The sequence below is a fragment of the Pyrgilauda ruficollis genome, unplaced genomic scaffold (genome assembly GCF_017590135.1).
Source record: "Pyrgilauda ruficollis isolate IOZ18807 unplaced genomic scaffold, ASM1759013v1 scaffold144, whole genome shotgun sequence".
Classification (NCBI taxonomy): domain Eukaryota; kingdom Metazoa; phylum Chordata; class Aves; order Passeriformes; family Passeridae; genus Pyrgilauda; species Pyrgilauda ruficollis.
Window position 1 is genome coordinate 734599 of NW_024512988.1, and position 108809 is coordinate 843407.

General features: G+C 52.7%; 5 protein-coding genes and 2 long non-coding RNA genes across 9 annotated transcripts; 3 read left to right on the forward strand and 4 right to left on the reverse strand.

Annotated features, from left to right (window-relative positions):
• Positions 1 to 7279: 7279 nt before the first annotated feature.
• IL10 (interleukin 10) lies at positions 7280 to 10383 on the forward strand. The gene is made up of 5 exons (XM_041460527.1): positions 7280 to 7444; positions 8677 to 8739; positions 9007 to 9159; positions 9963 to 10028; positions 10291 to 10383. The coding sequence occupies exons 1-5, from the start codon at positions 7280 to 7282 to the stop codon at positions 10381 to 10383; spliced, it is 540 nt and encodes a 179-aa protein (XP_041316461.1).
• A 10927-nt stretch (positions 10384 to 21310) lies between these two features.
• Positions 21311 to 48585, reverse strand: MAPKAPK2 (MAPK activated protein kinase 2; the record flags this gene model as incomplete). The annotated part of the gene is made up of 10 exons (XM_041460505.1): positions 21311 to 22599; positions 23573 to 23653; positions 24033 to 24118; positions 24365 to 24489; positions 24620 to 24695; positions 24923 to 25049; positions 25674 to 25753; positions 26391 to 26455; positions 28085 to 28224; positions 48376 to 48585. Coding segments are annotated over 10 exons (1134 nt in total), but the record flags the coding sequence as incomplete, so codon positions are not given.
• Positions 48586 to 48618: 33 nt separating this feature from the next.
• Positions 48619 to 57074, forward strand: LOC121349742. 2 transcript variants are annotated; one of them, XR_005954596.1, is made up of 4 exons: positions 48619 to 49022; positions 49545 to 49659; positions 51458 to 51735; positions 55575 to 57074. It is a non-coding gene; the product is annotated as an uncharacterized LOC121349742 (long non-coding RNA). The 2 variants fall into 2 exon arrangements; XR_005954595.1 differs by lacking the exons at positions 51458 to 51735; positions 55575 to 57074 and adding an exon at positions 49752 to 50211.
• Positions 57075 to 57678: 604 nt separating this feature from the next.
• On the reverse strand, positions 57679 to 71964 carry LOC121349744. Its single transcript, XR_005954597.1, has 2 exons — positions 71881 to 71964; positions 57679 to 58101 (listed from the first exon to the last, which is right to left on the reverse strand). It is a non-coding gene; the product is annotated as an uncharacterized LOC121349744 (long non-coding RNA).
• On the reverse strand, positions 64013 to 71316 carry DYRK3 (dual specificity tyrosine phosphorylation regulated kinase 3). The gene is made up of 3 exons (XM_041460460.1): positions 71169 to 71316; positions 70271 to 70386; positions 64013 to 66563 (listed from the first exon to the last, which is right to left on the reverse strand). The coding sequence occupies exons 1-3, from the start codon at positions 71206 to 71208 to the stop codon at positions 64998 to 65000; spliced, it is 1722 nt and encodes a 573-aa protein (XP_041316394.1). The 5' UTR covers positions 71209 to 71316; the 3' UTR covers positions 64013 to 64997.
• Positions 71965 to 72460: 496 nt separating the features above from the next.
• Positions 72461 to 80267, forward strand: EIF2D (eukaryotic translation initiation factor 2D). The gene is made up of 15 exons (XM_041460532.1): positions 72461 to 72603; positions 73631 to 73821; positions 74053 to 74136; positions 76117 to 76207; positions 76792 to 76899; positions 77199 to 77488; positions 77585 to 77702; positions 78171 to 78216; positions 78353 to 78456; positions 78576 to 78734; positions 78851 to 78940; positions 79046 to 79141; positions 79348 to 79468; positions 79731 to 79905; positions 80005 to 80267. The coding sequence occupies exons 1-15, from the start codon at positions 72548 to 72550 to the stop codon at positions 80073 to 80075; spliced, it is 1800 nt and encodes a 599-aa protein (XP_041316466.1). The 5' UTR covers positions 72461 to 72547; the 3' UTR covers positions 80076 to 80267.
• Positions 80268 to 80831: 564 nt separating this feature from the next.
• Positions 80832 to 103854, reverse strand: RASSF5 (Ras association domain family member 5). Of its 2 annotated transcripts, XM_041460542.1 has the most exons (6): positions 103707 to 103854; positions 98771 to 98889; positions 85943 to 86056; positions 84776 to 85073; positions 84328 to 84443; positions 80832 to 83743 (listed from the first exon to the last, which is right to left on the reverse strand). In XM_041460542.1, the coding sequence occupies exons 1-6, from the start codon at positions 103852 to 103854 to the stop codon at positions 83591 to 83593; spliced, it is 948 nt and encodes a 315-aa protein (XP_041316476.1). In that variant the 3' UTR covers positions 80832 to 83590. The 2 variants fall into 2 exon arrangements, with proteins under 2 accessions (XP_041316476.1, XP_041316477.1); XM_041460543.1 differs by lacking the exons at positions 98771 to 98889; positions 103707 to 103854 and adding an exon at positions 93803 to 94203.
• Positions 103855 to 108809: the final 4955 nt, after the last annotated feature.

The window sequence follows — 108809 nt, forward strand, 5'->3', positions numbered from 1 at the left end:
ACCCTGGGCTCCCCCTGTCCTGGCTGGATGTCCTTGGTCAGGTCAGGGACATGTCCCAGCAATGCCACCACCTGTGCCACCTCCTGCCCAGCACAGATGTGACACTCGCCCTGTGACTCACTGATGGCGCTGCTGCTGCTGCTGCTGAGACAAGATTTCACCCTGAAAGCAGAAAGAAATTGCAAAAAAATTTTTAAAAATAAAAGGAAATGTTCTTTTTTTTTTTTTTTTTTTCCCCTGCTCTTCTAAGATTCACCTTTGCGGAAGAGGAAAAGCGTGGTGGAGGATCTCGAGCATCAACAGCTGTTCTGCAGAAAATTCATTTAGTCACCAGGGTGGGGGGTGTGGAAGGTTAGATAATTGTTTCCCCTGCTCTGGCAAAATGTGAACTCATATTTTTGTTATCATAAATGGCATCTTCCCCACAGGGAAATGCGTGTTTCAGGCTTTTAGAGTTAAATAATTCAGCTCAAAAAGCTTTTTTTTTTCCAACTATCCAGCACTTGGGTTTCAGCTGCCACCTCTGTGTCCATGTGAGTCCACCCAAAGTGCCCCTGTGCCCAAAGCCAGGCTGTTCATGCTCTTTGTGATGCCAAGGAGCAGCCCATGGGAGCCCAGCTCACCCCTGCCCAGTTCAGGGACCAACTCAGGGAGAATCAAATTGCCCTTGGGAAATTCTCATCCAAAACTGCAACAGCTCAGGAGTTGCCCAAAAAGGGGAGGGAGTCATCCATCACATTCCAAGAGCAGTACCACCAGCAGCACCAACACCACTGGGACCAGCACTGGGCTCTGGGCCAGGCTCTGCTGGGATTCCCAAACCCACCACTAGCTCTCCTATTCCCCAGACCCACCACTAGCTCTCCTGTTCCCCAGACCCATCACAGCTCTCTTACTCCCCAAACCCATCACCAGCTCTCCTACTTCCCAAACCCATCACTTCTAGTCCCCAAACCCAGCTCTGCTATTCCCCAAACCCATCACCCATCACTCCTATGCCCCAAACCCATCACCTGCTCTCCTGTTCCCCAAACCCATCACCAGCTCTCCTATGCCTCAAACTCATCACTCCTATTCCCCAAACTCATCACCCATCACTCCTATTCCCCAAACTCATCACCCATCACTCCTATTCCCCAAACTCATCACTCCTATTCCCCTCACCCATCACTCCTATTCTCCAAACCCATCACTCCTATTCCCCAAACCCATCACCAGCTCTCCTGTTCCCCAAACCCATCACTCCTCTTCCTCCCATCCTCATTCCTGGAGATCTAAAGCTGCTCTGACAGCAGAAGCCGCGCAGGGCACTTCACAGAAACGCAGAGTCACCCAAGCTGGAGGAGGCTTTTCAGATCACCTAGTCCAACAATCAACCCCATAACCACCCCTAAAGCATATTCCCAAAAGTATCTTTTGGTGGAAAAGCAGGTTTGGCAGCCTGGAGCAGCCAATGGATGTGACGGTGCCCCGCAGCCCCTGGGTTTGCCCCGATGGTGAAATGTGCTGACAGTGCAGGGAATAAATGACACCTAATAAAGGAGAAACTGAGAGCTGGCTGCTATCAGCTCCGTTTTTGAACAATCCAGGGAGCAAATGAATCACTCCAATAGCCAGCCAGGTTCAGCTTTCACCAAAACTGAAAGCTGTGTTTCAGTAAATTCGCTGTTGGCTCTGTACGCAACTGGCTCGCGGCGCCGGGTTTCGGTTTTGGGTTAATATTGCCCCTCTCAATTTCACAACCCCGAGGAGCCAAGGCTGGTTTCGGGATGGATGCACGTGAGCCTGGGGAGTTCTGCTCCAGTTCTGGCCCCAGGGCACAGAGATGGGCAGTCAGGGACAAGCAGGGAAGGCTGGCACATCACAGCCGCTGGGCTCCACCAATTCCTGCCTGATCTGATAAAAAAAAAAAAAACCCAGAAGAATTGGGCACTGTTTGTTTGCTTCTAGGTGTAAATTCCTGGAAAATCATGTTCTGGTGCAAGGTTGATTTTTCCAGAAGCTTCTCCAGTTCCCTTGGGTAGCTCTGCCTGATCCTGGCACGCATGGGGAACAGCAGCTCGGCCTTCTGTCCCCTGACCTCAGAGGACACTGAAATCTCTGGAAATGCAGAGCATTTCCTCCCTGCACAAATCCTTTTGGCCATCAATATAAATCAGGGGCACTGTGAGGATTTTGGCTCTTCATTTGATGTTGTATTTTCAGCAGACACTGCTGGACACTGCTGAGGGGCAGGGATGAAGTTCCCTCCTTTCCCGACAGCAGAGGAAGTTTGCTTCAGATCTTGTTTTTTCTTCTATATTTTTTTTTTTGGTCTTCTTATTTTTAAACAGTGAGAGGGGTTTTCCACCATTCAACTTCATCTTCCACTTCCTAGTTACAGTCCTCAAAAGCCACAGGGAGAGCAATAACCAAACAGAGACATAAATGCCTGATGCTGTTAAGGAAGTAAATCTTCCTCAGGCTTCCTCAGAAAGATAAATCCCAGATAAATTGTTGAAGAAGCTCAAGGAGATTTCAATTGAACTCTGCTGCTTTTATAACTCAACTTCTGCCTCCACAGCAAGGGCTTGGAAAGAAATGATCTTTACAGTCCTTTCCAACCCACAGCACTCTATGATTCCATGATTTTCTTTGGGTCTCCATATTAAGATATCTGTCAGGAGAAGGAGGCTGGATCACCTGTTCCCTCTGAAACCTCCAAAAAGCTCATCTGATGGATCATTTTTTTAAATCAGTAAACCACAGCAAAGCTTTTGGAGCAGAAAGACACAGTGGGACCACATGGAAAATCCCCTGGCAGCTCTGGGGATGCTGCATCCATCATCCCCACCCCAGCCAGGGCTGATCCACACTTTGTGGGGTGACAAAGAAAACCCAGGATTTCCAAACCTTCTCTGCACAAAAACCACCCCAAAACCCCACAGTGGGGGTTGCCAGGCCAGTGGTGGCTGCAGGGCCTGGTGCTGCTGTGGAAAGTGAGTGAAGCTGGCTCTGAAATTCACCCTGGGGCTTCCGAGCAGCAGCTTGGGCTCATCTGATTTCTCAAACCGTGATAAGGAGTTTCTGTCTTATGACCCCTCAGCACTATAAATAGGCTGGGTTTGTGTTATTGGTCAGAGTTTTGGTGATAAATCATGACAAAGTCAATATTCTCCAGAAGATCCACACGCTCCCACCCTCGCCCCCACCCAAGTAATACCAGAACTAGAAAAAAGAAACTCCTCAAAGCAGCACTTGTGCAATGAGCTGCTCAGGGCAGGAGTTGCTCAAAATTGCTTCTGTAGAACACTCAAAAACCAACAAAAAGGGCAGTGCAAGTGATATTTGGGCCAATTGATTATATATTCAGGTTTTGGGGGTTTTTTTTTTGCATACTTTTACACTTTATAGTTATCTGCAAAGAAACTCACCTGAGAAAACCTCACTTGGAGCACACAGTCCCCACTCCTGAGACTCCAGTGCCAGGATCCCGTTGGTTTCTCTAATGACAGTGCTGTGAGCATAATAAAATCCCTGTCAGCAGCTGATTACAGGGGAAATAAAAGAGATAAAAACAGAACAACACCTCTGTTTGCTTTGTGGAGTGGGAAAAGCTGCATGAGGATGCTGGCAGCATCACTGACCTCACCCAGGACTCCTCACACACCTCAGAGAAGGGCTTAAAATGGCAAAACCCATGGAAAATAGGGAATAAAGCACAGCTTGCTCTTCCAGGTTGGCAGAGGGCACCCTGGAATTCCAGGGGGGATATTAAATTTGGATATTATTCAATCTCTGCCTTAGACTGCAACAGAATTGCAAATACTGGGAGGTTTATGTGTGTGATTAAAAAGTGCAAATATTTCTCAGTTAAGTTTATCACCAAAACTGAATCTGCAGAGGGGGGAAAGTCTCCATCACTTGATTCTTTCATGTGGCAATTCCAGACAGTTCCAGCTTAATTTAGATCACGTGGAAGTTCTGGACCTTCTAAGAACTTCTTATGTAACGCTCTCTCTGTGTCACATTATCAGTCACATCAAAGTCCAATGACACCAATTCATGATTAATAACCCATTTCTGGACAAGACAAACCGGTGACATTGGTTAAATTTCCAAAGAGCAATTTGGGATTTACCTGTTGAGGCCGACGTGAGTCACGCCACGAGTTCTGACCAGGTTTCCATATTTGAAATATCCAACGTCATGCCTTGCCAGCAGGAAAAAATCTTGAAAAAAAACACAAAGCAGAGCACTTGGTTCTTCATCAGGAACTGTTAGTCATCAGCACTGGGCTGCTGAGAGAGCAGTGCCATCCCTTCAAACACGGGGTGAAGGAAAGGCCACCAAGTCCCTACTTCCCCCATGAGCGTCACTGGCAGCAGACATCCAGATCTGGAGGGATGAGAAATGGGGAATTTCTGAAAAGGAGAGAAAGAACAACACCACTCTGACAGCCTGGAAATGGAGGGGATACTGCAAGTTACGTCTAGAATAGATCGTGCAGAAAATCACAGAATCACAAATCACTGAGGCTGGAAAAGACCTCTGAGATCATCAGTCCAACCTGTGACTGACCCCTGCCTCGTCACCAGACCAGAGCACTGAATGCCACGTCCAGGCATTCCTTGGACACCTCCAGAGATGGTGAAACCCCTGCAGGGATGGTGAAACCCCTCCAGGGGTCCGACCTGTGACTGACCCCTGCCTTGTCACCAGACCAGAGCACTGAATGCCATGTCCAGGCATTCCTTGGACACCTCCAGAGATGGTGAAACCCCTGCAGGGATGGTGAAACCCCTCCAGGGATGGTGCTACACAATGTCCCTCTGTCCAAAAGCAGTGCAGAGACCAAGAAGGCAAATAAAAGTAAAAATTTGTCACATCAAACCATGCCAAGATAAGAAAAGGCCCTTCAATCATCAGGGTGAGGTGCCACCCTGCTCCAGTGATGGACCCTGAGGATGTCTGACCCCAAACCCTGCCCAGACCATGTCCAGGACCAGCCTTTCCTCACGGCACATTGTAGGAGATTGCGTTTGCCCACGAACCTCTGTTCCAGTGCAGAATCAGCATTTGCTGCCCTGCTCTTTCTGATGAACTCGCCGCTGTCAGAAGCTTGTGGGAGGTGGGGTAGAATCACAGAATCACAGAATCATGAGGTTGGAAGAGACGTCTAAGATCATCAAGTCCAACCTCTGCCCTAGCGCCTCAACTAGGCTATAGCCCCAAGTGCCATGTCCAGCCTTTTTTTAAACACATCCAGAGATGCTGATTCCACCACCTCCCTGGGAAGAGCCTTCCAGTACTAAATATTCTTTGTACCCCATAAAAACACCAGCTCCTAAACCCACAGCTGAGGCTGAGCAGCACTTCCACTGCAGGGGAGAGCCTGGGGCTGCATCCTTCCCCAAAGTGAGTGGGATTAGCTCCAGGATCTGAGGATCCAGGAGTACATAAACCAGCCTCACAACCTCACACATCAGCCCTGATGAAGCCTCAGCAGCCATCCAGGTCTTGGCACTGAAGATTTATTGAGCCCTGGCAGGTTCAAGTTAATGCAAAAGAAGCAAAAACATGTGTGAGATCCCAGGGAAAGGTGGGATTCTTCCTGTGGGAATTGAATTTAAGACTAATTTTGTCCGAGCTTTCAGCCCTTCTCCTCTCGGATGGATTCTGCTGACAGTCAAGAGGAAAAACCCCACAGCTGATTTAGAGCAGGGGAACAAAAATGGGTCACCAAAAACATGACCCAAATCATGGCCATGACTCAGCTGCACTGATGTCCCTGCAATGATCCCCCAGGAGCAGCTTCCCCATCACCTCTGGAAGAGGCAACACCAACAGAAAACAGGAAAACAAATCACAAAATCCTACACTTTCCCTGCCTCAGGCTCTCCAGTTGCTGGTGCTTCATCCCCTTTGCTCTTACACGTGTGCATGCCAACCATTCCTCTCTCCTGCTGCTAAAAATAAAGTGGAAAAACTCTCAGTATGCAGGAACAAACAATACTTTGCATTTTTCCAGCAATAAATTCCCTCTCAGAAGTTCACAAATTCAACTTCAAAGAAGATCAGTGTGATGAAGAAGATGAGAATTTAAGGGATTTGTTCCCTAATGGAGGAAGGCTTCCCTACTGGGAAGAATGAGTTCTTTTAAAATAACATGAGGGATTTCAAAGAAAATCCCCTGATTTCAGAAAAGCCAAATTTATCTCCGCTCTCACTTTCTTGTATGCCAAATTCCTGAATAAATAAGTGAAATCTTTATCCCAAGGAAGCAGGGGGTGTGGGCTAAAATAGATATAGAAAGAGAGGAGAAAAGAGAGGGAAACGGAAAATGGGGAGACGTCACAGGAATTCTCTGTGGCTCCAAAGGGACAATTTTATCACAGCTGGGACAATAAGTCCCAGCTAAGATAGGACATGCTGATGCTTGGATGGGGCTGCTGTCCATTTCTAGGAAACAAAATCAGATTTAAAAGCCTGGAAAATGGATTTTTATGACCTGCTCAGGCACTTTAACACCAGGCATCAAAGTAGTGGCACAAATCCTGATTCTGCCCTGGAGGATCCACGAGGGACCAGAGCAGGGCTGGGATCCTCCCCTGGGATCCACTTGGCATCCAGCTGATATTTGGGAGCACAAACTGAGCTTGCTGAGCAGTGAAAATTCACATTGGCTTCAGCTGACATGTGCATTAACTGGAAAAAAAAAAAACCCAAATAAATTAAAAATGAAGATTTCAGGTGATGATGTGTGTTTGCAGATTAGAAAGCCAAAGGAAGAGACAGAGAATTTGTACAGTTCATGAAAAGCAATTCTGCTGAGTGATGCTCTCTGCAGGTTTGATACTGAGATTTAAAAGTAGCAACACTTTTTTTTTTCCCCTAACAATATAACATTGATCTAAAAATAAAAAATGGAACTGTGAGAATAAATGAACATCACACAGAACTTTGGCTTCTTTGTGTGTCTCTGCAGCTTTCCTCCTCAGCCACAGCTAAATTTACAAGAAACAAGCAATGTAAAAAAAAAAATGCAGAGTCTAAGCACAAAAAAATTGATGGGGTGTGAGGAGAGGACAGGAAACCCAAGTTGACGGGAAACCCAAGTGACATTTGGGCTTAATACTGACTTAAAACCCCAATATTGCTCGTCAGGAAATGGGGAGAGGAAATGGAGTGATGTATAAATTAGGGGCTCCATCAAGGTGAAAGCTGCAGATCTGCTTTGTAGCCTCCTGGGGGATCCAGCCCAGAGGTGCAGCAGAGGGGAGCAGCCCTGCCCCACAGCATGAGGACCTGCTGCAGGGGCACAGCCGTGCCCACCCTGCTGCTGCTGCTGCTGCTGGGCACCGCGCCCGCCCGCGCCCAGCCCTCCTGCCTCCGCTTCCCCGAGCTCCTGCCCGCCAGGCTCAAAGAGCTCCGGCTCAAGTTTGAGGAAATTAAGGATTATTTTGTAAGTATCGTCATTTTCTCTTCTGGTTTTTACCTTTCTTCTGCAAAGTTCTGGGATCTGGAGGAGGGGGAAGAGTTTCCACCCAGCAGAAATGATTTGGCTGGGTTGTGTTAAGAGCAGCTCGGTTTTGTTGCTCACTGAGAGAAAATCTGTCAGGCTTTTCTTCCTATTTTTTTCATTAACAATGAACTCGAGGTTTCACAATGAACCTCTGCAAACCTTTCTAACCAAGCTTCCCCCGAAATATTGCAAACCAAGTTAATCACTGAATTATTAGGAAGGAAATCGTTTTTTCTTCAGGGCAACCAGGTCCAGCCTTGCAGAAGTCAGTGCCAGGTGAAAAGGGAAATCTTCTGCTGCAGATTTTTTTTTCTTTGAAAGAGCAACAAAACCTGCACAGGGTGTTTTATGAGGGGTGGAGCACAACACCTGCACTGGTGCCTCTGCAAGGTCCCTGTCCTGCATCTCAGGAGCCTCAGGGCTGCTGAGCAAACAGCTCCCAACGCCCTCAGAGCATCTGCTGTGGCTGATGGAGGTGCTTGGTCACAGCCCTGTTGCTGTTTTAGTCCATGTCAATGTGTTTTAGCAATCAAGCTAATAATAATTCTCCAGATCAAATCTCAAGCTTGTGTCATGGCTTGTGTTATCAAATGAGCACAGCCAAGATTTTAGATGTTTAGCTGGCTGTGAATCCCCCAGATAATGCTGGGAAGGAATATTTTGAACCTCTCAAGACAGCTTTTGAGGCTTTAATTCTTTGAGTGGTGCCAGCTCACCCCACTGCAGCTGGAGCCACGACAACAAACTCCCATTTTCCCCTCAACAGGGGCAGCCACACCAGGGGGATGGAGCCCTGCTGCCCTGGCAGAGAGGCTGGGGGGCTGCCAGGGGCTGCCAGGGCTCTGTCACCCCTCTGGAGAGCTTTGCAGGCTGCAGCAGCACCCTCAGACAGCACCACCCCTGCAGCTCAGCCCGAGGAGTTTCACTTGGACAAGCCCAGTGGCACCAAAGGCTGTGATTTAATTTTCTTGCTGGCCTGACCCAGCAGTCCTTGTGCTGCCAGGTTGTGGAGCAGTGACCCCTCTGCCTGGTGCCACCGTGCTCTGCCCACACCTGCACTGGGTGCCCTTTGCCTCTGCTGCAGGGAGACCCTAAATGCAAACAAGGGAAGGATCATTTGTTAGGAAATGGAAAGAGTGAAAAGCTCATTTTTCAATTCCATCCTCCCCCAGCAATCACAAGATGACGACCTCAGCATCCAGCTGCTCAGCTCCGACCTGCTGGAGGAAATCAAGGTAAGAATCTCATTCCCTTGTGGGTTCCTCCTCCTTCCCCATCCTGGGGCAGGCGTTTCATTAGAAGGAAAGCCACCTGGAAAGGGGGACATGTGCTGCTGCCACACCAGGCTGGCCCTGCCACCCTGCAGGGCCACGTGTGGCTGTGGCAGGGCTGGCACGAGGTTGCCCCGTGGCCAGCGTGGCTCCCACACCCTGCTCTGGTTTGGACAAACCCAGCCCTGGTGCTGGTGGCCATCCCCAAGCAGGTTCCCCTCGTGTCCCCAGGGGAGCCTCGGCTGCCAGTCGGTGTCGGAGATGATGGGGTTCTACGTGGACGAGGTGCTGCCCGGCGCCATGAGGAGCAGCACCCAGCACCAGCACAGCATGGGCGACCTGGGCAACCTCCTGCTCAGCCTGAGAGCCATGATGAGACGCTGTGTGAGTGGGGCTCAGCAGCACGGGGACACTGCTGGGAGCAGGGCAGCTGCGGGCGTGGCGTGGGGTGGAGGAGCAGGGGTCCAGGCAGGCAGGGTTTGTGGGGTCCAGGATGGGATTTTTGGGGTCCACGATGGGGTTTGTGGGGTCCAGGGGTCCAGGATGGGGTTTGTGGGATCCAGGGGTCCAGGCAGGCAGGATTTGTGGGGTTCAGGATGGGATTTGTGGGATCCAGGGGTCCAGGCAGGCAGGGTTTGTGGGGTCCAGGATGGGGTTTGTGGGGTCCAGGATGGGGTTTGTGGGGTCCAGCGGTCCAGGATGGGGTTTGTGGGGTTCAGGATGGGGTTTGTGGGGTCCAGGGGTCCAGGATGGGGTTTGTGCTCACAGCAGTTCAGGGATGATGGTGCAGCCAGCCCTGCACCAGCCTGGCTGCAGACACAAAGGGAGGCCAGGAGGGGATCTGTCCCTTACCTGGATGCTGGAGCTGCTGAAATCATTCCCGGCGTGGCCATGAGCCCAGCATGGGGACAGGTGGGACAAACCCTGTCCCACACAGGGAGCTGCTGTCCCCAGGGACTGGCAGCAGGGACACAGGGCTGGGGACAGGCTGGGAGCCCGGGCTGGGTCACTCCAGGCTCCTTCCAGCAGGGCACGGTGCCAGCCAGCTGGAATTGCTGCCCCTGCGGGCACACAGGGCAGGGAAGGTGGGGAGCAGCAGTGACAAGGGACAGGAGGAGGGGACAGCCACCAGCAGAGCCCTGGGGAGGGACTCTTGGGGCTGAGGCCGTGCTGGTGTCCCTTTGCAGCACAGATTTTTCACCTGTGAGGAGAGGAGCAGGAGCATGAAGCACGTCAAGGAGACCTTCAGCAGGGTAAGGAAAGGGGGGAAGCTGCTGCCACGGCAGGGCAGAGGCTCAGAGGGGGAGCAAAACCCAAAAAAAGTCTGGAATCACACAAATTCTTGCAGCAGAGAGCAAGAATCTGGTGGGAATTCTGGAGCAAGGGTGGGAATTCTGGAATTCCCAGGGGATTGGGCAGAGAAGCTGGAGGTGCCCATGGAATGAGAATTTGTCCAGGCATTGGACATCACATATCTGTGCCAGCCACACTGAACACCCCTGGCTTTCCCTGCAGATGAAGAAGAATGGAATCTACAAGGCCATGGGAGAGTTTGACATCTTCATCAACTACATTGAAAAGTATTTAACAATGAAGAGAAGGAGCTGAGAGCACCCCTGGGTCTGCATTTTCCACACCAAATCCTGTTTAAAAATCACTTCAGGCTGCAAGAGCTCAAATTAAGTTATCTCAAGGTTCAGGTTAAGAGTTACAATAACTTCCAGCTTAATATTGTATTTAAGAGCTATTTTTGTAATAGTTGAATTTATTATTTATTACTTCTAATACCTCAGTGTTGATGTTTACAGTATGTTTTGAAGAAAGGAGTGATGAGCTTGTAAATTACTATTTATTGTTCAATATTTTAATATTGTTTATCATAGTGCTCTTTTATTCATAGCTTCAAAACATCCAAAACAGTGTTTTTCTGGAGGGCAGACAATGAGCTGAGCTTATCCCGTGTGAATTAGGAGCAAGGCCAGCTCCGAGTTCAACAAAATTTCATTTGAGGCAAATGACCCTCTCCTCATATCCTATATCTCTGTTTATTTATGCAATCAGCTGGTTTTATGTTTAGGAGGAGAAAAAGCCACAGCAACAGCTTGGCTGACTCCACTTTAGACTTCAGCCTGTAGATTAGTCCAGACTAATTTTAAAAAAAATAATAATAGGAATGAAACGTTTGGTTCTAATAGAACTTGGCTTAAATATTGCTCACTATCTGCCTTCCAGAGCTGCTGGAACCCTGCACTTTCCAAAGTTAACCTTACTGTTTTCCAGTCTCTGACTGGGTTTTCCTCACTGTTTTACTGCTGTTCGTTTTCTTTTAGAAGTTAGAAGATAATTAATTAACCACCATTTTAAGGTGGCTAGGGTAATTTGCATTCAAATCCGTGGGGCTGCTCCCAGCACTGCTGGGAATGGATTTTGGACCCCCACCAGCACTGGGAGCAGCTTCAGTGCCCCCAAAAGTGGCTGATTTTAGGGCTCAGCTTCCTCCTCACCCCGGTGGACCCTGAGCCAGAGGAAAATGCCACAACCCCAGGAGAGGCTTTTACTTCTAATATTTAGAAGTTTAAAGGCCCCCAGCTGATGAAACACTGCCAGTTTGATGTTTGCTGTGCAAGACCCAGCTGAGGAGAGGTTATTTATATGGGATTTATTCTGTGTGGACATTTCTGGTGGCAGCAGGGGATTGCCTGCATGAAAATTGGATATTCCAGAGCAGGGCAGGAATGCTGCTCCATGGGTCGCTCCTCCTGCTGAAAGCTCAGGCTCAAGGGCAGCCAAAGACTGTAAAACTTAAATTAAGCTTCTTACAAAGCACATTAAGCTCCCGTTGAGCCAATTCTGAGCTTGTGTTTCCCTCCAAACGCCTTCGATGTCGTGGGAGAAGCAAGGACAGCCCTGGAGCCAAGGACAACATCAGCACGGCTTCTGTCACTGGGTGAACTGCCACCTATTTATCTGAAATGATATGATAAGAAATCCTTTATTTTTGCTAATAAAGACTCTCTAATGAAGGCAGCCTCTGTCCTGTCCTTGTGGGCTCTTAGCAGGGCTGTCAATCAGCTCCAGCCCGGTGTCACCAGTGTCACCAGGCTGGGACAGAGCCCAGCAGGCACAGAGCCAGGTGGGAAGGACCCTCAGGGACACCTTGCTTGTGTTAACACCAGAGAAGTGAGAAAACCCGAGGCCACCACATTTAAAAGCAAATTTCTCACCAAATTCCTGGTATTGATCCCTTAGAGCAGGGGAACACCAGGGGAGGAGCAATCCCATCAATCGTGCAATGCTCCAGCAGCATTTCCCAGTGCTGGAGCTCTGTCCACAGGATGCACTGCTTTAAAAACAAAACAAAACAGGGGAAAAGCCCAAATGGCAGCTTGGAGAGCTGGGAGATCCAGGGCATCACCACAAGTCATCCAGGTGACCTAATTCCAGCTGGAATCCTGGCACCAGCATCACCCAGCATCCCTCCAGGCTGCACCTGACCTGTGCTGGGTGTGGGCAGCAGCTCTGCAGATCCCTCAGGTCCAGCATCAACTAAGCCCAAAACATCAGTGTTTGGGGAGAAAAAAACCACCACAAACCCAGCTTTTTGCTCCTCCTGCCTCCCCAAAAGCTGCTGTGAGCCCCAGCAGGGCTCCTTAGCCCCGGTGCTGATGCAGTTCCTGCCAATCTCAGTGGCAGTCTGGGTGTTACAGTAAGAGCACGAAGCCGTGGCAGAGATCAAAGGTGGTGGTTTCTGGTTTTGTTATCCCACAGAAGTTGGGTTTCCTTGCTGGGTGTCCTCCCCCTGAGAGCGCTGCCTGCTCAGCAGCCCCAGAACTGAGAGCCTCAATCACCTCCTGACCTCGCTGCTCCTGCTCTCCACTCAGCTCAAATTCTGCATCTCCACCTGGGGCTGCCTCGGAGCTTTCTGCTGCTGCTTCTGCTTCTGCTTTTTCTCTCTTTAGACACTTTCCTTAAAGCCCTGTGCTGTACTTGCTGCCAGGGAAGCAATTAACTTTCTTCATCATCTCCTGTTGGCCAGCATGAGGAGGGCAAATCCCAGATGAACACCAGGGTGGAAGTGTGTCCTGAGCACAGCAGGACAGACAGACAGACACCTCCTGTCATGTGCTGGGACTGAGGAACCAAACCTCCCTCGGAACAGTGAAAAAAATTGTTTCTTGTCACGAGGAAGATGAGCAAGACCCTTCAGCCTCCCAGGGTGCCACAAAGCCCAGGGACAAGCCTTGAGGTGAAATGAGGGACCTTAAGCACAAAAGGGGCAAAATTAAAACAAGTAAACTCTGCTGTAACTCCATTTGAATTGCAAAGCTTTCAGAACTTTCCTCATTTTGTTGTGGTTGTAGTTTTAACACTTGTTATTTAACTCAAACTGGCTGCACCACTCAGGCCCACGCAGCTCCTGCCTCTCTGTGTCCTAGATTTTGGCAGCACGTGACTGAAATTGGGGCTTTTGCCGTGAAAGAGGCCAGGGGGAGCAACAAAAACAGGGCTGAGAACCCCAGCTGGGCACGTAGGTCACGGAGGGGAGTGGAGGGCACAGCCCTGACTTTGCAGAGCTGCCAATTCCTTCCCTCTGAAGGAATGGCTGAGTAATTACCAGAGCTGGGTGCTAAAAACGGGACCACACTCCCGGTAATAAAGTGATTTCAGCATTTATTATAATAAAAAGAAAGGCCTAAAGCCAGGGGTACTAAAGGTGATTTCAGCATTTATTTTAACCCCAGCTCCCCTGTACTAAACCCCCATATTGTAAAAGCAAGGTGCCCCCGAGCAGGAAGAATGATGCATCTGACTCCATGATAATTAATTACTTTATTATACTATATTACACCATATTACACTACATCTACACTGAAACTGCACAAGCACCCAACTCCACAAAACCTCGTGACTGTCTCCCGACAGTCCTGACACACACACGTGGATGCAGTTGGTCACCTCAGGTAGACAATCTCCAGAACACATTCCACGTGAGCACAACAAGAGGAGCAGCAACTGAGGTGAGAATTGTTTTTAATTTCTCTGAGGTTCCTGGCTGCAGTTCCCAGAAAACATCCTTGGGAAGTTGTGCCTTGCTTTTTTCTGTGAAGAGAAATGAGGCCAGACCCTGGGGTTCCCCCACCGGCAATGGGGGTTCATCCCAGCAGGAGCATCCCAGGGAGGAAGGGATTCAATCCTGCCCCACCAACCTGGCAGAAGCCTTGCCCCATCCCTGCTGCTGCCAGAGCCTGCTCAGAGCAGAAAAAGAACAGATGAATGGTGGTTATGGGGCAAGCAAGGCCACACAGTCCTCCAGGCTGGCTGGCAGACAGGGCAGGGGCTGTGCGGGGCCGGTGGGAGCCGTGGGGACCTTCCCTGCAGGTCCTCAGCAAGGTGCCAGGTCCTCAGCAAGGTGCCAGGTTCTCAGCAAGGTGCCAGGGTCTCTTCAGGTTCCCTGCAGGTTCCCAGCAGGTTCTCACCAGATTCCCAGCAGGTTCTCAGCAAGGTGCCAGGTTCTCAGCAAGGTGCCAGGGTCTCTTCAGGTTCCCTGCAGGTTCCCAGCAGGTTCTCACCAGATTCCCAGCAGGTTCTCAGCAAGGTGCCAGGTTCTCAGCAGGTTCTCAGCAGGTTCCCAGCAGGTTCCCTGCAGGTTCTCAGCAGGTTCTCAGCAGGTTCTCAGCAGGTTCCCTGCAGGTTCTCAGCAGGTTCTCACCATGTTCCCAGCAGGTTCTCAGCAAGGTGCCAGATTCCCAGCAGGTTCCCAGCAGGTTCTCACCAGACTCCCAGCAGGTTCTCAGCAGGTTGTCTGCAGGTTCTCAGCAGGTTCTCAGCAAGGTGCCAGGTTCTCTGCAGGTTCTCAGCGGCTGTGCGGGGCCGGTGGGAGCCGTGGGGACCTTCCCTGCAGGTCCTCAGCAAGGTGCCAGGTCCTCAGCAAGGTGCCAGGTTCTCAGCACACTGTGCGGGGCTGGTGGGAGTGGTGCGGACCTTCCCTGCAGGTTCTCAGCAAGGTGCCAGGTCCTCAGCAAGGTGCCACATTCTCAGCATGTTCCCAGCAGGTTCCCTGCAGGTTTTCACCAGGTTCTCAGCAAGGTGCCAGGTTCTCAGCAAGGTGCCAGGGTCTCTTCAGGTTCCCTGCAGGTTCCCAGCAGGTTCTCACCAGATTCCCAGCAGGTTCTCAGCAAGGTGCCAGGTTCTCTGCAGGTTCTCTGCAGGTTCTCAGCAGGTTCCCAGCAGGTTCTCAGCAGGTTCCCAGCAGGTTCCCAGCAGGTTCTCAGCACAGGGCTGGGCCGTGCCACAGCTGAGCCCCTGGCAGCCCTGCAGCCCCAGAGCTGAGGGTTTCACAATGACTCAGGGCTGAGAGAAGAGGAGCCCAGGCAGGCTGGGAGAGCAGCACCCCCAGGGGCAGCACCCCCAGGGGCAGGCACTGCTCGCTGTCCCCTCTGTGCTGTCGCTGCATCCTCACACAGCCTGGGGCTCCGCAGAGGACTCCCATCCAAACTTGATCCCCAGGGAGGCTCCTGAACACAGAATGGTTTGGGTTGGAAGGGACTTTATTGATCAAATTGTTCTCACCTCGTGCCATGGGCCAGGACACCTTCCACTATCCCAGATTGTTCCAAGCCACATCCAACCTGGCCTTGAATGTTTCCAGGGACAGAGCAGACACCACCTCTCCCAGCAGCCTATTTCAATGTTTTACCACCTTCCTTTTAAAAAGTTTCTCCCTTATATCTAGTCTAAATCCGCTCTGTTTTAATTAAAACCCATTTTCCCCTGTACAAGCTCCTCTGAGATGTTCATCCTCACCTTCATTAAAAGCCCCTCTTGTATTTGCAGGGTTCCCCATGGCAGGAAGCAATGATGCATCTGACTCCATGTTCTCAGAAGGCTATTTTATTATTTTATGATACTGTGTTATATTAAAGAATACTATACTAAACTATACTAAATAATATAGAAAGGATACTTACAGAAGGCTAAAAAGCTAATAGTGAAAACTCGTAGCCTTGACACAGCTTGGCACTGATTGGCCAGAGAGTCAAAACAACTCACAGCAGAACCCAATGAAACAACCACCTGTGGGTAAACAATCCCCAAACATGAGCAAAACACAGGAGAATCAAATCAGATAATCATTGTTTTCATTTTTTCTCTGAGGCTTCTCAGCTTCCCAGGAGAAAATCCTGGCCAAAGGGATTTTCCAGAAAATGTGAATGTGACAAGCCCCTTTAGGTACCAAAAGCCCAGGCAGCAGCAGTGGCAAGGTGAGGGCACAGAGATGGCATCCTGGGACATTTCTGAGTGCCATCCCAACCAGCAGTGCACTCCTGTGTGACATTAACTAACATGTGGGACACATGGATATGGGACAGGCACTGCCCCTCCTGGGGCTCTTGGAGGGTGGTGCAGAGCGAGGGAGGGAGTGGAACTGCTCCCCATCCCTGCCCCACTCCAGGTGCTTCAAGCAGAGACTTCTCTGGGCTTTCCAATGGAAAAGGAGCTGGAGATTCCAGCCCACGGTGCAGGGAGAACACCTCAGCTGCTCAGGGGTGGTGATTTAGAGGTTTAACATCACCAGTTCTCATTTTCTGCCTTGTGACCTGTTGCCTTTGGCCTCTTGGCAGGGTCTCTCCACCATTTCATCACACCCTGAAGCAACCAAACCATCTCCTTTGCTCCAGAGCTGGACTACAAAGTTCCTTTCCTGGCAGCAGCACCAAATTTACTTTTTTCCGAGCTGAAATTCGGTTTCCTGACTCTTTTGCAATGCTGAGCCCAGCTGCTGTGACTGGCACATCTCACACACTCTCTCCACAACCTGCTGGCTCTGATTTTCAGAGCACTGAGGAACAGCTTTGCCTTTCCTGGTTGGAAAAGGCGCTGCAAAAGCCTAGAGCAGGATTCCTGTGGACCTGTTACAATTTGATGGAGCAACTTCTGAAGAGAACTTCACTCTGAGTGAAAATCACATCTCCTTCTTCTGCTTTTTACACCAGATTTCCATCGCCAGCTGTCCTTTTACAGCCAGCCCTCAGCAGGATCCCTGCAGCCCCAGGTCTGAACAAGCTGATGCCAATGGATTTTCAGAAATCCAGCCTTTTCTGTCCATTAAGATATTTAGCCATGAGCAGGCCAAGCCTCACTCCAGGAAATCCTGACATTCCCCCAACGTGCCTGCTCTAATCCTTAGAAAAATACAGCTGATTTTGCGCAGAATTTTTGCCTTTTTGAGTTGTCCAGCTTACCAGGAATTATTGTGTGCCTGCTTTAATCCTTAGAAAAATACAGCCATCAGCTGATTTTGCACAGAATTTTTGCCTTTTTGAGTTGTCCAGCTTACCAGGAATTATTCCCAGGGTACAAACCAAGCCAGGGCAGAAAGGCAACCAAGCCAAAGCCTCCTTGGCCAACAGAAGGAGGCAGCTGGCTGCAGCGCAGCTCTGCCAGTCCTGAGAGCCCAGGCATGGAAAAACAGCCACCCTCAGAGGTAAATTAGGGCAATAAACGGTAAATAACCCCCATCCTCACAAAACAAAGGGCAGGAGTGAAACAGCAACCAGCTGAGGGCTCCTCAGTGCCATTGCACAACGCTCCTTCCTCCTGCACATCCACACCAGCCGCAGCACATTTTGTCCTCCTGGGGCTGTCCAGAGTTGACCAACACCAAGGGAGCACAGCAAACCACGGCTGGAGGAAGGGGCTTCACCCCCATCCTTGCAAGAGCAGCAGACACTTCTTGTGTGGACAGATGAGAACAGAGATCTTCGTGATTCATCCCTCCCCAGTGATTGGCCTGGAGCAGAGCCAGACTTTTGATCAAAATCACCTCAAAAGCAAGAAATATATTTTTTTTAATTTTTTTTTTCCTTAGCAGGAAGCTGGCTGCTAAAAATAAAGCAGGTGGGGTGAGGAGAGAGGGGTTATTTTTCTACTAACTACTAAAAAATTCAGATGTTGCGCTGAATTGTTCACTAATTCCTTTGCAGTCAGCAGGTCACAGGTCCCCCCAGGTTTCCATGCTCTGTTCCCACTGCAGCTGACTCCTGCAAATAATTGTGGCCATCACCTCCCACAGATCCCAGACCAAGATTTTGGTCCTCAACCCAAGATTTTATATCCTGGCTGCCCTTGGGTTGTTTTTCCCAAAGGTGATGGAACCCCGGAATGATTCTGGAAGGGACCTTGAATCTCATCTCCTTCCAGCCACGACGTGTGAATCCATCTCACCTTCCCCAGCACAAAACTGGATTCCTCCCTGCTGCTTTTCCCATCCTTACCTGCTCCCAGGGGGCACAGAGCCCCCAGAATTCCAGCCCCTCTCCTCTGCCCTCTCCGCTGCTCTCCAGCCAATTCATTCACAGCTCCCTGTGAGCAGATCTGCCCCAAAATTCGGGTTTCAAACCTAAAAGCAACAAAACACGGCCCCGTGTGAGTAAGCCCGTTCTCACCCCCACCCACACTGCCCCAGCTATTCCTCTTAGCATCAACAGCTTCACAGAAAGCAGCCCGGGGTTTCATCCACCCAGGCACCGAAAGCTGTGACAGAAAGAGAGAGCCTGGGGCCAAAACCCCTCCAGAGGGACAATTCTGCTGGGGAGGGAGGGACAGTGGAGGGGGTGACACCATGGGCAGCCTTCTTCTCCAGGGGTGGGGATGTTCAGGAAAGCCTGGGAAGCTCCAGGACCACCCTGGGAAGCTCCAGGGCCACCATGGGAAGCTCCAGGACCACCCTGGGAAGCTCCAGAACTATCCTGGAAAGATCCAGGATCACCATGGGAAGCTCCACAACCAGCCTGGGAAGCTCCAGGACCACCCTGGGAAGCTCCAGGGCCACCATGGGAAGCTCCAGGACCACCCTGGGAAGCTCCAGAACTATCCTGGGAAGCTCCAGGACCACCGTGGGAAGCTTCAGGACCATCCTGGAAAGCTCCAGGATCACCATGGGAAGCTCCACAACCAACCTGGGAAGCTCCAGGACCATCCTGGGAAGCTTCAGGACCATTCTGGGAAGCTCCAGGACCCCTGGAAAGCTTCAGAGCCACCCTGGGAAGCTTCAGGAACATCCTGGGAAGTTTCAGGACCATTCTGGGAAGCTCCAGGACCATTCAGGAAAGCTTCAGGAACATCCTGGGAAGCCCCAGGACCATCCTGGAGACCTGGTGTCCCCTGCTGGCTTCAATCCCAGTGCCCAGCTGAGGGGAACGGAGCGGGGAATCAGCCATGGGTGCCGCTCTGCTCTTCCCTCCCCAAACACACACAGAAAACATTTCAAGCCACATTTCAGCTCTTCCCACCGTGGCTGAGGTTTGTGTCAGTGAGCACCGTAATTTCCAGAGCAGGATCTCTGTAACGAAAGGAGCCTGAACCTCATCCCGCCCGAGGCAAGCTGGGGTTCATTGCCAGGACTCGCGTTTGTTTAGAGAATCTTTGTTGTTTTTTTCCAAAACGTGGAACCTGCGCGAGCCCGCGAGACCTCGGGGGATGGAAACTGCTGCCCGTGCTTCACACCTCTGCCGGTGTCTCACACCTCTGCCGGGCGGCAGCAGCCACGCTTCCTCTCCTGAGCACAGCGGGCACCGAGCACGGCCCGGGGCAGGGCCAGGGATGAGCTCCCTGCTGCCATGCCAGGGATGAGCTCCCTGCTGCAGGGCCAGGGATGAGCTCCCTGCTGCCATGCAGGGATGAGCTCCCTGCTGCAGTGCCAGGGATGAGCTCCCTGCTGCCATGCAGGGATGAGCTCCCTGGTGCTGCCCAAGGGGCTCCTCCTGGCACGGGATGCTGGAGGAGGCGGCTGGAGCTCCTCCGGCTGCTCCCACCTCGCAGCATCTCTGTGGGGTTGGATCCCCTGCAGCCCCTCTGTGCTTAGGAACACAGGCACGGACTGGTTTGGGTGGGAAGGGACCGTAAAGACACCCAGTGCCACCCCTGCCATGGCAGGGTCACCTTCCACTGTCCCAAGTGCTCCAAGCCCTGTCCAGCCTGGCCCTGGGCACTGCCAGGGATCCAGGGGCAGCCCCAGCTGCTCTGGGCACCCTGTGCCAGGCCCTGCCACCCTCCCAGGGAAGGATTTCTGCCCAATATCCCATCTATCCCTGCTCTTTTCCAGTTTAAAGCCGCTCCCCTGCTCTGCTCCCGCAGCAGGGATGCTCAGAGCGCGGCAGGACCACAGGAGGAGAGGAGGGTGAGGAAGGCACCTGGGGACCTCCCCCCTCCTCCTCTCCTGCAGCAGCGGCAGGGCACAGCCCCGGGGTGACAGCAGGGACCGGGCACAGCCCCGGGGTGACAGCGGGCACAGGGCACAGCCCCAGGGTGACAGCGGGGACAAGGCACAGCCTGGGGGTGACAGCAGGGACCGGGCACAGCCCCGGGGTGACAGCAGGGACAGGGCACAGCCCGGGGGTGACAACGGGGACAAGGCACAGCCCCGGCGGGCCCGACACCAGGCGGGCAGCCTCTGCCTGTCTGTCTGTCTGTCTGTCCCCTGCCGGCACCCACAGCCCCGTGTGCCACAGCATCATCCACAGCACCCCACAGCAGCATCCACAGTATCATCCACATCACCCCACATCATCCCACAGCATCATCCACAGCACCCCACAGCAGCATCCCCAGCGTCATCCACAGCACCCCACACCACCATCCACAGTTTCCACAGCACCCCCACCATCCTCCATCACCCCACATCACCCCACCCGGGGGTGACAGCAGGGACAGGGCACAGCCCCGGGGTGACAGCAGGGACTGGGCACAGTCCCGGCAGGCCCGACACCAGGCGGGCAGCCTCTGCCTGTCTGTCTGTCTGTCTGTCCCCTGCCGGCACCCACAGCCCCGTGTGCCACAGCATCATCCACAGCACCCCACAGCAGCATGCACAGTATCACCTGCCGGCACCTGCAGCCCCGTGTGCCACAGCATCATCCACAGCACCCCACAGCAGCATCCACAGTATCATCCACATCACCCCACATCATCCCACAGCATCATCCACAGCACCCCACAGCAGCATCCCCAGCGTCATCCACAGCACCCCACACCACCATCCACAGTTTCCACAGCACCCCCACCATCCTCCATCACCCCACATCACCCCACAGCATCTCACACTGTCCCAAAGCATCCCACATTACCCCATAGCATCCCACAGCACCCCAGAGCACCCCACACTGTCCCACAGCACCCCACAGCATCATCCACAGAACCCCCCATCATCCTCCATCACCCCACACCCTCCCACAGCATCCCACAATACCCCACAGCACTCCATACCTTCCCGAAGCACCCCACATCATCATCCTCCATCACCCCACAGCACCCCACAGCACCCCACAGCCCCAGAGCCCCAGCCCAGGGGGACACGTGCTGGGCAGGGAAGTCCCTGTGCAGTTGTCCCCATGCAAAGTGATGCTGTGTCCCCAGAGAACAGCCAGGGGAGCTCAGCCTTTCTGGTGGAAAAAAAGAGCAATTTTAGGACACAGGGAGAGCAGCTGGAGCACTGGGGGAGTTCTTCACAGCCACACAAGCAATAGGAGAGACTGGGTGACTCTTTAAGTGTCTTTAATCCAAAGGACTGAAGAGCAGACTGGGAAGATTAGTATAAGCCAACAGACAAAAATAATTAAAAAAAAATTTAAAAAAAAAAAAAAAAAGGCGGGGGGGATAAAAACCAGTTTTCAAAACAAATTAAAATTCCATACAGTGTCTAAAAAGATCACCTAAAAACTAAACATCGCCTTAAAAAATTGTTTTTCCCCATTCAAACACATTTAACGAAGTGAAACATCGTGACAAATAATAATAATAATCATCATCATCATCATCATCCATGGACTAAAGACTTCAGAGCAGCTGCAGGAGCCACACTGGGGGCAGAGCAGGGAGGGGTCAGTGCTGTGCCACCTCCACCCCTGCCCTGGCACCCCCTGTGCCCAGGGACCCCCCGGGGCAGCAGCGCCTCGCTGGGGACGGGGTGAGGGGGGGACACATCCCTGCAGAGCTGGGGGGACAGCACAGCCCCCCCTGCCCCCCCTGAGGTCAGAGCTGCATTCCAGGCCACGCCGGGGCAGACAGAGCAGCTGCAGGCCCACGGACAGACACACACCCCACACGGACAGACAGACGGCGCTGCCAGGCAGAGCCCCAGGGAGGGCTGGGGCGCTGCTTTTTGGCTCCTGTGCTCGATTTGGTGGCCACAGGGACCCCCCCCTAGGGCAGCAGGACAGGGGGGAGGGCAGCTCTCCTTCCCTGGAGCCTGTCTCTAGCCAGCATCCACACAGGGTTCAGCTCTACAGTAGTTTTTAAAAAATATTTATATGTTATATACCCTAAAAAGGTCACCACAGGAGTTTCCATGTCTTTGGAAGGAAGGAGGAGGGAAAAGAGAAAAAAAATATATATATATAAATCAAAACCGTTTCACAAAAGAAAAATAAAAATCCAATTATTGGCGGCGTTCACCTCCAGGACAAAAAAATCCCTGGCTGCAGGTGTGGATCTGAGGGGGCATCTCACCACCTGCTCCAGAAAGGTCAGAAACACAGGTGAGTAGCTAAAAATAACTAGTCTGGTATAAATGTCTGAATTCCATGCGCTCGATAGAACAGTCTGTTTCTTTTTGTCTTTTTTTTTCCTTAAAAAATATATATATATAGTTATTGCTTTCTGGAGGGCTGGCGGGCAGGGCCCTCAGTGGGGCAGCGTGGTGGGCTCGGGGGGGTTGGCTTTCTTCCTCCTCTTCATCAGCAGAGGGTTCGAGGAATCCTCGATTTTCTTGATCTTGATTTGTTCGTAGTCCACTCGCATGGTGGCCAGGGCACTGGTCATCTCCTCCTGTGGGCAGGGGGCACAGAGCCATCAGCAAAGCCCCCCAGGGTGGAACAGGGGTCTCCTCGAGCCAGGTCTCAAAGCTCTTGGAGATCTATTTCACACCCAAGATAGCCCAGCTACCTTAGAAGGCATAAAATCAGCAGGATGGCTTCTGTGGCGGTGTTGGAAACAGAAAAGTTTCAATAAAAGGCAAAATAACAAACCTCTTTACAGAGAAAAACCGAGCCAGGTGCAAGAGGTTCTTGCTCCTGGTAAAACACCTCACAAAAGCGATTAGTTTCTTTGTTTTTTTCTTTTTCTATTGCTTAGGTGGGATTTTTTGGCTCCTGTCCAATTAGCTACCCTTAAGTTTGAGGTGAAGTCCCCCAGGTCCTTATGAGGTATCTTTTCACTAACTGAGGAGAGAAACTTCTGGGCTCTTTTCCTTTTTGAGGAGACAAAGGACAGTTTTGTCACTCCATCAACCAGGGTCCCCAGAGCAGCTGGAATAAACTGCAGCAGGGCCTGAGTGTCCCACTGCCACATTTTCCAGTTCCCTCCCAAGCACAGCTCTGCCCCAGAGCCAGCACGCCCACACCAAACTGGAATCATGGAATTGTTCAGGCTGGAAAAGCTCTCCAAGGTGATTGAGGCCAAGCACGCTCTGCCCTGTGAGGGTGGGGAGGGGCTGGGATGGGATTGCCAGAGCAGCTGTGGCAGTGCCAAGGCCAGGCTGGCTTGGAGCAGCCTGGGACACTGGAAGGTGTCCCTGCCCTGGCATTTGAGGTCCCTTCCAACCCAAACCATTCTATGATTCCATGGTTAACCCAACACAGCCACTCCACACCACATCATGTCCCCAAGTGCCACATCTATGCAGTTTTTGAGCACTCTTAGGGACAGTGAACAAGCCTGGTCTGCCACACCGCAGGAGAGGACATTCCCCAGATGACAGAGGGGTGCAGAGCTTGCAGACAGGGACACAGAGAGGTTTTACCTTCACGTCCTCCCACAGGTCCTTCTCCTCCTTCAGCACACGGCTGGTGTGCAGCGGGGTCTGGGGCACCTGCATGGATTGCTGCCAGGAGAGGGGAGGAGCGTGAGTTGGGAGCCACAGGCATCCAGCCCATGGATCCCATCCCCATGGATCCCGTCCCATTATCCCATCCCATCCTATGAATCCCATCCCCATGGATCCCGTCCCATTATCCCATCCCATCCCAAGGATCCCATCCCCATGGATCCCGTCCCATTATCCCATCCCATCCCAAGGATCCCATCCCATCCCATCCCAAGGATCCTATCCCATCCCATCCCATCCCATCCCATCCCATCCCATGAATCCCATGGATCCCATCCCATCCCATGGATCCCATCCCATCCCATCCCATCCCAAGGATCCCATCCCATCCCATCCCATCCCATCCCATGGATCCCATGGATCCCATTCCACCCACCATGATCCAGGGGTGGTTCATGAACTCCGTTATTGTCATGCGCTGGGTCGGGTCTGTCTTCAGCAGGTTTCGGATCAGCTGCTTCACTGTGGGGGTTGGGGCAGCGTCAGGGGCCAGCAGCTCCTGGGGGGTCTCCTGAGCTCCAGCCCCAGCCCCAAAACCCCTGTGTGCCCTCCCGAGTGCCCCACACCTGACCCTGCACAAACCCTTCAGCAAAAGCCTCTCCAGCAGAGGTGGAGATGCTGAGAGGTGACCCCTGACACACCCAAGCTCCTCCCAGCCCTCAAAAGGAGACCTCAGCCTGGGCACAGCACCCCAGGGACCACGTTTACCTTCCTCTGACACCTCGGACCACTCGGGATTGGGAAACTCGTACTGGCCCATTCGGATCCGCTTCTTCATGCCAGGAGAGATGGCCAGCCCGTGGTTGGAGTAGAAGGGGGGGTACCCACACAGCCTGCACCAGGAGGGGGAACAGAGTCAATGTGCCACCCCAAAAACCTCCCCAGGAGCACCAAAAGGCACAAGGCAGTGCCAGGAGCAGGAGCTGAGCCCATTGCAGGAGGGAGAGGAACCCTCACACTTACAGAATATACATGATGACACCCAGGGACCACATGTCACAGGACTTGTCGTACTTCTCTGGGCCCAGCACTTCTGGGGCTGGTAAAAACAGAAAGAAAATCCTAAATCTGAGTGTCAGCACCGGGTGAGAGGGCTCTGACAGCCCATGGAGACACCAAGAGCCACTGTGGGAAGTGCTGCTGGAGCACCCCCCAGCTCCTTGCTGCAGCCTCCAGGCTGGATGCAGAGGTGATGGGCTGCTCCAAACGCCCAGCTCTGCCCCCCAAACCCTGCACACCCCCAAGCCCAGCCCCCCAGGCACTCACCCACGTAGTAGGGCGTGTAGCAGGGCGTGGCCAGGGAGTTGTGCGTGGTGGTTTCCTTGGCGAAGCCGAAGTCGGTGAGTTTCAGCACGGCGTTGGGCCGCTTGGAGGTGTACAGGAGGTTCTCTGGCTGGGAACACGCAGGGGGCAAGGAGTGAGCTACCCATGCTCACAAGGAGGGGAGTAAAGTGTTCTGACTCCATGATTTCAGGAGGCTGAACAAATGCTTTATTATATCATTATATATATATAATATATATAATTTTATATATATTTAATATTTATTAATATATATACATATACTTATATAAATACATATATTTATATAAATATATATAAATGCTTTATTATATAATTATATATATAATTTTATATATTTTATAATACTAAAATGATACTACACTAAAAGGACACTACACTAAAGAGATGCTACAGAAAATCCCGTGACTGTAGAGATGCTACAGAAACAACACATGACTGTCTCCAGACAGCCACAACACAGCTTTTTTCTAATCACTCAGTCAATTCTAAACAACCATCTTCTTCAGTAAACAATCTCCGTAACACATTCCACATGTGCCAAACAACAGGAGCAGCAAGCAGAGGTAAGAATTGTCTTCCTCTGAGCTTCTCACTGCTTTCCCCAGGAAAAACCCTGGGAGAGGGAATGATTCTCTCTCTGTTGAGAGAATGGGAATGCCACGTGGAGCAGCAGGGCTGGGCCAGCCTGGCCCTGGCGCTGCCAGGGCGGTACCTTCACGTCCCGGTGCGCGATGTTGATCGAGTGCAGGTACTGGATGGCTTCCCCAATGCTCTTCATGATCTCCGAAGCCTCTGAAGCAGCAAAGAAACCACCAGGAGCAAGTTAAAAAAGGGCACTGCACCCTGGGGAACTCTACAAACCAGGAGCCAAAGAAGCTGGCTGAGGTCAAAGGGGTTTGCTCTGCTTGAAGTTTCCTTTTCCGTGGTGTCTCTGCCACTCCCCATCCCTGGGTAAGGAGCCTGCAGCTCCCAGAAACTCCAGAGGAAGGGATGGGGCAGAGTCCAGCCCCTGGCCCTAATGGCCAGGAGGGCTTGCACTGTTTAGGACACCCAAGCAGCAAGGAATCCAGCTGGGAAAGGTTTTCCCTTAGGATGGGAAGTCAAGGGGGCAAGGGGCTCAGAGTTTGGGTTGTGTGGTTGCTTTTCCTGGCCAGAGGAGTAGAGGGAATGAGATTAATGAGATCTACAAGACCCACAGCCCATGGACTTAATTTTTTGAGGGAGATGGGTGTTTTTGCAAGGAGTGGGATGGACAGAGTGTGGGAGCAGCTGATAAAATACCCCCTAACCCTATTCTCAAGTAAACACAAAAAGCAGGGCTCCTTGCACCCACATCCTCTTTCCCTGAGTGCAGAACTCTGCTGGGGATTCAGAAGAGTCCCTGAGGGGATGGAGGGGACGGAAAGGCCAGCAGGAGGTGGGCTCCTACCCCGTTCTGTGAAGGCCTGGTCTCCCCTGTCCTGAATGCGGCTGAAGAGCTCCCCGCCATCCAAGCTGGAAGAGAAGAGCTGCTGTTACACACCGTGGGTCCATCTCACACCGCCCCAAGCTGCACCAAACCCCCTGCTGCTGGGCAGGAAACAATCCCCTTCGCCATCCAAGTCTTTGGTTGGTGCTTCTGGGGCGTTTCAGAGCCTCCTCCTTCCCGAAAGGAGCAGAGCTCTGTGCAGGTGTGGCCACCCCAGCAGCCCACAGAAACACATTTACAGTAAAGGCAGCAAGTGTGGCTTGAAGTTGGTGAGAGCACTCCCAGCACACGTGGCCTCCTTTTGCTCACAAGCCAACTGCCTCAGCAGCACCATGACCCAGCACAAAGTGCTGAGCAAAGCTCAGGGCACGGTGAGATATCAGCAGTGTCACAGCGGGCTCCCCAGGCTGGGACACAGAGGCTGGACCCCACTGCAGCACGGCCAGGTCCCATGGGAGGTGCTGGAGAACCTGGTTGGGTTCCCTCCCCAGGTACCCTCAGGGAAAAAGCAGCTCCCACAGAGATCAGGACTGAGGTATGGGATAATTCTCCGTGAGAGCAGGGATAATGGCACTTCCTGCCCCTGCCTTATCTGCCTGAAGCAGGAACAGTTTGGCTTTCCCAGAGCTGATAGCATCTCTCTGACATTCACTGACATCTGCAGTAGCAATAGCCTGCAGCCCTTGGGACCCTCTGCTGCACAGAGCCTGTCAGGAGGGATCCAGAGCAGTCAGGAGGGATCCAGAGCCTGAGAGGAGGGATCCAGAGCAGTCAGGAGGGATCCAGAGCAGTCAGGATGGATCCAGAGCCTGGGAGGATGGATCCAGAGCAGTCAGGAGGGATCCAGAGCCTGGGAGGATGGATCCAGAGCCTGGGAAGATGGATCCAGAGCCTGTCAGGAGGGATCCAGAGTCTTGGAGGATGGAAGTCAAATCCTGCCTTGCGATGGGTGTTACCCCAGAGCATCCCTCGGTCACACAGACAGTCCTGGGGACTCTCCTCCTACCCCTCTGCCATTCTTTCTTTCCCCACTGCCCCCCCTTGCCCATCCCTGGCTGCCCAGAGTGCCAGGGTTGTTCTCAGGTGCCTGTTTCCCCACAGGAGCTGCTCTGGGGGCTGCCGTGCCACGTGCCCTGGCACTGCTCCTGCACCCGCTGCCCCCCCGGGCGATCTACCAGCTTGCCAGAGGAGAGGTTTTGGCAAGGAAGCTGCATCAAATCACAGCTGCGGTTGGGATGTGGTTTCAATACTTTCCCCTTCATCCCTCCTCCTCGTCCCCAGGTTAATACCAAGCTCTTACCCAAAGCAGAGCCGCTCAGCCGCTGCTGCAGGCGGTGCCAGGGCAGCACCAGCGCTGCCAGCTCGGTCACTGCCCCACCGCAGCCTGCCAGGAACCCGCTGCCTTCCCCAGCTTTTGCTGGCCAAAGGCAGTTTGGTTATGACCCACCTGTGAGAACCACAGGCCCCGAGCTGAGCGTTTTCAGGATGACTCAGAGGCAGCAGCCCTCGCTGTCCCCGTCCCTCCAACGCCAGCGCTGCCGCTCCTCTGCCATCCCCACAGCTGCATCCCCCTGGCACCCCCAGGGCTGGAAGGTGCCCACCCCGCTTCTGGCAGCCCCCCAGCAGCCTGCAGTGCTCCCGGGCCGGGCGCTCACCACTCCATGACGATGAGCAGACACTTCCTCCCCTGGTAGAGGTTCTCGTAGACGTCCATGATGCGCACGATGTGCGCGCACTGCGACGCTCGCCAGTGCAGCTCCACTTCCCTGCGGGCCTTGGGGCAGTCCTGCAGCATCTGCGGGAGAAGGGACACCCTGTCAGCCCCGAGACATCCCCGGGCAGCTGGGTCATGACCCCCGGCTGGCACCGTGGCCACCAGAGAGGACGCGGGGGCGAGGGCCGGGTGCTCCCTGCGGGCGCAGCGAGCGCTCTGGCAATGCCTCCATCCCCATCTAGTGGGAACTCTGAGAAGCCGCTTGCCCTCAGCTTGCCCTTCCTCCCGAGGTTCATAAAAGCTTATTCGGTCTGCCTGCCACCTCCCAGTGCCCCACCAGCAAGATCTACTGCATTTATAAGCCATTCTGCACCCCTGGGTGCCACCGAGCATCCTCACCCTCACCTTTGCTTTGCTGCCCCCATCATTTCCCAACCATCAGCCTGCTGCTCCACGGGACCCTCCAGACCACAAAAGCTCCCTCACCACAAATTCAGAGCCCACCAGCACCCGTGCCTGGGGAGGGAACACAGCAAACATCCAAATGTTCCCTAAATTACAGCTCTTTAATGAGCCCCCTGCCCTTCCCAAAGACAGCTCAGAGTTCCCAGGTGCAGGAAGGATTTGTTTGTCTGCCATAGACTATTAGTTATGATGTTTGTCAGGGTAAACAGCCAGCCTTAATTATTGTGTTCCTAAATATAGAATAACAAACGTGTCTATCTTGAGCACAGTTCATTTTCCTTCCTGTCTCCAGCAGCCTTTGGGGCCGGGCTCAGCCTCTGGAGCAGCTCTGCCCCTTGGAGCAGAGTGAGCAGGGGGATGTGGAAACACACCCCCACCCTGCAGGAAACAGCAGGTTTGGTCATTTTACCAAGATTTAGACAGAAAAGTCCTTCTGAACCCTCTGAGCTCTCCCCAGGAGCAGAGGAGCATCAGCCCTGGGATGCTCTGCAGGACCAGGGGGGCTCTCAGCACAGTGGGGTGTGGTGTTTTCTGAGACCCCGTCTAAGGGAGGAAATGATGAATCTGACTCCATGTTCTTAGAAGGCTAATTTATTATTTTATGATCTATATTATATTAAAGAATGCTATACTAAAACTATACTAAAGAACAGAGAAAGGATACAGACAGAAGGCTAAAGGATACTAAAGAAAAACCCGTGACTCTCTCTTCAGAGAATCGGACACAGCTGGCTGGAATTGGCCAATAAGTAAAAACAATTCACATGAAACCAATGAAACAATCATCTGTTGGATAAACAATCTCCAAGCACATCCCAAAGCAGCAAAACACAGGAGAAGCAAATGAGATAATATTGTTTTCATTTTTCTTTGAGGCTTCTCAGTTTCCCAGGAGAGAAATCCTGGGCAAGGGATTTTTCCAGAAAATATGACGGTGACAGTGGGGATCTCACAGAAACAATAATTAACTCCCAAAACCCACACAGTGCCCGTTTCCAGATGAAACACTCACTGATGGTGCTGCCCTGGCAGAGTAGCCCTGCCTAGAGCAGCAGCTGTCCTTTGCCACGGGGAAAGGCACAGACAGGCTGTGCCCTTCAGCCACCCACCCGTAACAACATCCCCAGCTCTGGTCACACCTCTCCCACCTCCCCAGGCAGAGGAAACCTGTGGGAACCTGTGGGAGGCTGCTGGCACCCAACCACCAGAAGCTCTGCAAGGAGCAAAGTGCCCAAAGCCAACCTTTGCACAACTTGACATCGCTCACACCGGCAGCCTCAGGGCAAAGAAGACAGGGCAGGAGGTTGGACACCCTCTCCTTGTTCCTCTATTGCTTAATTACCCTAAAAACTACATCCTGCAGAAGCCAAAACCATAAGCAAGAGCAACACCAGCCCCCCGAGGAGCCATGCAGAGGGCACTGCAGAAAAGCCTGGCTATTTGCAGCCCCACTCTGAAGAGCCTGGCGTGGGGAGCCAGGAAGCTGAAGAGAAAAGAGAAAAACAAAACAATTTGTAATTATGCACCGGGAAAATGGACCAGCAGGAAGCAGCTAGTTAACATCATCCTGCACAAAGACAAACAGCAGAGGTACAGCAAAATACATCCCATTTTTAGAGGTCACTCTGAGTGCTTTTATAGGAGATTAATTGGATTTCTAATGAAGTAGGAGGCAGCAGCCTCCATTACCTGCACCAGCAGGGCCCTGACGTTTGTTTTTGTACCCAGACAAGCTCTGGGAGCAAAGAGCTGCCCCGGGGTTCTCAGAACACCCAGCTGTGATCCAGCTGCTCCCTCCATCCCCTGCTGGCTTTGCATGGACAGGTGATGGAGAGGCTTCCAGAGGAGCAGATTAGGCCTCATTAAGGCAATGATTTGGTTAATTTAGGAAATGTTCCCAGTGGCAGTGGTGTGAGGGGGAGCTGAAGGCCAGATGCACTCCCCGCTGCTGCTGCAGGAAGGAGGTGGAAAGTATAATTGACTCTTATGACCTAACACTGTCAGGTTGTAAGAATATTTCCTCTATGATTTTAATGAACTCTCAATATATTCAATGACATTAAGAAAGCTGATAAGCCAAGAAACACTTATAGTGTATTGTAATCAGGAAATAGTTGGCTTCTGAGTGTGATGGTGTGAATTGTAACACATGTGCTGTCTCACCCTTCACATGAGACTGAAAATGGAATAAAAGTTTTTAAAACACCTCTCAGTTGCCCCATCTCTGGGTCAGAAAATAGTATAATCCGAGAGGCAAGCCATGGTAGAGGCAGCCCACAGCCCCAGCAGCACCCCAAAGCTCCTGCCCTGGGGTGCCAGGAATGTGCCAAGCATGGGGCAAGAGCAGCACTGCCACCAGTCTGTCCTCTTCAGGTGGGAGCCAGCAGCTCCCAGAGCTGCCAACCTTCCCTCCCACTCCCCAGGCAGCGGTGAAAGCTGGGGTGGGTGATGTCCTGTCCGTATCCAAGGTGTTTGGGGTGTGACAACACTGCCCATGTCCCCAATTCAGCCTGTGGCTGAGGCAGGATTTGTGTTTCTTGGCTCCCAACAAGGAGGCTGGGATGGGAAAATCACCTCGTGTTTCCCCTGAGCTTCAGCAAGGATGAATACCCCCATCCCACCCCAGCTGATTTTGCAACCCGGTAATCTGGAGCACAGCCAGGGTTAACCCTTCGACGGCCAAGCTGCTGAACTGCAGCAGACAGCTGCTCTCAGTTCGGCTTTTCCAGCTCTTAACTCCCGCTCCCCTTCCAAAGAAGGGCTTCTTGGGGATCCAACTGTTCATAATTTCAGAGGGAAAACGCTGCCCTTCCTGCCTGCTCCTGCCGGAGAGGAGGGCTCCCAGCCGCAGGGCAGTAACCGGATCCCGCGTTACACAAGTGTCCCCGGCAGGGCACAAGGGCAGCGCCGTGGAGAAGCTCTGCCACCACCTCCGAGCAGATCCGGGCAGCAGTCAGGCAGGAGGAGCTGCATCCCTCTGCTGGGTGCTCCAGGTGCTCAGATCTGCAGCCGCTGCACATCTCCAGACATCAGCTCATCGTCACAGAGCACCCCAGGGTCCCTTCGGCATCGCAGGGGACAGGGGACAGCCAGGAGAGCTGTGCCAGCCCAGAGCTCTGCCCCATCCCATCCCTGCTTCCCACTGGGGCACCTCCCTGCAGGAAAGGAGGGGGAGCAGGGAAAGAGCCACTCCACCCTGCTGGCAATTAGGGAGGAAATTCAGCTTTCAGCCGCATTCCAGCTCCCCTCCCAGCAGTCTGACACCTCTGAGATTTGGGCAGACAGCGTTTGCTGCCATCCTGTGCCTTGGCTCAGCCCAGCTCCCCCAGGAGCCTTTCCATGCTGCGAGAGAAATTAGTTCTGTGTTCCTCTAAACGCCCTCATTAGCTTCATTAGAGCCCCCACACTGCTGCCATCAGAGGATGGCACAGCCCAGCCTGATGTGCTCAGGACGCCGAGAGCAGCAAAGGCTCCTCACGAGCTCCAGCAGCACCTCTGGGCTCTTCCCCACCTTGGAAACACAAACCCTGGAAGCAGCTCCTGAAAACAAAACAGCTCATCAGGGCTTCTGCAGGGGAACAGCACCTCTCTGAGCAAACCCAAACCCACATCCAGGCTCCAGCCTGGTCCTGCAGGCATCAAAAATCAGCTCAGCACCACACGGAGCAGAATTTGCCCCCCATCAGCTCAGGACAAGCACAGCACAGGTGGGTGGGCACGGGGAAGGAAGGAAGGAAGGAAAGCTCTGGAGCAAAGCAGGGGCTGGAACTGCCCACGCTCACGTTCCTCTCCCAGCGTGTCCTCAGGCACCACTGATTCAGTCTCGCCGCCTCCTCCTGGGATGGTGCTCCATGAGTCACGACAGGTTGGAAAAGGAAGCTCCCTCCTCCCCTGGCACGGCAGGAGGTCGCTGAGGACACTGTCCCACTGTCCCTCCTGTCCCACTGTCCCTCCTGGCTGTGGGTGCCACCCCAGCCCCAAACTCTGCTGCCCCTCGGCGAGCCAAGCACACTCAGACGGGCAAGACATCCCTGCAAGAGGGAAAACTCACCTCCCACGGGCAATTTCCATGGAAAGTGAGGATCAGGCTCACACTGGGGTGTTGAGCTGTCCATTTTCCAGGGCTGCCCCACGCTCACCCCGGGCTCTCCAGCTGCTCTTGCGGGCAGGGTGGTTTTATTTCCATGTGTATTTTGATCCCACTCTGTTCTCCTCAGTCCCCAGCAGAACAGCATAGGCCTTGCAGCACCCACCCCTCCAACAGGGCGTTGTACCCAGGCCCCAAACCACCCCCAGCAGCCCCCCTCAGAACCTGTCTGCACCACAGGGGTTAAAAGAAACTCTTCTTGAGTTGCAGTAAGAATAAACCTACAGCGAAGAGAGGCAGGCTGTCATCCCCCAAATTATCAGCAGGGAAGCAAAGCAGAGCTTCCCCCTGCCTGGAACACACACGCAGGCTTTGGATTCCCCTGACCCGGCTAGCACAGGGCAAGGAGCATTTTTTCCTAATAAAGCAAAAGGGTTTCTCTTCAAAGGATTTTCCTCTTCTAATCTTCCCCTGGAAACTCGCTGCCAACTGGCGTCAGCTGCTTTACACATTTGTAGGGCCAGTGCTGGATGCTTTGCACAGGCTGTTCCCAGCTCTCCCTGCATTGAGCTGAGCCTGTAATGCCAGAATATTTGGGGAGCCCACAGGTAATGAGCCCAAAGCCACCCCAGACACGGCTGGGAGGGAGAGGGCAGCAGAAGGACGTGGAAGCAGCAAAGCTTGGTTCCGCTTTTGCTGTTTATGAGCTACAAAAGAGAAATAAAATCACGAGTCCCAGAGCCCCTGAGAGGAATTGTGTTACCAAACAGAGGGAAATTCATGGCTGAACCACAAGGCAGTAACAATTAAAGGTGCAGCTCAGGAAGCCTCCCCCACATCATCGTGGCTCTTACATAAATCTTTACATTAACCCCATCCCCGCTGCTTACACCCACCACAACCTGCCCCGCTGCCCTGGTGACGGGACTTTCCCAAGCTGGGCTTCATTTCTGCTCTGCCCACGCCCAAAGAGCCACAGAAAGAGTCTGAAGCCCTAACAGAAGAGGTGAAAGCCTCATCCTCACGTTTGTTTTGCCCGGGGAAAGCCAGCAGCAGAGGTGACGTGTCCGGAGGAGGAGCAGAGTGGGTCCAGCAGCATCCTGCCCGCAGCGTGCCCCGTCCTGCCAGCCCAGGATGGCTCTGGGAGGGTGGCTCTGCCTTCAGCCAAGGTGGTTTGCCAGGTGACAGCAGCAGGCACCAGCTACCCACCTTGCAGAGGGATGGGGCAGTGCCACCAGAGCCGGGTGGATGCTGAGGCTCCGACCCACACGATCCCACCTCGGGGAGAACGGAAAGGTTGGAGAAAGGATCCCATCGAGAGAAGATTGTTTAGATGAGAAAGAGCTAGACAGGAGAGGCAAGCGAGGCCGAGCAGAGGCAAGCACACACACACACACACACAGAGACACACACACAGAGCTGGAGCTGCTCGGCCGCATTCTCCCAGCCTGAATGATCGCAGCGCTCCGAGGAACACCCGGAGCTGGGGAGAGCCTCCCGACTGACTGCACAGCCCAGCCGAGCAGCCAGCCAGGCGTGAAGAGGCTGCGAGAGCCAGGGGACAGCTAAAAACCCTGCCAGGAGCGGCGCGGAGGGAGGCAGATGTGGCAGCAGGGGCAGATGCAGATGTGACAGCAGGGGCAGATGTGGAGGGGGGCAGATGAGGAGGAAGGCAGATGTGGCAGGAGGAGCAGATGTTGCAACGGGGGCAGATGTGGCAGAGGGGGCAGTGGAGGCAGATGTGGCAGTGGGGGCAGATGTGGCAGCAGGGGCCGATGTGGAGGAGGGAGGCAGATGTGGCAGTGGGGGCAGATGTCACAGCAGGGGCAGATGTGGCAGCGGGGGCAGATGTGGCAGCGGGGGCAGATGTGGCAGCGCGCTCTTGCCACTCCTGCGGGCGGTGTCGCAACGGGGCGGAGATGCAGACTGGCCGCCCTCACACGGCGCTTTCACAAGAGCCTCGCTCGCCCGCCAGCGTTGCACAAGCCCCGGGTCCCCTCCTGTGCTCCCCTGCTCGTGGGGTCCCTGCCCGGTGGGCGATGCTCGGGACCCCCCGCCCCGCAGCCCCCCTGCCCGGGGCATCTGCTGAGCATTTCTCTCCCCCTGCGACAGATGCAGCAGCCATTGAGCCTTTTCAGGCGGCAACAAAAGCCTCTCGAGGCACACAAAGGCGAGGAGCAGAAGAGAGGCCTGGGTTTAAATAAGAGCCACCTGCCAGGGGCCCGTGCCCCCCGCCCGGCCAGCCCCATTTCCCAGCAGCAGAAATGTTCTTGGCACGTCCTGGAGATGAAACGTCCAAGTGGGGATCCAGGAGCAGCACCCTGGATGCTGAGGGAAGGGTCCCAGCGTGGTGGAGGCGTTGGGGATGTGGCTGGAGGGAGGAGATGGAGGTGGGTGGGAAGGGGCTGTAAAACTCACAGGAAAAAGTCAGAGCAGGTAAATGGCAACAAGGCAGCAGCACGAAGCATCCCCGCTGACTCACACCCAGCAACAGGCTGGGGCTGGTGTTTAAAGGAGACAAATAAAGAGTGTCGGCTTCATTTATCTGAGAAAAACAAAATTAGGGGCCTATTCAGTCCCATGTTTTTGTTTTGGGAGCCTCCCCTTCCTTCCAGCCCTCAGCAGCAGCCAGTGCTGGGTTTGGCTGACTCACCCCATGCTCATCTCTCCAGGAGTGAGGAGCAGGAGCAGCCCAGGCACAAGCCACGGTCACGAGGTCCCATGTCCTGCTGTGCTGGAGTGACAGAGCCACCACCCTGCCAGGACCTCCCCGTGAACCCCACAGGGACAAACGGGGTCACAACGGCCAAAACGCTCCAACCCAGCCCATCCCATCCCTGTCCAAAGACATCCAAACGTCACTGCCCACCAGGAGCCACCACAGCAGGGCTGCAGCAGGGAAGGGACCCATGGCCTTGAGGCCAGAAGAAGGCACAGCCCAGCTCTAAATGGAGCCATTCAGGGCAGGGATGCTCAGATGCTCTCTGCAAACCAAACCCCTGATCCCACACAGCTCTTCTGCCTCTGCCAGGGCCTTCCATCCACACAACACAAAGTGATAGGGAAATGAGGAGCCATGGGAAGGGCAGAGATCTTCCCAGCCACACACAGCACCTCCACCTTCCCCCTCTGTGAGGAGCTGGGGGCCGGGGTCAGCTCCTCCTCCCCACCCCTCTCCTTGCCAGGTTTGCTCTCGGAGCTGACAGCACCACGAACGGAAAAGCACACATGTGCTTTTATGATAGGAAGTGGTTGATATTTGCAGGTGTGATTAATACCCAAGTAAACACTGATGTAAACCATTAACTCAGGGCTGACCTATGGCCTCTGTGCTTCGCTCCCACAGGCAGAGCTTGAAAAAACCCCTTATCAGCCAGGGGCTTCCCCTCACGTCAGAGGGACCCCAGAGCATCTCTCTGGGTCCTGGCCCCACCAGCCTGCCACCAACCCTGGGGACAACCCTGCCTGACCTTCCCGCTACCTCTGATCCCAGGGACAGCTCTGGATCCCCCACACCTACATCCCAGAACTGCTTTTGTTTCTGGATGTGCACACCCATTCCCTAAACGTTTCAGCTGGAAGTGATTTTGGGGAGAGGCCCAGACCCACGCCTGCAAGCAGAGCAGCTGTGAGGCCCTGCCAGAAGAAGCCCCACAACACTCACTGCTTCCCAGCAGCTCCTGGGCTTGAGCTCTGCCCAAAAATGAGATTTCTCAGAGTTCAGCCCATGGGCAGGACAGAAAAGAGGCTGCCACCCACCCCCCAGCACGGGGATCCTGCCTGCGGCCTCTCAACACAGATCTTCGTGCAGCATAAATAAATACATGTATATTTAAAGAAAGACAAAAAAAAACCAACTGAAACACAAAGCTGCATCAAGGCCAGCCCCTCCTGAAGTGCCGCTCACCCCTGGCACTGGGAGCAGGATGGCCTTGGGATGTGTTTCCTCCACCAGTGCCAAGCCTGAGGAGGGTTTCATTTACGCAGCCCCGAAGCTCGGTGACGACAGCCCCGTTTTGCATCATCCTATCTTCCTCAGCTGTTTGTTTAACACACCCCTGCCATGGCTCTGTCAACACCAGGGCACAGCAAACACCTTGCTGAGATCAGCCCGGTTTGTGCAGCGCAGCTCGGCAGGGACGCAGAGCAGAGCATCCCCCCGGCTGCAGGGACCCACCTTGGCAGTGCCAGGGGGCTGGGCTCACAGAGCCCACAGCAGGCACCGTGCCCACACCGGCCTGGAGGCTGCCAGAGTGCTGGGAGCAGGAAAAGGCTGGGCCAGGAGCAGCTCAGGGGTTTCATAACAGGGCTTTGTGTGCGCAGGTGCTCAGAGAGGCAGGGGCCCCACGGCCACCAACAGCCCTCCTCCTCCTCCTCCTCCTCCTCCTCCTGCTCCTGCTCCCCTCACATGGCACAGCAGCCACAAACCTCTGTCACCACCAGCCCCCATGCCCAGGGCAGGGAGAGGGGCAGTGTGTCAGGGGATGGCAGTGAAGGGGCAGAGGGACACGAGGGGACTGAACCCCGCTGGGTGATCCAGAGCTGGTCAGGGGCACACATCCCCCCCAGCCTCTCCTCTGCCATCTCCCCAACGCTCTCAGTGCAGTCTCCAGGCTGTCCCTGCCCCACAGGCCTCCCTCCTCATCCTCCTCCCATCACACTGTTTGTACAGCCCCAGCAGCCAGCAGGAGCTGCAGCAGAGCTGGTGGAAACCCCCGTTTGCCACCAACCCACGCGGGTGAAGAGCCAAGCAACACCCCAGGCTCGAGACCCAGCACTACCTAAGGCTGTGCACTTCCACTTTACCTACAGCAGGCAGGATTTTAGGGGAAATCCTGGGCTCTGAAGCAATGCAGTGAAAACCTGAGAGCCTCCTGCCAACCCAGGAGCCAAGCAGGGCTCTCCTCCTCCAGCAGCCACCCCGAGACTCCTTCAGCCAGCAGGAAAACACACTTGTGTTTCTATTTTAAAAAAAGCCCTTCTCTGCATCCTGCTGGCACCACATTAAAGCTCTCAGGACATGGTGGCTATTCTCAGCTCCCTGCAAGCTTCTGGCAGCCCCAGGAGCCTCCACAGCACCTGTTGGCAGCAGCAGCCGTGTGGCCCCAGGGCTGGGGAGGTTTGGTGGAGCTGGGACAGAGCCTGGACCAGCAGGGTACCAGTCAGCACCATCACCTCGAAACACCTCGGCCAACAAGTGTGCAAAACTCACTACAAAGTGCCTGGGGGCACAAACTTCTAAAAATACCAGGGGGGAAATCTCCCCCCTGTTGGTGTTACTGAGGTTGGGCTCAAGGCAGAGCAGGGAGTCACTGAACCATGGAGTGGTTTGGGTTAAAAGGAACCCTAAAGATCGTCTCACTCCAACTCCTGCCATGGGCAGGGACACCTTCCACCAGACCACGCTGCTCAGAGCCCCATCAAACCTAATCCAGTTTTGTGCTCTTACTTTTTCAATATACAGCAAAAACACGTGTGGAGAACTCACAGGAAAGAGTCACTGATCCTCCCACGGATGCTCAGTACCCCACTGCTTGACAGTGTTTACCAGCAGGCTACTTGATTTCCTACCAAATCCCACAGGCAGCAAGTGATTTGCACTCATTCTGCCTGCTAGATTAAAACGGAGACGCGATAAAAGGATAAACGCACGGACATTTAAACAAACCAACAGAAAAATCTCCTCCTGCAGCTACTGCTGCTCCCTTGGCAAACAGCCTGCTCTCCTTGGGCAGCTTTTAAGAGGAACCCCTGCTCCCAGCCAGCCTCACACACTCCCTCATCCCAGGGCAGTTACCCGGGATCCCCGGCTGCGGGGTGAGCAGGGGGCAGCTGCTCCCTCCGGGTCAGCCGGGGGCTCCTGGGCCCTGCTTTGCATGAATTTAAGCTTTTTCAATCCCACTTATTCACGAGAAGAGCTCAGGGCTGGGGGATGCCAAAGGGCAGACAGGGCAGCCTTTGTGTGGCTCTGGTGGGCTCGCAGCCCCCGCGCCCCCCACGCCAGCCCTGCGGCGGAGCCCGGGGCACTGCGGGGGCAGCGGGGCTGGCATGGGGATGGCACGGGGCTGGCACGGCCCCACAGCAGCACCTCAGGCAGCACAGCCTCGTTTCCTGACAGAAATGGGGCCTTGAGGAGCACCCTCACTGCACTGCCCCACCTCCCACACAGGGCAAGGCCTTAAAAAAAACAACCAAGCCTGGATGTGGCACTGGGTGCCAGGGTTTAGCTGGGGTGCTGGGGCTGGGTTGGACTTGATGATCTTGAAGGTCTCTTCCAACCTGGTCATTCTGTAAATTCTTTTTCCAGGGCTGCATTCGAGGTGGGTACAAGATCCAGATGTGATGGTCAGCGGTTCAGTCACTAAAACCCTCCAAGCACCAGCACCATGGCCCAGGCCAACCCTGCTGCATTGACGTGTGCCTGGCTGTTCCAGGACAATCTTTGAGGAGAAGGAAACATGAAAGGTTAAACCAGAGGTGCCTGACCTGCTAAGAACACGCTGCCCTTACTGCCAGAGCCTGGCAAAACTGAGCTAAAGGGATGCCCTGAGCTTCCTAAACCTTGCTCTCATTAGCTGGACCCACAGGGCCATGCCTGACCTGCAGCTCCTCAGGCGAGGCCAGGAGTGGGAATATCCCCCCAAAGCACTGCACTGAGGCACTCAAACATCACCTCCCACAGCCACCCCAGACTGAGGCAGAACCTCAGAGCTGCTCCCAGGAAAAAGCAGCTCTGGCTCCCACCCAGCCCGAGCTGCTGCTCAGTGGCACCCAACCCATTTTAACCCATTCGGAATCTCCTCATCATCTTCCTCACTCAGCTTTCATCAGCCCAGCATCGCAGGGCTGGCTGTCTCCTCCAGCAGCAAGCAGCTGGGGAATGGGACCACCAGGACACTTCCAAAAACTCCCAGGGACCTGGAGCTGAATCCCACCAGCCAGGGAACATCTCATGTCCTGGCAGAGCTGTTCTTTACAGCAACTCTTCCTCACCACAAGAGACTGGGAGTCTGAGCTCCGAGGTGGAGTGAGCAGGGTGGGAGGGGATGGAGAGGAGATGTCAGCGTGCTGCTCCACCACAGCAGGGTCATTCCTCCTGGGAAACACTGAGGACAAAAGCAAAAGGCTTCCCAAGCCCCTTCCAAGCTCCTGGGCCACCAAGGGGTGGGTGTTCTCTCCAGGAGCCCAGCAGGACTGCAACACCTCCAGGCTCCCCAAAACAGCCCTGTCCCCGTGCCAGCACTGCTCTGCCGGAGGCATGGGAGGTAGCACGCCAAAAATGCCAAATTCACAGCTCTGATGACTTCCAGGAGATAACCTGAGTTTAAACTTCCTGGCAAGCCCGCCCTTCCCAGAGCCTCTTGCGCAAGAACCGCCTGCCCGGGGCTCCCTCGGCAAATCTGCCCAGCACAGCCAGGCTGGGAAATGGCTCAAGAGGAAGAGAGAGGCACAGCAGAGCCCCAGGGGACCCGGAGGAGGCTGCTCCAGGTGACAGGGGCTCCTTCAGCCCGGCTCTGGGGGCCACACTGAGTCGTGGTGACAGCTCAGTGACACCCACAGTGGGCTGCTCACTGGAACAAGTGGGGACAGAACAAGATTGAGCTGTTCCTAACGCCGAGCTGGGAGATGCCACAAGGCTCACTGCCGCTGGAATTCAAAGCCATCCCTGCTGCCACACACCTCCCCTGCTCTTGATTTTATTTACTGCTCTTGTCAGACTAAGCTGAGCATAACACGCATACTTTCGGGTTTGTTTGGGCCTGATTGCATCTGCTTTTCGCCCGGCCCGGTGCAGATAGCCGGGATTCCAGCCCCATTCCCCCGGAGCTCCCGCCGGCACCAAGGGGCACGGGAGGAGAGGAGCTGCCGCTACTGGAACTGCAGCCCGAAGGGGACACGCTGCCAAATTTCCACAGCAGTCCCGGCTTGTGTTCCAGCCACATTTCCCTGAAAACACACACTTGGCAGGACATGCGAGGAGCCTTTGGAGAGGCTGGCCCAGCTCGGTGCAGGGCAGCGGGCAGGGCTGTCCAGGCTGCTCCAGCTCAGAAGATGCTCCCAGTCCAGGAGATGCTTCCCTGGGAAAGGGACAGCACTAATGGCCCCAGTCCCTGAGTGCTGCTGTGTCACCTTGATTTTTTCGAATTTTCTAAGCCTTCTGATGTTTACATTCTTGTAACGAACTTTCTCACACACTTTCTGTAAATAACTTATTGTTTTACATTCTTTTATGGAAGAAGAGAAATTTGATGGATTGTTGGTTTGCCCAGTGTCATTAGAGAAGTGACACTTGCACCTTCCAATCCACTGTCACTTTTAGAAATCTATAAATGTTGGAATCAGAAAATAAACTACCCCTTTCTACCTCAAAAACAGCAGCGTGTTCACGTTGTGTTTTTTTGTGTCTTATAGTGACACTGCTGGACCTGAGATGACCTGAAACAAAAAGTTTTGCTGGAGGTGCTGTGAGGCACAAAAATGTCACGTGCAGAGTGTCACTGGGAGGGGGACACAGGATCTACTCTGGGAGTCCCAGCCTGCTGTGACAGAGGTTTAGCCTGACTCAGAGTGTGAGGCACAGAGTGACCCCAAACCTGCCTGAGCTCCATCTTCTGGGGCCAGCAGAGCTGGAAAGGTTGAGCTCAAAACGGGCACCCACCTGCAGCCAAGGGCACAAAGCAGCAAACTTAATTATGGTGACAAAGGAAATTAATCCGTGCCTCTCCTGATCCCCAGTCTATAGGCCAAACCAGACAAGGACACCAAGAGCAGAGCAGCAAAGCCCCAGGCTGGCTGGGAGCCCCAGGAACATTCAGATCTGGGTTTGTATTTTGGACTTTATCTCTGGTTTAGGCTGCAGGGCAGCCAGGCACGGAACCACGTGCGGCCCTGACGCCAAGGGCCTGAATAATCTCATTACATATGACAGCAAAGGCTGTGCCAGCTGCACAACTGCTGAGCCACTGAGCTCACCTGCCCTCCCCACCGGGACAGGGCACGTTGGCACAGCACTGAGGGAAGGTCCTCACCCACAAGAAGATGCCACCATCCTTCCTGAAAAGTGCCTGTGCTCAGCTGGGGCTGGGCTCTTTCTCCAGGCACTGACAGAACCAGAGCACACAGCCTCAAGCTGCACCAAGAGAAATTTAGGTTGGATATCAGGAAAAAGTTTTTTACAGAAAGAGTGATAAAGTTCTGGAATGGCTGCCTGGGGAGGTGGTGCAGTCACCATCCCTGGTGTGTTTAACAAAGCCTGGATGTGGCACTGGGGGCCAAGGTGTAGTTGGGGTGTTGGGGCTGTGCTGACTCCATGATCTTGAAGATCTCTTCCAACCCAGTGATTCTGTGAATCCTCCTTGGCAGCACCAGAGTGAAGATGGAGCCACAGGGGAACTCCCAGAGTGCTCAGAGTAGATCCTGTGTCCCCCTCCCAGTGACACTCTGCACGTGACATTTTTGTGCCTCACAGCACCTCCAGCAAAACTTTTTGTTTCAGGTCATCTCAGGTCCAGCAGCACTCGGGGACTGGGTGCCTCAGTCCCTCCCCAGGCCACAAAGGAGCAGAGTTAATGCAGCCATTAAACCTGCCAGCCCCTGTAACCCCCACCTCAGACTGGTAGGATCTTAAAAGGCTGAAATCTCTGAAATGACTCAGCCACGGGGTACAAAGGAAGAACAGTTTAAAAGGCTGTTAAAGCTCTCTGCTTTCAGACCTGCTCTTGCTCCAAGCCCTGCACGCTGCTCCCCATCCATCTCCTTTGGGGACGGGCCACAGAGCTGAGAGCTCTCCCCAAAATGAGCCCCCAGGCACCGGGCACACTCACAGCCCCTGTGCCAGCCAGAGCTGAAAGGAAAAGATATTTTCAGAGAGCAAGAGAGTCACAAATGGTTTGGTTGGAAGGGACCTTGAGGGTCACCTCCTTCCAATCCCCCTACCATGGGCAGGGACACCTTCCACCAAACCTGGCAGGTTTTTTTCACCTTGCAGCAATGAGGATGGGACCCACTTTCAGTGGGATACAGACCTCAGGGTTATGTTAAATTCCACACTGGCACCCCCAGACATGACCACGATGCTGACTCAGTGGGACTGCCCAGGCTCCAAACTGGCTTTTTGAGGAGTGGTCAGGCCAAGCTACATTCCCATGCCAGCCTTGGAGTTGGTGGAGGGATTTCTCTGGTCCTGCTTCAAACTCTCCCTTCTCCAAAACCAGCCTGCAAGATCAGCCAGGCCCTGAAGACCCTCCCCAGCTGCTGCCTCACCTCTGCAGCCCAGAGAGGAGCTGAGCAGCCTGGGGTGGGCAGGGGGCTACCTGGGACACCTGGCACAAGCCAGAGCCCTGGAGCTGGCCTGGGGTGGGCATGGGGCTACCTGGCACACCTGGCACAAGCCAGAGCCCTGGAGCTGGCCTGGGGTGGGCATGAGGCTACCTGGCACACGCCAGAGCCCTGGAGCTGGCCTGGGATGGGCATGGGGCTACCTGGCACAAGCCATAGCCCTGGAGCAGGTTTGGGGTGGGCATGGGGCTACCTGGGACACCTGGCACAAGCCAGAGCCATGGAGCTGGCCCATGCCAGGCTGTGGCAGCCGCCCTGGCCCCACAGGCAACCCCAGCACAGCACAGGGGAGGCAGAAAGGGAGGCAGAAAGGGAGGCAGAAAGGGAGGCAGAAAGGGAGGCAGAAAGGGAGGCAGAAAGGGAGGCAGCACGTTATTCTTGGAAACCAGGAGGTGAGGTCATGCTGCCTGAATGCTGCAACTTGAGGCCAGACGAGCGGGGCCAGTTGTGCTTGGAGAGGAGCCTGCCTGCTGCAGCGAGGCCGTCTGCAGGTCGGGAGGCTGCCTGTGCTCCCAGCAGGAGGAAAGGGTTTCTGAAGGAAGGAGGGCTCTTCCCACTCAGTTTCTCAGCAGACAGCAAAACCACAGCAAAAGGATGGGTTTGGAAAGAGGCAAGCTCTCGGAGCACCCTGGTGTGGGGCTCAGGAGCCCAGCAGGAAGGCTGAGGAGATGGCAGACAATAAAGCTGGAGTGATGCTGCTCCTGTGCCACACATCAGCCCAACGGCACTCCTGAGCCCACCACTCCTCCAGGTGCCTCCCACGTACCTGCACCGCCCTGCAGCCCAGCAACAGCTCTTCCATCTCATCACATACCACAGCACATCCCAGAGCTGTCTGTGAAGACAGAAGTCACCAACCTGATCCTTCAGGCTTCCTCACCAGGAACCTTCCAGGAGTTTTCACCACCTGAAAATGCTCCAAACATGCCAGGAGACCTGGCTCTCAGGCTGCACAGCTTCAGCTATTATTTCAGTATTATTTCAGGTATTATTTCAGGTATTATTTCAGGTATTATTTCAGGTATTATTTACACATTGTTTTGGTTGTTTCAGAGTATGGCAAAGCCCAGCCTCTGTGCTGCATCACTCACTACCCAAGGCACACACATCACCTCCACAGCCCCATGAACCAGCACTGCCCTGTAACGAGGCTTTCCTGCTCTGTGTGTGGAAGTGATGGCACACACAGCACTAATCTTGCCAAAGGCCAGCAGGGCTCAGTGTGAATGGCAAAACCATGGTTTTACCTGGTGCTATGTGGCTGTTAAATCACACATGCAGGGGCTGTGTTCTCACCCTGCGTGCCACAGGCAGCTCAGCTCCTCAGCCCGGTGCCGCCTCTGACGTTCAGTAAATCACTGCATCTCAGCTCCCCGCCTCTGAAAACATGGGAAACGTCTTTTGCAAGACCTACGGCTGATGGCATTAGATCATTATGGAGAGGAAGAGCCCCGCCACTTCCTGAGCACGTACCAAAGAGAAAGCCCCTGCTCCCGGCCTTATCAGTCCATCACAGTCCTAGCTCTGACTGCTCAGAACATGTGAAGTGTTTAACAGAGATTATGGCAAATCCTAAATCGTTTAAACAAACTCAAACCCCAAGTCAGTAGACTCCTTTGGTCAATGAGATAATAAACCACAGCTTTGGAAAAGTCCCAGTGATGTCACTGCAGTTTCCACAGCTTTTCAACCACATCTCGCACAGAAGGCCACAGCGAAGACATTTCTGATTATATAAAATACATGGCAGAGCTAATTAAAAAACCATCTCTCCACTGAGAGAGGGACAGAAGAACAGCAGACACAGCAAGCTGTTTCCCATGAGCACGAGCCCAGGATCTCCATTTCCTCCCTCACTTCAGGGATGTTTTTCCAGATGGATTTTTGGAGGGACACAGGGTGCTTTGGCTGCACCAACTCACTCGTCCACAGAGCTGCTCAGCCATCAGCTCCGAGCTGCCTGCCCTAATTCCACACCAGGCACCTTCCCAGAACGGCAAACCACAAGCACCATCCTCCTTCCTCCTTCTCCACCAGGGGAACCATCACTCACGGGTTATCAGATGAGGCCAAGAGCGAGACCGAGAGTTTCGCAAACACGCCCCAAAGCACCAAGGATGCTGCAGAAAAAATCCACGAGCAGCCTTCACAGCCCTCAGCTCCCCAGCCCTTCTAAAGCTCACCAGTCCAGGTGAGGCTCTCCTGCTTTGAAGGTGAAGTCAGCAGCCAGGTCTGTTAATTTATTTTAGAGGAAACCTGCTCCACAAAGAGCTCCATCATGCAATGCATACAACAGAGAAAAACTCATCACCTGAAACACCAGTCCCCACTCTCCAGCCTGGCTTAGCTGCCATTTCCTTGTAGAATTAAGGCAGCCAGCCCAAAGATTAGTCTTAAAAGTGGAATTCGCAGCAGGCAAAGAGCCCTCACTCCCAGCCCCACCACTGCAGCCTGACCACAGCCAGCCCTGCCAAGTCAGGCCAGCAGTGACCTACATACAGCAGCCTCCACAGAAATTACAAGCCTAATTTTGCCTAATAATAAATCACACCAAGGTACAAGGAAGAAGGGGGTAAGGAACCAGGCGTTTCAGCTCCATTCATCACCTCTCCCCAGGCTTTCTGCTCCCACCCTGCAGCAGATCATCGAGTTTCAAACAGGGTCAGGTCACGGGTGACTGGGACCATCCGTGGCTGCTTCACACCAGATAATTCAGGGATGCCATGCTTCAGGTACCAAAAAGATACAATAAAATTGGGGGTTGGAAACAGAAAGATGAACAAGAATCTATATGAAAAGTAGAGGAATCTCTTGTTTTCACCCAGGTACTACACAGCAAGCAGAACTACCATCCATTAACTCTCACACAGCATCATTTTGTTTAATGATGTGTCTCTGCCATGGACTATTGCTCTGGAACGAGAAGAAAATTGGCCCTTATGTTTTCACTGCTGCTAGAACACTTTCCCCAAGCTCAAACTCTCCTGGAGCACTGAAAAGTTCTCTTCAGCAAAGTGGCTCTCAGCAAAACCCTTACCAAAAGCACCTCTTGATTTGGGAGGAAGAGCTTTAACAACACAACAGTTGCTCGTGACCCAAGAGGAAGCACAAGATGACCAGAAGACACCATTCACATCAGGGAGGGACACAACTGTGTCTCACCCTCCAGTGAAGGATTGCATTGTTATACAAGATTTTGGAACAGCAAACCTAAAGAATGACACTCCAAATGGAAAGGTTCACTGCACAACCAAAGCAGGCAGCAGACAGATTTCAGCTGTGGCTCCTGGCGATGGGCCATCAGGATTCTTTTAAGCATCATCTGAAACATGACAACTCGATGCAATCACTTCTGTGGATCCTGCTTTAGGTCATCTTTCCACTCTGCTGCAGCCCATGAGTAATTTGGACCCAAATACCTCTCCACAGGTCTGTAGCAGAGACGTCAGCCCGGCTGTGTACCCGAGGAGGGAATGAAGTCAGCACACATCATGTCTAGGGCAGTCACCCACACCAAGTTTGGGCTCTGCAGCTCAGTCCAAACATCCCAATGGAGTAAGGCAGTGCAGCTCACACTCGTGAGGGCAGGAGGAGTACCCACGGGCTCGTCCCAGAGCCAAACTCCCAGCAGAGCAGTTTGGAAGGTGCTGGAGGGAATCACTTACAGTAGCAGCTGTGCTGCTCTTTGAGAAGCCAGGGACACGTCCAACCACTCAGCTGAACTCGTCCCTCCCCATCAGGGACGCCAGGAGAGGCCAGGACAGGGGACAGGCAAGACAATCCCTTTTCCTACAAGAGACTGAGTGTCAAATATTCCTCACCCCGCAAGAGCCACATGGACACTCTGTGTCACCCTCCTACATCCCAGCCCTGCACTCCAGGAGGTTTTCAGAAGCCAAGGGACCCGTGTGGCACGTGACACAAACCCTGACCCCTCGCTCTGGCACGGGCAGGGTGACAGCAGCGGTCCCGTGCCCCAGCCACGGCGGGCAGAGGAACCTCCGGCCTCGGCCTCCTCCTCCTCCATCCTTCCTCTTTCAGGGCTGCGAGAGGGAAGTGCTGGGATCTGTGCTTTAAATATGTGACTCAACTTCAGAGGCGAGGAGGAGCCCGTCTGTCAAAACAGAAGAGGATTTCGCTAATTTTCAACCCGATGAGATGACAACACAATGTCACCCCGGAGTACGACGCGGGGCGGCTCATGAGCAATGTCTTCGGCATTTCTGAAGGAAAAGCCAAACTTCTATCACCTAACTGACCTCACTTCCTCAACCACAGACATTCAGCACCGTACCCTGCCCACCCCACCACCTCTGCAGCACAACTTGTACCCCTAAAGCCCCACCTTTGTTCCCTCTCTCGGGTTAGGAACCCCAGACACCAACAGAGGGGCAACTCTAAACACAAAAGAAGTGGGGTTACGGGTTTAGGTGGGAGTTACAGGTTTAGGTGAGGGTTATGGCTTTAAGTGGGGTGTTTTTAGCCTTCCCAGTTCTCGGGGTGACGCCAAGGATTGGAACAGCTCATGTGTGGGCGCAAATTGCACGGATGCTGGAGAACACGGCGCTCCCAGCCAGCAGCCAGCCTTGCTCCCGCGTCACCCGGCGTGTCAGGAGCCATTCAAACTTCCCCAAGCCTGGCTGGCAGGGAGACACGCTCCCCTCTTTGCCCAAAAACCTCGTTCGAAAACAAGGGGAAGGGCCGCATCACCCAGAGCGGGCTCAAACACACCCTGTAGCGCTGTTTATCCACGCCTGTCAAAGAGAAGCAAGTTAGGGACAAGGGGTAACATCGTAACGCTGAAATATTCCCGGTGGGAAGCGGGGCACCACAGTCGCTCGCTGTTAGAGCCGGGAGGGGACACGGAACGGGGACAGCGAGCAGCTGGGGGTGCTCACACCACACACCACGAACGCCCCACGGAGGGAACCCCACATCCCCCGGAGTGTCCCCCACCCTCGGGGATGCATTCCAAGATGTGCATCCCCCGGGGGGATCCCAGCCAGGCCACGGTCTCCTCTCCACTCCTGCTCCCCCTAAACCCCCTCGGGCTACGAAGATGTCATTTCGCTTCGTTTCCCACTACAAAGCTGGAAAGCCGCGTCTCGCTGCTCGTAATGGGGGGAAAAAGACGAGATTAAAGCGCGGCCGGAGGGGCGGGCGGCAGCTCATTGTCCGGCCGGCCCCGCTGCCGCCGATGGCCCCCCCGGGACCCCCTTCCCCGGCAGCAGACACCTTCCATCACTGTCAGCAGCGCCGCTGCCGCTGCCCGGCCCCTCCCGGCCCCGCGCCCGCGCGGTCCCCGCGTCCCCCCCGGTCCCCGGCGCGGGGTCCCCGCGCACCTTGAGCGCGAACTTCTCGCCGCTCTTCTTACTGAAGATCTCCAAAACTTTCCCGTTGATGCCGAGCCCCAGCACTTGCGTGGTGACCTTGTAGTCGTCCGTGATGGCATTCTTCCGGATCTGCAGGCCGCCCTTCCCCGGGAACGGCGGCGGCCCGTGCGGGGGAGCGGCGGGCGGCGGCGGCGGCGGCGGCTGCGGCGGCGGGTCCCCCCGTCGCTCCCTCCCCCGGGCCGCAGCCGGGGGGTGAAGCAGCAGCGCCGCCGCCGCCGCCCCCCGCCGGTGCGCCCCGGCCCCGACAAGAGCGATGGCTCCGGTGCGGCGGCGGCTCCTCCTCCGCCTCCTCCTCCTCCCGCCGGCCCGGCTCTGATGTCAGCGCCCCGGCCGCCGGGGGAGGGACGGGGCGGGGCGGCCCCGGGGCTGAGCCTGCGCCCGCCGGACCGGCCCCGCCGCTGCCCGAGGGGCGCCGGGGGGGGTTGGTCCCCCAGGGGTACGGGAGACCCCCGGCCCCACCACCGCCTGTGTCCCCGGTGCCCTGGAGCCGGAGGTGGGATGGCAACAGGTCGCGGTGTTGCCGGTGACGCTCCGGTGACAACAGGAAAGACTGCTGGCAAAAGCGTGGAGCGACAGGACCGGGGGAATGGGCTCAGGTTTGAAGAGAGAAGGGTTAGGCTGGATATTAAGAAAAAAAAATCTTCTCTGTGAACCTGGGGATGCCCTGGCACAGGATGCCCAGAGAAGCTGTGGCTGCCCCATCCCTGGCAGTGTCCCAGGCCAGGCTGGAGCAAGCTGGGACAGTAGAAGGTGTCCCTGACCATGGCAGGGGTGGAGTGAGATGATCTTCCACGTTCCCTCCAACCCAAACCATTCTGTGATTGCACTTTTCAACCAGTAACTGCATCCCATCCATGCCTGGCGTCTCCTCTCTGTCCCGAGAGCATCCTGAGGTGACAAAGGGCTGCTCTGAGGATGCTGGTGCCCAACACCTCATCCACCATCGCTCCCTCTACAGCCACTTCCCAGGAAGGCAAGGGGTGTAACCAGCACCACAGCACAGAGAGCACCAGGGCATGGGAAGCAAGTCCAAGAAGAGAAAAGCCTGATATCAGCCTGATATCATCAGCCATGTCCTGATGGTAACAAATTAACTCCTATGTCCCTGTTCATCCCAGAATCCAGCAAAGATGAGGCTAAAAGAGAAGAGATCTACACTGAGGTGCAACCTGCCCTTGAGCTGCCTGACATCCAGTGAGCATTCCTTCTGCTGGAGCGTCACAGGAAATCAAGGTATTTCATTTATGGATATAAAGGACACCCTGATAATCCCTGTTTTCTAAGTAAAGAGCATGTGTTTTCTGACATCCATCCCTCTCGCCCAGCTGTCCCACAAAAGGCAGGGAGTGTGCCCTGAGGAAGGGATGAAGGAACATCATGGTACACAGGATCTACACCATGTCCTCCACAAGCAGCTGCCGCCACAAGAAAGAAGAATCCAGGTCCTAAAAAGGGACAGGACAGTGAAGGGCAGGACAGGGAAGGGCACGCTGTGGCCTCTGCGTGTCCCTACACACAGGCAAGGCCACCCTGCAGCAGGAGCCATCTGCTCCACCTCTGCCACCTCAGCACCTTCTGAGATCAATAAAATCCTCTCAGGTTTTTTAATCAAGCCAATAAAACTGCTCCCAGTTTTACACAGGCAGTTCTTCCCCCGTGGCTGATCAATAGCTGGGTGAAGCAGCGGATCCAGCTAATCAAAGTACGTCATTAGCAGCAAGAGACTGAGCGTCTGTCAGGAGGTGGCAGTGACAGTCACCAGATGGGAGAGTGAGTAAACCTACACCAGGCGCTGGCAGCTTTATAAATAAAACTCTTGTCGAGCTCCCCGTGCCTCTCCCTGAGTCCTGAATTTCCCTGAGAAACCTGGAGAGCAGCAGAGGCCTTCCCCCGCTCCTGGCTGAGCGTTGGCTGTGAGATTTCCCTCTTGGAGAATGGATTCTTTCTGGGCCTTGCAGCATCTCCCAGAATCTGATCCTGCACCCTCCACCCCAGCTAACAAGGTGTTTTTGGGGTGGGAGTTAAATCCTACAGACCCTGTAAGCACAGATCAAAGCTGCTTCAAAGCTGCTGCTCGGTGGGGTTTTCCCAGCTTTGGCGTCCCCTGGCTTGGGCTGGTCTCAGCACGTCTGGGGAAAGGAGCCTTTCAAGCCAAGTTTTTCTCCACAGAGGAATCTGGTCAAAGGAAAATGACTGACCCATTTCGTTGCTCCATTTCCTTTAGTTTCATTCATATTTGCTTTGTAACCCGACCCTTCAGCTATTTCAAAGATAAACAGCAGTCCAGAGGAGGCACAGTTTGGGAGCCTCGGGTCCTGGGTTTCCCATGGAGTCCTCCTTGGTTACTCACCCGAGGCGAGGGCTGGGCTGGCTCCTGCTCACAGCCTGGGCCCCCTGGAGCTGGGACAGCAGAGCCCCACTTCCCTCTGCCTGCAGACTTGGGGGAGTCAGGAAACCACATCAATTAATCACAGAATTGTGGCAAGGTTTGGGTTGGATGACTTTAAAGCTCATCCAGTCCCACCCCTGCCATGGCAGGGACAGCTTCCACTGTTCCAGGTGGCTCCAGCCTGGCCTGGGACACTCCTCCTCTGTGACAGGGCCTCCCCACCCTCACAGGGAAGAATTTCCTCCTATACCCAATCTAAACATCCCATCTTTTAATTTAAAACCGTTCCCCCTGTCCTGTCACCAAGCCTCTTCAGGACCTTTTCATTCACCTTAATTTCTAAGGTAAATCTGATGCTTCCAGGGAGTTTGTCCTTGCTCTGTTTCAACTCGTGCTTGTTGATCAACTTAAGCTTTCTCCTATAAATTCATGTCATGGGGACAGATGTTTCTCTCCATCATTGCACCTTTCACAAGGTAATTGCAATGACAATCTTCTGCTGGAGCCAGTGGGAAGCAGTGAGCCAGTCGGTGTGAATTTAAGAAATAAAGAATTTATTAAAGAAATAACCGTGCAGGGGCAGGCAAGAGAAAGCCCAGTGTGACCATAAATATTTAATTTGCAGTTCTCTGCCCCTTACAGCGAACCTGAGCAGCGGAGCCTCGGTGAGACAGAATTAGCGAGATTTCCCCAAAATGATCCAATCTCTGCTACAGACGGGACAGAGGGGTGCCGGCTCCGTGCTCCGGGGTGTCGGGACTCCCTGCCCGGCTCGGAGCCCATCGCCCCGAGCCACCACGAGGTGGCCCCCGGGCCCCGCCGGGCCCGGTGCGCCCGGGGCCGCGGGACGGGAGCGGCGCGGAGGCTCCGGGGGTGTCACAGGACACGAAATAAAACGACGCGGATACAGGAATGGTAAGGTAAGAAGAAGGGAAGTTTATTTTATGATTCTAATATTTATAGACTGTCAAAAGTGACAGTGGATTGGAGGATGAAAGTGCCACTTCTCCAATGACGCTGGACAAACTAACAGTCCATTAAATTTGTCCTCCTCTAGAGGGGAATGTAAAAGCAATAATTATTTACATAAAAGTGCGTGAGAAACCTCATTACAAGAATGGAAACATCAGAAGGCTTAGAAGAACTTTGAAGCGACACTCCGGGGTCCCCAGCCCTGCTCGGGGTGGGGACCCTGAGGTGCCACCTCTCCCCTGGCTCAAAGAAACTGTCCTGGTTCTCCCCACAGCACGTGTTCCCGGGGGAATGGGGTCAGAGGAGGGTTAGGCTGAACCTTCTGAACTTTCTGAACCTTCTGGATAGCAGAAGGTTCTTCCCCCAGAGGGTGGTGGGGGCCCACATCCACCCAGTGCCCTTCCCACACACCCCACGGATTTACACAGCAGAGGAAGAGCCACCATGTGGGGTCCAGCATGGGAAAAACCCATCAGATTTTGCTCCCTTTTTGTCAAAAAACAAACAAACAAACAAAAACAAAACAAAACATCCCCCCACCAAAAAAAAACCCCAAAAACAAAACAAAAAAAAAAAAAACCCCAATAACAAAACAACAAAAATCCCCAAACAAACCAACTCAAAAAACCCTCTATGAACACCAAACCCAGTGGCAGTGACCTCCAGTTCTCAGCCAGGAGAAAAATCATCCAGATGAGAATGGAAACTGATTTTTCCCTCCTTGCACTCCCATTTCCACTGGGGAACAATCACTGGCTGGCAGCAGGCTCAGCCTTTACATGACAGAAGTGGCTGATCCATGAACGTGCTCTCCATGGCAAGTAATAAACCAGACTGTTATTTAATTTTAGCAGAGTTACCAGGAAAAATACACCACGAAGATGAGGGTAATGATCATTAAGGCTCTGTGCATCCTGTTCTTCTCCCTGGGTGGATTTGTGGGAGCACAAAGCTGGTGAAAAGTTATCCCACCTAAAAAATGATAATTCCTTTAAATAATCTTTTTAAGAGAGGGGTAATAGAGTTGAAAAGATGCTGTTAATCACCATTACAACTATCAATGCCACCTGTAAAGCAACGGAAGGATGGAAATAAGCACAGGAGGCAGCACTGGAAGTTGCACCGAGGTTTTTTTCCAGCGTTCCCGGAGCTCCAGCTCAGCTCCCGGCAGCTGCTCCGCTCTCCCAGGAAGCGGCTGCATCCCCGTGCCTGGAAGTGATCCTTGTGCCTGGCTTGCAAATCTATTTATAAAGCACTGTGGGATCCTTCAGGATGAAAGGAGCTATTCTAACTGGCGTTTATTTCCCAAAAAATGCAACCACAAACTTTCTCACGCTGCTTCACCCAGGACGAGTCTGAGAAATCACATTTTTATGGAGACCCTCTCTCCCACTGGGGCACGGGGTGGGTCTGGCTGGCAGCACCAGCCCCTTGCCAGGGATATTTACCCCGGGCATCACCTTTCTGCGGCAGCAGGAGATGGAGCGATGCCCCTTGGCACACGGTGGGAAGAGGCAGCAGCTCCAGGGCCGGGATTCCCGTCGGGGATTATCACCCCCGGGCTCCGGCGTTGCTCACATTCCCGAGCGGGACGGCTCCCCAGCCCCTTCCCGCTGGGCATTCCCGAGCTGAGCCCATGATTGCGAGACATGTCAGGAAATACTGCTCGGGATTAGAGCTGTCTGCCTGCTGGGGATGAGGATTTTCCTGCCCCTTTCCCGGCCAGCCCGGTGCCAGGCACAGGGCACAGGACAGGGGACACAGCACGGTCCCTGGACTCAGCAAGGCCTAAGGCACAAACCAGCATGTCCTGGGTGTCCACCTCAATCAGTGACCCCCCATCCAGGGAGGGTTTAGCACAGGGCAGGAGAACACTAAAAGCACAAAAAAAATCCCCCAGCACTGACCCCTTGCTCTGCCTTTCCCAACACAAGGATTTTTCCAGCTGGAAACTGGATGCTGATTCATTGCCCACCAGATGATGCCAAATGTACTTCCCCAAGTGACAGTCACAAAAACCACCACTCACAAATACAGAAATGTACAGGCCCTGAAATAATTGGCTTTTAAAGGGATGGAGCCCAGCTGACAGGTGAAACCACAGAACCCACACCAGGAAAAACCCAAGGCACAAGCTGGGGCAAAGGGAGCTGGCTTTAAGGCCAGCACCGCTGTCCCTGGATGGCAGGTCACCCCCTGCCACAGAGGGGTGACAAGGTAACACCCTGGAGCAGGAGGAGGATTTTCCCACCTCCTGAACTCAGCCTGGCACAGCCCCTGAGCCCTGCATGTGCCTCCTGTCCGTGCCACCTCCCAGAGCCCTTCTGTCTGCTGGCATCCACGCATAACCCGAATCCCCCTGCTCTGCCAGCTCAGAGGAGGCATTTGACTGACAAGATTATGGAGATTAGCCCCATTAGCATAAGCAGCTCCTGGGCTGGCCCTAATCCAGAGGGACATATGCAGCCCATGCTGCTGCTGCTGCCCTGGCTGGCCAGGTGGACTTGTGGCAGCTGGGGGACACGACTGTCACCCATGTCCCCGTGCCAGGGTGGGCACTGTGTGCCGGCAGGGAGACACAGACCCTCCCAGCTCAGCCCAGCCCCTACAATGGGCTGGCCACACTGGGACAGGGGTTGGGGACAGTCTGAGAAGTGGCAGTGACCCCACCCCAGCAGCACAGCCCTGGGTGAGGGGCTGGGGACAATCCCAGAGGTGGCAGTGACCCCACCCCACCAGCACAGCCCTGGGTGAGGGGTTGGGGACAATCTGAGAGGTGGCAGTGACCCCACCCCGCCAGAACAGCCTTGGGTCGGGATTTGAGGACAATGCGAGGGGTGGCAGTGACCCCACCCCAGAACAGCCTTGGGTCGGGGTTTGGGGACAATCCGAGGTGGCAGTGACTCCACCCCAGCAGCGCAGCGCTCCTGCCCCGCACAGGTGCTGCGGACAGCGGGGCTGGCGGGGCTGTGTCGGGGCCGGCCGGGCTGTGTCGGGGCTGGCCGGGCTGTGTCGGGGTTCCTGCGCAGGCTGAAAAACCCTTGGGCCACCGAGGGAGGCTAAAAGCGGCCGGGTCAGGGCGAGCAGCTGCCGGGGCCGGGCCGGGGGGACCGAGCTCGGCGGGGCCGGAGCCCCCCGTGCCCAGCGCAGCGGGGATTGCATTGCACAGCCCGGAGCTGGCATGCGGGCCGGCCAGAAATAAACCTGTGTGTGTAGCAACTGCAAACACAGCAACGGCACGAGGTGAGACGGGACTCTGGTTTGGGTGTGTGTTTGGGGGGGTTTTTTTGGTTGGTTTCTTTTTTGGGTGGGAGAGATTTGTTGTAAAAGGTTTTTGACTGGGATGTGAGCTCCTAAAACATCCACGGGCTGCAAGTGGCAGCAGGATGGCTCCATGGGGGTATGGGGCTCCCAGCAGCATCTTCACTGCCTTTTCATGTACCAAGGTGGAGCTCTCTCTTTTGGGTGTTTGTTCGGGGGGTTTTTTTGGTTGGTTTCTTTTTTGGGTGGGAGAGATTTGTTGTAAAAGGTTTTTGCTTGGGATGTGAGCTCCTAAAGCATCCACGGGTTGGCAGTGGCAGCAGGATGGCTCCATGGAGGTCTGGGGCTCCCAGCAGCATCCTCACTGCCCTTTATGTACCAGAGGCTTTGGGATGCTGGGGTGAGTGGAGAAATGCTGGATACAGCACAGAGCAGAGCCAGCAGGACGCAGGGACAGGCTGGAACCAGGTGTATCCCAATATTTGGGAGACATCACTGACCTTGCTGTGTTCTATTCCCTTTCCAGCTGTTACTGCACCTTGTGGACAGGGAAAGGGAGTCAGGAATGATTTGGGCTGCTTCAGATGGAGTCAGGAGCCAGGACTGTGCCCACAGAGCCCTGCAGTGGCACAATCCAGGAGGACAGAGCAAGCTCCAAGGTCAGCAGACAGAAAACAGGGAAGATGGCCTGACTGAAGTGTCCAAACGAGTTATGTATAAAATATCCTTCCTGCAAGCACAGGATGAAGCACAAGGTCACCCCATGGCTGGGACAAAGCAGTGACAAAGCTCCCACCTCCCACACCTGCCAGCCCTGCTGCTGGTGGCACTTAATCCCCTGGCAGTGCCCTGTGGGAAGAGCTCTGCAAATGGCATCAGGGAGACAGGGAAAGGGCTGAAACTGGGCCCACCAAAAGCTGCATTTGTTGTGGCCCTGTGGGAAGGTAAAACATCTTTCTGTAACGCTGCCAGAAAGGGCCGTGGAACAAGACCAGAACCTGAGAAAGCAGCTCAAAAAGGCCAATTTGTCCAGACCCAGCAGTGCAGGTGATGCATGAAGCTCCAGTTTAGTTTAATAGGGGAAGAAAAATCATCAAGGAATATTTAGAAAGGTTTGTGTCACTCTGGTGCATTTCCCATCACATGAGGATGTGTCAAAGGACCACGCTCAGTCCTGCCAGTGCTGAAGAGGAGCCTGGAAATAGTTACAGCAAAGCATGTGATCCATTAGACAGGGGAAAAGAAGAAGAAAAGGCAGCTTGGATATTCTCTCTTACCTCTCCTGTCACCTTTTTGCTCCTCCTGGAAGCACAGCCAGTGTCCCTGATGAGGAATGAGGTGGCCAGGGAGGTGAAACGCTGTGGCCAGGCCGTGTCACCAAGGCCTCGTCAGCTCAGCTCCACGCAGCTGGCACTGCTAAAACCTCCTGAATCAGCACCAGCTGGCTGGAAAATGAAAGCTGGCCTGTTTGCTCCCCTCTTGCACCTCCCAAAATATCCAGCAGCTTCCCTCTCCTGGTCCCCTCTGACCACACACACCCCCAGCAATCAGCGGGCACTGCCAGCCTGTCCGGCCTCCTGCTCCCTGTGTCCCACCAGTAACCACCTAAAGTGGGCATTTTTGAAGATCACCAGGCTGCAAATGTCTGAGAAGTGCTGGAGAACACAGCTCCCCCCTCCCAGGGCCCAGGGTCCCGTGGGGAGGTCATGAGGTGCTGTGGGGCACATCCAGCAAGGAGGAAAATCATCTCAAACCACCCTCATTGTTTCCACTTTTATCTCATCCAAAGAAGAAACAGAGCATAAAAAGGTGGGCAGCACATTTCTCCAGGCTCCTTCAGAAGTCTGAGGAGCTGCAGGAGCTGCCCAGCTCCAGCTTCTTTCTGTCCTGGGTCAGACAGGACTCGACAGCATCCAGCCCAAACCATGCCAGAGGCTGAGCTCCACGCAGGACAACAGCAGTGAAGGGAATTGTGCAGGGAATCTGCAGCTCCTGTCTCAGAGAGTCAGCCTCAGACAAAAAAAAAAAATCATCCCCCTCTGCTTGCCTTGCAAACTTTTTAACAATCAGGTATTTGTTGTTCACTGACATTAAAATGAGGTAAAAATTCACTGTGTTGTCTGCACACTCTGTGTGTGTAACACACATGGTTTAATCACCCAGGTTGTAGCTGGAGACCTTTTATTGGAGCATGATTTCATCTTCAAACCATCCCAATATCCACTTGTGTACAGTAAGTTACCCATTTATAGGTTTCTAATAAAAGCAAATCTTCCCTAAGTGGCTATTACTGGATTTCTCCTCTCAGCCTGGGGATAAGCAGGATTCTGGGCTTTAAAAAGCTCTCTAGTGGGCTGAATAAGAAAGTGACAACTGAAGAATGTCATGGCAAAACTCTGGTGTGTTCTAATTACAGCACTGTTAACGAGGGGAACATTTGTCAGACCAGAGCTTCATCACGTTTAGCACAGACACAGAAACCTCCCACTCACAGTGACAATTTTCTCTCCTCTCTAGGCAGATGCCACAGGAGGTGGTGTCTGCCAGCACAAGGTAACTTCCACCATCTGGAAATAATTATTGTTTTCCTTTTTAATCAAGGACTTTAAGGAATTTGCACACTCGATTGCTAAAGAAAATGATGTGTTTATTTTCTTTTAAAAATGACCCAAAGTACAACTTCAAGAAATCTGCTCATTACATTTAGATACATAGTTTGAGACTGACTGATTTCCAGAATGTTCCTCCACAGTTATATCCACATGTACCTCCAATGTTTTCCACATTCCCCACCCTATCGCACCTCATCACAATATTTCTAATAAAAAGGCAAACCTGCAGACTCTGAGCACGCTGACATTTAGCTGGAACATCTGCAATGTGTAAGAGCCCCTGAACAGGAACGTGGCTGAAGTGAGGCAGATGGAGGCTGCTAAAACCCTGAGTGCTGTGTGTGGGGAGGCTCTGGGACAGCACAGGCTGCCTGACCCTGCCAGCCCCTCTGGTTTGGAATTAAAAAATCCAGGAAAATGTTCTGGAGCCATGGATTTCACCTGGTACAGAGGGAGTTACAGAGCTGGAGGCATGCGTGGCGTTTTGGCCTGCCTGTATTTATCCGTGCTCGTGGCTTTGGGAGCAGAGGAGCTCTGGTGTAAATCACTTGCACGACCTTTCCTGTTTGATGACTTTACAGCTGGCTGCTCACACCTCACATATAATTCCATTTATGCCATCCATCATTAGCACCTGCTGGAGAGCCTGGCAGCTCCTGTGGCTGCTGCTGCTGTCACAGGGGGCTGTGGCAGTGGCAGGACACAGGACGGGGTCACAGGGAGGTGGCACTGCCCTGCAGAGCCCCGGGCAGGGCAGGACACGGCCAAGGACCTGGGGCATTCTTGGTCAGACCTGGCACAGGATTAAATTAAATCCCTCTTTTGTCTTCTCCTCATTTTCCACCCACTTTGAGCTCTGAGGCTCTTGCTGAGTGTGGCAGGGAAATAATTTTCCCAACTCCCTACGGGATCATCCTCACGTGGGTGCCCACCACAAAGCCCTTGGAGGCCACAGCAGCTGAGCTCCACTCTGCCAGCACCTTCTTGGTTCTGAGCTCTGGCATTTCCACGTCCTCAGCAGCTGCCTCACAGCCAAAAACCACGCAGGGCAAGACCTGGCTGTGTCATTTCTCATCTGGAGAGCCCCTCGCCCACATCCCCCCTACCCAACACACTGCAGGTGAGGTGTTCCCGCAATTAAAACGGAATAAATTCCTATTAAGTCCAGCCCGGATTGTGTCACAGCAGCCCTTTCTGTGGGCTAATCAGGCATGTGCTTTATTGCTCTCAACCCCTTCTGGGCTATGCTTAATTACATTTAATAATTATAATCCCGCTCCTGCCTTCCTAGCTCCAGCCCGGCAGCCAGCACAGCAATCCCGGCGATAGCGCTGTGCTTGTGGAGCCGAATTCCGGAGCTTCCGAGCCGGCAGCAGGAATGCAAACCCTTACATGGCTCTGCTCCTCTGCCAGCGGCTGCCTCTCCCCGGCCTTTAGAAAGCTCCTCTCAGCGTTTAAGAATGGACAGACTTAATTCGGGCAGCTATTCCATCCCCGCAGACAAAGGGAACGAGCCGGAGCGCGCTTAAGGAGCAATTATTTAAATCCCCGTGTCTGCGAGAGGCGGGGAAAGCTGCTCCTGCCAGCAGTCCCCTCTCCCGACAGCCACAAACCAAACTCTCCTGCCACTCCTTATAAGTTCAGCTTTCCCCAGATGTCTCTGTCTGCATCTGCACCCAGGAAATCACATTTGTCATTCCTCTATAAACTCTGGAGAGAGAGGGATGGGACCACAGGAAGAAAATCCGGTCAGAATATGAGTTTATTCCTGGGTTTTACACCCAAAATCCAAGTGAAGAGAGCAGTCTTCACAGGGAAAGGCGTTTCTGAGCATCTGTGCACGTGGCTGTCCCAAGAAGTGTTTGCAAAGCTCATTAGGGCAATTTGACAAGAGGAAAGAAAACAAACCCCGAGCTGCCACCACTCCCTCCTTGCCTGAGCCACTGAGCTTACAAAAACCATCAGATTTCTGTAATCATCCCAGCACCAGCCCTCCGAGCCTGCTCGCTGGTGCTTAAAGAAAACATGATTAGGGGCAAAATTCTCCTCTTTGGTTCACACAGCCATGGGCAGGGACACCTCCCTGGAGGGGTCCAATGGCTGGGCAGTGGTCTGGGTGACGAGGTGGGGATCAGGCACAGGGTGGAACTGATGATCCTGGAGGGCTTTTCCAGCCTCACGATTCCAGGATTCTGTGAAGCACCAAATATAAAATCACAGTGCCCAACACCAAAGCTGCCAGGTACCCACAGCTCTGAGCACGCAGCACGTGCAGAAGCCCCAGGATTTTTCATTGAAGTCTCTGAGCACAGTTTGTTTTCAGCCTCAGCTGGTGCTGCACACAAGGCCCACAGATCTTTCCATATTATTTCGGCTCTCCACTTCCACAACGGAATTAAACTTTGGCAGGCAGGGGATTTGTATCATTTCAGCAGAGATCTCTGGGTGCAGCATCAGCCTTTTGCTTGTGTGCCTGGGATTAGCAAGACATTGCTGAGATCATCATATATATGTTTCACAGCCAGGACAGCTTTTGGTATTAAACAAGAAAAAAACCCAGGAGAGCTGCAGCCTGCAGCCCTTTAGAAAGGACCCTGTGTTTGTTTGAGAGGTAGTTCTGAAGATGATCATCACTGCAAAGAAGTTCTGCAACTGCTTAAAAAGTTTTCAATTGCAAGAGGTAAAAAAGATTGTAAGCAATCACTCACTCTTCTACAAATTTATATTAAATCTGTCCCATTAATCTGCTGTGAATTCTTGGGTCACTGGTCAACCAGGATTGCCATTCCAGCAGGCTGTGAGGATAAAAAACACCAGTGAGGAGCCTGTGGTACCCAGAAAATCTCTAGATTTAGGTTTGTGTCTTTTAGATGTGCTGCTCATGCATTGTCATTGATTTATATAAAAACACTGCTGAGCCAAACAGCTGGAACTGCAGCCAAAGAACATTTGTTATTTGCACCTCTCACAGGGCAGTAAAACACTCTAAGGAACATTTTAAAACAGGTTTGGGTGACTTTTAGAAATGCAGTGCCTGATTTGCTGTAAACACAAGTGATTTGCATGTGTGCTGAGGTAACTCCTGAGGAGAACAGGACCGAGGTGCCACTGCTGGCAGCTCAACAAAGCAAAGCTCCCTCAAAACCAAAACCTGCTCTTTATCTATTCAGACATTGCTCATTTTAGGCGGTTCACACAGCCATGGGCAGGGACACATTCCCCTGTCCCAGGAGGCTCCAAGCCCCACCAGCCTGGCCTGGGACACTTCAGGGATCCCGGGGCAGCCACAGCTGTGCCAGGGCCTCCCCACCCTCCGTGAAGAATTTTTCCCTAACACCCAATCTAACCCTTCTCTCTTCCAGTTTGAAGCTCTTCCCTCCTGTCCTGTCACTACAATAATTAACAATAATTGGAATACACCACAGGAGTAACAAACTCCAGGCTTCTGCTCCCATAATGAGGGGTTTGGAACACAAACCATGTGAGGAACCACCGAGGGAGCTGGGGGGGCTCAGCCTGGAGAAAAGGAGACTCATTTGTGCAGATTCAGGTTTTTACCAACATCCCTCAGCAGGATTTTGCCAGGCAGAAAGACACGGGCTCAGCTTTGGTGTTGGATTCCCCAGCCCTCCACTGGCACCAAACATTATTTCCCCTCCCAGCTCCTGGTGCAGCTCAGACAGCAGAATTTGGGAGACAATCCCTTATCATGTTACATCAACAAGCATTACAGCAGGGCAGATAAGCTTATTTTTTTAATCTGAGGTGCTGTGCTTGAGAAAATGCCACTCAGAGAGTGTCCTGTGGACTCATGGCAGGCTGAACACAGAGCTACACATTTATATACATATACCATAAACAAAGACATCTAAATATCTACATATATATTGTTTTACTGTTTTCAGCTTGCAAACTTTTTAACAATCAGGTATTTGTTGTTCACTGACATTAAAATGAGGTAAAAAGGCTGTGAGGATAAAAAACACCAGTGAGGAGCCTGTGGTACCCAGAAAATCTCTAGATTTAGGTTTGTGTCTTTTAGATGTGCTGCTCATGCATTGTCATTGATTTATATAAAAACACTGCTGAGCCAAACAGCTGGAACTGCAGCCAAAGAACATTTGTTATTTGCACCTCTCACAGGGCAGTAAAACACTCTAAGGAACATTTTAAAACAGGTTTGGGTGACTTTTAGAAATGCAGTGCCTGATTTGCTGTAAACACAAGTGATTTGCATGTGTGCTGAGGTAACTCCTGAGGAGAACAGGACCGAGGTGCCACTGCTGGCAGCTCAACAAAGCAAAGCTCCCTCAAAACCAAAACCTGCTCTTTATCTATTCAGACATTGCTCATTTTAGGCTACTTCCAACATTCTCAGCAGCAGCACAGCTAACGATGTGATGGTTTCTGGTGATTTCAGAGCTCGCCAGGGTTTGGCTTTCCCAAAAACAAGTGTGGCTGTGAGGTTTGGCCATATCTGGTGAGCACAGGCACCGTGACTGCCCCTGATAAATGACAGTGACACAGCCCAGGGTCCCCACGTGGGGCTTGGACAACTCCTGCTCCACTTCACAGGGATCTCAACCACTCCAGGGTTTGCAGGGATGATTCCTCAGAAGATATTTACTGGCTCACCTGGAGGGCTCTCCCAGTTTGGGAATCTTCATCAAACAATTCACCAAAAGCAAATGTTTTATAAAGAAATTGGGGATTAGTGACTGGAAACAAGACTCCAATATTCTCAGCTGTGTTTCCTGGGTTAGGAAGAAACTTCCAGCCCAGTAAATATCTGCTGAGGCTGCTTTTCCTTCTCACCCAAATTAGCAATTCACTTAACTACATATTTGATTTTCAAATATGGCAGTACCAAGTAAGTGAGAGCAAGTCTTAAACAAACACCTTCTGCAGTCAGGGCTTGCTGAACACACTTTCTAGATGAAAAGCCACAGCTTTGCCAGTTAATTGCTTTATCTGCAGCTTCACAGCCCCAGCCTTAAGCAAAATTACTGAGTGTGCACCAGAGGCTGCCACAGGAGGAGTTCCCTCACAGCCACCTCTCCCCACGAGTCACAGAATTATCAATATTATTCTACACTTTTTATAGACAGAATGGTTTTGAACCAGGACCCTGCTGTTCCTGAGCCCTGTCTGTGCAGCTCCCAGCACACCACCACTGCTCCTTCTGCCAGGCTCCAGCACCACCACCACCTTATCTTCTCTATAAAATCCTTTTCCATGCATCTTTCCTACCAAGATATTGCTCCTGAAAGGTTCCTTCTCCTCTCTCACCTGGTGTGTTTTGTTAAAAAGAAATGTAAAGGGCAGAAAAGGAAGAAGATGATTTCTGGCTTCTGAAAATGTGCCAAATCTATTAGAGATTCTACTAAAATCAATGGTATCTTCTGCCACTTCCCTCCAGAATCCACTTCCCTGGTTCTTCATTCAAATAAAACTCCACTCAGCCTAGCAAAATAAAAAATACCAGCCATGTGTTGTTGTAAGTGACCCATGGCCAGCCCATCCATGCTGGTTGCTGCACGGATAAGGGCCAGACTGTTATTTTAATATCATTACTAAGCTCACTGAATTGACACTTGCTCAGCAGAACAACTCAGAAAAGCTCCACACACGAGAACCTCCATTTCAGCTCCTGGGAACCTCAGTTTAAAGTCCTTTGGAGCTTTGGCTGAGTCTTTCTGAGGTTTTCTGCAGGCTCCACCCAGTGCTGTGATGACCCAGAGGGGCCAGAGCAGCCCCATCTCCTCAGGGGAAGGGTCTCCTACTGAACATTTGCTCACTTATCTTTAAAATCACCCTGGTGACTCCTTTGTTTGCATACTGAGAGTCTCCTTCCTTCAGCATTCAAAACCTGCTGCAGAGAAAGTCATTACAACTAAAACTTCTGTTCATAAAAGCTCTAAAATGCATTTAAAGTCCTGTTCAGGCACCTGGCAAGGGATCAGATGGGTTTGGAGATGGACTCGGGCCATGAGGCTGCAAGAAGGAACAACCCCAACAAGCTGTGCTGTGGCTGTGACAGGTCACACCACCCTGGCATGTTCTGGGAAGATAAAGGAAGAGGAAATACAAGCTCATGGAGTTCAAGAACGAAAAAATGTAGGCACCCAAAGGCCTGAAGGAAGGCAATTAGAAACAAAGCAGCTCTTCCCATAAAATATTTCCATTTGGATCCGCCAGTTCTTGCACTTTATCAGTCCTTCCTGGTTATGTTTCCAGAGATTTTGTTGAGATTTCAGAGCACACTCCCAACTATTAACGTGTGTTTCCACCCTCCCTCATTTTCCAATCACAGCCCTGGGCCTGAAAAAGTTCTACTTGTCTGACAGGGATGGCATGTTTGCATTTTTATTAAAAGAGCTTCATGTAATTCAATGGAATTCACTCTACACAAAGAGATAATTTTTTGCAATTACCAGAATCTCAAACATGAATATAAACCAGCTCTTGAAGTTCAACATTTTTGTTTTAGAAACACAGGAAAAACAAAGACACACACCTGGCAGAACTGATGATGGAAATCTGAGCTCCAAAGAAACAGATAATTCAATCATTACCTGAACAAACTGGCCCACACTTGTGATGGACCAGGCCTGATCCCAAATTCCCCTACAAGCTTCCCATAGATTTTTAGGGGGAAATAGCAAGTGTTACAGAAATTAGTAGTTTTATTTAGATATATCCTGCGTTTCATGGCATTTCCATGCTGCTTGGAAATTTTAACATCTGAGTATTTTCTTTTCCAATAACAAATTCCTTTGGTGTCTACATCCCATCACAGTTTTTAAAATCCCAGGATAGATAAGGGAAAAGCAAGGCAGAGAAATAAAATTCTTCAAACTTAAGCAATTTGCAAGTAAGTTCCTAATGCATTGCATTAATGCATTTGTGCTTTTGACAAGAAATTTAAAAACTTTCCCCTGGAACAGAAAAGAGTTCAGTTAGAGATAACTGAAAACATGGTATAACAAAGTTTAAATCTTAAAGTTCCTTTCCTGCCTTAAGCAACAGAACCTGTTGAACCATGATAAATGTTTGATTTCTAAACTAGCATTTCTAAACAGCACATCAGCCAAACTGTCTCTGTACTCCCCAGCTGAGCTGAACCCTCAGCAGTGGAGCATGCACCAGGTGTGAGTGAAGCAACTGGATAAAATCAGCCCTTTAATGTGCACATTTCTGACTGATCTTCCAATATTCCAGACTGAGCCCCTAACAAAAAGTAAATCCATTAAAACCCCCTGCAACTGATGTCCTCCCACAGCATGAACAGACAGTTAACACGCACGGGGTGCGTCCTGGGAACCCACCACTCCCCACTAGCTGACCAGTTTGGGGAGCACAGCACACAGAGGGATGTTGCCACTGGGCTCAGCGGCCAGACTGGCCCTCAGCTTGCTGGGGACTGCAGCCACAGGAGGCAACTTGTTAGCAATTCCTTGGAAGGAACCTGAATAGCTGGAAAGCCGCCTGCCGGAGCTTTTCTCCAAGCCGGCTGCTTTGGGCACCCGTTTGCAGATCCAGGGGTGCCGCAGGGCCTGGCTGGGAATCATGCGTGTGGAAGGATCCCAGCTGAGGCAGTCCTTCAGGAAACCAGTGAACAAGGGGTCATCACAGCCCTTCAGAGCTGTCACCCAGTCCTTGTTCCCTGGGGCACCCCGGACCTTGCCCCGGCGCGAGCGGCTCCCGCTCAGGGTCACCTTCCCGTCCGGCTGCGTCAGCACCGTGCAGTAACGGGGGTGACCCTTGGAGTTGATGAAGTTCTTGGCTCGCTTGGATTGATCCAAAAGCTTCTGAGGTGGCATTCCAAGAAGTTCCATGATACAGGCTAGTTGGTCTGCCTCGTCCTCTCCAGGGAAAAGAGGGTAGCCAGTCAAAAGCTCCACCAGAATACAGCCAAAACTCCACATGTCTATGGGCATCCCATAGCGGCTCCCCAGGATCACCTCTGGCGCCCGATAAAACCGGGACTGGATGTAGGTGTAGACTCTTTGGTGCTCAAAACAGCTGGACCCAAAATCTATAACCTTGATTCCACTCCTCCCTTGCTGTTTTAGGAGGATATTTTCTGGCTTCAAGTCACAGTGGATGATTTTGTTTCTATAAAGGGCATCCAAACACTGCAGGATGGAGTGAGCGAACTTCCGAACCAGCTGGAGACTGAAACCCTGAAACTTATTCCTTTTGATCAGCTCATACAGGTTCATACTCAAGAGTTCAAACGTCATGCAGATGTGGTTCCGAAAGGTGAAGCTTTCCAGCATGTGGATCACATTCATGCTGCCGGTTTTATCCTGCTTCTTCAGGTGCTCCAGGATCCTGATCTCCTCAGCAGCTTGGCGATGGAACCTCTTCTCATTGCGAACCATCTTTAAGGCCAGGTGTTGGTGGAGTTTGTGATCATAGACTTTAGCAACTTGTCCAAAACTGCCCTTGCCAATGATTTTGAGCACCTCATACCTGTAAGCCAGGTGGTCATGGGGCACGTGGATGTAGCTGCCTTGGTCGTCGTCGTAGCCGCTGTTGTTGGGGCCACCGACCACCCCCTGCCTCTTTTTGGCAGATGGCCCCACAAAGTAAATCTCAGAGAAGCTGAAGATCTCCTGCTGTTCATAAGCTGATAGTAGATGTTTGAATTGTTTAACAGCTTCCTCTGGAGCTTGGGAGACAGATTTATATGATTTCAAGGAGCTTCCATTGCTTCTAGCACCCAGGCTCTCTAAGGTTTTCTCTTTTGTCAGGGAAGGGAGAGATCTTTCTGGAGTAAGGCCTGCAGACTGAAGAGCACTGCTCCTTCTGTTGCCAGAGTCCTCAAATAACTGCTCCACTTTGACCTGATTTGCAGCCAGAGAGTGATCCTTCATTATAAGTTTGTTGATAGAAACCTACAAGGGGAAAAGAAGTTTAGTTTATCTTTTAAAACACAGATTAAAAATAAAATCACTACCAAAAGAAAATCAGTAACACGGATGAGTTTGGCATTTATTAGGAACAAATATAAAATGCTGGGCTAAATTAAGTCACAAGCATAGTTATAGAAGGGTACACAAAGAGAAAGCAACTCCCTGAAAAAGCACACGTGCTTTTAAATCCAGAAGGGGAAACCCTAGCCAGCCAAAGACTCAAACAACCACAAAATACCTATCTCCAGTCTGTGGAGGGCCAGGGAACAGCTATGTTTAGCTTCAAACGTGGGTGCAGCAGCACAACCACCAACAGATGCAACTTGCACCTGTCTGGAGCACGGAATGGAACGTGGATGTGCAGAGAAGTGGCAGGAAGATTGCACAGCCAGGCTGCCAAAGGAAGACAAAGCAACACCAGCAGGTGACATATGGCTGGTGTGAGGCAGCTGCACGAGGAACAGAAGGACAGGGCAAGGCAAGGTAAACCATCCTTTAGAAAAAATTAATTGTGGGGTTTTGATTTCAAGGGGAAAACATCATCATATCCACACCTCCCTTTGATATCATGGTGGAATTACAGAATAACCTGAGCTGGAAGGGACCCACAAAAATCATCAAGTCCAGCTCCTGGCCCTGCACAGGACACCCCAAAATCCCTCCCAGTCCCTGAGAGCGTTGTTCTGGAGCTCTGGCAGCCTTGGGGCTGTGCCCACGCCCTGGGCAGCCTGTTCTGTGCCCCACCACCCTCTGGGGGAAGAACCTTTATCCAACCTAAACCTCCCTGACACTGCTCCAGCCATTCTCTTGGGTCCTGGCACTGTCACAGAGGGAAGAGAGAGCTGCACAACTCCTTTACACAGACTTGAATAACCAGGAACAACTCCCACTCCAACTCAGCTGAGAGCAGTCTGCAAGCACTCCCTCTTACCACCATGTGCTAAAATATTTACTTCTGAAACAAACCCATACAAGGTGAGAAAAACACTGTGAAATTTTCCAGCCTTGTCAATTTTACTATTTAGTAAATGCTGAACACCCCAGAGGTCAGTTCCCCTCCAGCACTGCAGTTTTTCCTTTTCCTGCTTGCTGGCACTCCTTGCTGAGAGGCAGCACAGAGGTGTTGTCCCATCCCAGGCAGAACTGAAGAAGCCCTGACTAAAGCAGCAACATCTGTTTTCCATTTTGTCCTTTAATCTAAAAATAAAGATCTCTGACACATGCCAAACCAAATCCCTGAAAACCAAAATAACTACACAGGAATCAAACAAAAAATATAAATAAACCTGCCGCCCCACGGCAGTAAAACTAAATTCCTTTTTAGTTACATCCAGTCCAACATCTCAGCAGGGTCAGCACATAAGGGAAGTCAATGTTCTCCCCAAAGCCAACTACACACAGCTCATAAAAGACTCTGTTGGTGCTGCCCTGAAATGCTAGTTCTTGCTTACAAGCCCCAAAAAATGGGCATTTCCCTGCAGAAGTCAGTTCTTATCAACATGGAGAGATCCTACCAAGCTCCACTCCTCCTATCAACCCCAAAATGCAGTGTGCTGGGAGGGACACGCCTAGCCAGAGGCTGAAATAAAAACAACAGAGCCCAGCCCTGGTAACTCGGAATAAACGCCTTTTTCTTGGAGCCTGGCTGAACCTCCCAGATAAGAATGACATTTTTTCAGAGCTGGCTCAAAGACTCCTCAGTCCAGCAGACCCAAAGAGAAAGTTTACAAATAAACAGAAGATATAAACACAGAACTAGGGTCACGCTTGTTTAAATATTCCCTACCTAAGAGCAGAAGCAGCTCTGCTGTGCTGCTGTTCATAGCAAACATTTTGTACCTTTGAATCCCTAAATAAACCAGCAATTCATGATTCCATTTATCCTGGAACGATTTCTTAATGAAGGAATTATGGCTTTGGATTTCAAACCTGACTCAACGGTAGTAAGGTCTCAATTTTCATTCTTAGAGGACTCCCAAAATCAGTTGCCACATGATGGTGAGACACAAATATAGCTCCATCTTCCCTTGAACTCAGGAGAGCTGCACTCAGATGACTCCTGGGTAACACCAGCTTTCTTTCAACAGCTTTATTTCACAAATCCCAGCCTCCACAAGTTTTTGGTTTTATTGCTGAAGTGCAGGCAAGAAATGAGGCTGACAACACCAGTGGCACCCTGTTGAAAACTCTCCCTGACAAAACTTCATTTTCATTGACAAGGAAACAGTTACTGCAATTCCTACACAAAGTGGCTTGCAGAGATGCTCTGAACACTGAATTAAACAGACTGAATCCAGCCCATGTGTTCTCAAAGCAGAGAGACTTTGTGTTCTCTTGCAGGCTCAGGTGAAGGAATGGGCAGCTGCAGTCACCAAGACTCCTCAATTCTCATGTAACATTATGTAATAATAAAACATCTTGTAAGAAAACTAAAACTCCAGGTATTGTCCCATTAAAACTCAGCATCACCATTTTCAGCCTCAGCTCCTGCTTGCCTGATTCCACTGAGGTTGGATTTTGTTGATACATCACCATGCAAACTGCAATAAATCCTTAATCTTGCCCTAAGAAGTTAACAGGCTTTAAGGAAAAAACACAGATGAAGACAAATCAAACAAAATATTCATGGCTTTATATTTGTATTTCGCTGGATAGTTCCACTCTACTGACTTGTATTCAGTTATGAACAAATGAAGTCACAGTACAGCTTAAAACATTGCAGCTGAAATGTTTCCATATCCCTGCACACAAAAAACCCCAACCCACTACTCTTCAAACCCTACTGCTCAACAGAACTCCAAATTCCTTCTGTTCCCCCTCAACATTTCCAAAAAGGGAAAAAAAAAACCCCAGACTCACGCCCCTGAGTTTGCACAGACCGAATTTGTTACAACAAAATCCCACAAGGTGATGATTTTCAAATGCATCTTACTCAGGGTAATGTCTATTTTCACTTTTTAGAAAGTGAGAGGGTTTTTTTTAAGCTTAAGCTCCTTCCCTTCTGCCAGAACTCAACAAGAGCCAGAACACATTTAAAACCCATCTAAAGGACAGATCAGTGGACAAAAGTACAGCTGAACATGAGCACTACTGAACCAATTAAAGGGAAAAAAAAACCTCCCAGCTCCACATCTGCTGAGGGAACAGAGCCCTGATGAAAGAGCCCAGCAACACTTTCAGTTCATAAGGACTATTTTGGTAGCAAAAGAAGTGACAGATAATGCCCAAGTTTTCAGAGCAGAAAGATACTTTTGTGAGCTGTTTGGCAGCCACAGAGATTCACACTGCTCCTTCTGCTGCTCCTACAGTACTCACCCGTCAGAATTTTCATGAGGGAAACTAAAATGGAAACGTGCAGGAGGAGGCAGAGCAAAGCGTGTGTGGCTTGACTTATCAGAGTACAAGGTGACACGGCAGAACGCTTCAACCCTTTGTAAAGTAACTTTTTTTTTTTATTAAAACACGAGCTGAGGGCAGTAAGATGGGATTCCTGAGGCTGCCAGCAAGTTCTGCACCGAGCGCAGCACATCATTTTCATGCTCAGAAAAAACAATAATGACAAGAAGCCTCCACAAAGCTGCAAAATCCCAATTTTAAAATCTATTCTCTGTAGGGAGGTATCAGACCCCAGCACAGTTCTCACTCCCACACAGCACAATGTAAAGACACAGATGACTTTAAATACTCACATGAGGTCTTGAGAGGGAAGGAAGTCCCGAAGGGCTCCGTTCTTCATTTGTAGGCTCTGGGTATCTACACTCATCTATCCTCATATAGGAGTCGTATAATCCATCTCCAATCCTGCCTGGAACGGTCCCACACACAAACCAGTTATTCACAACAATTCACACCGACAGAGACAGAGCCAAAAGCTTAAGTGCACATTTTAGTCCGTAAAATCATTGATTCTCTTTCATTCATTAAAATGATCTTTGGAATTTAACTGAATTTTCAAACCGCAGGAGTGCGATGCTTCTGGGAAATCTTAATTCGAGATACTTTTAATTTAGAGGTTCTTTTTTGTTAATCAACTTCTGCACTGCAAAAAAAATACATCCCTAAGAATCACTGACCACCATTCTCCCCCCTTCCACTTAATCAGGATAATCCCAAACGAGCAGAAAACGAGCAGTCACTTAAACACTTGATAGGACTACCCTTTAAAGCAGGTTATCCCTTAAAAATGAGATGTGAGAATTACAGCTGCAAAAGCGTGGGGAAGGAAAAAAAAAAAAAAAAAGGCGGCGTCTCTCGCTGTCGGCTGCTCAAGAACTTAAAATCGCGACGCGGGGCGGGATCGCGCCCGGGGCTGCGGAGCTCCCGCGGTCGGCTTGCTTCTCTTCTGAGCTATACCCGCCCTACGGGACCCTCGTACACAGGGCTGCGGAGCTCCAGCGCTCCCTCGCTTCTCCCCTGAGCTAATCCCGCCCTACGGCTCGCTGTCGGCTGCTCAAGAACTTAAAATCGCGACGCCTATCGCGACAGACCCGACGGACGGCTGGGACCACGCGGGGGCTCGGCGGCCGCCGACCCAAACCGCATCCCCCCCTTTCCCCCCAACCCCGCGGGACCCCCGCTCCTCCTCACCCGCCGCGAGAGGCCCGTCCGGCTTCCTGCCGAGCAGCATCGTGTCGGGGGGGCCCCGGCGCGGGCCCCATTCCCGGCGGGTGCCGCTGCCCAGCGCGGCCGCTCGGCCCCGGCCCGGCCCGGCCGTTGCCCCGGGAACGGCCTGAACCCGCCCTAGGGGACCCCCGCTCCCGGGGCTGCGGAGCTCCCGCGCTCCCTCGCTTCTCCCCTGTGCTAATCCCGCCCTACGGGATCCCCTCACCCGAGGCTGCGGAGCTCCAGCGCTCCCTCGCTTCTACCCTCAGGGAAACCCCCGCACACCGCGGAGTGCTCGGCCTGGGGGAGAGGAGGCGCCGGGGCGGGATCGCGCCCGAGGCTGCGGAGCTCCAGCGGTCGCCTCGCTTCTCCCCTCAGCCAAGCTCCACACCCGAGGCTGCGGAGCTCCAGCGCTCCGTCGCTTTTCCCCTCATCCGAACCCGCCCCGCGGGGCCTCCACACTGCGCGGAGTGCTCGGCATGGAGGAAAGGAGGCTCCTCGCACCGAGGTGTGGAAGGAACGCTCAGTAGTAAAGCAGTTGCAAAGAGGCGGATGGAGGCAAAAGGCTGAGTGCTGCATGTGGGGGGATCTGGCACAGCGCAGGCTGCCTGACCCTGCCAGCCGCTCTGCAGCAATTGATTTGGAATAAAAAGTCCAGGGCAACGTTCAGCTCCCCACGAGCAGCCATGGATTCCACCTGGTACAGAGGGAGTTACAGAGCTGGAGGCATGCGTGGCGTTTTGGAACATGAGAGCTCTCTAATGAGATACCCGTCAAGGAGCTGGGGTGGGGGTACCGGGATCCCCTCAAGGAGCTGGGGTGGGGGGACCGGGACCCCCTCAGGAAGCCGGGGTAGGGAGACGGGGACCCCCTCAAGGAGCCGGGGCAGGGTGAGCAGGACCCCTCAGGGAACCGGCGTTGGGGGGACCGGGACCCCCTCAAGGAGCTGAGGTGGGGAGACCAAGACCCCCTCAAGGAGATGGGGTGGAGGTCTCCAACGCGGGCGAGGGGGACCGAGACCCCCTCAAGGAGTCGGGGCAGGGGAGACCGAGACCCCCTCAAGGAGCTGGGGCGGGGGGACCGGGACTCCCTTAAGGAGTTGCGGCAGGGAGACCGGGACCTCTGAGGGAGCGAGCGCTGGGGGGACCGGACCCCCTCAAGGACCGGAGCTGGGGGACTGGGGCCCTTCAGGAAGCTGGGGCGGGGGTCCCCAAGCGGGCGAGAGGGTCCGGGAGCCCTGAGGGCAGCGGGGCTCGGGTCGCGGGGGCTCGGCGCGGCCGGGCGCCGTTTCCAGCCGGACGCTTTATGGGCGCGGACGGCGCCATGGCGGCCGCCGCGGGCTGAGGGGACGGCGCGGGCCCGCCATGTTCGCCAGGGCGTTCCGCGTGAGGGCCAACACCAACATCAAGGGCTCGGACCGGTGAGTGCCGCGCCGGGACCCCGCAGGGACCCCCGCCGGGCCGGGGGGGCGCGCGGGGCTCGGCCCCGGGGTCGCGGTCGCGGGCGGCGATGCCCCGGGAGTAGCTGCTTTCACCCCCTGCTTGTGATACACTCCCGGCCTGAGCACGGAGCGTGCGTTTCGCTGGAAGGTGCTGCCGTAATTAAGCCAGGCTTAATTGAAATGTTATACCGAGGCCTGGATGAGGCCTTCTGTGCTTATTTATAGCAGCGTTCAGTGTCTAACGGGGCTGTAAGTGAGCTGAAGAGGGGTTTTGGATAAGAGCAGGGAGTGACAGGACTAGGGGGAATGGCTTTAAGCTGGAGGAGGGTAGGTTTATATTGGATAGTAGGAAGAAATTATTCCCTGTGAGGGTGGAGAGGTGCTGGCACAGGCTGCCCCATCTCTGGAAGTGTCCAAGGCCAGGCTGGATGGGGCTTGGAGCCCCCTGGGATAGTGGAAGGTGTCCCCACCATGGCAGGGGTGGGACTGAATGGGATTTAAAGTCTCTTTGAACCCTAACCATCTGTAATTCTCTAATTCTTTATGTTCCTGAGCAGCACTGCTGGGCTGACCTCGTGATTGTTCAGGTTCACTGAACACTGCTGTGAATGACCACAAACCCCCCTGTGCTGGTCACTGGGGCTTAAACTTCAATTACAACTGTGGGACAGGGAAATCTGGCTGTCCCCTGCTCCAGCTGTGTGTGACAGGCTGGGCAGAGCCAGTGTGGCACTCCCAGGTTGAAATCACAGCACAAAACAGGCACAGGCAGCAAACAGAAGCTGAGAGCAGATGTTTAAAGAAGATAGCAGCAGGGCAAGTGTATTTAGCCCTTTCATGGTATTCTTACGTGATTTGTAAACCCAGACACAAATGCTTCAAATTATCACCTGTGAAGAGGTGGGAATCTCAGGAACAGCCGACAAAACAGTAACAGCAGATGTAGGAATTAGTTTGAGGGATGGCTAGGCAGCTTTGTAACACATTTGGGATTTTGTCATTGCAGGAGGAAGCTACGAAGTGATGTGGCAGCAGCTTTTCCCAGCCTGAGCACTGAACAACTGGCTGAGTTGGTTCCAAACAAGGAAGAGCTCAATGTCATCAAAATATACTCTCACAAAGGGGAGGCCATCACTGTTTACATGAACCACAGGAACCCAATACTGTTTGAAGTTGAGAAAGTTCTGTATCCAACAGGTAGGGGGAAGGGATTGGAGTAATCCTCCCTCTTTGCTTACCTTCCCAGTTAATTATTGTGGCGTTGTTTTGATTTCACATTTCTTTATTATCCAATTAAGTGTTTTATTATCTAATTAATTTTAATCTCCTTGATCATCCGATGAGAGTTTAGTCTTAAATATGAAAAGAAACAGCATCTAGAGATGTTCTTAATGATGCATTTTAAAATGTACTTCTGTTTTGGCACAGTGTACACTCTGTGGGTCTACCCAGACCTTCTCCCTGCCTTTGCAACATGGCCCCCAGTGCTACAGAAACTTGCAGGAGGTGCAGGTAAGAGCACCAGAACTTTGCACTGCAAAAAGGATTTGCCTTCAGGGCTTTTTAGCTGTTTTCCTTCACAGTTGCAAAAATGTACCTGAAACAAGTAGAAGGAACAAATACTCAAAAACAATTTGTGGTAGTGGTGCCCTAGAAAGGAAATAAATCAGCTGCAAAAAGAGTTAGTGAATGAAGGAAAGTAGGTGAAGGTGTTTAAAGGCAGTAACCTGCTCTGTGTGGGAGGCTCGGATTTGGAAATCCCTTCTCAGGGTGATGAGCAGCCCTGAACTGGGACACAGAGCTGCCCGTGCCATTGCTCTGTCCCTTTTGAAAGTTCCTTTGCTGCCACCCTGCCTCCTGCCAGTGCCCAGGTGAACAAGCTCATCCTGTGGATAGGAAGGAAATTTATTTTGGAAGCTGCAGTGCAATCACTGTCAGCCAGGCCGTGGATTGTGCAGGTGGGTTGGAGCTGAATTCCTGGGTTACTGGCTCTACCACCTCATTATGGATCAAGACTAACAGGAAAGGAGTCTGTTTTCTGGAACCTGCTTTGGATGCAGTTCAGACTCAAGAGAATCAGCCCATTATAAACTTTAAATTGCTGAACTGCTCAAGCAGAAAAAGATTAAATTTGAGCTGCTGCAGCCTTGGTCTCTACCTGGACGTGCTCACGTAGGAAGGGCTGTCTTTTTTCCATGACACAGCATCCAAAGTGGAACTCGGGTCTCTCTGCTTTGTTTGCTTTTGGGGAAAATAAAGTGCTCGAGTGTGGAGCTGTGATAGACATCTGAGAGAGTCTCGCTGCTGACTTGTAATGACCCAGTTTCTGGGGAAAAAGACTTGCTAATGGGGCAGGACATTGATGAAAGAGGCCTGCGGGTCATTCATCGCCCCTGGCAACCAGGCTACCTCTGTGCAGGATCCGAAGATAAGGAGCTGGCCAGGAGACAATGGCCACAAAGGCAGGGGGAGAGGTAGAGCCAGTCCTCAGAAGGGAGAGGAAAGGCACCAGGCTCTCCAGCGATGCAGACTGGAGCACTGGAGGAGATTCAGTTCCTAAAACAGCATGTTTTGGGATATCTCTTCCATAAATTCAAATACCTGCTGTCTGCCCTGGTAATTTACATAATTTAATGCTGCTTACGTCGTCACATTAAGGCCTTGATGTGGTTTCTGTCCCCAGCCATGTGGAGCTCTGGTGGCAGTTGCAGAGTTCATTCTAAACTTGATAAAAATAGTTGTGACAATGATCAGGGGGAAGAATCTTGGCTTTCTTCAGGCTCCACATTAAATCAGGGATGCTGAGAAAAATGTGAGATGCCTGCAAAGCCAAGCCATGGAACAGCTCAGACTGGAGGCTGCAGAGAGCTGCAGTGAGGGAGAGCAGCTGCTGTTCCCGTCCCTTGGTGAGGACATCGTGCCACGCCTGCAGCGTGGAAAGCTCTGCTTTGCTCACATTCCAGTCTGGTCATCCCAGGTGTGGGAAGCTGAAGGAAGCAGGGGTGTAGTTTCTGTCCAAAACAGCAAGGAGGCAGCTCCCTGAGAATTCCCAGCTGGCTGCAGCTGATGTGGCACATGCAGGAGGGATGGCAACTTTGAGGCAATGCTCTCTCCTGGGAAAAAGCTGCTGGGGTAACCTTCCCTTGGGAAGGGTAAATGGGTTATTCTTGATACATCTCCTTGTTCATTTCCCTTTCCATGCTATTAATGAAGAGCCTTGCTTGGAGCTTGTTAAAAACAGTCCCTCAGGTCTGACAGGGCTGAGCAAGCTTCACTCCTTTGCAGTTTTTTAGGATGTGCCCAGCAGCCTTATGGATTGGATCCCGCACTCCACGGGGAAGAAGCGGTGCTTTAGGAGGAGAAACAGAGAATCCTGTTCTCCCTGGCGTGTGCTCAGCTCGTGTTTTTGCTGAGTAACGGGAGGGAGGGGGGCGGAGGAGGCGGTGCCTGAGCGTTTCATTGAGAAATGGATGCGCTTCATTCTTCCCGCAGACCTGATGCTGCCAGGAGTTGTGGTGCCACCTTCTGGCCTCCCTCAAGTGCAACGGGGCACGCTCTGTGCTGTCACCCTGCTGGGAAACAGGTACAGAGGATTCTCCGATCCGCAGCCTGTCCAGAAACTAAAAATGAAGTGAAGGAGTTTGGGGAAAACAAAGCAGGAGTGTTGTCGTGCATATGATGCACCGGGAACCTCAGCAGTGGAAGATACAGCAGGAAAAAAACCTTAATTTTTTGGGTTAGGATATGTTTGAACTGAAGTGGGAAGCTTTGTAAATTGGTTCTTTTGGACCAATTTGGACCAATATTTTTAACAAAATGTTGTATTCTGCACAATTGTCTTTGTGTGTATCTGGAAATTCTGAGTGAGGGAGTGTTAAAGCCATAGGTTTTCTCTCACTGCTGGTCTCTTCTGGCAGTGCTTCTTGTAATTTATTAAAAGCAAGAATGTGTTACTGCACAACCTTCATTTCATCCCGGCTTGGGATTCTTTGGAAACCCTATATACCAGAAGGATAACAAAAAAATATGTAGACACTTGAAAAAACCCCACATGGTAAAGAACAAGGAGGTTGTAAAATAAATTCAGTCTGACACATTAACACAGCCTGTGTGCAGTAGCACAACATGTTTGTGTTGTCCTGCTCCAACATGCCCTTCTTTTTCCAGAGCTCCCGTGGCAGTTGGAGTTGCCACCATGTCCACAGAGGAGATGCTGGCTGCTGGAATGAAAGGGAAGGGCTTTGCTGTGCTGCACACTCACCTGGATCACCTCTGGTGAGTAATCTTGGGGAAAATGTGCAACTGGTCTCATGTGTTTACTGAAATCCAAATCTCTGTCCCACTAGGATGAATCTGTCAGGCCAACTTAGTGAATGGTTTGGTACCACTTAGATAGGACCTTTATTTAGAATTTATGGAGGAAGATGAGTTCAAAGTAAATTTTACAGTTCAGAGATTACAGAAAAAGACCCGTGCAGGTGCCAGTTCCTTTATTCAAAGTGACATCTGTTCACTGTCCTGTGGTTGAAAGCAGCAAAAGGAAAGCTGTGTTCTGCTTTTTTTTCCTTTTGTAGGGAATATGGTGACAAATCTTCTCCTCCTACCTTAGCTCCCTTGGTAACAGATTCTGCTGCAATGGAGAGTGCTGGAGACAAGGAGGAGCTGCAGGGGAAGGAGCCTGGCAGCAGCTGCTCCCCTGAGCCAGAGCAGCACATGGACATCAGGGATTTGAGCCTGAGGGACAGAGACACTTGTGCAGAACTGCTGGGGAAGGAGGAGCTCCATGAGAACAGAGCTGCAGAACCAGCTGAGGATGCCAGCACAGAGGACCAGCAGGAGGCTGAGGACAGCAGGACCCCACAAGGTATTTTTGGATCCCAGTGAAACCAAACCATGCCCCTTTGGTTTGCTGAAGCCCACAGACAACTCACTGCCTACCTGTCCTTTTTTCTCCCTGCAGAGCAAATGGATGCATTGTTTAATCAGTGCTTTTTCCATGCCTTAAAATGCAGAGTAAAGAAGTCAGATCTCCCTCTGCTCACCAGCACATTTCTAGGCAGCCACATGGTCTCCTGCTGGTACGTGGGAAGGAGATGGAATTGGGATTTGCATGCTGGGATTTGGTCTTTAAAACGTGGAGAGTGTGTGGGATATTTAGGAAGAAGGTTTTGAGTAAAAAATAAAATCCAGTTCTTAAATAAGGTTATGCTCACTTCTGCCCTCAAGTACTTTGATCAAATACAATCCTTATATTAAATACTTGGATGTAAGGATTGTCCAGACCTGGATTTGCACTTGGGAGCCAACTTGACTTGGCTGAGATTGGTTTCACCATGGTTTAGTCACCTGAGTGGCTGCTTGCCTGCCCACAAGATCATCAGCACTAATTTCACTCATCACATTCTGTTTATCAGCTTCTTTGGAGTAGTTCTTCCTCTGTGTGATTTGTATTCCTGCTGTTAAGAAACTTCTAGCATAAGTAGCAAGAGTTAAGAAGAAATGAAGGGTGACTTATAACTAAAGAACTTTTAAAAATCCATTTACAGCCCTGCTGGAAAACAACTGGACATAAAGAAATCAAGCTATAAGAAGGTGAGATTTTTCTGTTGGTTTGGGTATTTTTTTAAAATTAATTTTAATAAGTAACAGAAGAAGAGAAAAAGTTTAAAACACAAGAGAATGAGATTAAAATGCTTGACTCCACATTTCTGATTTTTGCTTCCTTCAGTTCTCTAAATTCCTGCAATGCATGCAGCACCAGAGGATCTTACAAGTGAAGGAGCTGAGCAAAGGTGTGGAGAGCATCGTGGACGTGGACTGGAAACACCCAGAGTACGTAGAATATCACAGTTTTTAAAAGAGCTGGGAGGCTCTGAAAGAAGGGACTGGAATCTGCTGCCTCCAGCTCTGTTTCCATCCCTTCTACTCACTCCAAACAATTCTTGTGGCAGCATTAAAGCATTTGCAGTGCCTGAAGGATTTTCCTCAGCCTCTACTGCCCAAGACAGCAAAAGTGAAGACAGAGAACAAGTGTACCATGCTCCTGAAATCATTCCACTCTATGGGGTCTCCACAAAAATGATCCCACTCTTTCAGGAATCTGGACACAGGTAAGCACAAAAAAAAATGAAGAGAGAAACTAACAAAACTGCAGTTGCTGTTTCTCTCGTACTGCCAGAACCCAACACCCAAATACTTTGACGTTAAAAATTCTCTTTGTCTTCAGAAAAGGCAGCATCCTCTCAAGCAGTGAGGTGAGAAACATCATCATTAACTACGTGAAGAGTAATGAGTTGGTTGATGAAACAAACAAAAAGTGAGTACAGATGGAAGTTTTCCTCCCCTGCTTCCACAGGAGAGGCTGAAATGAGAGGGAAAAAAGTGACCTGGTTTGCTCCTTCTGTGTGCTTTTGTTTTGCAGCTTTGTAAAGGTGAATGCCATTCTGTGTGACTGCCTGTTGGATAAATCAGAACATGATGAGATCTCACACCTTAAATGGGATGAACTCTTGAGCAGGTGATTGTTCTCTCAATATCCCTTCCCAGAACTGCACAGATTTATTGCCTGCAACTCAAACCCCGTGGTGGGAGCTGCCTGAGCTGTAATTTCCTGGAGATAAATGGGAACAAGATGAGATCTCACACCTTAATTGAGACAACCTTTTGAGCAGGTGCTTGTTCTCAATATCCCTTCCCAGAATAACAGATTATTGCTTTGTCCAGGTGCCTGGAACGACTGCAGCCCTTACACCAGGTGACATTTTCTGGACAAGAACCTGTGGTGAGGAAAGGAAACATTGAGCCCATCGACATCAGCATAGCACAGAGATCATCAAACAAGAAGGTGAAAAAAGACAATTAATTGAGCAGATGAGATCCCAGATCCTGAGGGCAGCTTTGGCAATCATTTTTAAACCCTCAGCAGTGATATTTCCAGTCCTTACTAGTTTCCAGTCATTATTTAACCCTTCAGCAGTGATGTTTCCAGTCATTATTTAACCCTTCAGCAGTGATGTTCCAGTCATTATTTAACCCTTCAGCAGTGATGTTTGCAATCATTATTAATCCCTCAGCAGTGATTTTCCAATCATTATTAATCCCCACAGGTGACAATTATCAAGAACCTTGAGCTGTATGGTCTGGACCCACAGTGTGTGGCCAACACTCTCCAACAGAAGGTCCAAGCCAGTGCCACCATCAGCCCAGCACCAGGAACAAAGGACAGAGTCCAGGTCCAGATCCAAGGCAACCAAATCCATCATCTTGCCAAGATGCTGCTCGGTAAGAAGATTCTGGAACTGGGCTGGTTGCAGCAAAACTGAGATTTTAATTCTTCTTTAACTCTTCCTTACCTGAAGTGAGCTCTTGGTTGTGTTGCAGAAGAATATCAGCTACCTCGGAAATACATCCAAGGCCTGGAGAAGGCTCCAAAGCTTGGCCGTAAGAAGTAGGAGAAAAATCGACTGTAAGGATTGCTCAGCTCTCATTATTTATAGAAGTGTTTGCTGCCAGCAAATCAAGAATCATGCACAGGCCCTGCTCATTCCACAATGAGTCCTGGACGTTTACAAGGTCTGGAATTCACCCAAATAATAATAGTGCTCCAGGTGTTCATTTTTCATAAAAATAAAAAGCTCAATAAACCTCTTGGCATTATTCTCTTGTGATTTTTTAATGGAAATTGATACTGAAGTACTGGATGCTACAGTGGCTTTTGGGTAGTTTAACATTCTTGCTTTGCATCTTTGATCAAGGATGTGGAATAAACCTCCTCTGAAATATGAGAAAAATACATTCCAGCACAATCCTGGGGCAGTGCAGTGTGTTCTGCCATTGAGTAAAACCCACTGTGGCTTAGATTTTATCCTTTTAAACATTGCCAGATACTGAATTCAGACATTTCAGCACTGAGAATTAACTGCACTAGCTGCACTTCTGTAGTTTATATTATTTTTATATAAAAATACATTTTAATGTATGACATGAGCTGTAATTTATCACAGGTAACAGTTCTGTCAGCCCCAGCTAAAAGATTAAATTAATGGAACACTTTGGTCAGGTCTTACAGGTGTGGATGTTCTTTAGCTCTTTAACAGTAGGTTAGGAAATTTAAATTCACTTCTAGGAAGGATTCCTGTATTTCCCTTTAGACTAAATCCATTAAAGTTCCATAGGAGGGCACCAGAAAAAGAAGGTCAAGAGATTTCTTTAATTACTGACCGTTTTATTGTTATATTCTCTTACACTGTCTGCATATGAACAAATAGTTCCAGAACCTTCAAAAAAAGCTGAGAGTGAGACATTTTGTAAAAATGCCATAGAATCACTAGGGAGTAGTAAAAATAAATTACAGCATTGCAAAAATGCATTTCACTTTGCCATAGAAGCTCTACTATTCCATCCTATACACATTATTTTACAGGTTTTACAGTAGCCATGGAAAATAAACTCACACGACCTAGGCGAGACAATTGCTAACCAAAGGCACTGCCAACAGGATTTGCGCTTAAAGAAGGGGCAAATACTTCTAAAAACAGCTCAACTGACCCATGAGAATTTGAGTTTCAACACCCACCAACTCTTCAAATACCCCTCATATTGAAAAAAAACAAAAAAAACCAAAAGAACGAGCCCTGCTGGTGGCAGGAGGTTTTCAGCAGCATCCACAGTGATTGCATACGAAGCCATGCCTTCTACAAACTGTCAAAGACATGCTGGGGCCAGGAAGGGAGAGGGGACACTCACCAAAACAAAAACAAAAATAAAAAAAAAAAGGAAACCTGCACAACTTTCAGCCAGAAAGAAAAGGGATTTCAAACCAAGCGTGTGGCTCTTCCCTCTGAGCCACCGGCAGTTTTTACAGCGCTCTTCCCCACAGGTGGAACTGAAGTATTTATACGGTGCTGTCAAGGCTCAAAGCACCAGATAAACGGTATTTAAATGACTCCACAAGTGAATAGTGAAGTGCTAAGTCTGCTTGTAGCTGGACAAACAGCCCTAGAGCATGGCAAGTGCTGCTCTGGGGCTGCCAGCACTTGTTAAAGGTCGTTGGGTGTAGAGTACAGTACAGCTGGAGGCTCCTCTGCACTAGAGCCCTGCGAGCAAACCCTCACTGCTGACCAGAACAGGAGCTGCAACTGAGCTTGGCAGAAAGTGGCTTTCACACCAACCGAGGGCTCCAAGTGATGCAGTTACTCTCATAAGGTTTAGAAACAAACATACTCAAAATCTGGAAAAAAAAATCCCAAGCAATCACCTTCCAGAAAGAAACAAAGCAGTTCCTCATCCCTCCCCGGACACATCACACCAGTGCTGTGGGGACAGGAGGGACAAGGCCTCTGCACAGCTTCCTCCTTAGCCCAAATGCAAAGTTTTCACACTTAAGGGAAAAAAAAGGCACTGAGGTAAATTTGAACTCCTCCCCGTTCCCCAACAACTCGCTGGCTCCCCTCCCACGGGGCGCAGGTGGGATCCCAGCAGCCACAGTGAGCTCCACGGAGCCCACACCATCCCCTGTCCCTGCTCCATCCCAACCCAGGGCTGACATTCCCTGGTCCCTGGGCTGTGAACAGAGGGAGGGCTGGCCCTGGTGTGTGCAGTGTGCTCAGTAAGGAGCACTGAGGGTAAACATGGGGCCCATCCTCTCCCCTGGGATCCCTGGAGCATTCCCAGCCTGGCAGAGATCCTGGCACGGCCTCAGCACCAGGAGCAAGGGCAGGGATGAGCACTCCCAGCCTGCAGCTCGAGGACTTTGCTGAGGGATGCTCAGCATGGCGTGGTGGCAGCCCTGAGACAGGCAGAGAGAGACTTGCTGTCCTCTCCTGGCTCCACGGAGAGAGCAAATCCTGGGAAGCTTCCTGGACGGGCAGGACAGCACCAGTTGAGAGTGGGGAGGGAGAACAGGGCACAGGGACAGCAGGGCTGGGACAGCAGGAGCAGGAGGAAACGCAGGTGAGGTGAGCAGAAAGCATCCAAGGACAGTAATTCCCTTCCTTGGTGCCACCTCCACACCCCAGCCCTGGATGGGGCTCCTCTCCCTGGGGGCCAGGCATGTTCACAGCTCAAAATCTGATTTGTGAAGGGGTTTTGAGCCTTCCTGGGTTCCTCTGATGGACACATATTGCTAAGCCTTCAACACTGAACCCTCAGCCTGTGCCCCAACCATCACCTTTACACTTTTCAAACAGAATTTCTGGAAACATAGGTCCCAGTTCCTACCAATTAGAGAACTGGTGAAACCCTGGCTAACTTGGCTAAGCACCAGGGACAGTTACTGTAATTCAGCTCTTTCCAAAATTAGAAGTCAAATAGAATCAAAATGAATGATTTTCCTGGGAATTACTATTACCAAGTTGCAATAATATTTACTAACAGACTGTTGGGGTGTTGCAGCTGCCTTGGTGTCCTAACCTGGCATTTCCCTGGCTGCCTCAGCCCTGAACAAGTCCAGGGCTTGGTCAGAGCTGCAACACCCACGTGGTTTGGTGCAACAACCTCCTCCCCTTTCCCTGCTGTTTCCTGTGCTCTCCTTACGAAACCAGAATTGGGCCACGAGGGCACTGTGGGCCACAGCACCTCCAAACAGGAACAAGCAGCTCGCTGGGAGGAGCAGGAACAGCAAGAGCTGCCCTGCTCCAAACTTCAGCCAGCAGAGGGGTCCTGTTGGGTGTCACACCGAGAATTTTCCACGCAGCCTCTCCAGCGGACGGCACAGCTGGAAAGCCAACCAGCAGCTGTGTTTGCTTTGTTGAAGCTGTTTTAAAAACAGGCTTCCCGTTCTTGGACCAGCTCTGGTCCTGGGAGAAGAGGTTTCAGAAGAAGAAAATGAAATAGGATCATTTTAGGGGTGCTGGGAGCCAGTCCTTATGGAAGGTTGAAGAGGGAGAATGACTACTAAGGTGTCCTGAGAAGTCTTTTCATTAAAAACAGTCTCTAGCTTAGTCTAATGCCCAGTGCCTCCTGAAGGTTATCCAGGTTTGCCTCTGGCCTCTTTCAGGGTCTGTTGCAGTCTCTGTTTGAACCTCTCATACTTCTTGTGCACTTGCTGGATTTTGTCCTTCTCCTCTTTCTCCAGGATCATCAGGAAGTTCTGCAGCTCTGGGATGGAGAAGGCGTCCCACTGCAAAACCAGCAAGAGGCAAAGTGAGCACTGGGCTTTGTGGGTTCTTACCTCTGAATCTGTGAGGAGGAGCAATAAAATACATTGAAATGTATCTGATCTCCAGGGATTTAACCTCGAGTGGTGAGGGATGGGATGAGGGGCTGCAGCATGAAGGACCATCCCAATCCTCCCAGCCCACATGGGAAGCAGAATCCTGCAGGATGCAGAAGCTCCCAGCATTAGCTTCACTGTGGTGGGGAGCAAGATTTCAACCAAAAACTGACTGTGAATTTATTATCTGAGTGTCCCTGGCTTTTACTTAAATTAGTGGATTACTTATAACAGTGCTCAGCTAATCTAATTAGTGAGGATTAACCCTGGGGAGGCACTGCCAGGTTCCATAAACAGATTATGGAGTGGCCATCAAAACTGGCCTCAGCATTTTCCCAGCTCAAGTCTGAATTGTTTTAAAAACCCAGATCATTTAGGAGCAATAAAAGACCTCTTAGAGGGAAACAGCCCTTTTTGTGGTGCCTCTGCCATGCCTCTCCCAGCTCTGCCATGTGCTTCACATCCATGTGAAAACCAAGTCACCAAGGTACCTCAACTTCCCCGGTTTCGTTTTCCTTCAGCACAAAGCTCAGCACATCGGTGTCAGGGCCTGCCAGCAGCCGCAGGTACAGCGGGTACTCGGTGAGAGGGAGCTTCTGGAAGAGCACTGCAAGGACAGCAGACACCCCCCGTGAGATCAGGGCTGCCAGGGCAGAGGGCAGCTCAGGGGATCTGCTGGAGCATGGAAAAGGATGCTCAGGATCACAGGGCAGTCTTTATCACAGATTTACAACGATCCCCGTAAGGTCTCAGGTGGTTTCACCCCCTCAGAAATCATAACTCCCCGTTAACCTAAGCACCATCACCTCCTGTTGAGGTCTGGCCTTTGATTCACCTGGATTTAGGCTCTGCCTGCCTGACACCCCAGTGAGTCCTCCAGCACACCAACCAGAAGCCAAACTCCCCACCCCAGGCAGAGCTGCCAGGCCCTGAACTCACCTTGCCCATCTTTCCTCATCTCCTTGAAAAGTGCAAACTTCTGGGGGTTATCCACCACCATGAACTTCTTCAGCAGCGCCTGGATCACCTGGCCCACCGTGGTGGTGCTGCTGATGTGCAGCTGCTTGATGGCATCCAGGGGCAGGTAGAAGGAAGTCCTCTTGTCTGTCATCTCAGCCAGGTTCACCTCGTGGAGGGCATCGTAGATGGACTGGGCGCGGATCCCGGCCGGCACCGTCACCGGGCGCCGCAGCTTCAGGTGCACCTTGATGAACCCCGTGTAGGTCCCGTCGTCGTTCTGGGGCAAAGCACACAGGGATCAGGCTCCAGGCAGCTCTTCCAGCACATTCCCCACCACAAGAAGCTGGGCTGCAGCGTGGGGTGACAGCAGGAGCTGCCCCTGCTCTGGGAGTTCCAGCGTTTCTCATTAATCATGTCAAAAATACCCAGTAATTTCGGGACAGTCACTGCTGGTTTTCTCTTGGTAATGACTCATCCCTTCCTCTCGCCTGTGGGATCTTGTTTTATTTCAAACCAGCCTTGCTACAAGGCAGTTATGGAAATTCCATTGCATGGAATTTGTAGTTGCACTTAATATGGATTTGAAACCCCTGGTTCAGCAGGATCTCCCAAACTTATTCCTTATGTTTTACTCCCCATGTAAGGGATTCTCACATCTCCACCTAACAGATCATCCCTGAACATCAGCTGATCCCACCACAGGTCTCTTACCCCACCCTCAGCTCCACAAGTTCAGGAATCAGGAGAAGAGCCTGGTTCTGCACAGTGCACCCAGGAAACCTGGCAGGGGTGAGGGCAGAGCTTCTCCCTCTAGAAAGGTTTTGTGCTCCTGAAGCCACTTCCAACAGCTCACAGCCCCGGTTCCACCCTGACTCAGCCCCACTGGGACAAGGCTTTGTGGCAGCTCCTTGCCAGAGATCAGTGCCAGCAGGAAGGGATGGAGGCAGGGAAGGGTTCTCTGGAGTGCCAGGGACACTGCAAAGCCCTGCAGCAGGAAAAGCAGCTTGCCAGCCACCCTCACCCCAGTGACACCTTCCCCAGCCACCCTCACCCCAGTGACACCTTCCCCACAGGCTGGCCCCGTGCAGGGCCCACAGGAGCCAGCACCAGGCTGTGTGTGCGAGGGGAAACCGGCCCAGGACGTACCAGTTTCATCACGAGGCAGTTGGTGACCTTTGCATTGTACTTTTCAATCTTCTGTTTGATCTCCTGGATGGTTGGAGGCTCAGGTTTTTCTTCTTCTACCGTTTGTGTCACATTCTGCAATCAGAAGAGCGGGGCTTTAGCTGCTTTGTGTGTTGGGTAATGCTCCATCTGTTCAGCCCCTGAAAGCAGGAACGGATCCTGCTCAGATCCTGAGCAGTGATGACGCAGGTGGGGAAGGTCCCAAATGTGCAGGATGCCACATCCCAACCCCAGATCACCTCTGACACCAGTGACAGGCAGTGGAGGGCAACACAAAATGCACCAGTTGGTGGCATGGAGCAGTAAAGCATCCCACTACAAACCAGGGCAAAAAAATCCAACCTTTCAAACCCACTTTCAAAGCAAAGCCACCTCCAGCTGCAAGCATTTATTTCCTTTTTGTAATGCAAGAAAAAAAATATCCCGTCCTATTTCCAGTATTCACGGCTCTGACTCCCCAAAACTCAAGCAGTGGGTTCACCCAGGCAGAACCTGGAGTTAAATCTCTCACTGCTCTTGTCCAAAGCTTGGGAAATTACAGCTCAGAGCAACAAAAGCACACGAGCAGCAGGCTGCCTGTGTGACTGATGATAAATCAGGCACTGCAGGGCCAGTCCAGGCATCCCAGCCTGTGTCAGGAACTGCTCGGTTCCCAGAGGGGAACAGAGGCTGCTGCTCGCCCAGCTTTGGGGGAATTTCCTCCAAAACCAACGGGTCTGACCTGTAGGTGGGTTCTGCCTGAAGGCCAGCCATGGAAATATCACTAATGAATAATCACAGAGTCATTGAGGTCAGAAAAGATCTCTGAGATGGGAGTCCAGCTGTCAACACAGCACCATGAAGCCATGTTCCCAAGTGTCACATTCACAGCCTTTTGAACACTTCCAGGGATGGTGATTCCACCACTTCCCCCTTCCATGAAGAAATTTTCATTCCTATCCAGTCCAAACCTCCCCAGGCTCCCCTCCAGCCAGGAGGGCAGGTCTGCTCCACAGCCCTGCCTGCTTTATCTGCTCAATCTGCAGCAAACAAGCCTCTGTGTGTCTTGGGCAATGCTCAGCGGGCTGGATCTCCCTGCTCAGAGCTCTGCTGCCTCCTCAGAACTCACCACCTCCCCTGGTGACAGCCTGGAAATGCATTTTGCCCAGATTTTATGTGGGCTTGCTCAGAAGCTGGCATTAGCAAGGAGCAGGAAGCGTGAAGGGATGTACCATCAAGGCTGGGAAGGCTCAGAATGAAAACTGTAACCTCTGAGAAGGAAAAAAAAGGGGAAAAAAGGCAGCTTGGGGAGCAGAGCTTGTTTCTTCTCAGGCAGCCCCAGAGCACAGAGGACAAGGACAAAGCAGGCTGTGAATAAGCCAATATTGCCCAAGGCTACCCATGGTATTTCTTTCAGGAGGAGAATCAAGCAGAGGACAATCTGAAACCATGGCTGCAATCTGGCAAGGCAGCTGCACTGCTGGGACTGGGCAGCCCTGGATTCACCGAGGCCATTCCCCAGTGACAGCTCAGCATTCCTGCATTTCCACCCCAGAGCAGCAAACAGCTCCAGACCTCTGGGTCCCTGCTGTGGAGCAGGCATCCAGGGGACAGCAGTGACATTGGGATGGCACCCAGGGGACAGCAGTGACACTGGGGTGCAGCCCAGGGGACAGCAGTGACACTGGGGTGGCACCCAGGGGACAGCTGTGACACTGGGGTGCAGCCCAGGGGACAACAGTGACACTGAGGTGGCACCTAGGGGACAGCAGTGACACTGGGGTGCAGCCCAGGGGACAGCAGTGACACTGAGGTGGCACCTAGGGGACAGCAGTGACACTGGGGTGCAGCCCAGGGGTCAGCTGTGACACTGAGGTGGAATCCAGGGGACAGCTGTGACACTGGGGTGGCACCTAGGGGACAGCTGTGACACTGGGGTGCAGCCCAGCCTCCTCGGTCACTCCAAGAGAGGAAGAGGGGCTTTAAACAAGGGCATGGAGTGACAGGACAAGGGGTGATGGCTTTGAACCAAAAGAGCAGAGATTTACATGAGATATGGGGAGAAATCCTTCCCTGGGAGGGTGGCAGGCCCTGGCACAGGGTGCCCAGAGAAGCTGTGGCTGCCCCATGCCTGGAAATGTCCAAGGCCAGGCTGGAGCACCCTGGGATAGTGGAGGGTGTCCCTGCCCATGGCAGGGGTGGGACTGGATGAGGTCCCTTCCTCCTAAGCACTGAAGGTTCTTTCCAACCCAAAGCATTCTATGACAATAAAAGCAAAGCTTTCCTGGGTTATTTGAGAACTGCACATAAAGTTTTTTACAGAAAGGGTGATAAAGTTCTGGAATGGCTGCCTGGGGAGGTGGTGCAGTCACCATCCCTGGTGTGTTTAACAAAGCCTGGATGTGGCACTCAGTGCCAGGGTTCAGATGGGGTGTTGGGGCTGGGCTGGACTCGATGATCTTTAAGGTCTCTTCCAACCTGGTCATTCTGTGAATTCTCTGAATTCTGTGAAATATCCCTTTATCAGAACTCCCCAGTCTGTCAGAGTCCTTTGGCTCACACTATGCCAAGTCCTGGCCACACAAAGGTGCTGGGCTGGCAGGGCAATCTTTAAAAATCATCTTTAGAAACCATGTTGAGGGTTGAGATTTTGAAAGTAGTATGATGGAAAAGAAAAAAAAAAAAAGAAAAGCAACAAAAAACCCACATCCCTTCCCTATAAGTAAACAGAAGATGAACTCTCAGAAAGCCTGCACTTCCTCATGTCACCCATGTCACAGCACTGAGCCAGGCACAGCTGTGCTGCCCCTCACAGCGCTGGCCCCACCCCAACCACGCAGGGAGGGAGGGCAGGGGACCCCCAGGACTGTCCCCTCCTGCACACAGAGAGCTGGAGCTGCAGAGATGAGGGCACCACAGCATCATCCCTGGCACAAACACAGCCCAGCACAGAGAGCATCCATCCATCCATGGATCCATCATCCAATATCCATCCATCCATCCATCCATCCATCATCCATCCATCCATCCATCCATGGATCCATCATCCATCATCCATCCATCCATCCATCCATGGATCCATCATCCAACAGGCACATACCCTGTGCCACCCTCCTGTGTGAGCAGCAGGAAAGCCACGGGCAGCCCGAGCTGCGGAGGCCCCACGCCTGCCCATGGAAATCCTGCACCAGCACTTGGACAGGAGTGAAGCACTGGCAGCTCGCTGGCCTCGCCCAGACTCCAGGTGGAGGCTTTGCCAGCCTGGGACACTGCCATGAACCAGCTGGAGAGCAGTGGTGGCCGCAGTGACACAGGGACACACAGGCTGCCAGGACAGTCTGGGCACGGGATTTGGGACATCCACACCTGCTGTGCCCTCCCCTGCCCTCCAGAAGCCACACTGCTGCTCAGCTGTAAGAAATCCCGACTGTAAGGAATGACTGCAGCCGCAGCTGGCACACGGGCTAATGCTCCACGGGACAAAGGCTGCCCGGGACCAGGGCAGGACCGTGGCACACAAAGCCCATGGCCCGGGGCTGGGCAGGATTCACCACCCGGCCCCCTCTGTGCAAGCCAGCACTCAGCTAATGAGCTGTAAACTCCTGCCAGGCTTTTATGGACAGCCCAGGGGCCATCGAGATGATGGTGACAGCTCTCAAAGGAGTTCTAAGCCAAGAGAGGCAACAAGGAAACCTCCTGTGACAGATATTGCCATTTACAAGGATGCCAGGAGAAACACACCCTACATTCAAAGAGCACACTCCCTGCAACCTCTCACCTTCTCAAGTCAACTCCCAACTTAAAAACCTTTAAAAACCTTTAAAGTGCAGCAGCTCTGCACCACGCTGGACCCTGTTTTTGGGAATACCAGCTGCAGGTGGGACCCAGGAGCTGTCCCACCTCAGTCCCACTCCAGGAGTTGCTGTGTGGTCCCAGCCTGGAGGACCAGCAGCTCAGGAACTGGGGCTTCACCAGCAAACCAGGCACGGGAAAGCAGCAGAGGCAGAAAGTCTGAGTGTGGGGGACATTCCCTGGAGGCAGGGCCACCTCCCTGCAGCCCCAGGAACACCATCCCTGCAACCCCAGGTTCATCATCCCTGCAGCCCAAAGGACACCATCCCTGCAGCCCCAGGGTCACCATCCCTGCAGCCCCAGGAACAGCATCCCTGCAGCTCCAGGAACACCATCCCTGCAGCTCCAGGGCCACCATCCCTGCAGCCCAAAGGACACCATCCCTGCAGCCCAAAGCCACCATCCCTGCAGCCCCAGGGTCACCATCCCTGCAGCCCCAGGGCCACCATCCCTGCAGCTCCAGGGTCACCATCCCTGCAGCCCCAGGAACACCATCTCTGCAGCCCCAGGAACACCATCCCTGCAGCCCCAGGAACACCATCCCTGCAGCCCCTGGAACACCATCCCTGCCCTTCATCCCCAGTCAGTTCTCTTCCCCAGCTCTCTCATTAATGAATTTGCAGAGCAGAGCTCTGGGGATGGATCTGGCCCAGCATCACCACATTCTTGGCAGTCTGATCTCAGGCAGGAGTGGCCAAGTCCTCCCTGGTGTGCTTGGGCACAGCTCCATCCCCTTTTCCACCAGCCAGGCTGGGACAACTCGCATTCCCAAACCCAAGCTCTCCCTTTGGCTCCTTGTTCAGACTGCAGGAGCAATTCAGAGACCTCCTCTGAAGGGATTTTATGAGCTGGGCCATCAATCCTCAATTTTTCTGCTTATTAAGGAAAGATTTGTCTTAAAACACCAGAAAACAAAGCCTGGAGAAGCACATCTGAGTGTCCCTGGCTGTGGAGCTGCAGCTCAGAGCAGCATCACCTGTGACCACAAACACAGCCCAGCACAAGGACTGGAAATAAATGTGAATGCTCCAGATTTGAGTCAGAAATGTGAGAACCAACAGCTCAGATCTGTAAATCCAGCTGCAGCAGGGAGAGGTGACAGCTTGGGGACACTGGGGACAGGGTTGTCACCAGAGCTGGGACATCTCTGCTCTCACAGAGCTCTCCATCCCTGCACAACACCCAACACTTCCCCTTCAACACCCACTCCCAGGGTTCACAGCACTAAATTGGAAAAGGCTCCACTGCTCCAGCACAGACAGGCAGGGGAGAGAATCATACAGGAGATCTGGACTGAAAAAAAAAAACCCAAAAAACCTTAAATACCCCCAACATTTCCCTCCCTTTGAGAAATTCAGATGAGGTGCTGTGGTTTGCTTTGGGGTTCAGAGGAAAAGGCAGCAGGCAGGGGAAAGGGATGGCTTCTGCATTTCAGAGAGGTTACAGCAAGTGAAGACAGGCTCAGTGTTTTGATTGCCATGGAGATTTCACTTAGAAACCGATTTTCCTGCCACATCTCAGCTCAGCACTGAGAGCTGACAAGGTCCTCACAGAGAGCTGCATCTCAGGGGGCTCCAGGCTGGAGCTCCTCTGCATTGCAGCAGGCTGGCCATGCTCAGGCTGCCCACCCAGCCCCAGCTGATTCCCTGCACCCCACAAACCCACCCTGGGCACCAGCAGCTCTGGGACTGTGGGCAAGGCTGGGTGGGATCTTGGAGATCCCTTCATCCAGCCCTTGCTTGGGTTCTGCCCCTCCTGTGCTTCCCAGCCCTGGACATTCCCTTGCCCCCTTCCCTCTCTCTCATCAGCCACTGATGCAGGACTCCAAAGGCAATTCTGCAGAGTTTTAAGCAATCAGGCTTCAGGCAGAAGCCACTGAAGCCATTCAGCTGGAGAGACCCAAAAAATGCAAAGTAATGGATCTCCAGGGATGGGGTCACATCTGAGATCTAAACCAGCTCTCTGCTAATGAAGAGTGATTTCCCTGATGGTTCTGAAAATAAAAAGGAATTACAGCATTCCTAGAAAGAGGCTCTTCAGACTAATACAGTTGTTTCAATCACAAAAATGGTTTCTGTAATCCTACAGATCAAATCCCACTCCCTAAGTGCCATGCAGTGGTCTGCGTGTCCCCTCCTACCCACCCGCACCTCATTTCCTCCCCAGAGATGCTTCCTGTGTCTTTCAGGACATGTTATCCATATTCATCCCTAAGTTATCCATATTTATCTTCCTCCTGCCCAGAGCAGGCCCTGCCCCGCTGCCAGCCTGCCCTGGGCTCAGGAATCACTCCTGGCACCCCAGGATGGACAATCAGCACCACCCCAAACACATCCACCAGGAAAACTCACTCTGGGGTCTCAGCTGATGTTTCCACCCTGTGGCCAGGAGCAGGTGGTGAAAAACAGAGCTGTTGTCACACACAGCTCTTGCAGGGGTGGAAATGTTCCACGTTAAATAATTACCACTTTAATAAGGTGCCAAGTTGAAAAGAGAGGACAGGGAGTGAATCAAAACCCAAGAAAGATGTCAACCACCTCCTCAGTGTCCACCAGCACCTCTTCCTCCTGCAGAACCTGCACCACCACCAACCCCAGACAAGCCATGAACCCCCCCAAAATCTTCCTCCACCAAGGCCTGAGCACAGTTTCCACTCTGAGAATCCACCTCCTCACGCAGCCCCATTACACAACACCAGCTGGGCTCAGGTTAGTGCGTGTGGGGTTGTTTTTCTCATGCACAGGAACCATTTCCTCCCCACAACACCAAACCCCTGAAAGGCTCCATCTTCTGTGGCAGCCTGAGCTCTGCCACCCACGCTGGTCACATCCAGGTGAGGGCAAAAAGGGGCTGCAGCAGCTCCTGACCCCTCTGGGAGGGAGAAATCCCAAAGAGCAACAGCCCCAGGCTGATTTCCAGAGGTGCCCCAGGATCTGCAGTGCCCTGGCTCAAACAGAGCAGCTCTGGCTGCACCAGCACCCCAATCTCCTCCATCTCCTACACAAATGAATCATCAAATGACATTTAAAAACCAGCAGTACGTGTCTGTTAATCATAGTGAGAGGGAGCTGCTGGCTAGCGGGGAATATCCCATCTTAAATCATTTCTGCAGAGAAATTCAATAAAATTCCCAGCTGACTGAAGCAGCCCCCCCTGCCCAAGGAGAGCCCTTGGAGCTGCTGCAGGAAGCTGAACCCCAGAGCACCTGCTGAGGACTGCAGCTCTGCAGCCTCAGGTGCAAATACAGCCGAGGCTGAACAGGAACGCGCTGGTGCTGGTGGTTTACGGGAGGATTTTAAGTGAAAAAGCTGCTCCCTGGGCCAGATTTGATCTCTGGGTGCTGCAGGGCTCTTGTTCCCGTGTGAAACTCCCACTTCTGCAGCAGCACCTTCTCCTTTTATGCTCAGCTCTAGTCGGGGCCCCAAAGTTCATGACAGGGATTTTTAATTTTTTTTTTTTTTAACAGACATTTAAAAACTGTGAAGCAGCGTCGTTAATGCTTATGAGACACAAATCTCATCCTGGGTGAAACACTGCCCAGCCAAACCCTCTGTCCTTCTCCGAGGCAGGCACACACAGCCCCAGGCTCCCAGAAAAGGACCACATTCACCACCGCGTTGATCAGTTCACAGATCAATTCCGCCCTGAACTTTCCTATCCACCCCACAGGTGCAATTTTCACCCACGGTGCAGATTCTGCAGGGCCAGACCCGCCGGGGAGCCTGACCAGCGGCTGCCAGCTGCCTAGAAAGGATTTCACCTAACGCTGAACACACACACACACCAGAGCCGGCTCCTCCGGGAACGGGGAACCCGGCGTGGAAAAGGCTGAGAAAAACCCCCAGCGGGGCAAACCCCGCAGAGGAAAGGGCAGGACCCCCTCCTGGCCGGCAGCTGTGCCCTGAGCCCTGTCCCAGCTCCTTTTTGGCAGCCCCGCAGCCAAACGTGCGGCAGCCGCGCATCCCCGGCCCTGCGCACGAGTTGCGTTACCTTGGCAGGGACCTTGCTCTGCGCGCTGCGGAAGAAGGAGGTTTTGGCCGTGAAAAAGCAATCCTCGAGGTCTTCATCCAAGCTGCAGTAGCCGCTGCTCATGCTGCTGCCGATGGTCATGGGAGCCGGGCAGAGGCGAGGGGCTGCGGGCGAGCCGGGGGGCTCGGGGGGCCGGCGAGCATCGAGCCCCGCGCTCACATCCCCGGCTCGCCGCTCATCTGCGACAGCTCCTTCTGCTCATCCTGCCCAGCTATTCCCGCTTGCCAGGCAGCCCTGCCGGGTAACCCTTCCCTCGCCTCGCCTCCCGCTCCCGCCTCCCTGCGCAGCGGCGCTGGAGCAGCATGGAAGGGGCAGAGCTCCCAGTTCGCTCCCAGTTCGCTCCCAGTTCGCTGCCGCTCCGCTCGCCGCTCCCGGGGGTGCCCGCGCAGCAGCAGCAGCAGCAGCAGCAGCATCGCCTCCCCTTCCTGCCCTCGCCTCGCACCGCCGCAGCCCGGCCACTTCCTCTTGCAGAATTTGTGGCCCCGCTCGCAGCAGAGGTGCTGGGCTTGGCCCCGGCCCCTGGGGAGCCCTGGCAGCGCCTTGGAGAGCCGAAACGCGGTGCCACGGAGGGCTGCGGGGTGCTCCGTGCCTGCTCGAGCATCCCCGGGAATGCCGTGGCTGCGCCGGGGGGAATCGGGGTGGTGGGGATGCAGCTCAGACCCCCTCGGGGTGCCGGAGCCCCTGGCCATCACCAGTGGGTGCCTCTCCATCCTGCAGCTGATTTCAGAGCAGCAGGAGCAATTTCAGCTTTGACTGCAGCCTAGGAAAAAGCTTCAGCTCCTGGCTGCTGCTTTTACAGCAGCCGTGACCTTCCTGCTTGGTGGAGATCACAGGGGTTTGTGGGGCTGGGCAGGGGAAGGGCTCTGCTCCCCAGAGGATGCCACGGGCAGGGACACTTCCATGTCCAGCCTGGCCTTGGGCACTCACAGGGATCCAGGGGCAGCCACAGCTGCTCTGGGCACCCTGTGCCAGGGCCTCCCACCCTCACAGGGAGGAATTTCTTCCCAATATCTCATCTCAGCTTGCTCCTCCAGGGCTCCAAGACCTTCCCACAAGCCACCACCCAGCACCAAAACCTCTCCTCCTGACAGATTGCAGATGTTGCTCCAAACCCTTCCAGCTGTATCTGCTGAAGAACTTCAATTACTCCAAGGCTTTGAGAGCTCCGTGCCCACCCCAGCAGCATCCCCTGAATACCAATGGGAATGTAGATGGAGACACTGACAACATCTGCATCTCAGACAGAGGAAGGCAAGGATCCAAGGGCCTTATTTACAGAGGGAATAAATAAGCCACGTTCTTATGGCAGCAGTGCATCCCTGCAGCAGCACAGCCCCCTCTGCTCCACAGCGATAAATTTAGAGGAGAAAGAGGCTTAAATTGAGCATGTGCAACACCAGCAGAAAGTGAGGGTTGGGAGAAGCAGCACTGGGGTCTTCTATGAAGCCTCAGCCCAGAAGTTTCCCAGTGGAACCAGGGTGCAACCTCTGGATTCTCCAAGAATCCCTCATTTATTCCCTGCAGTCCACCTGCTTGGGACAGATCCATCAGAAATACAACAAAGCCAAATAAACCCAATGACTCTGAGCCCTTTGTTCAGCAGCAGCTCCATGTAGTGGTTACCTGCACATCAGCCCCCCACATCCTAGTGCCTGTGGAGCCCTGCACCAGCTCTCAGGGTCACAGCACACAGTGACCCTGCCAGACCCTGAGGAGACTCCTGGTGCTCCTGGAGACCAGCAGAGGCTTTGGGCAGCTTCAGCTGAGCCTGCATGTCACCCTGGAACCCAAATGTAAACCACTCCTAAGTACTGAACTGGATCAAAGCCCAAATTATTAATGCCTGGTATTACCTGGTAACAGACTTGAAATAGGTGATATTAAAATAGTTATTTCTCTGATGCTTCCACTTTGCTTAATTTTGATAATATGATTTAATGACTTCCAATTATGCCAGCTATTTAATTTTTTCAGGTGTTTTCAGGTCTCTTCCCCTCCTGCCAGTGTATTCAGGCATCCTGTTAGTCTCCGACTGGAATATTGACATTATTTTCCCTCCATCCTCCTCCTTTCCAGCAGCAAAACCTGCCTGACCAACAGAAACCCTCCAGGAACGTGGCTGCGTGCTCAGATCAAGCAAACCTGCCAATTTTTCCCTGATTATCCATAAGGAATAATGGAGTTTCACTGCAGCCATTTACCCTCATTAACCCTCAAATCAGCCCCCACAGGCCAGGGAGCCCAGGCAGGGCTTTGCTGCCCTGAGGATTCCGAGGTGCAATCCCCAGCCAGGCCTTTGGGATGGGCTGATGGATTTCTGTCTGCTGCTGGAATTGCAGAGACACTTTTGTTTCCTTGGCCCAGGATGGCCCCCTCTCCCCAGGGTGACACCAGGGTGATGGATGGCCACGAAGCACAGGCTCCCTGTTTGTTATTAGGCCCATCAATAACCCTGGCTGGGCTGATGGCCCTGAAGATGAAACGAGCTTTTCTCATTTTTCCAAGAGCCCAGCATTGCTGGGGGAAGCCCAGTGACATCCAGAGGAGGTGGAACCACACACAAATTTAGCTTCAGACACCTGGAGTGGAGATCCCACTCTGAGCCCTTCTGTAATGCATTATTAAAGGAAGATCAATCCCATCCCACTTCAGATCCCTCCTGATCATTTTATTCTGAGCAGCAGCTGCCCAGCAAAGGATGGATGAAAACCAAACCCCACACACCAAACAGAAACCCTATGTTTGCCTTTGGAAAAGTGCAAAACGTTCCCATCTCCAGTTCTGCACCAGCACATGAGGGTCCTCCACAAAGAGAGGAATAAACAGGGGGTTGTAACAAGGGAGAGAACACAGAACCACTAAGGCTGGAAAAGCCCTTTGACTGAATCCCACCACACCCACCAAGGCAGGTCACAAAGAGCCACATCCACTCATGTTCTGAACCCTTGGAGGCACGGTGACTCCACCACGTCCCTGCAGAGCTGTCCCAAACATTTCCCAAAAGCACAGAGAGCCTGCAAAGGCTCCATCCCAGCCACATCCACTCCAGGAAGGTCTCCCAACCGTGCCTTAAGCTTCTCCCATCCCATCCTCCCTGGTGAGAGCCTCCCTGGCCCTGCAGCCCGCGCCACCCACGCAGGAGCCCCAGACACGGCAGGATTAAAGCAAAGCTGAGCCTTCCGGAGTAAGCCTGGGATTACTGCACTTCCTAACAGGGATTGAAGAGTCTCCATCCCCCGGGACTACTGAAACTCTCAAAACAAGGCTGGCAGCCAGCACTCCTTGTAGATCCACGCTCCCATGTGTGCACCCGTGCTGGGACAGTCCCCAGCCCATCCCAGTACGGATCCTCCCTCGCAGGCACTGCTGTCACCGTCATATTTTCTGGAAAAATCCCTTTGCCCAGGATTCTTCTCCTGGGAAGCTGAGAAGCCTCAGAGAAAAATGGAAACAATATTATCTCATTTGCTTCTCCTGTGTTTTGCTGCTCTGGAATGGGTTTGGACATTGTTTACCAACAGGTGATTGTTTCATTGGTTTCATGTGAATTGTTTTGACTTATTGGCCAGTCGGGGCCAAGCTCTGTCAAGGTTCTGGAAAGAGTCACGAGTTTTCATTATTATCTTTTTAGCCTTCTGTCAGTATCCTTTCTGTATTCTTTAGGATAGTTCAGTTTAGTATTCTTTAATATAATATAGATCATAAAATAATAAATTAGCCTTCTGAGAACATGGAGTCAGATTCATCATTCCTTCCTTCGTCTGGGAACCCCACAAACACAATACTCTAGCACTTGGGCTGTGTGGGGGTTGGTGTCCCTGCACAGCAGGTGACAGCAGCTCAGGTGACAGCGGCGTTTTAAACAGCACAGAGCTCCACACGCCCCTCTGCAGGGAGGAGGGAGGGAAGGCGATGCCCACATTCCCAACCTCCATCCCACACCACACCCAGGCAGGGCACGACACTCAGGGCTGCAGGTGACACCTCAGTGACACTCAGGGCTGCAGGTGACACCTCAGTGACACTCAGGGCTGCAGGTGACACCTCAGTGACACTCAGGGCTGCAGGTGACACCTCAGTGACACTCAGGGCTGCAGGTGACACCTCAGTGACACTCAGGGCTGCAGGTTGTGGAAACCCAGGGCACAGGGAATATTTCTCTGCCTGCTCTGGGGTGCCCTGACCCCCAGGGCAGCACTGACTTTGACCCTCATTCATGGAGAAAGTTTCCTAGACTCCAAGATAGACCAGAATCCACAAAAGTGTGAAATAGATTACAGAGGGTGGTGTAGGTGTGTCACTTGGTGAGAAATTGAGGTTTTGGGATTTTTAGTATGTTGTGGATGGAAGCAAGATGGAGGGCACAGGGTGCTGTCCTGGGTTTCTTCTTCATGCTGCTTCTTCCTTCTTCTTCTTGGGTTTGGGTGGCATTTTGTAACTGGGTGGGAAAATCCTCACTGTGGGCTCTGTGGGATCAGTTATTGGGTTAAAAGGGAAAACAATCTAGGTGCCAGTTCTTAATTGGATAGTTTAGCTGTAAAAGACCTTGTAACAAGAGGCTGTTGGCCATTTTTGTGGTGCTTTTCCAGTGTGCTGAGCCTGGTGTGGACAGCGTGCAAAACTCTAGAGAAGATAACGATAAACAAGAGCCTGAAGTCTGAAAAAATCCAGTGCATCTCTCTTTTCTGACACAGAACCACCCCAGGAGGGTCTCCCCCGACAGGGGAGCCCCCGGGAGGGCCCAGCCTGATCCCAGAAGTTGGGGAGTCACCAACAGGTACCCTGGCAGCAGGTGACACCTTGGTGACACCTCAGTGACATTCCTGGGCTCTGAGGAGCCCTCCCTCCTGGAGACCCCCTGGGAGCAGGAAATCAGCTCTGTGCAGGTCACCAGGGGCTGTGCCCCCCCAGAGCCCCCTCCCCACGTACCTGGCAGCAGGGTGGCACGAGGGTGCTCTCTGGGGACAGCTGGCTCTGGCACTGGCCCGGCCGGCGACAATCCAGCTGGATGAGGCTGCGGCACTCCTGGTGACACGTGTACCTGCAGTCTGCAGGGACAGAAGGGACAGCGTCAGGCACCCCGGGCTGCCCTGGGGCTGGGGACACTGCGGGGGCAGCGGGAAGGGACTGGATTGCAGCACAGGGACTGCAGCAGGGCCAGAGCTGGAGCGGGCACGTGTCCCTGCTCAGGCACATGTCCCTTTTAACACACAGGTCCCCTTTAACACACATGTCCCATTTAACACATGTCCCTGCTCACGCATATGTCCCTGTTCAGCCACCTGTCCCTTTTAGCACAAATGTCCCTTTTAACACACAGGCTCCTGTTCAGGCACATGTCCCTTTTAGCACACATGTCCCTATTCAGGCACAGGTCCCTCTTAACACACATGTCCCATTTAACACATGTCCCTGTTTAGCCACATGTCCCTTTTAGCACACATGTCCCTTTAACACACATATCCCTGTTCAGGCACAGGTCTCTTTTAACACGCATGTCCCTGTTAACACACATGTCCCTTTTAGCACACATATCCCTTTAACACACATGTCCCTGTTCAGCCACATGTCACTTTTAACACACATGTCCCCATTATTCAGGCACATGTCCTTTTAAACACACATGTCCCTTTTAGCACACATGTCCCTTTTAACACATGTCCCCATTCAGGCACAGGTCCCTCTTAACACACATGTCCCTTTTAACACATGTCCCTGTTTAGCCACATGTCCCTTTTAGCACACATGTCCCTTTTAACACATGTCCCTGTTCAAGCACATGCCCCCTTTAACACACAGGTCCCCATTATTCAGGCACATGTCCCTTTTACCATACATGTCCCTTTAACACACACCCTGTTCAGGCACATGCCCCATTAGTACACATGTCCCTTTTAGCACACATGTCCCCATTATTCAGGCACTTGTCCCATTTAGCACACATGTCCCTGTTAACACACGTGTCCCCGTTATTCAGGGACACTCCTGCAGGTGAGGAGAGGCACCAGAAGAGCTCATCCAGAGCAAACCCGGCTCCCACACGTGTGCCCAGACCTCCGCTCTGTTCCTGCTGCCCCACTGAGGTGTAAAGGATGGGAAGAGCCCCAGATCCCCCCAGCCCAGGGAACCCCACGCCAGCTCTGCTCCTGGAGGTGTCACCTGCAGCAAAACCTGGCCAGGGCTCAGGGAAGGGATCCTTCAGCTCCTGTCAGACAGTGCCCTTTGCTGACAGAGATGGGATAACTGAGAGGCGTTTTAAAAGCTTTTATTCCATTTTCAGTCTCATGAGAAGGGTGACACAATACATGTGTTACAACTCACACCATCGCAATCAGAAGCTATTTCCTGATTACAAAGCACTATAAGCATTTCTTGGCCTCTCAGCTTTTACATTGTTATAAATACCTTAAAACTAATTATCTAAAATTACTCCTCATAACTCTTACTACAATTATAGTTCTGTTTCTGTAAAATATCTAGTCTTATTTGTAAAGCTATCCTTTGAAACTTATTTCTAGTTCAATTTCTCTCTCAACAATGTTTGTCTTATTCTGTGACATTTCTAAGTCAACATTTTTTACCTCAGAGTTTACATACAGATACACACTACGTGAACTTTTTGTTAAAGTTTAAACATTTTCAATAAATCCATTTCCCACAACCTCCCACCACTGGGAAGTACCTTTGTACTAGACAGACATCAGACTATTTAAGGTCACTAAATGTCACACAAGGGTTTGGGTTGGAAGGGACATTAAAGATCAGCCAGTTCCACCATCCCAGGCTGCTCCAAGCCCTGTCCAACCTGCCTGGGACACTGCCAGGGACCCAGGGGCAGCCACAGCTGCTCTGTGCCAGGGCCTAAACACGAAAACTTCAAGGGCCAGCTGTGGTGACAGAGGTGGGGACGTGCCACCAGCAGCTCTAAATCCACCCTGCAGAGGGCAGGGGGACAGTGCCACCACAGCTCTAAATCCAACTTGGAGAGGGCAGGGACACGGTGCCACCACAGCCCCAAATCCACCCTGGAGAGGGCAGGGACACAGCGCCAGGGGCACGGTGCCACCACAGCCCCAAATGCACCCTGCAGAGGGCAGGGGCACGGTGCCACCACAGCCCCAAATGCATCCCTGGACAGGGCAGGGACACGGTGCCACCACAGCCCCAAATCCACCCTGCAGAGGGCAGGGGCAGTCCCAGCCCAGCAGAGGCTCAGACCTCCTGCCCCCAGGTGCAGCAGGGCATTTCTGTAGCTGTTTTCTTTGGATGCTGACCCAATGCCAGACATTAACCCATTCCTGCACGGGCGATCTGCACAGAGCAGCTTTAACCCTTCAGGCACCGGGTCCTGCCCACCCCCAGCTGCACAGGGCACGGTTGGCACAGCCAGCTCCAGTTACCCCAAATTTGTGGCCATCACTCCTGCAACCCCCAACTCCCCCGAACCTTCCTGGCTGCAGTGACCAACCTGCTTCCACTTTAACAGCCCACCTGAGCCTTTTAATTTTTAACTGCCGTACAAACAGCCTTACATTTACTTTTTACACTGCCCAAAATTCCAGAGCGGTCACCAACCTGGAAAAAAATAATTATATCCTAAAAGGGATGTGAGTGCCTGTCCCTGCACCAGCCCCATGACCTTGCTAAGAGCCACTGAACTCTTATTTTAAATACACATCTCTCTTTTTCATTTTTCTTCCTTTTCATTTTTTTTTTTTTCCCCTTTAGCATTTGGGTCATTGGTTATGAATGTCTGGGGCCTGCAGGAAAGCAAAGGAATATCCCATGTTTGCTCTGGAAACTGATTTCTGCTCAGCTCTGGTGAATTCTGCAGTGCCTGAGGATGAATGAGAGGAGCTGAAGCACTGCTGGGAGCTGGTGCCTGAGGGGGGAAACATCAATCTCCAGGGGAAACAGGGAAATCATTTATCATTTCACATTCATCTGGCGTGAGCTGTCTGTCATTCTCCCATTCCAAGCCAGTTGTCTCAAGTAAGCCTGGGGGAAAAGCAGGGAGATTCGGCTTCTTTTTTTTTTTTTTTTTTTTAATTAGAGATAAGCTGCAGTTACACAGTAATTTAATGCATGACCTTTCCAGCAACTGGAACAGCCTTTCAATGGGGAACACTGGCCAAGTCTTTGCTGGAGCTGCCAGCTGGAGAATGCTCCAGCTGTGGGCTCACCTGAGCATCTGCCACCACCACAATGTCCCCTGTGCCCACGTGGGCCCAGATTTTCACATTTGGGCAGCTCCAGCAGGAGGGGCAAAGGCAGCCAAAGGTGTGCCACGGGTAATTTGCACCACAGAAATGCCAATTGCCAGGCACTTCCTCCGGATCAGGCCCATTGTGGCATTTCTTTGTGGGATTAAAGTGTGACACCATCACCTATTAACAGACCTAATCACTGGGGATCCGCTGGGGAACACTAATTTTAGAAACCCTGCACAGCTTTAGGAAGCAGCCACGTGACCAGTTTGCCAAGAGGAGCAGGATGCCTCCACTTAAGGCTTTAAGATAATTTCCATTCCAGTCAAACAATGGAGCACTTGGAAATGGAGTTTCTTTAAAAAAAAAAAGAGAGAAAGTCATGATACTGTGAAAAGCTTTGGTGGCTGAAGGGAATTTCCCTTTCTGCACAGGTAAAGTCACTCAGGGGGGTAAAATGGGCAAACCAGTCCCAGATAAATGCCCATTTCAGTGCCTAAACATAAGATTGCAGTCACAGAATTGTTTGGGTGGGAAGGGACCCTCTGCCAAGGGGAACCTTCACCTACCCCAGGTGGCCCCTGGGACACTTCCAGGGATGGGGCAGCCACAGCTGCTCTGTGCCAGGGCCTCCCCATCCTCCTAGGGAAGAGTTTCTCCAAGTTTCTGCCCACCCCAGTCCTCCCCTTCCCACCCCCAGGACACCACAGACCCCACGGGGCACCTTCCAGCCCCACCTGACCCGGGGGGAATGGGGACAGAAGGACAAGGAGGCTCCACAGGTGTCTGAGAGCTGGGACAACGTGGCAGGAGGGAGATTTCCTCCACGCAGACTCTGGAATCCTCCAGGGGCTCACACAGCTCCAGGGGCAGGTTGGATTTTGCAAGCCTGAGGAGCTCCTCCCGTGCCCGACGTCACTGGGGTGACCTCAGGGGTGGCAGCAGGATGTGGCCCTGTGGCACCAGGGCAGTGGGAGGCTCTCAGGGGATGGGGACCTGTGGCACCAGGGCCGTGGGAGGCTCTCAAGGCATGGGGACCTGTGGCACCAGGGCAGTGGGAGGCTCCCAAGGGATGGGGACCTGTGGCACCAGCAGCCCAGGGAAGGTCTCAGTCCCCCTGCCACCCCCAGGGCGCTGCCCCAGCCCCAGCCCTGCAGCTCCATCACCGCAGTCTCACCTTTTAGCTCTACACCAAATGCTTTGGGTTCATTTTACTGATAAGCCCCAGGGATGTTTCTGTCTGCCCACAGCAGGCAGGGTCCCCTCAGTGCCAGCCACCCCTCTGTGAGGTCCCTGTGTCACTGCAGCCTCCGGCAGTGACAGAGCTGTCACCCCAGCTGCTGGCAGGTGCTGTGGAGCCATCATTTAACAAAGCCCAAATTCCCCTTTGGGGTGGCAGCTGGGACAGCAGCCCTGCCCTGTGCTCCTGCCACAGGAGAAGGAAGGTGAAGCCACCTGGTGCCACAGGAGAAGGTGAAGCCACCCGGTGCCACAGGAGAAGGTGAAGCCACCTGGTGCCCAGGGGTGGTTCCAGCCCCGTGCCCACCCAGGCAGGATCCCTGTGCCCAGGCAGGGCTCAGCAGTGCCAAGGCAAACCCCACACCCCAAAAAAGCAGCAGCAAACCCAGCCAAAAACCCCAAAGCCCAGCAGCACCTACCTGGAAGCAGCAACACCTCCCTGCTGGGTCTCCGGGGCGGGCGCAGCTCGAAGCAGGGCTTGCCCTTGGGGAAATGCCTGAAGATTTTAGGGATTCTCTTTGTTACAAGCCCGAAACAAGAGGCTGCTCCCGCCTTCCCCTCTGTCATCCTGGGCAGGGGAGGCCAGGAGCTCTCCAGGCACGTTCCAAGCCCAAATGCTCTGGGACAGAGCAGGCACTGGAGCAAGTTGTGTCTGCTCCCACGAGAGGCCTTTTCCCCCATGGAGATAAAGCACTGACATTGGCCATTTACAACCTGCTGCCATCTGAAGGGTTATTTATTTATTTTTTCTGAGCAGCTCAGGGCTTGTGCATCTCCTGTAAGCCATGGAAAACTTTCTATTTCTGGGGCTTTTTGCTTGATAAGATAAAATAACCCGACGGAAGAGATTAGAGAGAGAAAGCACAGGACTCGGCCGTGTGCTGGGAGGTCTCTTCCCGGCATCCCCTTTTCTCTCTTTGCTGCTTTTCACCACAGCCTTTTAAAGTTTAAAAGAGGGATAAAGTTTTAAAGAGGGACAAAAAAGTCCCCAATGTTTAATCAGAGGTTAAAGGAATCCACTGAGATTAACTCTATTTATAATATTGATTTAAACTCTGCACATAGTTAAGAGAGGCTCGTAGAGCCTTTCACAGCATCCACGAAAATCAGGATCAGTGTTTTAAAGAGGGAGAGTGACCTTTTAGTGATGGGAAAGGGAGATGGTTTTAAATGAAAAGAAGACAGATTTAGACGAGATATTGGGAAGGAATTGTTCCCTGGGAGGGTGGGGAGGCCCTGGCACAGCTGTGGCTGCCCCTGGATCCCTGGCAGTGCCAAGACCAGGCTGGACAGGCTGGGAGCAGCCTGGGACGGTGGAAGGTGTCCCTGCCATGGCAGGGCTGGGGTGGGCTGAGTTCTGAGGTCCTTCCCACCCAAACCATTCCATGGTGGATCAGTTACAGCTGTACCAGGCGTCCAGTGACGGGGTGGGACACGAACATCAGTTTAACAACGCCCCTGAACTCTGCCACTTTGTGCCCAAAGTGCCCTCCCTGCTCAGGACAAACAGCGCCCAGCACCCTGCACCACACAGGCAGCGACAAAGATGGAATTCAGCCAGTCCAAACCTCACCCTGAGCAGCAAAAGCACGGAGTCCTCTCAGGGGCTTTCTCAGCCACCTCCCTCCTTCCCACAGCCAGACCAGCAAACTCCACCGAGCTCCGCTGGGATGAAGCAGAGGGAGAAGCCCAAAAACCAACCTGCAGGGTGAGAGCTGCAGCCTCGGCTGGCGTCTCTCTCCATCAACCCTTCGCAAGGCACCGAAGTGGAACGCAGCAGGAAACATGACCCCGGGAGACCTGGGGCACGGCTCCGGGCAGGTCCCTGTCCCTGTCCCTCCCCACGGCTCCATCTCCTCCCGGGGAGGAGCACAGCCTGCCTGCGGGAGCAGGGTGGGCGGGAGGCACCCCCGGACCCCACCCTGTCCTCAGCCAACCCCGCCATCCCCACCTGCAGAGTCACCTGGCAGCAGGAATCTGCCCGGGTCAGCTAAACGGGACAGAAATGCAAAGTGGCGTGGGTCCTGTCGGCGATTGTGGCTTGCAGTGGCGAGACTGAGCGTGGGAGGGGAGACACAAAAGCCACCAGGGCAGCAGAGTGTGAGCAGAGCCTGGGCCAGGCGGGGCCGGGCTCGCTAAAGGACTCGGTAAAGAACTCGTTATCTTAAACAAATAGCTCCTGGAGAAGCAGCAGTGTTAGAACTGCAGTTTGCTCTATAAATCAGAAAGAGAAATGGTGTTTTACCAGCTGCCTCCTTAAGGAAGCAGGGGCTGATTCAGCACAGGAGCTGCTGGGGAGATCAGGGCGGCTCCAGAGCAGAGGCACAAACCCCATTTGGATGCTGAGGTGCTTTGCTGAGCTGGCTCTGTGTGGCAAGACCTGCAGATCAAAAGCTGGCTGCAGCTTTGCAGAGGTGCTGGACACGCTCTGAGGTTTCCCTCCAGGGCTGCCCCACGCCAGCCCTGCACACAGGGAACCACCTGGGGTGGTGTCCTTGCAAAGAAAACCTTCAGCTAGTCACTATTTTATCAACACAAATATCAAAATAGTTGATTTTTGGTTATCAGAGACACCAAGGGAAGCTCTTGAGCCATTCCCAGTGGATGTCCACCCAACCCTTCCCAGCAGGAACTGCCCCAGCTCCGAGCCCAGCCTGGTTCCTGCGCTGTCCCAAAGGCCAGTGGAACACACAGAGGGCTTTGGAGCTGCATGAGTCACCAGGACAGCCAAAAACTGCACCCAGACACCCACAGCACCTCTGCACCCTGCTCATCCAGCCCCTGCTGGGAGAAGCTGGCAGGGAAAGCTGTGCCCCAGCAGCAGGACAGACATTTACACCCCACAAAGATGATTTACTTCAGTACAGACGGCTCTGAGAGCTGACAACACTCACAAAGCCACACACATCAGACAGGAGCTGCTCGAGGCACAGCTGCTCCTCCTGCCCAGCTCCCCCCAAGGCTGGAAATGAGGATTTTCAGGGAATTCCAGTAGGATTTGCTCCCAAGCTCCCACCTCCCCCATCCTTTCACGCTGACACCAGCGGGAGCAGGATGCTGGATGTGTGTCCTGCACAGAGCCTGGAACATTCCAAATAAAAGCAGGGAAAAAAGGCTCCCGTGTCTCAGGCAACATCTGCATCAGCCCCAGGTGCAGCACCCATGGGCAGGACATGGGTTAAAATCAGAGAAAGTCTCCCTGAATCTCCTTTTCTCCAGAGTGAACTGTAAATAATTACAATAAACAAATAAATAAATAAATAAATAAGTTAAATAAATAAATAAATGTCACTTTCCCATTTTACTAAATACAGCCAGATCTGACGTAAATAAAAATAGGCCAGAACTGTACAAACAAAAACCTGAGTATCCTCAGGCTGCAAGTCAAAAGCAAACAAGCAGCAACTCTGCATCAGAAAGAAAAAAAATAAATGCTCACCGAAGGGGGAGAGCACGCCCCGTCTGCAGCTCTCAGGCATTTTTAATGGGAATCACTATTGGGATGACAGGGAATGCAGATATGAGTGTCCCTCCCCCCCCATCCCGGTTGTCTGGGGAGTTTTTGAGGCAGAACTACTCCCACAGTCTGCATAATTCTCCGAAATGAAAAGGGAAATGGAGTTATATAAAATCTGTTTCAATATAAGTATGGAAAACATCCTGCCAGAGGAGAAGTCTCTCAAAACAGCTATTTATGTAGCATTTCACAACACCACACAATTCTGTGAGTTTCTACTTAAAGCCAGGATTTCAAAGCACACAAACCAGGACCTCACCTCGCACCTGACCCCAGCTTCCAGGGGCTGGTAAAAGAGCCTCAGCAAAGATTTTTCCCCTTAAATAAACCTTATTTCTCCTAAACTCGGTATTTCTTTAAGCACACTCATTCACGCCAGGAGCTCCCAGCCCCGAGGAATCACCTGGCTCTGAGCAACTTTTGAGGGAATTAAACAGGAAAGATTAATCAGGAAAGATTTCTGCCAGGCAGAAAGCAAAGGTGCACCCTAAAAATCAGATTTACATCCCCCTCCTTCCACCAAGGTGCCAGCCCCGCCGTGTCCCCGTGTCACGTTGTGGCGGCGGCTGGGTGACATTTAATTATGAGCAGTCATTAGGGCTAAACCCTAATGAGCTGCAGCAGGGCCATATGGTGCTGCTACTGCCCTTCATCCCAAACAGCACCGGGAGGCACCGGCGAGAGCCCTGCCCGCCCCTCAAATCCCCCCAGGAACATTCAAAGGGTTCGTGCTCTTGGAAAGCCAAGCTGGGCACCAGAACTGGCTGAGCCAGGCACTGATTGCCCCGGTGGGGCCGGTGCCTGGCACAGCCCTCCCAAACAACCCCAAAAATGAGCAGCGACGCTTCCCCGCCCCCAGTGGGACGCGGCTCAGTCCCAAATTAGCAGCGGCACCACCTCGCTGCCCTCCACACCCACACCGAGGGCACCCTCACAGGTACAGGTGATGCTGTGGGCACAAACCTGCAGGGAACGGCATCGGCATTGACACCTTCTGCCAAAAATCAAGAGGCTCAGCTGACCCCGACCAGGGGATTTTCAATCCCCCAAGCCCCAGCAGCTGCATCCCAAAAGTTTCCCCCAGCCTGAGGGGCTGGGCTGGGCAGGAGCGGTTTCACAGCTCAAATCCCAAAGTTATCAGCGACACAGCTTTGCTAAAACCTCTTCGTTTTTCCTCCCGCCACACTTAACACGGGTCAGGGAGCGGGAGCAGCACCCGGGACAGGCGACACGGCGCGGGTGTCACCGCACAGCCCCTCGGGCCCCTTCCCACGCAGGGGAGGATGAATCTCTCCTGCAGAGCACCGACAGCACCAGCGCAGCACGGATCCCACATCAGGAACATCGGCACAAGCTCCCTCACCCGGGGTTTGGGCAGAGCTTCAGGCACAAATTCGAGAGGACTTTAACCCTCGCTGTAAAGCTTTACACACGCGAACCCTCCCTGCTCACCGCCGGCTGCTGATGCCAACCCCGCCCATGAGCCGATCATCTCTTCTTTCCTGGAAAAAGCTTCATTTTCCAAACCCGCCCGGCAGCACCGCGCCCACGCCCGCAGACCCCGGCCCGGTCCGTCCCGGTGCTCCCCGGGGGAGCGGGGGGACCCGGCAGGTCCCAAACCGGACCCGAGGGGCGCAGAGCTGGGGCGAGGGAGAGGGACCGGGGGGAGAGTCCGGGCAGGGTAAAGGGATGCGGGGAGGGCAGGGGTGCGGGACAGCGAGGGACAGGCAGGGGACAGCGAGGGGCAGGCAGGGGACAGAGAGGCAGGCAGGGGATAGGCAGGGGACAGGCCGGGGACAGGCGAGCACTCACAGTCGCAGCGCAGGGCGCGCTCCCGCACCGCCTCCCCGCACAGGTCGCACCATCCCCGGCGCGGCAGGCGCGGGGCGAAGCGGTGGCCGCGGCCGCGCTCGGGGGGCTCCCGCGGAGCCGCGAAGATGCTCCGCACGTCGGGCAGCAGCCGCGGGGCTCCCCCGCGCCGCCGCAGCCTCCGCGCAGCCCTGGC

Bases quoted from the DNA above. Each gene is read 5' to 3' on its own strand.
- RASSF5 (XM_041460542.1), bottom strand. From the start codon at position 103,854: ATGACAGAGGGGAAGGCGGGAGCAGCCTCTTGTTTCGGGCTTGTAACA. The intron at 84,444-84,775 runs GTGAGTTCAGGG...CTGTCCTTGCAG, and splicing joins GATGAGGAAAGATGGGCAAG to TGCTCTTCCAGAAGCTCCCT. The intron at 83,744-84,327 runs GTACCTTGGTGA...CTGGTTTTGCAG, and splicing joins ACGAAACCGGGGAAGTTGAG to TGGGACGCCTTCTCCATCCC.
- DYRK3 (XM_041460460.1), bottom strand. From the start codon at position 71,208: ATGCTGCTCGGCAGGAAGCCGGACGGGCCTCTCGCGGCGG. The intron at 70,387-71,168 runs GTGAGGAGGAGC...GGACCGTTCCAG, and splicing joins GGACGGGCCTCTCGCGGCGG to GCAGGATTGGAGATGGATTA. The intron at 66,564-70,270 runs GTGAGTATTTAA...TTCCCCTTGTAG, and splicing joins CTTCCCTCTCAAGACCTCAT to GTTTCTATCAACAAACTTAT.
- EIF2D (XM_041460532.1), top strand. From the start codon at position 72,548: ATGTTCGCCAGGGCGTTCCGCGTGAGGGCCAACACCAACATCAAGGGC. The intron at 77,703-78,170 runs GTACGTGGGAAG...ATCCATTTACAG, and splicing joins AGCCACATGGTCTCCTGCTG to CCCTGCTGGAAAACAACTGG. The intron at 79,142-79,347 runs GTGATTGTTCTC...TGCTTTGTCCAG, and splicing joins TGGGATGAACTCTTGAGCAG to GTGCCTGGAACGACTGCAGC.
- IL10 (XM_041460527.1), top strand. From the start codon at position 7,280: ATGAGGACCTGCTGCAGGGGCACAGCCGTGCCCACCCTGCTGCTGCTG. The intron at 7,445-8,676 runs GTAAGTATCGTC...ATCCTCCCCCAG, and splicing joins AGGAAATTAAGGATTATTTT to CAATCACAAGATGACGACCT. The intron at 10,029-10,290 runs GTAAGGAAAGGG...CTTTCCCTGCAG, and splicing joins TCAAGGAGACCTTCAGCAGG to ATGAAGAAGAATGGAATCTA.